General features: G+C 46.9%; 8 protein-coding genes across 22 annotated transcripts; 3 read left to right on the plus strand and 5 right to left on the minus strand.

The window, feature by feature from the left end:
• Positions 1-804: 804 nt before the first annotated feature.
• On the minus strand, positions 805-15095 carry Abcg4 (ATP binding cassette subfamily G member 4). Of its 2 annotated transcripts, none has more exons than XM_076843702.1 (15): positions 14866-15095; positions 13886-14143; positions 9064-9181; positions 8818-8950; positions 8634-8684; positions 8292-8437; positions 7076-7199; positions 6838-6952; positions 6476-6618; positions 5563-5661; positions 5178-5346; positions 4978-5078; positions 3035-3193; positions 2763-2881; positions 805-2546 (listed from the first exon to the last, which is right to left on the minus strand). In XM_076843702.1, the coding sequence occupies exons 2-15, from the start codon at positions 14121-14123 to the stop codon at positions 2321-2323; spliced, it is 1941 nt and encodes a 646-aa protein (XP_076699817.1). In that variant the 5' UTR covers positions 14124-14143; positions 14866-15095; the 3' UTR covers positions 805-2320. The 2 variants fall into 2 exon arrangements, with proteins under 2 accessions (XP_076699817.1, XP_076699816.1); XM_076843701.1 differs by lacking the exon at positions 14866-15095 and adding an exon at positions 14784-14855.
• Positions 15096-23019: 7924 nt separating this feature from the next.
• Hinfp (histone H4 transcription factor) lies at positions 23020-34006 on the minus strand. Of its 3 annotated transcripts, XM_076843703.1 has the most exons (10): positions 33957-34006; positions 28782-28972; positions 26466-26695; positions 26103-26214; positions 25813-25965; positions 25279-25356; positions 25072-25192; positions 24845-24983; positions 24627-24751; positions 23020-23988 (listed from the first exon to the last, which is right to left on the minus strand). In XM_076843703.1, the coding sequence occupies exons 2-10, from the start codon at positions 28960-28962 to the stop codon at positions 23571-23573; spliced, it is 1557 nt and encodes a 518-aa protein (XP_076699818.1). In that variant the 5' UTR covers positions 28963-28972; positions 33957-34006; the 3' UTR covers positions 23020-23570. The 3 variants fall into 3 exon arrangements, with proteins under 3 accessions (XP_076699818.1, XP_076699819.1, XP_076699820.1); XM_076843704.1 differs by lacking the exon at positions 25813-25965; XM_076843705.1 differs by lacking the exons at positions 25813-25965; positions 26103-26214; positions 26466-26695; positions 28782-28972; positions 33957-34006 and adding an exon at positions 25533-25640.
• Positions 34007-38242: 4236 nt separating this feature from the next.
• Positions 38243-52190, minus strand: C2cd2l (C2CD2 like). Of its 3 annotated transcripts, XM_076846283.1 has the most exons (16): positions 52078-52190; positions 46614-47637; positions 44612-44707; positions 44140-44259; positions 43870-43980; positions 43668-43784; positions 43468-43579; positions 43242-43350; positions 42529-42593; positions 42313-42440; positions 42042-42216; positions 41231-41332; positions 40958-41094; positions 40585-40870; positions 39735-39877; positions 39285-39373 (listed from the first exon to the last, which is right to left on the minus strand). In XM_076846283.1, exons 2-15 carry the CDS (start codon positions 46965-46967, stop codon positions 39783-39785), a joined length of 2007 nt encoding a protein of 668 aa, XP_076702398.1. In that variant the 5' UTR covers positions 46968-47637; positions 52078-52190; the 3' UTR covers positions 39285-39373; positions 39735-39782. The 3 variants fall into 3 exon arrangements, with proteins under 3 accessions (XP_076702396.1, XP_076702397.1, XP_076702398.1); XM_076846281.1 differs by lacking the exon at positions 39735-39877 and having other exon boundaries at positions 38243-39373; XM_076846282.1 differs by lacking the exon at positions 39735-39877 and having other exon boundaries at positions 38244-39373; positions 40958-41091.
• Positions 52191-52552: 362 nt separating this feature from the next.
• Positions 52553-57346, plus strand: Dpagt1 (dolichyl-phosphate N-acetylglucosaminephosphotransferase 1). Of its 3 annotated transcripts, XM_076846284.1 has the most exons (9): positions 52553-52920; positions 53267-53387; positions 53548-53761; positions 54017-54163; positions 55272-55356; positions 55808-55996; positions 56302-56389; positions 56556-56711; positions 56790-57346. In XM_076846284.1, exons 1-9 carry the CDS (start codon positions 52760-52762, stop codon positions 56853-56855), a joined length of 1227 nt encoding a protein of 408 aa, XP_076702399.1. In that variant the 5' UTR covers positions 52553-52759; the 3' UTR covers positions 56856-57346. The 3 variants fall into 3 exon arrangements, with proteins under 3 accessions (XP_076702399.1, XP_076702400.1, XP_076702401.1); XM_076846285.1 differs by lacking the exon at positions 56790-57346 and having other exon boundaries at positions 56302-56397; positions 56556-56643; XM_076846286.1 differs by lacking the exon at positions 56790-57346 and having other exon boundaries at positions 56302-56408; positions 56556-56640.
• Positions 57347-57592: 246 nt separating this feature from the next.
• Positions 57593-59505, plus strand: H2ax (H2A.X variant histone). Its single transcript, XM_076846288.1, has 2 exons — positions 57593-58993; positions 59180-59505. Exon 1 carries the CDS (start codon positions 58108-58110, stop codon positions 58537-58539), a length of 432 nt encoding a protein of 143 aa, XP_076702403.1. The 5' UTR covers positions 57593-58107; the 3' UTR covers positions 58540-58993; positions 59180-59505.
• Positions 59506-60347: 842 nt separating this feature from the next.
• Positions 60348-68461, minus strand: Hmbs (hydroxymethylbilane synthase). 3 transcript variants are annotated; one of them, XM_076846295.1, is made up of 14 exons: positions 68261-68461; positions 65606-65659; positions 65214-65286; positions 64803-64852; positions 64660-64715; positions 64235-64312; positions 63961-64038; positions 63793-63868; positions 62350-62463; positions 61640-61678; positions 61366-61416; positions 61057-61110; positions 60851-60937; positions 60348-60758 (listed from the first exon to the last, which is right to left on the minus strand). In XM_076846295.1, exons 1-14 carry the CDS (start codon positions 68309-68311, stop codon positions 60585-60587), a joined length of 1035 nt encoding a protein of 344 aa, XP_076702410.1. In that variant the 5' UTR covers positions 68312-68461; the 3' UTR covers positions 60348-60584. The 3 variants fall into 3 exon arrangements, with proteins under 3 accessions (XP_076702410.1, XP_076702408.1, XP_076702409.1); XM_076846293.1 differs by having other exon boundaries at positions 61297-61416; XM_076846294.1 differs by lacking the exon at positions 68261-68461 and adding an exon at positions 67613-68175 and having other exon boundaries at positions 61297-61416.
• A 2313-nt stretch (positions 68462-70774) lies between these two features.
• Vps11 (VPS11 core subunit of CORVET and HOPS complexes) lies at positions 70775-82604 on the minus strand. Of its 4 annotated transcripts, none has more exons than XM_076846290.1 (16): positions 82402-82604; positions 80664-80808; positions 80427-80562; positions 79730-79893; positions 78501-78748; positions 77591-77792; positions 76749-76900; positions 75695-75881; positions 74954-75100; positions 74651-74839; positions 74388-74549; positions 73693-73832; positions 73404-73606; positions 73104-73275; positions 71391-71613; positions 70775-71255 (listed from the first exon to the last, which is right to left on the minus strand). In XM_076846290.1, the coding sequence occupies exons 1-16, from the start codon at positions 82590-82592 to the stop codon at positions 71091-71093; spliced, it is 2826 nt and encodes a 941-aa protein (XP_076702405.1). In that variant the 5' UTR covers positions 82593-82604; the 3' UTR covers positions 70775-71090. The 4 variants fall into 4 exon arrangements, with proteins under 4 accessions (XP_076702405.1, XP_076702404.1, XP_076702407.1 ...); XM_076846289.1 differs by having other exon boundaries at positions 80427-80574; XM_076846291.1 differs by lacking the exon at positions 70775-71255 and having other exon boundaries at positions 71484-71613; positions 73109-73275; positions 80427-80574.
• Positions 82605-87910: 5306 nt separating this feature from the next.
• Hyou1 (hypoxia up-regulated 1) lies at positions 87911-100565 on the plus strand. 3 transcript variants are annotated; one of them, XM_076846299.1, is made up of 26 exons: positions 87911-87933; positions 88804-88901; positions 89093-89186; positions 89371-89449; positions 89574-89728; positions 89820-89896; positions 90218-90399; positions 90660-90775; positions 93132-93324; positions 93479-93613; positions 93727-93809; positions 93940-94072; positions 94267-94454; positions 94737-94875; positions 95496-95556; positions 95709-95788; positions 96194-96376; positions 96502-96674; positions 96786-96873; positions 96983-97105; positions 97466-97599; positions 97729-97813; positions 97971-98211; positions 98297-98347; positions 98888-98938; positions 99067-100565. In XM_076846299.1, the coding sequence occupies exons 2-26, from the start codon at positions 88811-88813 to the stop codon at positions 99123-99125; spliced, it is 2994 nt and encodes a 997-aa protein (XP_076702414.1). In that variant the 5' UTR covers positions 87911-87933; positions 88804-88810; the 3' UTR covers positions 99126-100565. The 3 variants fall into 3 exon arrangements, with proteins under 3 accessions (XP_076702414.1, XP_076702413.1, XP_076702411.1); XM_076846298.1 differs by having other exon boundaries at positions 87928-88013; XM_076846296.1 differs by lacking the exon at positions 87911-87933 and adding an exon at positions 87945-88068.
• The last annotated feature ends 4006 nt before the right edge of the window (positions 100566-104571 follow it).

The raw sequence follows: 104571 nt of genomic DNA on the forward strand, positions 1-104571 counted from the left end.
TCCTGGGGTGCCAGGAAGCTGGCAGGACTGGTGCCAGTGCCTTCCTTCAAACTCCAGGCTTCAGGCCAAGGAGAGCAGAGGGTGAGACAATGTGCTGCTTCTTGGGTTGTCCTGCCACTAGTACTCAAGGCCCTCTAAATCTTACCTACTCCAAACCTCTGGCCTGAAGTCCTGGTGGCAATGATTCAGCCTTGGGAAGGGTCACTGAGTAGGAAGAAAAGGAAAAGTTGAATTAAGCCCAGTGAGATCCCTGCCACTCCCATCCTAGGATGAGGTTACCCTCCTCCATGAGCACAGCTGGAACTCAGTGAGTCCCGAAGAGAGTCATGTATCACTAAGGCAAGAACAAGAACACATCCATGTAACAGATACAGGGTACCCACATGCAGCATGCGGATCCACCACGAACAAGGAGTTTGATCAATGCCAAGAGTGAGTCTGGAGTCAGAGGATCTGGTCTCTAGGCCTAGTTCCACCTCCACTACCTGAGAGCCCTTGGCAAGTTACTTAGCCCAAGCTTCAGTTCTCTCATCTGTCAATCCATGACAATGTGAGATTGTCATGAAGGATAGATAGGACTGGGTTGGCATGGGCCTCCCTTGAAATAAGGAACATGAAACATTGGTAAGATGGAAAGCATGATACAAATATTTCAAAAGATATTCATTTTCTGGCTTGACAATACAGGATCATCTCCTGCCACAGTCTCCCTAAACCTGCTGACATCTTACCAAGTGCTCTGAAGACCCTCTTACAGCCCATGTTACCGAGTGTCAAACCCACACACATTCACACACAGCATACTGTATAAATATAGGTTTTATTAATAATGGATGAAATCCCACAAATACAACTGGCATCTCTGTGTAATGAGAAGAATCTGTGGCAGGGCGAGGGAACATGGAGAGGTATGTATACAGGAATAAGGGGGAAAAGAAACCTGGGGGAAGGGGCAACCAGAAGTAGAAGGAGCCTAGACCCACCAGGAAAGCCAGACATGCTGTAGGTATGTCTGCCACCTTGGTGCCCAGGGCACAGTGTTATGATGCCTAGGGGCCACCTGCTGATAGGAAGGAGGTGGAGAGACATGGACAGAGTTGGAATGAGCAGCAAGTGGCCAGGAAAGGGGCAGGACAGTGGAATACCAGCCTGGAGTGCAAAAGGAGGGCCGTGGGATGGCGGTGGTCAAGCCAACTTATTCCCATGCTTGTGCTTATTGGGTCCTCAACTCCAGAAGGCTGCTGTTGTGTGCCACCCCTGGCTTGGAGGGAGAGAAGACTGGAGGGTAGACTCCTACCAATCCTGGAGAGGAGACACCCTGGGCAGAATCAGCCTTATCCTTCGAGTCTCCAAAGTGGGATCCCCAGAAAGGAGGCTGGCACTGCCTTCCCCACAGAACCCACCACCACCACGCCACCATCACTCTTCCTCTGAACCACAGGGGATGATGCATGTGTGGGGCTGAGATTGCCTGTTTTCGTGTATGTGCCTGTAACTCTGGAGAGGGGAGGGAGCATGTGGAACTGTGTGTGTCAGGAGCAGCAAGAAAGGAGGGTTGGGTCTTCGCCTGCTCACCCCCCAGAATAAAGTGCATTCTCCAGTTCCAGTGACAGGTGGGAAAGAAACACAGACGTTATTGCAAAGATGCCACCAGGCCCTGCCCCCCACCAAAGCTATAGGGAGGGGGATGAGATCTCCCATGACCTCTCCAATCTCCAGGATTAGGAGTGGTGACCCAGACAGAACGCCTAGCTTTTGTCATAGCAGATTGTCCACATAAGCCAGGGTCTGGGGGGGGGGGAGAGACTTCCAGAGTCCCTTTCTATTCCATCCCAATGTCCATAATGGGACTCCCAGGGGACCCGACCCCCAGGGCCTAGCCCTGGAACTCTAACCTTACAGCAGCCTGGTTTACAAACACTGGTGTGGTGAGGACCCCCACAGAGGGAGCCACTTTGGTCAGTTGTTAAGTGGAAGCCCCATAAAACCTGGGTCTCCAAGACAGACAACAGAAGAGAGTGCTGTGGGCAGAAAGGGGGGGCAGCCTCCCAGTCTTTGCATGCAGGTGTTGGTGAGAGTAGGGAGGAAGCTACAAACCGCATCAACTTGGGAAGACTCCTGGGTGTGGTGGGGTGGGATGGAGCCCCCACCCCCAGGGCCAAGGCTGGGAGCACAGTCCTCCAGCCAGCCTGTGGAACAGCTGAGGGAGGGGAGGTGGCTGCACCAGCAACGGGGTGCCCAAGTTCTACAAGGTTAAAACAGTCCCAAAGGGCTGGGTGCGCACTGCTGCGGGGGCTGGGCACAGGCCAGGTGCAAGACTCTATCTCTCAGACTTGACCCGGTAACGGAGCACAAGGTATGCCAGCAGTCGCAGGGCCAGGAAGAAGATGCCCAAGACCAGGAAGTCCATGTAAAGCTTGGCATCCTCCACATCCAGCGCTCGCAGGATACTCTGTGGTTCCCGGAATGGACAGCGCTCCTCTAAGCATGTCAGGTCTCCTCGCTCCATGCCATAGATGGTAAGAATCACACCCTCAAAGCCATACCTAGGCAGGCAGGGGCATCAGAGCAGTACACAGCACAGGAAACCTGCTCTCTCAACAAATCACCAAACCCCAAACCTCATCCCTGGGGGCCAACCAGAGTGCCCCTGCCCAAAGGGTGGTGGAGCAGGCACTAGACAGCACAGCATAGTAGGAGCTGGGCAGGCGCTCCTGCATAGAGGGGAGGGACGGGGAGGGCACAGGGAAAGAGGCACTGACCTGACATAGGAGAGGTAGGAGCTCCACTGCAGGTAAGTGGGGATGGTCTTGAAGCTGACGAAGAAGCCAGAGAACAAGAGGACAGGGATGGCAGTAACTGGGCCCACAAAGGTGGCTACCTGGAGGGGAGGCAAGGGAGCTAGGCCATCACAGGGGTGACCAGGACTAGGGTGGCCCAGTTGCCCAAGTGTCCATCCCACTCACGCCAGCCCTTGATTTCTCACTTGATACTCTATCCCCACTTGAGAATCCTCACATGACAACCTTCCCACCTGTAAGGAGTTGGAGGCAGCTCCAATCAATAGTCCCAAAGACTGGGCCACTAAGGCAGTGGCAGTGGCCAAGGCCGAGAAGAGCAAGAAGCGGCTGGTCTCAGCTGGCTGGCCTGTCATCCAGTACACAATGCTGCAGTACACCACTGGGCACACAACCTGGAGAATGGGCACAGAGCTGAGCAGGGAACTTGGAGCCATGGGCATGGTGGCCAAGAACCTCCATTCCACCTGGGAATGAGCCCCTAGAACACCTATTCCCCATGCCTATCCTGCCTCCATTCTTGTTCATGCTGTCCCCAGATGGACACATGTTCCCCTTCTCCCTGACCATGTGAACCTCACTCATCTTCCCAAACCATCTCTTCCATGAGGCCTCTCTAACTGGTTTGGGCACAGTGACTTCTCCTTCCTCTGAGTGCCTAAAGTCCTTCTTCTCTACACCAGTTCATTCCTCATATTTTTTTAAAAAATTTTCTTATGTTATTAATGAATTAATTTCTCCTTAGGAGAGTGTTTTGTTCCTCCTGAAGTCTATCAACTCTGTAGACACAAAGAAGCAGATTCAGGATCAACAAGTCCAGAGATATAATATACAACCTGGAGACTATTAATAAAATTATATTATTAAGTGGATACATTTTAGCTGATATGTTGATTTGCTTCATGTTGCTATTACATGTATCCCATAAAATCATGTTTTAGCTGGTTGCCATGGTGCACGCCTGGAATCCAAGCATCTAGGGTGGCTGAGGCAAGAGGATCACGAGTTCAAAGCCAGCCTCAGCAGCAGCGAGGCACTATGCAACTCAATGAGACCCTGTCTCTAAATAAAATACAAAATAGGGCTGGGGATGTGGCTCAGTGGTCCAGTGATCCTGAGTTCAATCCCAGGTACCCACCCCCCAAAATAATCATGTTGTAAACCTCAAAAAGGAAACAATTTTTTATCAGTTCTGGAGATGGAACCCAGGACCTCATGCATGCTAGGCAAGTGTTCTACCATTGAGCTACCCCAGTCCCCAAAAATAATTTTTTAAAAGAAAGACTGTGATTTGGAAATCCTGTAGAGTTTTGAATTATAAATTACAAATGTGAATTTCTTAGATGACTTAAAAAAAATTAGACTAGAAACTCCTAGAAGCAGGGACTGAGCCCACTATATCACTAGGTACAGTTGTGCAAGTTGTTCCTTGCATAAACGTGCCCAAGCAGAGGCCAAGATCCAGTTTGTATTCTTCTCCCTGAGCTCCGACACAGTGAAGTGTCCACTCTGAGGAAGGAGCACTTTTTTTTTTTAACGTGGTAGGAGCAAGGTGATAGTGGCAATAACAAAATTAGCTAACATTTCTTGAGCACTTAGTATATGCCAAGCACTATTCTAAGAACCTTGCATTCATCCAGTCATTTCATTCTCAAATAATCCAGAGGTAGTTAGGGTCGTCATTCCATTTTATAGATGGGGACATTGAAGCAAAGGTGACTTGCCCAGTGCCTTGCATCTTGCGAGTGGTAGTAAGGGTCCAGAGCCTATACTACTGCCTCTAGTAAGATCTGTTTTGTTTTGTTTCTTTTTTCAGTGCTTGGGATTGAACCCAGGCCTCATACATGCTAAGAAAGCGCTTACCACTGAGATAAACTTCCTACCCTTAAGAAGATTTAGAGTCATTTGCAGGATTACTATTATCATCATTTTCTGTTGGCTGCCAGTTGTTCCCACTAAAGTGTTACACAGAACAAAGTTTCTATCATCAGTCTAATCTGTTGCTGTATCCTTAGTGGCTGGGTAGAGCCTGGTGCATGAAGGTATGTACCATCTATTTGCTTAGTGAATAGAAGGAAGAGAAAGGGCGGAAGGCCAGAAGGTTAAGGGAGCTGGCAAGCAAGGAAAGAGGGGGCAAGAGAGCTGGTAGATGTGGGCAGGTAGGAAGTACAAGGCTCACCTGAAAGGGTACATCGGCCATGGTCTTGGCCAGGTAATACGCTTTGAGGCTGTACCAGTAGTTGAGGTGCTCCCTCATGAAGACCGCCATCTCTAAGGGGACTGAGAGCACAGGCAGATCAGGCACCATGGGCCAACCCCCTGGCCCCTCTGCCTTTTGCTCCAGCACCCACACTACACACCCTAGGCAACTTAGCTCACAGGTAAGCACGGTTGGCATGAGGGCAGCAAACATGAGGAACAGCATGGAGAAGAAGAGGCAGCCTGTGTTGTTGAAGACCTTGCTGGCATCGTCGCCAATGTGCAGGTAGAGGAGACCAATAAGCACGCCAATCACCACGTGAGACACAAACCGCAAGTGGGTCAGGACCTGTGGGAAGTACCATCACAGGACAGGGATGTGTCCCAGGCCAGGGATAGGCAGGCAACACTAGGGTAATAACTTGGGATTGTCCTGGGGGTTACATAGACCCAGAGGTGCATTGGAGGGTTACGGGGAGGGACCCCAATTCTCTTTCCACCTGCTGCTGTCATATAGCCCCAAAGGCTAGACCTGTGCTTCCTGTTCCCCAACTTGATGCCTCACCGTGTCCCTGAGGATGGACAAGAAGGTCCTCCTGAATAGGATGCAGAACTGAGTGAGAGTGCTGGTGGCAAAAGTGTGACTTTCAATGGGATCCACTTCCTGGGGAGAGGAAATGGGACCAGGTGAGGTTAACCCACCCACCTGCCACCCACCCAGCTCAGTGCGTGGGAAAACCCTAAGCGTTTCCCAAGGAGGGTCCCAGGCTGCAGAAGGAGAACCTCACCAGTGAAGCAGGCACCTGGAGGCGGGGCTCAGAGAAACTGTGAAAGGGAGGCGAGGAGGGGATAAAAGCTTGGAGGAGAGGAGATGGAAAGGTACTCAGGACACCTGTGATAGCTCACCAGGGCAGAACAGTCACTTCTCTAACCATTAATATTAACCCAAAAGGCTAAGTCCTTAAGGCCACCAGTTTCACAATGATATTTAATAATGATAAAAATGACAACCATAGCCAAGGGGTATCTCATCTAAGGAAGAGACCTGGCACTGGGCAAAAACCTGGGGTGTCCTAAGAGCTTTGTATGCTATCTGTGGGGTCCTCCCAGCCTCCTTGTGAGTTAAGTATCATCACCTCCAAGTTAGAGATGACAGAAAGCCACACTGGCCCATGAGGCCAGTGACTGTGTTGGTTTTGCCTACCAGAAGGGCCCGTACCAGCACTGAGGACAGCACCGACAAATGTTCAGAAAGAGTTTGCTGAATGAATAAGTGGAAGAAAAACCCGAAGCTCAATGAGGCCAAAGTGCCCAAGGTCACACAAGCCATAAAGAGTAGGTCCATTCCAACTCCGGGTTCCTCCTGGTACCCAGTGCCTCTGGGAGACAGCATCATGTGCCCGTCTGTGGCAGGGCATCACCCATGGTCCCATCTCCCCTCCCTGTTCTGCCCTCTTTGTCTTCTCCACCCTACTTACCGGAGGGCAAGTGGGGCAGGGGGCAGGGACCTCGTTCTTCTCAAGGCTGCTCTTCTTCTCAGCCATGGCACAAAGTCCATTCTGTACAGCCCTAAACAGCATGGGGTTCAGGTCTCCATACTCTCCAGAGGCCACCTCAATAACTGGGGACACAATGCAGAGGGCTCAGCTAAGATTTATCCTTGCTTCCCAAGGGCAAGTCAACCACTCTTGGGCAAAAACCTGGGGTGTCCTAAGAGCTTAGCCTGTGGCTAAGGCAGGTAACAGTGAGACCTCTGTCCCCAGGAGGCCTGAACCCATGACCCTCACCCCCAGGTTTGGCCTGGCACTGTATGCTAACCCCCGCCATTGTCCCCACTCACTGAAGTCAGCCGGGTTGTGGTAGGTGGGGCAATGCAAGCCAAGCCCCTTCAGATAGGGGATCAGGTTGGTGACCATGCCCTTGAAGATGCACTGACCCTGGCTCAGGATGTAGAGCTGAGGCAGAAAGAAGGATGAAGAAAACACAACCAGTGGACAGGCAGGGGCCCTGCCAGCACCTCCACTGAGCCCTCTCATCCCTCCTTCTCAGGCCAACTTTTGGGGCCCACGGACACTCACCTTGTCAAACATCTCAAAGAGCTTGGCACTGGGCTGGTGGATGGTGCAGATGATGGTACGTCCCCCATGGGCCAAGGACTTCATGAGGGACACCACTTGGAAACAAGAAGCACTGTCCAGACCACTGTCCAGAGAGAGGCCACCAGCGGGCCTGGTGAGGTGGGTGGGGCCAAGCAGAGGGAGTGTGCACGGTGGGGAAACTGCTGTGAAGGGCTAGAACTGGACACCCCCATATCCTATACGACCTACAGGTTCAGGCACTTGGAGGTACCCCCAGAAGCCCAGAGCACTGTAAAATGTAACAAGCCTATACTGAGCACCTGTTGTATGCACCTATTGTGTGATTAGGATGATGCAGAAATACCACATTGGTCTGGAGGGAGAGAAAGACAAGCTCATGGATGATGTTAGGGAATGTGGGAGGTGCTGGAGCAATTGGGGGGATGCAGGGGTAGGGGGGAGAGGTGGGCCGGGGAGAGGCAGCTGGGGGGGAGTTGGGGGGAAGTCAGAGAAAATCCCTGAGTGAGTCTGCAAGAAGTGAGAGCTGAGCTGGTGAGGAGGAAGGGAAGGAGCGGCAGTGAAGGGCATTCTAGGCAGAAGACACAGCATGGGCAAAGCTTAGAGGCATGAAGCACATGGTTTGACCAGGGAGTTACAAGCAACTCAGTGTTATTAGAGCATAAAATACAAGACAGGAGGCTGGCGAATTGGGTTCAGAGCAGGACTTTGTTCTGAGGGTAAATGAGACTCATTGCATATTTTGAAGGGGAGGGGAGGGGGTCAGGCCAGAGTTGTCTTTAGAAAGTCAACTCTGGCTGCAGGCTGGAGGAAGGATCGCTTGAGAGAGACTGGAGACGAGGAGATGAGCATCTGTCGATGATGTCCTGAACTCAAACATGGGCACTGGGGATGGGCAGAGCGAATTTGAGAGCTACCAAAAGTAGGTGTAACCAACAGGACTTGGTGACTAATGGCTGTGGGGGACAGGAGAGGGAGGCAACAATCAAAGGAAACATCCAGATCTCTGCCTGGGTGAAGATGGGGCTGCTTGTTACAACAGGATTGGTGAGGATGGAGATGAGGAGTCGGCCCTTATCTTGGCCTCAGGAGGCTGCAAACAGGGGCTCTAATCTCCAACCACATAGAAGATGCAGCCTTGGGTCCTGGCTTGGGCTGAGGGGTGGGGAAGTTGAGGTGAGAGGTGGGAAAGAACTACCTGGTGGGCTCATCAAAGAACATGACAGGCGGGTTGTTGACCAGCTCCAGGGCGATGGCCAGACGCTTCCTCTGCCCACCAGAGAGCAGGGCTGTCCTCGTGTGGGAGCAGGACATCAGGCCCAGTGCCGTCAGGATCTCTGTCACCTGGACCCACCCCCACCCAGCCCAGGTCAGCTTCAGAGTCTTAGTTTCCCCCAGGCACCACCCTGACTTCACAAAGAATCTCCCTTAAGCCCCTTGTCCCCACTTGTTTGCCACACTTCCACCCCTAACTCTGGGTCCTACAATTCATTAGCCCCACAGAGGGCAGCTGTCCCTAGGCCTTCCCTATCCCACTCACCAGTTCCTTCTTCACCTCTTGCTTCTCACTCAGCTTCAGGTTGGCTGAGACCTGGGGCCCAGAGGGCAGGAAAGAGATGCATGTGTGGGAGGTGGTACTGCCTTGACCCCTCAGCTGAGGAAGGGGATGCAGGCAGCAGATGGAAGGGGATGCTAGGAAGAGCGGGTGGCCATCCAGCCCTCACCATCATGGCTTCCAACACCGTGAGGTGTGGCAGCAGCATGTCATCCTGCATGATGTAGCAGGACATCTTGCGGAAGGTCCTCAGGTCCCGCGGCCTTCCATTGACCAGGATCTGCCCCTTCATTCCAGACTCTCTGCAGGGACATCCATTGAGGACAAGGGTCAAAGGCACTTCAAGACACCTGTGATCCCCAATGGACTCTTCTTTCTGAGTTCTGTCTCCATCCTTCCCCATCTTTGTCCTCACCTGTATCCTGCCAAGATGTTCATGAATGTGGACTTGCCAGCCCCTGAGGGGCCCATGATGCCAATCAGCTCCCGGCGGCAGAATTTACCAGATAGGCACTTGAGAAGAGTCTTATAACCTGCAGTGAGGAAGGGAGGAATTTTTGGTCAGGGCTGTAGTGAACAGAGGCACCCCTGTGGTGATCAGTGAAATGCGTAGTTCCTGCTCAGTGTGATTGGGTTAAGAGGCACCCCCCACCAGAGCCCCGAAAGTGACCCAAAGTCTCGCCTCATCCTGCCCTTTCAGAAATGGCACCCACTAATGTCAAAGTCCGAAGGCTGTGGGAATACCTGTGCATCTCACCGACAGCTGCAGAGGAGGAATCAAAGTCCAGAGAACCCTGCTCTTCTTCCCTGTCTCAGGGCCTCTGGAAGGTTTTCATACCAATCCGGTCTGAGCTGGCTGACTGTCTCTGGGTTCCCACAGCACTTCTGGTATGCCAGCATGTCTGTTAACTGATGTGCCCGTCACTTGCCCTCCTCCCCAACCTCTTAGTAAGCTCCTTAAGGGCAAGGCCTGTGTCTTATTCATCTTTGTAACCTTAACAGTCTGTCTGGCATGTAGTAGATCCTCAGTAAGTGTCCATTCTATAAGTATGTATTCTCAGAGCTTTTGCCTCAGTTTGGAAAAACTGCCTTCTTTGTGTTTTCCCTCTCTTCCAAGCTTGTCTCTCCAGCCCCTAACATGGCCCAACGAAATCCCACTTTTCATTTATTCAATGGGATATGTATAAAGAGCACCAGTATGGAGTTAGGCAGATCTAGGTTCAAATTCTGGCTCTAAACTTACCAGCTGTGTGAACTCAGGCAAGTTGCTTAACCTCTCTGAGCTCCAGGTCCCTCGTCTGTAAAATGAGGATGATAGTGCCCATCTCATAGGGTTGTTAGGAAAATTAAATGTAATAATTATGTAAAGCATATGACACAGTGCAACTTGGCACATAGTGTGATTTTTAAAAGCAACATTGTGCTGGGCATGGCAGTACATAATTGTAATCCCAGCAATTTGGGAGGCTCAGACAGGAGGATTGCAAATATGTGGCCTGCCTGGTCAACTCAGCAAGACCCTGGCTCAAAAAATAAAAATAAAAAGGCTGGGGGGAATGTAGAGTGTTTGTCTAGGATGCGTGAGGCCCTGGGGTCAATTCCTCCTATCACACACACACATACACAAAAGGTGACACTGTATCATTAATTTCACTTGACAAATGCTTATTGAGATCTACTATATACCAAACTCTCCACCCACCCCCAAAATAAGGAAGAACAGTGTTTGCACTCAAGAGCGTCACCATCTAGGTAAGACAGACAAGAAATCATGGATAATCTGAAGAAAAGTAAAGTAAGGTTTATAACAGAAGTACAAACAATGTGCCAGGAGATTATAGCAAATGGAATTGATAAGGGTAGAAAGGAAGGGGAAAAGCAGGAGGGGCTTCCTGGAAGAGGTGGCAGTTAAGTTAAAGATGAGCAAGATTTCAAAAGACAGAGGCTGTTCGGCTCTAGGAAAAAAAAAAACAATAACAACAAAAAACATGTATGTATACGTGTGTGTGTGTGTGTGTGTGTGTGTGTGTGTGTGTATAAATATATATGTGTGTATTCATTCCAGAGAATAGAGGGCAGAGACTGCATAGAGTTACCTGAAAGATGAAGCCAATATGGAGGGACTATCCTACTGTGCTTGAGACCTGCCTTGGTCAGGAGGAGACACCAAGCCCCTATCCTTCACCTAGCACCCTCCACAAACTCTGCAGAGCTCAGTCCCCTCTTCACTCTACCTCTATAACAGAGAGAGTGAATGGGTACCTTATTTAACCCACCATCCAGCTGTCCCTCTGGGCACATCTTGTTAGAAGGGGGATAACCTCCTGCCCACTGCGTGGGCCTGAACACACCAATCAGTTGGATGGTGCTCATTCCATCAGAGGCTCTTTTAACAACATGAATGAGGCAACTGGGACCAGGCACATAAGTGACTCACCCAAGGTCACACTGCAAATTCTCTGGGTAATTCTCTGGGTAAGAAAGTCATGGGTTTCAACCCTCTGCCTCAGTCATCCTCACATCAATCAGAAAGATGTTGGGTAAGCCAGGCACAGGGGTGTGTGCCTGTAATCCCAGCAACCCGGGAGGCTGAGGCAGGAGGAATACAAGTTTGAGACCAGCCTCAACAACTTAGTGAGGCTCTAAGCAGATTAGTGAGACCCTATTTCAAAATAAAAAATAAAAAGAGCAGTGGATGCAGCTCAGTAGCAAAGCATCCCTGGGTTAAATCCCCAATAACAAAAAAGGAAAAAAGAAACAAGAAAGATGTAGGGTGTGGGGGACCATCCTTGCACGTGACTGAGTCACACTCCCCGGCTGGGTGCTGAGGCGCTCAGTTGCAGAAATGTGGCAGAGCTTTCCCCACCCTTCTTGGGTCTGAGGATCAGTGTCTCGTGCATGGGTGTGTCTTGCTACAGCCCCATGGGTGAAGCTACGCTCACCTGTTCCTTTGTAATATAACCCCTTGCCCTGTTTAGGATAGAATCTTCCATGGAAGTGCCTTGGTGTGTCCCCTTCTCTTACTGTGCCCTTGGGTGTGGCCTACCCAGGTATCAGTCAACCTGCTGATAGTGGACATCATGAAGCTAGACTCAGCCCCCTGAAATCTGACCTCTTGCCTCATTTGAATGGCTTCTCCTCAATATAAGGGGTCAGCACGTGCTCTCGCTCTCTTTCTTTGGACCCTTAAGGTCAGAGGAGCCGTCACAGCGACCCCAAAGAAAAAGGTATTTGTGTCTCTTGTGTGGTTATTTCGTGTAGCCCAATTAGCCCAGTTTAACTGGAGTGACCCCTGAGCCTTTTAGTTGCGAGAACAGAAACCCAGCAGTAGGGCGGGTGGCATGCACTAGCCTAAGCTTTTCAGAGCCACTCACAGGAAGTGATTTCTTGTGAAAGGGAAGAAAATGGTGATGATGAACTTTCCCCTCATTCAGTCACAGCCAGGTGCTGGTCTAGCATAAATATCATCTTACATACATACTTGACTTTCACAGATATCAACTCAGCAGAGTTCTCCCAATAAGCCTGTGCAGTGGGTAGTATTATCATTCCTATCTACAGATGGGGAAAGTGAGGCCTAGGGAAGCTAAGCACCCTGCCCAAGGTCACACAGCTTCCAAGTGGCTAGGAATGCGGATGTCTGGACTCTGGCTGTGCCACAGCTGCTCAGCTTGCAAGGGGCCTGCCAGGCCTTCGGGCTGGAGAGACATCAAGTGTTCTAGTCCTGCCTCGGTCAATAACTCTGCAATTTTGTCAAGTCACTTAATCTCTAGGGCCTCCTGTTCCCATCTGTAAAAGAAGGATAGTAATATCTTCTCCCAAGGACTTAATAGGGTTATTATGAATATTAAGTGAATCATTAATAATAATGAATAGGAAAGTGTTTTGAAAAATAAGAAATGCCATATACACTTAGGGGAGAGCAGTGATAAGCCTTACTTGGGAGAGACAGAACTCTCCCCCCACCAAATCCCTTCCTTCTCCCCCCCCCCCCCCCCCCGCCACTTGCTTTCTGTCCTCTAGAGAAGGGAAGAAGGAATCCAGAGAAAAGAGAACTCAAGAGAGGAGGGCAGAGAGCAGAAAAGGGGGCAAAGGGAAGGGGTGGCAAAATGGCCAGTGAAGCGGAAATGAGGCTGGCAAGGTCAAAAGGAGAGAGAATCCCTGGTCAGAGATACCCACATGTGGCTGGTGAGCAGAAGCAGGCTGAGAGCAGGCCCATCAAGCCACATTTCTAAATTTCTCTTCATTTCTGCTTAAAGTTATGAAGAAATGAGAGGGTCAAGGAAATAACAAGTACCTCATCATTTTGCCCAGAGCTGATCTCAGGACACAAAGAGACTGCTCAGGGATCAGGCACTGGGCAGGGAGCCCAGATACCTCAGTTTCCATCGACTCACACCCTGTGGCCTTTTGGTCACCCATGGAAGCAAGGGTGGAGAGTGCAGAGACAGCTCAGGCTCTGAAGCACCCTAAACCTAGTTCTTAAGCCTCAGAGAACAATACCCCGGCTCCACCCCTGGCCCACACCCAGCTCTGGGAAACAAACCCAGCCTTTCCATTCCCAGCTCAGGATGTGCAGAGTAGGGATGCAAAAGATGGTCAGGGACTCAGGGATAGGGAAACTGGTGCTGAGGGGAAAGAGGTGGAACTCCTGTACTGGGCTTCTGGTTCAGCTCTGCCACTTACTAGCTGTGGAATCAATATTGTTTAAGTGACTCAATTTCCCTGGACCTCAGTTTCCTTATTGGTAACATGAGGATGACATCTATCCTGCCAAACCTCCACCCTTCTCTCTTGGGAGGACTGTGGCAAGAATGAAGTAAGATGACAAGAATGAGCACATCTTTCAAAATTGGTGCCAGGGGATAGTTAAAAATTGAGGACCCCTGCAGACACCCTTTACATACTATCCCTCACAGACAGGAATCCTCCAAAATAAACAAAGGAAAACTCATCAAGGACCCTTCAAGGATTAGAGGTCATAGGGTCTATTTAGAAGAGAAAGCTGGTTAATTGAACTTGGTGCCCACAAGTGTTCACAGATGTGGGAAGCAGGGATCCTGGTACCTCAACCGTGTGCATGCCGAGGGAGGGGCTGGGGTCCAGATTTTAGCGTTCCTACAGGGCCCAGCAGTACCCAACTTGAGAAACTTGCAAAGCAGGGGCTATCCAGGCCTCATTGCTCCTGAGAGGCACTTCCTCAAGAGCCCACAGTTCCCCACCAGGCTGCTCCCTACCCCTTTTTCGCCAGCAGGGCCCCTCCCGCACGGAATAAGACAGCTCCACGAACTCGATGTCCACCGCTGACCGCTTGGGTAGGTGGGAGAAGCGCTGGGCTTCTGTGATGTGGTTCTCCACCTTCTTCAGATGCGTGGTCAGCACAGGGGGCTCCGCCCCGTCCTCCAGTGCCACGGCCATGGCCACAGCCCCTGGCCCTAGTCCACAGCCCACGGCCTCCAACGCCTTCTCCGCCATCACTCCGCCCGCCGACTGGCCTGCAGAGAGAGGCCCTGCTCTGTTTAGGACAGATCCCCCAACCCCAGTTCAAAGCTCCCTGTTGTCTAATGCCGCCCAGCCCCCGCTTCCCCCGCCTGCTTCTCAGGACACATCCCCAACTGTTAGCACCCCTCTCTTCGTCGGGTCATCTGCCTCCCCCTCGCCCCACCCTCCCCACTCAGCGAGGCTCAGTCCCCACCTCTTCTTGGTCTGGGATAGCCCCAGCCTCCCTGGCCCCAGTCTGGCCCCAGTCAGGCCCTAGCTTGGCCCCTCCAAGCCCTGAGCTGCTCCTCCCCCCACCCCGCGCCTCTAATCTCCTTACCCCGCAGGCCAGCAAACCCCCGGGGACTGGATGTTGGAGGGGTGGAGGCGGGGAGGGCGCCGGCGGAGGCTGCCCACTAGGAGGTCAGGGTAGCAGGGAGAGCACTGCGTGGACCGGCAGAGGCGGAGAGGAGGCGGCTCTGCGCTCCCACTGCATCCCCCTCCCCAAGCCTGGCGATAAGCCTCCGCCGGCCCCTCCCGCCGGCGCCCCTGGCCCGGGGCGTCCCGGACTGTCCCCAAAGACAGGCGCACCCCACCGCTAAGTAAGCACCCCTGTGGTGGGCGAGCCCCCGCCCCATCTCCCGCACGCTCAGTCACCTTGACGCGCCCCAGGGCCGGGCCGGGCAGAGATGCTTAGCGCTGCCACCAGCCAGAGATGCAGACTCCGGGCTCTCCTTACCTGCCTCGGGCTGCGGCACCGGCGCCCCAGCTCCGGGTCCCGGTGGCCCGGGCCGGGGCGGGGCCGGGGCGGGACGAGCAGCAAGGGAGGGCCCGGCCCCGGGTCAGAGGAGATGACAAGGTTGTGGGGAGGGGCGGCTGGGGTCGCGCCCCTGCTTCGCTTGGCTGCGCACACTGGATCCCCGAGCCTGGTCTCCGGCGCTGGTGTCCTCCCGAACCCGCCAGGCGACTGCGTTCTCCTCCAAGCTACTGCTCGCCGGTCCCGCCGCTCTTAAAGGGCCCGTGCCTTTCCACAGCCCTCGGGGGGCGAGGATGGCGAAGGCGAGTGCAGTGCCCGCGGCGCGAGGGTCGGAGGAGGCGTTTGTGGACCCAGGACTGAGGGTTGGCGGGGAAGAATCGACTTGGGGGCGATAAGGAAGTTAGAGTGAAGGGGGACAGATCTCTGGAATATAGTCTAGGCAATGGTAGTGGAGGGGTGTGGGGCGCACATTCCGTCACTCTAAGGAATTGTGAAGCTGTCAGTCTTCGCATACAGAACCCATCCCCATCAATTTTCACCGGTTCTAGCTATTAAGCTAAAGCTCCTCCCATCCCCAAACCAAGCACAAAAGGTTTCAAAGAAGCGGGAGTCTTGGGACATTGGGATATCCTTCCTCCAACCCCATTCACACTTTCCCTCTCTAAGGAGGAGGACACTAGTTAAGATTGGACTTGGGGGAATTAATGTTGATTAAACTTGTATGAGACTTAAAAAAAAAAAAAGATTGGACTTGGGGAAGAGGTTGCAGGCAGCTCCAATATTAAACTGGTACCCATACTCAGCCTGCTCTGACTGTAGAAATCTTTATTCTGTCAGGCCAATCCAGGTCTCCAAAACAAGCACAAGGCTGATCCTGAAGGCATCTGTGTGTCAGGACATGCATAGGGCTCATGGACACTGCCTTGGACATCATGCACATGTGCATTCTCTCCCTCACCCTACAAACTTGCAGCCTTCTGTCCCCACAATGCTGTTGGAATTCCCTCTCCCTCAGTCCCACCTTTGCCCATTGCCCTCAGCCCCTGCCTGCCCCAGCCTCTGTGTCTTCAAGGGGTAAAGTAGGTTAGCCAGCCAAGACACGTGACCTGAGCTTTTAAGTTCCCACCTGTCACACAGCAGAGATGCATGGGAGAGAGGCTGCTGGCTTTGCTTCCACCACTGAGGTTTCTCCAGACTGCAGCAGCAGAGAGGTTACTAGCAGTCAAACTTCTCCTCCACTCCCCCCACAGCATCTTCTCCACAGCTTGATGGGCTAGCGGCCCCTACAGGGCATCTCCAGGCCCCACCCTGTAACTGTGAAGTTTATGTGGGTTTTGGACCTTTCTTTTCCTAACTACTCTCCACCCGCTGCCCACCACCATTCCTTAGAACTAACCTTCCCATTTTCTAGATAGGCCCTGCATTCTCCAAGTTAACTTTCAGTGCTCGACTATAGAAGCCCTGATCCCCCAACAATTGGATTTATTTAACAACTACTGCAGATGCACCAGGCATTTTCTCATTTAATCCTCATAATATCTCGAATGAGGTAGGTTTTTCAGCCCTTCTTTAGAGATAAATAAATTGAAACAATATGCTCAAGGGGAACATCTAGGCAAAAGCTGGGCTTGAATCCCAAAGCCCCTGCTAATTGGTCCTTTAAGAGCCTTATACCCAAATGGATGATCTCCGTTCATTTTCTAAACAGGCTTCTTATCTTCCCCACCTCTTCTTATCTTCCCCCCGCATTTGCAATGCGGAGAATCAAACCCAGTGCCTCACACATGCTAGGCAAGTGTTCCACTACTGAGCTGCAACCCCAGCCCATCCTTATCTTTTAATACCATTTCTCCCCATTCCCTATCAAATAACTTTCAATTCCCAGGAAAATTTCCTACCCTTTCTGAGGAATGTAGTCACCCATTCCCCATCTTCTGAGACCAACATTTCCATGTCTTCTATCAGTTTTCCACATTGTGGAATTTATACTCCATATCCTAGAACAGTGGTCCTCAGCCTTGACTGACAGTTGGCATCTCGTGGAAAATTTTCAAAAGTTGTCCAGATACCACTCCAGATGCAGTCATTCTGACTCCAAGGGTGGGATCCAGACATTAGTATTTTTAGAAGCTCCCTCCCGGTGATCCTGCTGAGCAGACAAAGCTGAGAGCCACTGACCTAGATGAACCTTCCATTCCTTGGGTTAGAACCCCTGAGCCCCTGAGGGCTTGGAATATAGCTCAGTTGGTAGAGTGCTTACCTTGCATGCACAAGGCCCTGGATTCAATCCCCAGAACCACAACAAAACAAAACAAAAAAACAAATAAACAAAAAACCTGCCATGTGCCTGTGCTCCACTAAAGAACCCTTTCTTCTCTGGAACAAATTTCCCCATTCTCTAGGATACCCTCTCCCCGTTTTGTGAACAGATCTTCCACATCCTGAACTTCAGTCAAAAGATATGCTTTGAGGGCTGGGGATGTGGCTCAAGTGGTAGCGCACTCGCCTGGCATGCGTGCGGCCCGGGTTCAATCCTTAGCACCACATACAAACAAAGATGTTGTGTCCACCGAAAACTAAAAAATAAACATTAAAAAAAATTTTAAAAAAAAGATATGCTTTGAGGGCTGGGTTTGTGGCTCAACGGTAGAGCACTCGCCTAGTACATGGCGAGGATCTGGGTTCGATCCTCAGCAACACATAAAAAAATAAATTAATAAAAAAGGTTAAAGAAAAAAAGAAGATATGCTTTGTAACCTTGGCAATATCTTTTACTAGTTCTGTATTCTTTTTTCCCATTTAAAAATAAATTTATTGGACACATAATACTTGTCATATTTATGGGGTAGACTGTGATATTTCAATACATGTATACAATGTGTAATTATCAGAGTAACTGACATACCCATTACCTCACAAATTTATCATATTTGTTTTGGAAACAATCAAAATCCTCTCCACTAGCTTTTTTTTTTTTTTTTTTTTGAGTGCTGAGGATTGAACTCAGGACCTTGTGCATGTAAGGCAAGCACTCTACTGACTGAGCTATATCCCCAGTCCTCTACTAGCTATTTTGAAATATACAATTAATTATTATCAACCATAGCTACCCTCTGTGTTATATAATGCCCAAATGGACCCCCCCCAATTTTCCTTCCATTCTCTGAGAGTGATCCTCCCTTTTCTCAAAGATGGTCACAACTCTTACACCAGAGCCCCACATCCTTCCTGGGCATGTTCTCTGAACCCACACAAACAAGGATTGATGATAATTGGCTTAAGAGAAGCAAGGCAGAAGAAAATTCTTGTCTTAGCTTAGGGCCATGAGCTAATCTAACAGACTCAGGCTGCTCTGGGCAGGGATTTGTGGGAGAAGCAGTTAGTAAGGAGATTTAAAGGCTTGTGGGTAAAAAGAGGGTGACAAGGTCCTATAGGATCTGGAAAGGACTTCCACTGGGGACTTGTCAACTAGCCCAGCTCTGCTTCCACCACTCCCAAGTTTTTTTATCCCTTGCCCCATTGTGAATTTCATTTGTAGACAGATTTTGAAGTATTTGTCAATGGGAGGGCCCTCTACTGGTCATTTTGGGATGTGCAACCCAGGTCTGCAAAGGAGGACTGGATAAAGGAGACTGACAGAGCCCTCTCCTTTTTCAGGCCCATCTTAGGGTAAGGCAGCAAAGTCTACTCTCTCTATTGGTTCCTAGAGGCAGACAGTGAATCAGAGGCGGTGGAGGAACAACTACTGATTGCCTTTCCTGATCTCTTGGGGACTAGGTGGGCTTTGCTGTTACCTTTTTTCAATCTTTATTAGCTAGGTGTAGTGATATGTACTATAGTCCTAGCTACTTGGAAGGCTGAGACAGGATGACACTTGAGCCCAGGAGTTCAAGGTCATCCTGGGCAACATAGTGAGATTCCTTCTCAAAACAAACAAACAAACAAAAAGAAAACTTAATTGCAGCTGGGCATGGTGACACCTGCCTGTAATCCCAGTAACTCCAGGGGCTGAGGCAGAAGGATTTGAGGCCAGCCTCAGCAACTTAACAAGACCCTGTCTCAAAGTAAAAAATAAAAAGGATTAGGGATGTGGTTCAATGGTAAAGTATGCCTGGGTCCAATCCCCAGTACCAAAAAATAAAAATAAAAATTTAAAACTTAAATAAAAGAACCTGAACTCCCTCCACACTCTTTGGCTTTTTTTTTTTTTTTTTTTTTGTGGAACCAGCCTTAAATCAGGCGTTTTCCCACCCAGCTTTGCTCTATGGCCTATTGCCCTTCCCCTAACACAGGGCTGATGAGACAGGGCACTGCTAGTAGGTGTTCAAAATGCCTTATTTCCCTTGGTCTCTTCTACTCCAGTGACCCCTGTCTTACTTAGCAGCTTACCTCCCTGTGGTCATCCTTTGGACCCTAAATAGTTCCATTTTAAAATGTCTGATTTCTAACCATGAACTTTCCTTTCTACCTGATAAGCTTTAGAAGCTTTTTGAAACCTCCCATGCTTTGGTTCTAACTACTACCTTTCAGTCTCCCAGACACTCCCTGTCCAGTTTGGACTTCATGATCCCTCTCCAGCTACTCTAATTGCCTAGCTCCTTGGCACCATGTAATAATCCATGCCCTGTCCACTGCTATAGATCTACCTTGTAGTGTATCTTCTATTTTGTTTCAAAGATGCTAGTACCTGCCGCCAAGAAGTCATATGGTTGTTTTGAGGTTCCCACTGCCTCATCTTGTTTTTCAGTCTTAGCTGGGTCTTTGGGTGGTCTTACTTCTATATCTTTCTTTCTCTCTCTCTCTCTCCTTTTTTTTTTTGGTACTGGGAATTGAACCCCAGGGCTTCATACATGCTAGGCAAGTGCTCTAGTACTGAGCTGCACCCCTTGCCCTTTCAAAATTTTTGAGATATGGTCTTGCTAAGTTGCCCAAGCTTACCTCAAAACTTGTGATCCTGCCTCATCTTCCTGAGTAGCTAGCTGGGATTAGAGGTGTGTGCTACTATGCCCTGCCTACTTCTATACTTTTTTGTTTCTTTGGTGCTAGTGAACCTAGGAGCATTCTACCACTGAAGTACAACCCTGGCCCTCTTTCTATTTTATATTTTGAGACAGAGTCTAAGTTGCCCACGCAGACCTCAATCTTGTGGTCCTGCTGCTCAGCCTCCCAAATTGCTGGTATTACAGATGTGCGCCACCATACCCAGCACTCATCTTTTAATAGCATTTCTGAAAGTTGACATTTCTTATAATCTTCTTAATCCAACACATTACCCTTTGATAACTTTAATTTATCAAGAGAGACCACCAAACTGACATTCCACTCATACCTCCTACAAACTAAATCTATGCCCACTTTCATTCTTCCCTTCTTCTTTCTCAAGGGAGAATCTTCAGTCCTTTCCAAGTATTATCTTTTTCCTCTCTGTTTCTTTCCCACTCAAAATCTAGCATCTTACTCTATCAAATATTCCTTCTCTTGTATTTTCTAAGTCTTGCTGGCCTTTTCTCCTCGACCCTCAAATATACTCCAGTCCCTTCCCCTTGGGAACTTAACCCTAAGCTCCACGGGGACAGAGATATTCCCATTCCTTTCCAAGTTTTATTTACTTACTTGCCCTCCATATTTTTTTCCTAACCAAGAAATCCAAACTATTTAGCATAATATGGAGTTTTCATAATCTCCCCTACCTTTCCATCTCAGCCTTAACTCCTTCTGCTACTGTACAGGGAATGGGTATGTTCCTCATTCACTTCCCAATCTTGAGCAAAATTCATTCATCCATTTAACATTCATTGAGTGTCCATATTCACTGTCATAATCTCACAGGTTTGGAATAACTTATTCCTTATTAACTATTCCTCTCTTCTCACCTTAAAGAATCACTTCTCTTTCATATGTACTTAGCACTTCAGTGCCCTTCTCTGATTGTGGACTTGCCCCAAGTAGGATAAGACAGGCACCAGCTTCAACTCCTAAGCTCCCTGCCTGACACCCTTTAAGAAAGACAGGGTATCTACTTAAATCTTCAGATATTATATAATTCATGGCTTAATGTTTTCTTTGAATTATACAGATGAAATGTGGGTCACCACAATCTTTTCAGAACTGTCTTTTAAAGTCTTAATTTGGTCTTGGTCAGGAGGAAATCTCTTTCTCTTTTTTTCCTGTTCCCTAATCTTTTGCCCAGGCAATACTGTCTATTCCAATGTTTGTGTGTGTGCACTTTTGTGTAGTGCTGGGGATCAAACCAGGGCCTCATGTACACTTTCTACCACTGAATTACATTCCCAACCTCTACTAATTTTGAGCCTTCTAAATGTCAGTTTCTATCACTCTGCTTACCTAGTGCTTCCTTGTCTCTGTACAGCAAGTCCCTTCAGGGTTGGGGTGGGAGGGTCCTGGGTTTTATTCATCTTTGTACCCTTGGACTGTAGTGGAAACTCAGCAAATGGATGACAGAATTAATATTCTTTTCTAATTATGGCTGTATCAGGCAGTTTTGTAGTGAGAATTAGATTAGATTCTTTGTTTATTTGGTACTGAGGATTGAACGCAGGGGCATTTCACGATTAGGCTACATCCCCAACCCTTTTTATATTTTGAGTCAAGATCTAAATTGCTTAGGGCCTAAGTTTCTGAGACTGGCCTTGAACTTGCAATCCTCCTGCCTTAGCTTCCTGAGTTGCTGGGATTACAGGCATGCACCAGAGCACCCAGCAGATTAGGTCCTTTAAAATAGAACCATAAGCCATGCAGTGGTGCACACCCACCTACCTACTCAAGAGGCTGAGGCAGGAGGACTGCAAGTTTGGGTCAGCCTAGGCAATTTAGTGAGACCCTGGCTCAATTAAAGAGGTGGAGACACAGCTCAGTAGTGGAGTATCTTGGAGCGGAGCTTAACCCCCTAGTTCCACATAAATAGAAAATAGGCTCAGAAATCTTTTTTCCTTAATTTTTTTGTAGTTATAGATGGATGAGTGCCTTTGTTTATTTTTATGTGGTGCTAAGGATCAAACCCAGTGCCTCACGAATGCTGGGCAAGCACTCTACCACTGAGCCACAGCCACAGCCCCCCAGAAATCTTTTTTGAGCGGCTTACTATTCATCCAAGACCTCTTGAGAGTATTTCCTTGACCTCTCCAGACAGTAAAGACCACAAAAATGGAACACTGCTGAGGAGTGACTGAACATGGATACGAAATCATTATTTTGTAAGGTTTCAACCTCTTCGAGAATCTAATGAAAAACATCTTTTCCCCAGGAAAATGTATCAAGGCATAACTGTCTTTTCTTATTTTAAGGTGTTTGGGATTGAACCCAAATACCTTAAAATAAGGTATTTGGGTTCACTTAACCACTGAGTCACATACCCAGCCCTTTTTTTTTGGGAGGAGGAAGAAGGTATTAGAGATTGAACTCAGGGGCACTCGACCACTGAGCCACATCTCCAGCCCTATTATGTCTCACTGAGTTGCTTAGCACCTTGATTTTGCTGAGGTTGGCTTTGAATTTGTGATTTTCCTGAGCTGCTGGGATTACAGGAATGTTCCACTGAGCCTGGCTCCCAGCCCTTTTTCTTTTTCTTTTTTTTTTTTTTGAGATGGGGGTCTCACTAAGTTGCTCAGGGCCTTGCTTAGCTGCTGAGGTTAGCCTCAAACTTGTGATCCTCCTGCCTCAGCCTCCGAGTTGCTGGGATTACAGATGTGTACCACCATGCCCAGCCAGATGCACAATTTTCTAATTTGGTTCCTGGACCTCTTGAGTACTTGGCATTCATTCCCTGGAAGGCATCCCAATCCCCCTCTTCCTAGCTACCTTAGCAGTCCCACAGGTGAAGAACCCTATCCAAGAGGAACAGGGGTTCCAATTAGGACTAAGAGTACAGCCCTGGTCAGTAGCTCTACCTTCCTGGGTGAGCCCCATTCTTACCCATTTGATAGATCTACATTCATGGTCAAGTGTCTGGGACCTCCATGGAGCTAACAGGTGCTCTAAAAAGAAATGGACAAATTCCACCAAAGGAGAACAACAGATGACTGTTAAACAAATCACGAGTCACTAAAAGGGGAAGCACAATTACTCAGCTCCTCTTTGGCAGCTTATCTCCTCATTACCTAATGAAGAAGAAATCAGTAACAGCCCAAGTGTTTCTTTTATTATCAAAAGCAAGTGTCACATACTCAGTGCCTCCAATCCTGTCCCTGAGGATAACCATGAATGTCCCTGGGGTGTAGGAGGAACTCTTTTAAGAGGAAAATGGCTGCCTGGATCTCAATGTCTTAGCTGATGGTGAGGAAAAGGTCTGTGTAGGACCACTCACTCACCATCCCTGGGCCTAAGGACTCCTAAATATGGGAATGGATGTGAGCTAAGGATTTTAATCAAGGTCCAGCATGTTGAGGGGCTCATGGTTATGCTCGATAACAGCTGCTGTAAAAACACACCCATCCAGGATCCCCTCAAAGAATCCAAACTCCTCAGGATGCCCTATAAAATTCAGTGTGGCAAAAAAAAATGAAGTCCTTAGTCTGCAAAATGATGCAAGTCTGGACCAGATGGGACCACAATGCTCTCAGCACCACTCCTAAAGGCATCCACTGGCAAGGGCTGCCCACTAGGGGCACTGCCATCTGTCTGGCTCAAACCCTAAGGCCCAGGGTAGGAATGGGTAGGCTCTGAAGCATTCAGACCATCTGGACCTCCGGCTCCTCAGCTATTCCTTGGAGCTTTTCCATGATGCCCACTGAGGATGGTTCAGGAGTTGGGGGGGGCTCTCCTGGGGCTTCTGACAGCACATAGTAGACAATCTCTCGCTGGCCCTGGGCATTGGTCTGATTCACCACGTGGATGACAGGGCTGGGGGTGTCCTGAGAGGCTGAGAGGGCTGTCCCCTCGCTGCCCCCACCCTGATCTTCCACTTCTTCCTTAAGTCCTGGCTCCCCCAGCACTGTTTCAAGAATGATGCCCTGCAGACTGCTCTCATTCAGTGATGCTCCCAGACCTGATCCCTCTTGGGGCTGCCTCAGTAGTTGCTGTGTCAGCTCTACACTTTCATAGCGAACCAGCTGCAGCCGCATGTAGCCATCTTCATGTTCCTTGTACCTGATGAAAGAGAAGCAGCAAAGATAGGCAAGATGCAAATGGCCTGGATATTGGCAAGTTAAGAGACAGACATGAGGGATGGAAGTCCTAGGATTCAAAGTGATAGGACAAAAGGTCAAAAATTGGACTATGTAAAAGTAAAAACAAAAAGGAAGAATTGTTACCCCAAATTAAAAATTTTATATAGAAACCCAATCTGAGAGACAGAGAGAGACACCTATGTGAAAGGGCAGGAGCATCAAAGGGTTTATGAGAAGACCATGAAGCTAAGGGTCAAGATCCTTAGGTTCTAACACTAGTTCTGGTCACAGGACTTTATGTAACATTTGCTGGGTTTGGCACTGTGCCTTAGATTAAAAAAAAAAAAAAAAAAATCAGAAAAACAATCTTTACTCCACCTCTATTCTCAGGATCTAGCCTAACATCTAGCCTAGATGGTACACATCAACAAACCAACAAATTCAAGGTTTTTAACTTGTTGGAAAATGTATGAAGAGCTGGGGATTCAGCTCAGTTGGCAGAGTGCTTGCCTTGCATGCACAAGGCCCTGGGTTCAATCCCCACCAAAATATAAATAAAATATAAAAAGAAAATATATGAAAAAAATGTGAATGTGGGGTGAGAGTTAAAAGACATACCGAAAACGGGGGTGTCCTGAGGGCCACTTGAACTGGTGCTTCTTGCGAAGGTGCACGGTGAGGTTGTTGCCACGAGTAAAGCATTTGTCACACACATGACATTTGTACCTTGGCTCTGAGTCTCCCTGACGGGGAGGGGAGGGAGAAATGAGGCTAGTTCTTCACCCCAGGTTCCCCCAAACTGCTCCTAACCCTTTCCCACCACCAGCCCCACTCACTTCATGCACTTTGCGGTAATGGGACTTGATAGAGCAGAGGGACCGGGCACTGAAGCTGCAGTTCTCAAAATCACACCTGTAGGCTGGCTCCTTGCTGTGGGTGTCCAGGTGCTTTCGCAGGTCAATCAGATTCTTGCAGCTGCCAGGAGAGGTCAGAAAGGGTTGAAGGGCGTGGGAGACCATGGAAAATGAGATCTTTTTTTTTTCTGGCCCCTAGTTCCTCTTACCTGTAGTCACAACAATCACATTTAAAAGGCCGGTCCTCACTGTGGCGAAAGCGCATGTGATTGCGGAGAGAGGAAGGCAGCGGGCAGGTCATGTCACACAGAGGGCACTTATAGTGATTCACTGAGAGAAACAGAGAGGAGGCTGAGATTTGAGAACTCTAGAAACTTGTAGAGCAGGCAGGGAGATTGGGGCAGCAGGCCACTCACCATGGTTGCGCATGTGGTCCCTCAATAGCCGCTCTGTGGCAAATCTCTTGGAACAGTGAGAACACTGGAAGCGCTGCTCTGGGTGGGGTGAGCAGAAGAGAGGGGGACTATGCAGAGCAGTGGAGAGGCATGGAGAGGTGAGGGGAACCATCCCAGCAGAAAGGAACCACCCAAGGAACAAAAGGGAGCTTAGGGAGCTATGGATGGGACTTGGAGTCGAGAACCTGAGTTGGAAGTCCGGTTTTACCACTTACTAGCTGTGTGATCTCAGGTAACTGATTTAACCTCTCTGAGCCTCAGTTTCCTCATCTGCAAAAAGGGGGATAAGAAGCCTACCTCATGGGGCTGTTGTGAGGACTCTTTAGATAACTGTATAACAATGTCTGATCATAGACTATGGGAAGTGCCTGAACCCAAAATAGGGAGGTAGCCAAGGTGCAGATCTCTTCAGTGGCCACCTCCCCTGGGAAAATGCCCTCAACCCCTTTCCAAGCAGAACAGCCTGCAACCACCCTCTTCTCTCTGGCTGCTTACGATCCAATGAGGTCTGGCGACGGATGTGATCTAAGAACTTGGTATTGTTGGCAAACATGCCCCCGCAGGTGGGGCAGGCCACCACCTTCTCCTGGGTGTGGCTACGGAGGTGTTCTCGGAGCTTACAGCGGTCCTTGAAGGTACAGGTACAGCCTAGGAAGGAAGGCCTAGTCAGGCTAGCCACCCCTCCCCTTGAGGCTTGTCTGCAGGACTGGTCCTACTCCTGGCTCCCCTAGTCCCTCAGCACCCCCAAGTTTCTGGCAGAGGCCAGAGCAAAGAGGTGGCCCTACCTTTCCAGCCACACAGCACCACGTGGTTGTCCTTGCCGACTGCTTGGTTTTCACAGCACAGGCTGTGTGCTTCCACATGCCGATAGAACCACTCGGGATTGTCGAAGGAGCTCTGTGCCAGGGCAACTTGGGGTGAGGACGGAGGGTGGGTGGAGGGACTCTTACCCCTATGTGTCCAAAGGGGGACTTCTCAGATCTCTCCCAAATTAACTTGGTAGGGATGGGAAACTGAGGAAAGGCACTACAGAGAATTAGAGAAATACTAGCAGAAATACAAAGCACCCTGGAAAGAGTCAAGGCAAGGTATCTTGAGTTAAGATCCCCAGCTTCCTCTCCCCCCTATTTCTGGTACTGCCAGCTGACCTCACAATGTTCCCATAGACAGAGGAAGTGGTCAGGGATGTCAGGAATGACGTTCCGGCTCTGGAAGTCCAGGATGCAGGGGCTGAGGTCAGCCTGGTTTTGCAAGGCCTGCAGCCCCCACTGTTTCAGCTTGGTGTGGTAGCAGTGGAAGTAGACATGGCGGATGAGGTCAGCAGAACTGTCCAGAGAGCAAAAGCCACATTCCTGCCACAGGCAGGAGAATTCTTCCTCTGCAGAAAGGGGTTTAGAAGGAAGAGTCTGATACTTTCCAAGGCTCAGCTTGTCTTCCACCTGAGGCATTTAGTAGTACTCTGATCAAGTTATCATGAGTTCATTCAACAAATATTGGTAATTAATGACCACCAGTTATGTTTCAGGCACTGGGAATATAATGAGTAAAAAAGTGCTAGTCCTGGGCTGGGGATGTGGCTCAAGCAGTAACGCGCTCGCCTGGCATGCGCAGGGTGCTGGGTTCCATTCTCAGCACCACATAAAAATAAAATAAAGATGTTGTGTCCACCAAAAACTGAAAAATAAATATTAAAAAATTCTCTCTCTTAAAAAAAAAAAAGAGTGCTAGTCCTTGCCCTCTCATAGCTTTCAGTCAGGGAATAAGAACACTGATCAAATAATCACAACTAAATATTAAACTGTGACTAGTGATAAGTGCTACGGGAGGGACAAGGTACTATAAAAGTATTAAACAGGAGTAATTTTGTGTATACAGAGGTGTCTTGGGAATTGTCCCTGTGCTGAGAACTAAAGGATGAATATTTATAAACAGGTGAAGAAAACATGTGATCTAGATAGAGGTAATGGTGTGTGTAAGACCTATGCCAGAAAATCGGAGACCACAAGTACAGATGGTATGCATGGCATTTGCTCAGTTTCTTCAGTTCCTGAGAAAGATGTGGCCTTTCAACCTTGAAAACCTTCAGTCCTCCTTTCTCTCCTGTTCTGCTGAAGATCTGCCTTGCCTAGGAAGGCCCCATCCCCAACTCTTCCAACCCACTTCCCATCTCTTTTGTATCTCTAAGCACCATTATTTTCAAAGCTTTTTAGGAATTTGCTTGTTTTGGAAAGTAGGTACTTCAGAAAATATAACCATCCCCTAATTTCTCTTTTTGTATAAATATTATCTGACTTTATTATAGCTCATAGTCTCCTGATGGAGAATAGATTTTGAGATGGGAAGACAGCATTTTCTGTTTTGGTACTGGGGATTGAACCCCGGGGGACTCAACCCCTGATTCACTTCCCCAGCACTATTTTATATTTTATTAAGAGATAGGGTCTTGCTAAGTTGCTTAGGTCCTTACTAGGTTGCTGAAGCTGGCTTTGAACTCGCAAGTCTCCTGCCTCAGTCTCTCAAGCCATTGGGATTACAGGCTTACAGGGCACTGAGAGACTATACCCAGGTGTTTCCACATTTTCTGTAGGAAAGTCTTTCAAACTGTGCTGTGACCCATTAGGGGGTGAAGTCAATAACATGGACTGCAGACCACATTTTTTTTTTTTAAATAAAAGAGAAACATTTCAGAGATCATTTAATAAGTATTTTGTTTCAAGAATTTCAAAATTTTTGTGTACAAGGTTGCCATATAAAATATAAACCTAACTGATGGTTGTAGTTTTCAAAAAGTGTGTATGTATTGCAAGGAGACCCTGCCACAGATTGCACAATGCAATCTTTTTAAAAAATATAAAAGCAGCCAGGTGCAGTGGCACACAACTATAACTCCAGTGACTCTAGAGGCTGAGGTAGGAAGATTGCAAGTTCAAGCCCAGCCTGGGCAACTTAATGAGACCCTGTCTCAAAAGAAAACATAAAAAAGGCTGGGGATATAGCCCAGTGGTAGAGAACCTATGGGTTCAATCCCTAGTACTACACAATCAATCAATATATAAAAGTGCATTTATCTGTATTTAATATACATATACACAGGCAGAAGGAGGTCAAAAAGAATGCTCAATAGAAGTACTGTCAGTAACTAACTGCCTCTTGGGGCTGAGATTGTGGCTCAGTGGTAGAGTATTTGCCTAGCATGCACGATACCCTGGGTTCAATACCCAGCAGAAACATGCACACATAAAAAAAGGTAATTTTCTCGTGATGGCAGGATGACAAGAGTTATTCCCTATATTTTCGTTGACTGTTTTTTTTTTTTTTAAATAAATGAGTTTACAATGCTTTTATAAACAAAAAAGTACAATAGGGAAATAAACCAGCATTTTCCCAGGCTGCCTCTCCTTCTAGGAAAAGCCAAGTCAGATTTTCCACCTGTCCTTAAGCTCCTTCCCCTTTATGTTCCTTACCAAGGGGGTCATCCTCTTCCTCCTCTCCCTCCTCCTCCCCAGGGCCATGCAGATGCTGCTGCAGGTGCTGGGTGACATGCTCACAGAACTCCTCCATGGCTGAGCACACAAAGGAGCAGGACCCCCACTCACACTGGAGCCCCAGGTTTTCTTTCCGGGGAACTTTCCCAGGAGGCGACATGACCTTCCCCCTACAGAACAGGAAGAAATCCATAGTTGCAAAGATTCCACCCAACAGGCTGCTGGGGACACACATCTGGGCAGGCAGCCTGCTGAGAATCAATGAGGGTTTTGCCAGTGACCTGTAGAAAACTGTGCTTTTTTCAATAAGGATGGAGTAGCAGTTTCCCCAACCCCAGGAAGCTGCCTGGTGTTCATGGGAAGGGAGAACAAAAACTAACACTGTTGAGCATGTGCCAGGTACTGAGCTAAACACTCTAGCAGACATTTGCTCATAAAGCTTCAGAGCAATCAGCCAAGAAACAATTATTCCAATGGGTGGAAGAACAATGCTTAGGTTCAAAGAGGTGACTTTGGAGAAGCACCAGAGTTCAAATCCAGACCCCACTGTATACTAACTACTAGCTATGTGACTTTGGCCAGAATGGGGATGACAGATCTTTTTGTCTGAATTTCTTATTTATTACATGTCAGGTACCATGTTAAACATTTTGTTTGCACTATGACATTTAATTGGCAACAGTACCCTGTGAGGTAAGCACTGTTTTTAACCTTATTTGTAGATAAGGACCTGAGAGCAGGAGAAGTTAACTGATTTGCCCAAGGCCACATAATACTGGTGTGTTAGGGTCAGGTCAGGGAGACTCCAAAGTTCATATTTTTTCTATTTAATATAGCTTTCAGATGAACCCAGAAGTACGCTATTTCTTATTGGATCATATTATAAGTCCCCCAACCAGTCTTTTAAAGTGTCATATAATCTGTCTTTGCCTAACCCAATGGTCGACTCCACCACTCTCTTTTTTTTTTTTTTTTTTTTTTTAATATTTATTTTTTAGTTCTCCGCGGACACAACATCTTTGTCTGTATGTGGTGCTGAGGATCGAACTCGGGCCGCACACATGCCAGGCGAGTGCGCTACTGCTTGAGCCACATCCCCAGTCCCTCCACCACTCTCTTAACACCCGCCATTTATACTGCATCCTTAGTGTCCAGTCCCCAGAGGACTGGAGGTGTGGCTTATTGATAGAGTGATTGCCTAGCATGTGTGAGGCCCTGGGATTGACTGGGTTTGATTCCAAGTACCAGGGGGGAAAAAAGAAAGAAAGAAAAAAAAAAGGAAACCAAAAATACAGTGCTGGGTGTGCTTAGACATATAATAAATATGTGTATCAGAAAAATAAAAACAAAATTGGTGCATGCCTATGATCCTAGCTACAAGAGAAGGCAGGAGGATCACAAGTTCAAGGCCAGCCTGGGCAATTTAGTGAGACTCTGTCTCAAAATGAAAATAAAAAGATGGGCACAATCAGGCTCAGTGGCGCATGCCACTGGTATGCCAGTTTTCCCAGTGGCTCAGGAGGCTGAGGCAGGAGGATCATAAGTTCAAAGCCAGCCTTGGCAAAATTCAGTGACATCCTAAGCAACTTAGCAAGACCCCTTTTTAAAGTAAAAAATAAAAACAGCGGGGGATCTGATTTAGTAGTTAAGGAGTCCTGGGTTCAATCCCTGGTACCAAAAATAATAATAATAATAAAAATAAATAAGTAAAAATTAAAAGGTCTGGGGTATAGTTCAGTGGTAGAGAGGATGCTAAAATGCCTTGATCTTGTAGCCTGAAGGTCACCTTCTTGTTGGAAACTTCTGATTTTTTTTTTTAAATACTTTTTTTAGTTGTAGATGGGCACAATATCTTTATTTTATTTATTTATTTTTATGTGGTGCTACAAATCAAAGTGCCTCATACCTGCTGGGCAAGTGCTCTAACACTGACCCACAACCCCAGCCCTCTCACTGATTCTTGTTGCTCTCAAGGATAGACCTGAAAGAGAACAGGACATTGCTTCCCGTGGCCTGTCTGAGACAGATGGAAACTCTGGACATACTTATTTTAGTCTTTTCTCATCCTCAGAGAAGAATCTGGTCACCCTTGACATGAGTGAACACAGCATTGCTGGGATGCTCAGAGACTAACAATGAAGCCCTATTAGGAGAAAATGTTGACTACTTTTATAATGTTGAGGTAAGAAAAGTAGGGAAAGCCTTCTGAAACCAGAAAATAAAATCCCTAACTTTCCAACTCTCCTACCACTCTACCCACACTGGCCTAACTACCTCAACAGCCCAGGAAAGGAACACATATTGAGGGCCTATGGTGTGTGAGCTCTGTGAACTCTCTCCACACTTCATTTGGTGTAGAAAAGCTTCAATTCCAATCCAAAGATCATGCTCTTTCCCATATACCATACTGCTTCGCTGGCTTCCTCACCCATCTATTCCTCCTCTCTTTCTCTCTGATTCAATCGTCCCTTAATGTATTACACTCTCCTAAAACTCTCTGCCTAAGCAACTTTTATTCAACCTTCAGAACCAAATGTCCCTTCCTTGGTGACCTCTTTCCCATTCCATCCATGTATATGCGAAACATTCCATTTCTTCTGCCCACAGTATTCTGTACACACTCTCATTGCAGCACTTGTTTCAAAGCAATGGAACATCTGCCTCCACTACAGTTAACAGTTGTTCAGGAAAGGGACTATCATTTATTCCCAGATAGGCACAGAGCTTTGCACACCCTAGATGCTCAATAAATACTGGGCTATGATCACATTTCAGGAAGCCTTCCTAAATAACCTCATCCTTCAGCAATTATTATTACCTCTTTGTTCTATGGCTGGAAGGGTTAACACCATGAAACTTCAACCCTATTTTTAGGCTGCGCATGGTCACTCATGGTCCTTTTAAGTATTCTATTTCTGCTTACCTAACTGGGCAATAAGCTGCTTCCAAGCAGCCTATATATGTACACTATGCTAAGCATAGTTCTGAGCACAAATATTCTAAACATCTACCTGGTTTACACTGGTGAAAAAGACCTAGGAGGCAGGCGAACAAGAGATCTAGAACAATCTGAAACTTAAGCCAAGCTCCTCAATTCCTTTCACTGTCCCCCTGCCTCTAATTTTTCTGTGTTTCTATTTCTACCCTAGGGAAATGTAGGACAGAAATCTGCAGGCAAGGATTTCAAATGAAACAACTAGTTACTAGTTGAGAGCACTGGACCAGCTGTCAGAAATGTATGTTCAAGCTTCCTGTCTCAATGAATTTGGTTCTGCCTATTAAATATCTACTATATGCCAAGCAGTCCTAGGTGTTTTATAAGCATAAAAACTCATTAAGCTGAGAGTGGTACACATCAGTAATCCCAGATACTAGAGAGACTGAGGCAGGAGGATCTTATGTTTGCCAGTCTAGACAACTTAGCAAGCTCTATCTTAAAGTAAAAAGGGCTGAGAATGTAGGTCAGGCCCTGGGTTCACTCTCTAGTACTACAAAAACAATGACAAACCCTCATTAATACAATCTTATTGAAGTAGGTACTATTATTACTGCACTATTTTTTTGTTATTGTCTTTTTTTTTTTTCTTTTGGTACTATGGATTGAAACCAGGGGCACTTAATCACTGAGCCACATCTCTAGCCCTTTTCTATTTTGGGATAGGGTCTCCCTAAGTTGCTTAGACTGGCTTTGAACTTGCAATTCTCTTGCCTGAGTCCCCCAAGTGGCTGGGATTACAAGTGTACACCACCACACCCGACCTATTACCCTATTTTATTTTACTACATTGGGGATCAAACCAAGGTCTCGTACATGGTAAGCAAATATTCTACCACTGAGACACATGTCCAGCTTCTTATTACCCCATTTTAAAGATAAGGAAATAGGCTCAGAAAGACTAAGTAATTACCCCAAGGTCACAAAACTAGGGCATGATGGTACAACTTAAAGCTAAGGGTTTGACTCCATGTTCCTCCTACATCTGCCTGTTTTAACCCTCCTATCCTATTCCCTCTCCACACAAACATACTTACATACACAATACCCAAAATATATTTAATTAAGTAGTTATTTTGTCAGTTTTCTCCAGTTAAGCTTAGGCTCCTAGAAAGCCAAGCCTGTGCCCTATTCAGTTCTACCCTTAGGGCATGCACATACCTACTAAAAGCTCTTGCAATGTTTTGCAGAACTGGGAACCAAACTCGTCCTTAAGCATGCTAGGCAACCACTTTACTACATCCCAAACTCTTTTGCCATGTTTAAGGAAGCTTATAAATTACTATTTTATTTTGAACAAATCACTTAGCTTTTCTGAACCTATTTCCTTAAATGTAAAACCGGATACTAATATTACAGCCATGGGTTTTGGATTCAACAGATCTGGTTATAAAGTTCATTTACTAACTACATGATCTTAGGCAAGTTACTTTAGCCTCAGTTTTCTGTAGAGCACGGGGCTAATTATACGCATCTCACTGAATTCCAAAACTAGACTATGGATCTTAAAACGTTTAGCCTAACACACCGCGATAACTTAATATGTGTTAGCAATTAGTATGTTCGTTTCTGAACGTGAGACGTTCTAAGCACAAATTATGATAAAAGGCCCCAAAGGATTCCTAACACTTCAGCAAATCTTTGAAGAGGACATATGTTGTATACCAAGACATTGAATGATATCAAGAAAAAGAGGGGCCCCGGTCGTAAACTCCTAAATGTTCACAATTTGGCTGAAGAGATCGAAGACAGCGACCAAAACAAAGCACCGAGGCGGGTGATCAAGACAGAAATCCCCGTAAGCAGACAAAACAGGAAAGGCTTGCCTAAGCGGTGAGGCCCGGGCCAAGCCTTGAAGGACGGGCAGAATTCGCAGAGATCTTTCCGGAGGGCAAAACATATCACCCACGGCCCTACGGGCTTCCGGGAATCCTTCCCCCTAAACGGTGGCGGTGACCGAGTCTTGGCGGCAGCAAAGCCCCCAGACTAGAAAGCAGGGAGGTTCGAGTGGGGGTGAGGGGTCCAGGTCAGAGCAGAACAGCGTGGCCAAGATGCAAGAGGAAGCCTCAGCTAGGAGGCTCAGGAAGAGCCTAGCCTTAAATTGCCCCAGTGGAGCGCACCGAGCCACCAACCCCGCGGAACACCGAGCCAAAACTTACCCAGCGTTGGCTCCCGAGCTCTCCAGTTCTCCACCTCACACCATCTACCGGGAGGGCTTTGAGCGACGGCCAGGGACAGCCAATCACCAATCTTGGACAGAATGGCAGCCAATGGTCGCTGCCTCTGACGGAACCCGTGCTCACCAAAACACGGAAGGGGCGGAAACGGTGGGTGGTGCTCGCCGGCGCGGCGGGAGTGAGGAGCAACCGGATGCGGGTAAGAATAGCATGGGTCGGAGCCCGGGCTCCAGGCGGTGAGCAAGCGGGGAGTCTAGGGGCCTGAATTTCCCCTATTGCGCATACTCGGCGCGCGGCACCAATGGGCATGCGCAGTGCTCGAGCTTGGTGCCCTGTCGGGTCTCGTTGCTCTTTGACTCCTTTCTTTAGTTAGCTGGCTGCGTGGGCAACTTCCCGGAGGTGTGGTAGTCTAGCTGCCCAGCGCTGCCACTCGCTCGGCGCAAACTCATGGCCCTGTCTCCATCCTTAGCTGTCTTAAATATTGTTATTTTTGTGCCCGTTTCTCTTACCCCCAAATCTCTGCTTCGCTTGTCTGCAGGTTCAGTGAACGACAATACCATCCATCCACTCGTTCAGGTCAGAAACCTTGCAGTCATCCGTATTTCCCCCTTACTTTTCACACCCAGTCTATTGCCAAGTTCTGCGGATTTTATCTTTTTAAACAAGGATCTCTTAAATACACCCCCGTTTATCTTTGCAGCCTCCGACCTAAATTCATAAACGACGTCCAGCCCAGATTTCTACGTCAATCTAGCTGGTCCCAACTGCATGCACTCTTGCTTCGCTACACAGCGTCCTCCACGGAGCACTCACTATGATCTTAAAAACAAAAACAAAAAACAAACGAACAAACAAAAAACCCAGATCTGATGAAGTCGCCACGCTGCTTTAAATAACTCAAAGGCTTTCTATTACCTGTAGGGCAAAGCCCCCAAACCAAACCAAGCCTTTCAAATCATATCCTCCTCCACCTCGTTTCTTACTCCTGAGCCCTACATTTTTTTTTTCAGTTTCTCCGCATCTAACCTATCACTTTTCATGCTTTGCACCTGTTCTTTTTGCTCACTGAAATAATCTTCCCCTTCTCCATCTCACACTTATTTGATTGATTACTACTCATTCTGGTCTCAGCGAAGATACTTCTTTTCCAACCCCGAAGTTTTCCTGGTCCTTTCCTGTATTTCCCAGTACAGCTCCATCACATTATGGATATTATTTTGTTTACCTGTTTATTTGACTGCATCCTACACTAGTCAGTGAGGGGGGACAGGGATTATGTCTCTTTCTTCACCTTTATAACCCAATCACTCAATCCAGTGGCTGAAATTTAGTAATTTACTCAGTTCAAGTTGTCAAATAAGGGCTGGGGGTTGTGGCTTATGGTAGAGTGCTTGACTTGCATGCGCTCGGGGTTTGGTCCTCAGCACCACATAAATAAATAAAATGAAGGTACCGCGTCCATTTATGACTGAATAATAAGAAAAAAAAATTTAAAAAGATGTCAAATAGGGCTGGGGTTATGGCTCAAGAGAGTGCTTGCCTAGCATGCTTGAGGCACTGAGTTCGATCCTCAGCACCACATAAATGTAAAATAAAGATGTTGTGTCCACTTAAAAACTAAAAAAATAAATATTTTTTAAAAAGATGTCAATAATGTACCTTACAAAAATTCAGTGGGATTGACATTTTATTGGCATAATTTTCTGTATCTTCTAACCTAAAAATAAGCCTAATTTATATAATCAGAAAACACATTAAATGTTTAATAAGTTTAGAGATGCATTAAAATAGATCATGATTGGGGGTATATCTCTGGGCACTCAGCACCACATAAACAAAATAAATAAAATAAAGGTACTATGTCCATCTATAACTAAATAATAAGAAAAGAATTTTAAAAGATGTCAAATAATGTACAAATCATATACCTTAGCATTCATTGGGATTGATATTTTATTCCCTTATAATTTTTTATCTTCTAACCTAGAAATAAACCTAATTTATATAATCAGAAAACACATTAAATGTTCAATATAAATAGGTTTAGAGATGCATTAAAATGGATCATGATCTGGGGTATAGCTCAGTGGTGGTACAATGTTTGCCTAGTATATGGGAGGTCCTGGATTTGTTCCCCAGGACTGCAAAAGAAAAAAGAAAATGTCCAGTTTGTGCATAAGTTTTGTTTTGAATAAAGGTATTCCATCTACAACTAAAAAAAAAAAATTAAAAATAACAAAATATATTTTTATCAACTTTATTCATTCAGAAGTACATTTATAATAGTGCTTCATGAAATGCCAATTTCATTTTAATTCCATTTTCAGTGATGAAAATGGCTATTAGCTTTATTTTAGCAATTTCATGAAGAAAAAGTTGTTACAGAGCTGTGTGAACTTCAACATAGGTTTCAGAGCAAACTTTCAGTATTGCTCTGGGACCAATCTCTGTTTCTGCAACTTAAAGCAGTGTCGTTGTCTAGCATAGTTTACTTCCACCTCAATCAGCTTCTGTTGAAAACAAGCCACAATTTTGGCTGGATAATCCAGACATATGCTGAGATATGTTTTTTTTTTTTTTTTTTAAATTTTTGTAGTTGTAGATGAACAGAATGCCTTTTTTTGTTTTGTTTTTTGTTTATTTTTATGTGGTACTGAGGATCAACCCCAGTGCCTCACACATGCCAGGCAAGTGCTCGGCCACCGAGCTACAGCCCCAGCCCCTGAGATTTGTTCCTTAAAAGCTGCTACAGGGCTGGGGATGTGGCTCAAGCGGTAGCGCGCTCGCCCGGCCATGCCTGGCATGCGTGTGGCCCGGGTTCGATCCTCAGCACCACATACAAAGATGTTGTGTCCGCCAAAAAAACTAAAAAGTAAATATTAAAAAAATTCTCTCTGTCTCTGACCTCTCTCTTTAAAAAAACAAAAGCTGCTACAAAAAAATTAAAGCATAATTCATTCTCATTAAAAAAGGTGGATCTCTTTTGAAAGTGTGAAATGGATAAAGTTGATGAAATTATATTTCATATTTCTTTTGCCTTTTTGTGGTGCTAGGCAAGTACTCCACCAAGCTACATCCCAGCCCTGCATTAATTTTTAAAATCCCTATATTTGAAATGAGATCAGGATTATCTTCACTATAACAATATGTGACTGCATTGATCTTTGGGTGCTCAGCACCACAAGCTGAGTGTAATTTCCAGTTACCATATATTCAATCCTAGGTCCAGTGGGAATCTGAGATCTGCCCTCCATCAACAAAAGTTTTCCATGATATTATAAGTTCATGGTGTTTGCCTGTCTATCATACTGGTAAACAAACTGCTCCTTGGTAACTACTATAAGTCACATTTATCAGGTTACAGGAAACAGCTTGAAAAATCTCTCTTGAGTTTTCAAGACCTAGATTTAAACATTTTACTATATAAAAATTAACCAAATACTAAATACCTGCACTTCTAAATATCCCATCTTCTGTGACTAAAATGGACAGGAGCATAGGGAATATTAACAATTTCATGCTCTCTACCCAAAGGCACATGGCTTGAACCCTCTGTGGTGCAAGCAAGTCATAGAATGTCAAGGCTAAAGGTAACCTGAATGATTATTCAGATCATCTTTACGTCAGAGATGAGGAAACTGAGATTCAGAAAGGACTAGTGTCCTGTTCAAGGTCACTCAGTGTGTTTGTGGCAGACTCAGTAACAGCTTACCTGGTTTAAGGTCTGTATAAGATCCAGGAATACAGGAACCAGGGACAGAATTTGCTGGTATTGCTAAAACTTGCCCACAATTAGGAATAAGACTTTTTATTATGATGAAACACTTGTAAGACTTCCCCCTCCTCGTTTCTTCTGAGGCAATAGTTGATACTTACTTAGCAATGATGATGTGTAGCAGACTTCTAAGCACTTTACTCATTTTCATCTCACCCACAACTGCTATTACCACAGTCCCCATTTTACAGATGAGAAAACTCAGATTTTATAACTTGCCCAAACTCACATGGGTAATTAGTGGAGCTGGGACTCAAATCCAGGTAGTCTCATTGTAGAGTCCATGCTCTGAACTCTACTATGTCCTGGAGGGAGCAGCCTGCTTGAGAAAAGGGGATGAAGATGCTGGACTAGCTAATAAGACATTTTTGCTGCAACTTCACCCTTCCAGGCCTCTTGCTTCTTCTATCCTCTCTACATGTACCTTTTTCCATGCAGGAACATTTGCCCCATCTCACTAATTGGATCCCTATCTCTCATCTTTCCATTCTTCAATCCAAAGTCTATTTCCTTTTCAAAGGATAAGCAATTGCCCAGATTATAAACTCCAATTTGACTTTAATTTAATAAATTAAATTCCAAGCCATCACACAGCAATGGACGTCATCATCCCCCAACATACAGAGGTGCAGCCGTGCTCTTGCTCCATTCACAGTCTTTAAAACCCCTCAAGCCATCTCTCTGGGGAAGGCTTCCCACCAGGCTCCTGGTTCCCTCCTTCAAACTGAGTCATTGCTCAGGGAGAAATCATCAAGTACAAAAATGGTAATAAAGGGGGAGGGAGGAATGAGGAGCAGGAGGGGAGGCAGGGAGGTAGGGAACCTGCCCCCCATCCCGGGCTCCCGGGCGCTGGCCTGGCTTCCTATGAGCCGCCAATGTCCTCAGAGGCAGACACTGGTGCTGGTCTGAGTAGGGACCTGAGGGAGGTATGGGAACCCTTCCTGGGAATTACCTACCCTCCTGGTACAGAAAAGAAGGGTCACCTAGGAGATGCCTTCTGTCATCTGTTTGCTGAGGGTCCTAGACCACGCATATAAATAGAAAAGAGAATAAATAAGGGAGGAAGGACCTGCTGAGGAACTGAGCACCCTGGAACTCCTCGTGGGGGCCAGTATCAGCAGGGGGCCAAGGCTTCTGAGGAATGTCCACACATGCCAGGACAGAGCCCATCTCTTACTCCCAGCCATGAATGTTCTTCTATGTCCACAGCAATGAATGCCCACTTCTTGAACACTTCCCACTGCAAGTACCCTTCCAACTGGCTCCAAAGCCCAGGCTGGACAGGGTTTCCTGGAACCCGAGGGCTCTCCTGGCCCTGGCACTGGGAATCCAGGAAGGGGTACAGAAGAGGATGTGGGGAATGGACTGAGAGAACTGTTGCCCTCTCCTAGCTCAGGAGGTAAGGAGGGCCCTCAGAGCTGGGGGCTGGGGTTGCCATTGGCCTTGGGTTTGGATTTGAAGGAAAAACGCTTGATAAGGCGGCGAGAAAAGCTGCCAGCCTTCTTTCGGACACTGGGTGTTGCTGTCGTGTTGGAGAGGTCGTCGTGTGATTGGCTCAGACCAGCTTCCTTCTGTCGAGGCCTCCGGCGGAAAATGAGCTTAGTGCCACTGCGCAGGAAACTCACTGTGGGGAAAGAGGGTGTAACTGAGGCAGAGAGAGTGGCATGGGGGGGTGAGGTGAGAGAGACAGAGAAAGGACCAAGGATGGAGGGTCAGAGAATGAGGAACAGAACCAGTGCCCTGGCAGACTTTCTTAGGAAGGTAGAAGCAAACATGTACTTTATCCATCTTGAGGAAGAAATGGTGAGTTCATAGCTATGGTTGCACTTGCCCCTCTGATTCTGGCCCAAAGAGGAATGTCACAGGTCAGCTGCTCTGAGAGGACAGCTTGGAATTGGGCTCTTTCTTATGGAGAGACAAAGGCCATGCAGAAGTGTTCCCCCAATGTCTATAAATCATGAAGAAAAAGGTAGGTTGACACTAACTTATTTACTGCATTCCAGGGTGTGCACAGGAAGTGGTGCATCAAAACTTCAGTGAGGTAAATTCAGGACCAAGAGGACGAAGAAGGTGCTTACACAGCAGGCTTTGGACTTAGGAATCTCATCATCCCAAGAAGTGATGTAGGCTTAAATCATAAACAGATTCATGGTTGATAGGCTCATTGGTCAACAGAGTAATATGTTTCAGGGTAAGCCTTTAAAGTTAGATCTACCAGCCGGGCATGGTGGTGCACGCCTATAATCACAGTGGCTCGGGAGGCTGAGGCAGGAGGATCACAAGTTCAAAGCCAGCCTCAGCAACTTAGCAAGGTGCTAAACAACTCGGTCTCTAAATAAAATATAAAAAAAGGCTGGGGATGTGGCTCAGTGGTTAAGTGCCCCTGAGTTCAATCCCCAGTACAAAAAAAAAAAAAAAAAAAAGATCTACCAGACCAGTCCATGGCCTGTGTTACTGTGAGAGGTATAATCCTTATATTGGCCAGTGTAGAATATCTTATACTCATGGGGTATGGGTAGGTTCAGCACAAAGGGGAAGAATTAAAAACAAACAAACAAACAAAGGCAGGCAGACAGGCCTTTAGACCCAGGAAGGGAAAAAAAAAAATGGAGGTAAAGGGAAATCATTTGGCATCCCTTCCTGTCACCCAAGCCTGTCAGATCCAGGCCAGGAACTGAAGCAACAAGTTCCCTTCTCTCCTCTGGCTTGCCTGCACCTTAGGGAAGGAAGGAGAAGTCAAGTCAGCTGAGCCCCTCATGTCGCTAACTGTTTAGTAGGACCCAGGTCACAATACTGGGTATAAAAGCAGGGGGCATCCTTCCAATATCTTCCCACCTTTGTGATCCTTGAGGCTGCGGGTCTCCAGGGCACCAGTAGACCCTGTTTCTGACTCCACATCATCCACCGATGGCCTCTCAGAAATATCTGAACGAGTTGTCTCATCTGCTTCCTGGACACTCGTGGGACTAGAGAGGGCATCTAGAGGTCCTGGGGATGTGGCTGGTGGGTCAGAAGGAGGTGAAGAGGGACCTCCACTGGTGCCCGCATCTTCCTGCATTGAGGCTTCCAGGGAGGCTGCATAGCCCAGGGATAGTGCCAACTCGTCCTGAGCAATGGGCACCTGGCAGAAGGGATGAGTTTTAATGTGCAGAAGTGACCCATTAGGGCTTTTTCCCTAGCCCAGCTCCTTTCTCTAGAGCCCTGTTACCTTGGAAACCCCAGAGATGATGAGAGTGCTGCGCTTGGTGGGTGTCTTCTTGGCTGCCCGCCCACTGGGCTCAGTCAGCTGGCGAATCGCTGTCTCTGCTACTGGGTCCAAGCCATTGGAAAGGTGACTCTCCCCTGCTGGGTGCCCAGAGAATAGATAATCTGACTTCTCCTGGCATCTTCTTGGACTCAAACTCCTCCTGCCCCACCCAAAGTGGTTTTTGACTATAGTGCATCAGTGCCCAGCAGTCACACATGCCCATTCCCCACTCACGGCTACTGCTGTGGGAGGCATTGTTGGGGCCGCTGCTCTCACTCAGCACAGTTGTCGTCTTCTCAGTCACCTCCACCTTGGACGGGGAGCGGGAAGGGGAGTCTGGTGGGTGGGGGAGGGTCAGTGAGCTGGGAGGTGCTTTAGAGTGGCCCCCCTACTATCTTTGTCAAGATGCAGACTTTGGTTGACTCAGAGGTAAGAATGATTAAGGGATGATTAATCACTAGGGTGATTAAGAAGATGCTAAGGGGACAATAAGATACCACAGGAACCAAAGGGAGTGAGGAAAGTGCCATAGGGCCCATTTAAGAGTTTGAGCAGATGTCATAAAAATATGGAGAGTGTACAGAGGAGGTACAGGGGCTCCTGGAGGTAGGGGAACTGCCATGGACTCCTAAAGATGAAAGAAGTATGATTGAGGGCCACTGAGGGAGGAATGCCACAGAGGCTACTAGGTGTGTTGGAGGGTCTCCAGGGTGTTAGAAAGTTCAAAGTGAAGGAAAGGACAATTAGTCAGTTGGGACTGGAGTCAGAGAAGGAAAGAGACCCATGAAAAGACAGAAGGGAATGTGGACAGGTAGAAGAGCAAGAGTCCTGTATGAGGGGTTGGTAGATACAGAAAGATCTGAGGGTGAGAGGAGTAGCTGGAGAAATGGAGGGATGTAAGGAAAAGTGTGAGAGAGATCATGAGGAAGAAGTGGCAGGATGAGAGCAGAATGCCAAGAAACATGGTTCTCTTTCCCTGTTCTGCCATGGGTTTACAGTATATAGCCCCTGGCTAGAGCTGGGCTTCTAAGCTCCTCCTCTTTACCTAATTTGCCCTCTACACGGGGCCGGGACTGGACAGTGGTAACAGTGGTGACAATGGTGCCATCAGGCATGATGGTCCGATCCAGCTCAATCTTCTTGGTAGGTGTGATGCTGGGGCGTGGAGTGGAGGGAGTAGGTGTGCCCAGGTTCCCAGGGGAGCCTTCCTCATACTGCAGCTGCCAAGGGGTGGGAGGGCAAGGTGTCAGGGCCTCAGAGTCCACCCAGGCCCTGTGACCACCCATTCCCCTCCCCCCAAGGGATCAGCTTCTCACCTCTGCTGCCATGGTGGCTGCTGGGCCCAGGGCTTTCCCTGGCCCTGGGGTGAGTGGGCACACCTGTCTTCGAGATAGTGGTCTGGAGGGGGGGCCCACAGACAGTGTGGCCTGGCCCAGGAGCTCAGCTGGGGACAGGGGTGGCACTGTGAGCTGGACCCATGACCAGGCCCTACTCAGTACCCACCCAGAGTGCCCCTTTTGCCCCACACTCACTGTCTCCACAGTTGCCACTCCTTAGCACTTTGAGGGTCAGCTCCCGGCTCTGGGGGCCTAGATCCCTATGGGCCAAGACATACCAGGGAGGGGGAAGATTAGTATACTGAACCCACTCTTGGATCCATCACAGGCCAGAGGCAGAAAGATAGATACATAAATTAGAGTACTGGAGCTCTGATCAGATTATCCTATTCTTCAATTCTTCCATCTTCCCAAGAGAATGGGGCAGAGCCTGAGCGTAGATAGCTCTCTTTAGGCAGGCATTCAAATGCTCCAGCCCTACTCTACCCTGACTAGCTGATCACTCAATCCCAAACCACCCTCTTCCATTTGCTCAAGCTGTTCCTTCTGCCAAGAATACTTTCACACTCTGTTACTCCATGCCACCTCCTCCATGAAGCCTACTCCGATCCTTATTCCACTATGAGAATTACCTCCCCACCCCATGAGGTGTGAATCTCATTGGCATGCTTGTACTATCTTTTCTATGTACATCTGTCACTGCCTCAAGCCTGTGATTAACCTAGGGGTTGGGGCTATATCTTGGTCATGTCTATATCCCCAGGACCTAGGTTAGGGCCTGGAATATGATAGAGGCTCACACCAAAGTCTACTGAATGCAGAACTGATTCATGCCAGAGCTATGCTAGAAGGGTTTCATCCTCAGTCTGCCCATGGGAGCAGGGGTTGGGGGTGGGGTCATTCCTTACAGAGCCAGGTCCTCTGTCCATTCCACCTCAGGACCAGCCCTCATAGGCTTGGTCCATTTCTGTTGCATGGGGTTGTCAAGCTCAGCTACACAGCACAGTTCCTCATTGCCTGTGAGTAACCAGAAGTTGGAAGATGCTCAGACCAAATATGGGAAGCTATGGCAGAATGACAGGGAGTACCTGTGACCATGGCCTTGGCAGTCCTCTAGCTGCTTCTACCTCTCACCTCTCAGTTCACTTCCTAGATGAAATGCTCGAAGCTGCCGTAGGAATAACCGGGTGGGTCTGATGATGGATGGCTGAGCCTGGGGCATCACGAGTGGCTTCTCACTGGGTACCTAAAAGGAGGTAAAAAGAGTAATAATCCTGATATAGTGCCCTGGGGATAGGGTGCATGCAAACCTTTTTCTTTGGGTTTCTACTCACCAGGCCTCCAGCAGCAGAGCAAGCCCTGAGGTTGACCATCATGGCTGGCTGTGTGCTGACTATGGCATCCTTGATCAGTTCCTCAATTGTTGAGAGCTCTAGTTGCTCCTCACCTCTCTGCAGAAAGGAGAATGAAGAGTTGGAGTTCCTGCTCTGCCTGCCTCGCTGTTCTGCCTATTCTCTTCCAGTCTTCTCTTCTTACCTCCCTGGCCTGCAGCTTGGGAAGCACCATCAGGCTGAGATCTGGGCGATCAGTGAAGGCCCAGGACACTAGCAGCCCCTCACCAGGGATTTCCTCCAGGTTGACTTCCAACTAGGAACAGGGACAAAGAGATTGGATTGACTTGCCCCACTCCCAATTCTCCAGGACCCTCCCTTGACAAATTCTACCCCAGAGAGGAACCAAACAGAAAATGCTGGGCCAATTGAACTGTTCCCCCGATCCAACTCAGTTGCCCATGTTTCTATCCACCTGTGTTGGTGGCAGTGTCAGAGTGACGTGGTAGGTCTCCATGGAAACGGCAGCTGGAGACTGCTGGGTCACAGAGACTGGGAACCGCACCTCCTCAGCAAAGAGCTGGCAGCGCAGCACCTGAGACAGGTGAGGCAGGGTCAGGCATGGAGGCAGGGCGCTCACCCTGCTGTGCCCTGCCCTGTGATGGTTCAGCAGACCCTTTCCATCTCCCTTGGGGCTTCACCTCTTTGGAGCCATAAGCACCTAAATGAATCAGACAAAAGCCAGACTCCTTTCCCCAGAAAAATACAGATATATACACACATACAACATTTTGCCCATAACTTTAATGGAATTCTCTGACCTCATGAAACCAATCCTTAGATTATTAAAGCATCCACAGATTCTCTAGGTTAAGAACCCTCAGACTAAAGGGAATCCTTGGGGTCAACCCTGCTTAGGCCCCAAAGAGGGGATTGCCATCCCTTACCATGGTACGCTCTGATTGGTCTACGCAGGTCACATGACTAATGCTGGTTCTGGGTGAGAGTTGGGGCACCTCCTCAAAGGCGATTTGGATGGAGCTCTGAGGAAGTAATGTGGGCACAGGATCAGTTCTCTGGAGCTACCCCCACATGGCTGGCCTGCTTAGTTGCTGGCTGGGTCCAGGCACTGCGGATGCCTCAGCTGCAGGCTGGCTTCTGGCCTCACCTTGGCTCAGAGTTTCAGGACAAGAGGTATTTCCCTCAAGACCCACCTCTCTAGGGGATTGCAACTGCTAGAGGCTGGTGAGAACTGCAAAGTTAGACTACTCCTGAGACTAGATAGCTTTAGACTGCAGATCCTGGATGCCTTCTGGAATACCAGGAGCCTCCCTTCTCTCCCTCATCATATATCCAAAAAGAGGTGTACATAGGAAAAAAATAAAGTATATTTTCAACAATATTATATAATAGCTGGGCAGAGAGAGACAGAACTGAGCTAAGGGTGAAAACAGTGGGGTCACTTATTGCAAGATAAGAGCTGGAGAAATGAGGCCAGGCCTTCAATAGGATGTGAAAGCTCAAGAGTATGACTCTATCTATATTCTTAGGAATGAAGAACTGCTCAGCATGGCCTTGGAAACTTCACCAGAGGTACTGGGAAAAGAAGCAAGTTCAGAGGGCTCAAATGTCCAGGGTCCTAGCTAATTCCTCAAGAGAGACAGCAGGATAGTATTAGAGCAGAAAGCTCCTTAGCTTAGGTCTTGAAAGAGCTCTTCCCTAATTCAACCACAGCTGTGAAGAGCAGGATGGGAAGAACTAAGAGGCACAGAATAGGCGCCAATTCTTTCTTGAGTCTTGAGGTGGAAGAAACAAATCTGCAGGGTTCACATGCCTGGCAAAACCAAGGGAAGCCAATTTCTCTGCTCTGATAGCTCTCATCTTCAAAGACCAGGCCAAGGCAGACAGGGAGATGGATGCTTGGAACCTCAATCTCCCCACCCCCTGCAAGGGAGGCCAATGTCCAGCTGAGTCAGCTGTCCTAGGGAGTTGATTCTGACCCAGGGACAAGGTGCATGAAGAGGGATGGGTTCAAGGTATAAACTGACAGATATCACTTGGCTTTCAGCTGGCCAGCTGGGAAAAGGAAACAGCGCAACTTGTGGCCACTTCTGTTTCTGGGCATTTGGGGAGCTAGTAGGGCAAAACCTCTAGACTTGAGTCTGGAAATGGAGACCCCTCTGAGCAAGACACCGATAGACTGTGAAGGCAAGGAGAGGTTGCTGGGCCAGGATGGGAGAGGGCCCAGAAGAGGGAGACCTCTGCCTTCCACCTAACCTTGGTCTCATGATCATGCTTCCTGCCCCACTTCCTGGGAGGCCAGATGCCCATGGTGCAATAGGAGGAAGTAGGCTGGGCTGGGTAGTGACTGACCCTCAAGAGGCAACTCCAAGTTCATTTATTGGAAAGGATGGATTTCCAATCTGCTCTTTCCTGGATATTTTCCCCCTCAACAAATACACTGCAGATCAGCATTGAGGAAAAGGATATGTTTGTGGCAGTGAAATTACTGATAAGCATGGGGGTAATTCATGTTCCTTGTGAATGTCCCTGGCCACATCAAGGATTTGGAGCATGAAATGTTAACTGGGTGTGGTGGCATGAGGACCAGGCAAATTCCTCCAGCAGGTGCACCTATCTCCCCTTGCCCAACCAGCACTCAGACTAGGCGGAAGTGCCCTCAGGCAGAGGGATTAGCGTTGCTATGAGAACGGTAACTTGTGCCTGTGTTTGGAGCCAGAGAGTACCTAGCCCACAAAAATAGATTTGGGACATAACTGGATTTTTACAACCCCCACCCATCCTCACCTGCACCATTTGAACTGGGAGGGAAAAGAAGTCATGGGGTTCCCCAGTTGATTCCCCGCCCCCATCTCTCCCTCCTAGTATGAGCAGTCCCTCTACTGGAAGGAAAAGCTAAAGGGACCTCAGGGGTTCCGTCCAACTCACCCCGTCCCTGCAGGCCTGCTCATTCAGCGCTCGCACCCAAGCCCGCTGCCAGTTCTCCCGGAAAGACTTGAAGGCAAAGAGCGACGCCAGGAGGCCCCGGACTCCTGGTTCCTCCGGGGCGCCGGCCCGAGTAGCCCGAAGCCGCAGCAGCGAGCGCCACACGCCCAGCTCACGCAAGGAACCCCCCGGCTCCGTGGCTAAGGCGGTTCCCGAGCCCCGGCCCCTCCGGGCCCGCGCCAGCCATAAACCCCGGGCATATTGCAGCAGCCAGCCAAACACCGTGAGCAGTGAGGCTGCGAAGAGGAAAAGCAGGGCCGCCCAGCCCACGTCCTGCTGCCCCCAGCCCAGAGCCATGCTCTGCGCCGGCTCGGGTCCCGGTCCCGGCGGGCTCAGCCGCTGCCCCGGGGGAGCATGGCCCGGGCGGGCCGCGGGGCGGGGGCGGGCTCCCCCGGGGCTGGGCGCGCGGGCTCGGGGGCTCTGTTGAGCAGAGTGCCAGGAGCTGGTGGGAGCCACAGATCGAGAAGAGGTCCTCAGGGGTCGCGACGCAGGGGTCCTCTCTGTTGCCCGGGTCCCTTGTCGCTAGGTCCTGCAGTCCAACCTGGACTAGTAGCGGGCCAGCGCCCGACTCCTCCCACCGCGCGGGCCCCGCCGGACCCGGGCGGGGACTGATCTGCGGAGACTACGGGGCTCGCGGACCGGCACCGGCTCCTGGAGGTCTGCGTGCGCAGAGCTGACACTGACAACACGGCCGGCGCCCCGCCCCCACCCGCCCTTAAAGGAGCCGCACCCCGCGCGGGGCGGGGCCGGCCAGCCTGGCGCTCAGAGCTGGAGTAGGGCGGGAGGATGAGCAGCGAGCAAAGCGGGTTCCTGGCTTGAAAAATAGGCAGGTTCTTTGACCGCCTCCACCCCATCTTGCGGTCGGGATGCACCCCTTCATCCCAGCTCAAGGCAAGAGTAACTTCACTTATCTGAGACGCCGCCTCCGTCTTCCCCTACTCATCTTAGATTTCTTCAAGTTAGGCGCCTGTGGGGTTAAGAAGGCGGTGACCCCTGTGGAAACCACTGCCCCCTTCTCCCAACACCCCCAGGCTCAGCAGCTTCTAGGTTCCCATTCCCTGACTGAAGCTAGGCCCAGGGTAGAGAGGCTTAGGGCATCCCTCTCAGAAAGAAGTGCCTGGCAGGGTTCCTGTTGATATGACAGAAACCGGAACCTGAACCTGGTAAAGGTTGAGAATAGAACATGGAGCCTTGAATTCCTTCCATCACCCACCAACCTCCTTTCCCTTGGAGCTAGGACCTAGGAAGATCACCAATTAAACCTCCTCATCCTCGTGTGGGTTTGTTCTGGAGATATTTCCTGAGCCCTAGGATGCATCTGTTTTTAAAAATAATATATTTCCATAGTAACAGCTCCTGCCTATGGAGCACATGTAGAGAGGGTGGTAATGAGAAGGGAGCTGGTAATGTAGCACTGGACTATCAATAGATTTGGCCAGAAGACTATACCATCCAAATATGTAGGTGATATCCCACAGATGCAGTAGTGCAGGCTTGTAGAGCTGGCTACTCAGGAGGCAGAGATGGGAGCAGCATTTCAACCCAGGAGTTGGGAAAAAAAAAGTAGGAGTTCAAGGACAACACAGTGGTGAGAGCTTCAAAGACAAATCCTCCCCCCCCCAAAAAAAAAAAAACCCAAAGCCCCAAATATGTGATATCCCAACAAGTTTCCCCCAAAATGGTGTTGTAGGTATATTGTTCAATCTCTGGTCTCAGAACCTACCCTTTTCCTAGTTTTAGAAAGTATTCCATCCCTATAGGTTTGGGGCTTATCTGCTTTCTGGGGAAAGAAAAACCTACAGAAGAATTCAAAGGCATTCCTATGCCCCAAGAGCCCCTTCTTACACATATGGGAAGGTCTCTGGCACATAGTGCCTTCCAGAGAGGTAGAAAGGAAGGTGTTAAATATCTTCCAAATCCATTTGGTTGTCTAAAGAATGAGTACAGGAGAATAACCAACACCTTCTAAACCATGGGTTTTAAGGCTAGGAAGGACCTGGCAGGTTGGCAGCAGGGTCATGTGAGGCAGAGAAGAGTCTGAGGTATCTTTAAATTCCAGGGTAAGGAGTAATGGGGAGAAGTGGGTGATGAGGTAATCTTGCTATGGCCCTGCTCACACAATATCACCAAACTCCAAAAACAATGGGGATTCCTAGAGTTTCCATTTCTAGTATCAGGGGAGCAGAAGATGTGAAATCAAGGGAGGAAAAGCTCAGATCCAGAACCCACGAGGGAGTGTTGAGTGGGCAGAGCAATCAGGATTAGAGGAGAAGACTTTGCAGGAAGTGTCCACATGCAAAAGACCCTCTTCTACCAAGAATCCTTCTTTAGGAAAATTTGGACCTCCCAAGGATCTCAGTTCTCTGAGTTCAGATTCATTTCCTCAACTCCTCCACTAGGTGCTTGGTCCTATGCTGCCAGATGTGCTTCCAAATTCAGTCTTACATGAATTAGTTAGACCTCAAGCAACCATTTCATTTTGCATTACAGTCTAGCTGGTTGTTTAAATGTTTGTTTTTTCTGTTCATCAGGAAATTGCTTAAGAGTGAGGACCATGTCTTACTCATCTCTCTTCCCTCATGTTCAATCAAGGTACTTGAAATATGCCAAAGTTCTCCTTGGGGGAAGCAATTGCATTTATATCACTTTGTGTTCCCTATTTTACTTAAAGAGTTTCCTATGTATATAAGTAAGGATTTTCAAATTGCTTGTAATTTTAAGAAATGTAGGGCTGGGGATGTGGCTCAATCGGTAGCGCGCTCGCCAGGCATGCGTGCGGCCTGGGTTCGATCCTCAGCACCACATACAAACAAAAATGTTGTGTCTGTCGAAAACTAAAAAAAAAAAAAAAAAAAAAAAAATACTAAAAAAATTCTCTCTCTTTAAAAAAAAAAAGAAATGTAACAGAAAATATTCCAATATATATGAAAACACTAAGAATTTCTGTATTTCCATCTTTGGAATGGAATGGGAGCTCCTAGGGCTTGCTTTCAACTAAGGACTTTTGCTAGCTGGACTGATAGGGGAGGGGTAAAAAGACACAGTGCCAGAGGCAGTGGCGCATGCCTGCAATCCCACTACTTGAGGCTAAGGTAGAAGGATCACAAATTCATGATAAGCCTAGGCAACTTAGTGAGACCCTGTCTCAAAATAAGAAAATAAGAAGGGCTGGGGATATAGGTCAGTGTTAGAGCAACTCTGCATTCAATTCCAGTATTGTGAAATGGCAGGGGGCAAGGAGCAACTCAGCTGCCTGGACAGAGGTACAATTAGGGTCCTATAACTGTCACAGTCCTGGACTATCAATAGCAGTCTCATGGTCTTTTTAAATACTGTGAAATATTTTCAGTAAAAGTTTATTCTGGAAATGAACTTAATAATGGATTGGAGTGGGCACAGTGGGGGAACATCTGTAATTCCAGTGACTTGGGAGGCTGAAGCAGGAGGATCACAAGTTCAAGGCTGGCCCCAGCAATTTAGCAGGACCCTGTCTCAGTAAATAAAAGGGGCTGAGTATGGTGGTGCATGTTTGTAATCCCATCAACTTTCGGGAGGCTGAGGCAGAAGGAGCGAAAGTTCAAAGCCATCCTCAGCAACTTAAGGAGGCCCTAAGCAACTAAGCAAGACACTTTTTCAAAACAAAATATAAAAAAGGGTTTGGGATGTGGCTGGGTAGTTGAGCCCTTGGTTCAATCCCCAGTAACAATAAAATAGAATAAAAAGGACTAGGGAGGTAGCTCAAGGGTAAAGAGCCTCTGAGTTCAATCTCTCATACCGGCCCCCCCACCAAAAAAAAAAAAAAAAGTGGATTGGTTTTACTTACTTGGAGCTCAGGGCTGCTCAGAAGAAAATGTACATTGTAGACATTGCCTGCTCAGCCCAAGACCAGTAACAACTCAGATGATTTATAAATCCTAATGACTGTTTTTCAGCATTCAGCTACTGCTTTGAACTTTTACTAGAAAAGGCCCAAATTTTCAAGTGAGTCATATGTTTGTTTCTCTCTCTGATTAGTCTGATAATCAATTGGGCATTTACCATTATGGGAACAAAATTATTCAAATTATATGACAAATATCTAGGTAACCATTTTCTGATGGTAACATATATATATGGATGATGAATCCTTGGTGTATTGTCCTCTTATTCAAGGGGATGGATGGGATGATGATTTTTGGAGAAGAGTAAAGAGATTTTAGGGCTTAAGCCAGGTGGGAAGGAAAATTTATGAGGATTGGCCTTCTAACAATATAATAATAAAATAGATACAGATTATATCTCAGACCTCCAGGGAGTCTCAGCCGGCTAGGCTTCTGATCAACAAGATAACTGAGTGGTGCCTTCTCTGGGGATCACTCAAGCTCCTCCTTTCCACCTGCTCCTAGCATCTCACTCTCACTCTCCCATGTGGAAGAAAGGATTTTCTACTCTTACCACTTACTGAAATCTTTTGAGAAAATTCTCTTCTTTAAGGCCCTCTCACTTTCTCTGGTCACAACCTGTTGCACCCTCCATGTGCACCAATTACTCTCTATTCATCTTCCAGATACAGATACATGTGATGATGCCTTGTACACACATATCCTTGTGTCCTTAGCCCCATGGGGACACCCTGTGGAAAGGAAAACACTTGCCTCCAGAGACTTTGCACGCACAAACACAGAAAAACAAAATCTGATGGAATATTATCCAGTAAATTAGTGGGAGTATATGTGTATGTATTTAATACATTTTGTTGTTGTTGTTGTTGTTAATTATAGCCACCTTCAAGTAGAAAGGGCAGTTTATACCTGATATGAGAGAAAGGAAAGATTGTCTTTGGCCTAAAAAGAGGCAGTCCTATCCTGACAACTAAAGTATGACATATTGGAAAGGATGGACAAAGTATGAGACTATTTGAGTCATCTCTTAATTCCAGGTTGTGATTTCCTGTCTGAAGAATGGAAGTAATTTGCTTGTGGGGTGTGTGTGTGTAAGAGAATGAAAGTGCAGGTGAACTGTTAATTGCAGGAGAAAAGTGTCAAACAAAAGTACAGCAATGTGGAGAAAGAAACCTGACTAGGAGGAAATGCGCAGGCTCACAAGAAGCCAGGTGGGATCTGGTTCTCCTGTCTCCTTAGTCCTTTCCGATGCCTAGGCCTCCATCTGCTTGTTCTGGGAACTTGGCACAATGCAGTGATCCAAGAGTCCCGAGTTAAATTCAAGACCTAAAGGCACTCCAGTTCCTTCAGTAGTGAGGTGCCACACGGGGTTGCCGGGCAACGAACTGTTACAGTGGGGGCCGGAGGTGGGTGGGATGTTGAGGGAAAAGTACAGAGTGGGAGGGGCTTTTCAAAAGTCTACGCTTTAGAATTTACATCATCCTTCTAAATTGCAGCTGCGCTTATGGAAACCGAGTTGTGTTTACCTTGACTTCGACTATGTTGACAACAGGTTATTTGACCAATAGGTGAGGTTCCACACCCTCGTTCCTCCCGCTCGTCCCCCGGCTTCCAGTAGCCATCTTCCTGGCTCCAAGGCATCCCGGATTAAGCGCCGGGTACTGGCCCTTTAAACGTGACCTGCGGGGGCGACCTAGCCAAAACTGACGTGGAGAGAGTGTGAGTAGTGTCGAACACGTGGTACAATGAAGGCGTTCATTTTGGAACCGGGCAGGGGGCATTTCCGCCCTGGGATGTACATCTTTAATATAGTATTAGGAGAGTATCCGCTCTTACTTGTCTTTCTTTAATCGTTTCTCCACTACTTTTGTCATGACTCTACTCTGGAACAAAAGTGTAGTTTAAATTAACACTTCTGTTCCCTCGCTAGTGCCCGTATTAAAAATGGCGTCGCTTCCTTCCGTGTTGATAGTTCTTTTGCAATCAAGATCCGGGCGGAAACTCTGGATGGGCAGGTGCAGCCGGGCAGAGCCGAGGTTGCTTTGTAAAGCTTTCTGGGGATCCCGAGGGCGGGTCAAATAAGAGTTGTTGGGTTTTGCTGCGGCTGACTCTGCTTGTGAGGAGCGGCCAATGCTGAGGCCTCAGGGCTACTGCCTAGCTTGCCAGTTAGCTGAGTAGGCAGCGGAGCGGTGCCCCTAGCGGGTTAACATGTGGGCCTTTCCGGACTTGCCTGTGCCGCTGCTGGTGAATTTGATCGGCTCGTTGTTGGGATTTGTGGCTACACTCACCCTCATCCCAGCCTTCCATGGCCACTTTATCGCCGCGCGCCTCTGTGGCCAAGACCTCAACAAAACCACTCGGCAGCAGATGTGAGCGGCGGCACACGGTGTCCCGGGCAGGGGATCGGGCGGGCGAGTAGGGGATCTGGTGGGTAGGCAGGGGCGAAGACTGAGGTGCTTGACTTTGCACGCGACCGAGAGCTAACCAAGGAACCCTGGAAAGAGGGAGGTGTTAGAAAGAACTGGTTAGCCTGGGGAAAGGATGGATGGGTGTGTCAGGAACTCCAGCAGCGGTGCCCTCCTCAGCCCCGCCCCGCCAAAGAACTGAGAAGAAGACCATTATGGGTTTCTGTAACATCTGCACTAGTAAGTGACCACGCCCCCTTTCTTCCCCCCCCCCCCCCCCCTTCACTGAACCCTTGCTGCTGGACCTCAGCCCAGAATCCCAGGGAGTGATCAGTGGTGCAGTTTTCCTTATCATCCTCTTCTGCTTCATCCCTTTTCCTTTCCTGAATTGCTTTGTGGAGGAGCAATGTAAGGCATTCCCCCATCATGAAGTAAGTGAGTTAATGGGAGTCACTGGCTGGAGCCTGGGAGGTGAAAGAGTTGGGGTTATTTGGACTGGGGTAAGGGGGCTGAGGAACGAATTGAAAAGACGGGACTTCTTGTTAGGAGGGCGGGTAGTGTTGCATTATAACATTTATGAGCCTCCCCCAGTTTGTGGCCCTGATAGGTGCCCTTCTTGCCATCTGCTGCATGATTTTCTTGGGCTTTGCTGATGATGTACTCAATCTGCGCTGGCGCCATAAGCTACTGCTGCCCACAGCTGCCTCACTACCTCTCCTCATGGTATATTTTACCAACTTTGGCAACACAACCATTGTGGTACCCAAGCCCTTCCGACCAATTCTTGGCCTGCATCTGGACTTAGGTGAGTAGCACTATCAATACTGCACCTGTGGCATCCTACTTCATACCCTTCATTGCTGTGAGATATCCAACACAGCACACTTCCTAGTTCTCCACATTCTCCTCTAAGTATTCCTGTTCTTCCCCTGTTTACTCAGATCCTTTTTGGTGACTCTTTATCCTATGATGTGTTTTCATTACTTTTCTCAAAAGAATATCCTTAAATCTTCCCTCCCTAGGTGGTATTAACTTCTTTTCATACTATGTCTCCCCCCAGGGATCCTTTACTATGTCTACATGGGGCTGCTGGCAGTGTTCTGTACCAATGCCATCAATATCCTAGCAGGGATTAATGGCCTAGAGGCTGGCCAGTCTCTAGTTATCTCTGCTTCCATCATTGTCTTCAACCTGGTGGAGCTGGAAGGTAGGTGGGATTGGGATAGGGAGAAAGAGAAGTCTGAGTATTAAGGAAGTTGTCTTATTTATGGCTTTAGGGAATTCAGGAGGAAAAAAGAAACAATATGTGAGTAATTATAAAAGATAATGGAGACTATTTACTTTGTAAATAACAATAGAGAGTTATCAAATTTGAGAAAGAAAAATAGCTCTGTCATTTATAGCTGGAGTGGCACAAATAGCAAGGCTGTATCTTCTATTGTACAGAAACAGTTTCACAGACCCCAGCATCAAAATCACTCTCTGACCATGATGGAACACAGCAAAAACCAGACTCTTCCCTCACAATCATTTCTGAGCACAGACAAACCATGAGATACCCACAAAAATGACCAAGAACCCCTCTTAGCATGAGAGATCCTGGCTTCTTTCCAGTAACAATGGTTCCTCCTGCTTTTTAGGTTTAAAAAATATATATCTATATATATATATATAAAATATGATATATATAATTATATATACTAATTATATATTAAGATGCTTAATCATAGAATTAGCACAATTCTTATTTCCTTCTACCTCCCCCAGAATTATCTAAAATGAATCCTATAAAAAGCCTCTCCTAATACCCCACCAGAATGAAATTCTATGTTTCCCTATGGTGTGTAGTCTCTATAATCACCCTTTTTATGTTAGTAAACCCAATTTTGACTATCAATGTGTTTCTGGTAGTCTTTGACAGATGGATATCAACAAGTACTTATTAATGTTAAATACTTTTAAAACATGTTATTTAAATCTTGAAACCATTCTGTAACAGGTGTTATCATTTGTCCTATCTTACAGATGAGGAAAGTCACTTATGTGACATGGAAGATCACATAGCTAGGAAGTAAAGCTGGTGTTCAAATTGAAGTCAGAATGACTAAACCAAATTTAAGACATTAACCAGTTTTTGATTGCTTCCATAAAATGGTAGAACACTTGAAATTGCCTGGTGACCTAAAAGGGGGTAATAGGTTCTTAAAAGTGACTTGGGTGAGCTGGATGATATAGCTGGGAATACAAACAAAAATAGGATGAGAGCACACAGAAAAGTATGGGTATTCACTTTTCCTTTTTCCTTGCTTCCAAAGGTGATTATCGAGATGATCATGTATTTTCCCTCTACTTCATGATACCCTTTTTTTTCACCACCTTGGGATTATTCTATCATAACTGGTAAGTAGCCTGGTGGATAAGGAAGACAACTATCTGAACACCTGGCAAAGATAGTCCTGATAACAACCTAGCTCTTAATGGAGAGGCTAAATCTATGCATACCTTCATTGACTGTTTTCTGGGTCTTCAGATAGTAGCATTCTGTCACTTTTCCCCGTGTTGCTTAAAAAGCTGTGGCTTTGGCACATGCCAGTCAAGTACTCTACCACTGAGCTACACAGCCTGATAGTATTCTGAAATTATTCTCTGCTGAGTATAAGTTGGGGATGTATGCTATGGAGCCCCCAGGAATAGATGAATTCAGGGCCTTGGGTCTTGTAGAGTGGCTGTGACAACTATAGCCTCCTCTCAAAACTAGGGTCAGGGTGAGCTCACTGCTGAGAGTGTGTGATGTGGGAGAGAGTATTGGTAATGTCTCTTGCCACTGGTTCAGATGTTCTTTCCTACACAGGTATCCATCACGAGTATTTGTGGGAGATACCTTCTGCTACTTTGCTGGCATGACCTTTGCCGTGGTGGGCATCTTGGGACACTTCAGCAAGACCATGCTACTCTTCTTCATGCCACAGGTGTTCAACTTCCTCTATTCACTGCCTCAGCTCCTGCATATCATCCCCTGCCCTCGTCACCGTATACCCAGGTAGCCACTTTGGGGCATCATAGCTTTTCACTTGGGATATCTAAAGCCAGCCTATATATTTGCTTTGTAGGCTCCAAGGAAGAGCTAACTCTTCCCTTGTAGGTAGCCATTTATAATTTACAAAGCATATTTACTTGCATCATTTCATTTAAAGTTCATTGCAGTTCTGATCATACAGCAGAGCCAGAAATAGATCTCAAGTTGTTTGATTCCACATTCAGTGCTTTTCCTAGTAATTAACTACAGGGAGGAGAGAGGTCTTTGACTAGAGGGCCGATCACATGAATCTGTCTTCCCCCCTGCAGACTCAATACCAAAACAGGCAAACTGGAGATGAGCTATTCCAAGTTCAAGACCAAGAGACTTTCTTTCTTGGGCACCTTTATTTTAAAGGTAACAAGGTAACAAGGAGGTAAGGCCCCAGGCCACCATTCTGAACTCAGGAAATGGGGATCCTAGGTCTACATCAGATCCAAGGGGAGGCTGGTAGTATTAAGTAGATCCCCATTCCTGAAACGTAGGTATTAGCTGAACTTCTCTTCACCTCTGGTCCCTCCAGGTAGCAGAAAGCCTCAGGCTAGTCACAGTGCGCCAGAGTGAGAATGAGGATGGTGCCTTTACTGAGTGTAACAACATGACTCTCATCAACTTGCTACTTAAAATCTTTGGGCCCATACATGAGAGAAACCTCACATTGCTCCTGCTACTGCTGCAGGTGAGATTGAGGGTGGAGTTTATACCTCTTTGTCTCCTGTTCTCCGTGGTTCTTATTCTAGTCCATTTCTCCTTGCAGATCCTGGGCAGTGCTATCACTTTCTCCATTCGATACCAGCTTGTCCGACTCTTCTATGATGTTTGAGTTCCCTGAAGATTGCCCTTTACTATGGCACGGTCTCCAGGGTCCTAACCTGGGTCAATCTTGTGTCCAAGACTGCCTCCAGGCCCAGGCCTCTCCCACTGTTCACTATACTCCAGATTTTGTTGTTGCGTTTTCCTTCACCAGTTATTATCGACTTTCTGGGCCTTTCTAGCCTTCCAATGATATTAATTGGACTTTGGTTATGGTTTTCTTCATCTTGCCACTTTCCCTTTCCATCTGATCTTTGAGCCTCCTAAGGTGGGATGCAGCAACTATAATGCAGATACTTATAGTTTAACATTCAGAGTCCTGACTCAAGGAATATGCTGGGCTTCCAGATAGAATACCAGTCGGTCTCCAATTCCCTAGCTGACTATTTTGGCTGCTGAGGAAGGGCCACTACACAGACATTGATACTTTAAATTAAGTGTTCTGATTAGTAAGGTGGGGGCAGATGCTCTCACTGGTGACAATAAAGAGTTGATTTTTTTTCTTGTTGTTCCTTGTAGGTATATTTCCTCTATGAGCAGACTAGGAGAGATTGGGAGAGTTTGGAGGTACCTCTTCCAAGAGAATGCCTATCTCTGACACTTTCTAGCAAGCAGTAAACAGAACTGAGCCCAAACAGAACATGTTGAATAAATATTGAAACACACTTAAGGTGAGATGGAGGTTTTGTGTTCTGGCATAGGATGGAACTTTCAAGAGGCCTTCTTTCTTTCTTTTTTACATTCCCTTTGCCAGATAAGAGGAGGGAGTGAGGAGTGAACAGACCTGGAAGGGAGGCAGAGATAGTTGTAGAGTTGACTCCTTTCCTTTAAAAATCATAGGCCAGCACGGATTTCCCAGGGGCTATCCAGCACGGATTCAGGTGCTACTCTTTTTAGCTTCCGGTTTTGGTCTCTGGCTATAGGGTTTAAATCTCCCGCGCTTTACATGGATTGGCCACAGCCGGAGGTGGTAGGCCGGCTGTGTGCTATCGCTCTTCCTCGTCTTTTTCCCCGGGCAAAAGGTTTTCAAATTCGACCAATCGCCGGGCGCGCTTTCCCAGCTGAGGCACGTCACGGAAGGGTTAATCGCAACCAACCGGAGGCACGTATTGGAGAAAAGAACCAATCGGAAGGGCGCGGGGGTGTGCCCTAGGGGCTTATAAGGGCGGCCCTGCGGCGCGCGCGGCAGCAGTTGGACTGCGGCGGGCGGCAGTTGAGAGGTCTTCCGAGACGCTGTTCTTCACTGTTCTACCTCGCGCATTATGTCCGGCCGCGGCAAGACTGGCGGCAAGGCCCGCGCTAAGGCCAAGTCGCGCTCTTCGCGCGCGGGTCTCCAGTTCCCTGTGGGCCGAGTACATCGGCTGCTGAGGAAGGGCCATTACGCCGAGCGAGTGGGCGCCGGCGCGCCGGTTTACCTGGCGGCGGTGCTCGAGTACCTCACCGCTGAGATTCTCGAGCTGGCGGGCAACGCGGCCCGCGACAACAAGAAGACGCGTATCATCCCCCGCCACCTGCAGCTGGCCATCCGCAACGACGAGGAGCTCAACAAGCTTCTGGGCGGCGTGACGATCGCTCAAGGGGGCGTTCTGCCCAACATCCAGGCCGTGCTGCTGCCCAAGAAGACCAGCGCCACCGTGGGGCCGAAGGCGCCGGCGGGCGGCAAGAAAGCCACCCAGGCCTCTCAGGAGTACTGAGGGGTGCCCGCGCTGCGGCCGGCTGCCCAGCCCTCCCTATGCTATCACAAAGGCCCTTTTAAGGGCCACCACCGCCCTCACGGAAAGAGCTGAGCCACGTTGGGCCGCTAGGCGTGCGAACCGCGGCGCCCGGCCCCCTCCCCTAGCATCCCCGCCGCCTCCCACCCTCCCCTCCCCCGCGCCCGCACGGCCTGCCGCAGCGCTAGAGGGCCTCGGTCCTTGTCCTGGCTACCGGAAGGAGGGGCGGGCTGGCGTCCTTCTCGGGCTTGTTCGGGGCCCCTGGGCTGGGGGCGCAGCACCTGCCCTCCTTGGTGCGGGTGACTCAGCCACCCCCCCATCCTCAGAATGGCTGGTGGGCTGCGGTAAGGCCACAGCACCTTCTGGAAGACTTGCTTTCCGCGTTGACGTAGGGCAGAGGTGGGCAGCCAAGGCCAAGAAGCCGGCAGCCCTCAAGGTGAGTTCCTCAGTTGCTGCAGCTTGGATGTATCATTTCTTCAGCGTGGTGCTTAGCTCTTGCCAAGACTTTCAGACGTTGACTGTTGATTTCCAGGCTTTGAGAGAAATCGATCACTTGTTTTGGTTTGGTGCCCCTTTTATGCCAAGTCCCAGGATTTTCAGTCATCTCCGTCTTCATTCATAGGCCTACGTGGTGTGGCCAGGACAAATCTTTCCTCCTGAGATGACTCCTAGGAAGAAGTTTGCTCCAGTTTGGACATAGAGCTGGTTGTGTGGATAGCAAAAGAGTTGTTTGTGCTGAAAGAGACTGAAAACTGGGCCTGTCGGGCTTATCAACCCCATTTCCCTTCCAGCCACTAAACTCTGCAATCCAAGCACCTAGATACCAGCACATGTCAGTTAATCTGTGGACTGAGCCTCTCTTGGCTTCTGAACTGGAATTTTGCAGCTAACCCATCCACGACTAGAACCTTAAGTATTGGGGAGTTTCAGATGGTCTAATTTTGTTTATTAAAGGATTCTTTTTTTAAAAAAATGAAGTGTCTGTTTTCATTTTACAAGAGTTGTAGGGTTAATAACATGTATGCTTCCTTTCCTAAAGTAGTGGGGTGGAAGAGACTAATGTTAAATATGCTGTACTGTTAACTGGAAAAGGGACAAACTAGGATTTGGGGTTTTTTTTGGCAGTGCCAGAGGCCTCTGTGCTGTGCAAGTGCTCTACCATTGAACTACACTCTAGATTCTAAGCCACAGTTTAAAGCAATTCTCTTGCTTTTTTGGTTCTCCCTGTGAGACAATGGACTTGTTTGAAATTACTGTCAAGGTATAAACATTGAAGAGCTGGGAGCCTTGCCATAATTAATTCCAGCAGTGCCAGCAGCTCCAGAGGCTGAGACTGTGGAGGATCCCAAGTTCAAAGCTAGCCTCAGCAAAAGGAAGGTACTAAGCAACTCAGTGAGACCCGGTCTTAATAAAATTAAAATAGGGTTGGGGATGTAGCTCAACCCATCCCCCACAAAAAAAAATGTTCCAGGAGAACATTGAGCAAAGGTCTTAGACTCAAGTAAGGTTTAAGAGTTTTGCCAGGCATGGTGACTAATGCCCATAATCCCAACAACTGGGGGGGGGGGGGGGGGGCTGACACAGGAGGATCACAAGTTTGAGACCATCCTCAGCAATTTAATTTAGCAAGGCACTAAGTTTAGTGAGACCCTGTCTCAAAAAGGGCTAGGGATGTAGCTCAGTGGTAAAGTGCCTCTGGGTTCCATTCCTAGTTAAAAAAAAAGGGGGGGGGGTTGGTGGTGGAGGGGCTTTATCTCTTTTCCCCAGCCCCACCAAAACAACCATTTTTCAGAGCTGGTTTATTAGTAGAGTTGGTTACATTCAAAGACTGGCTTGGATGTCTAAAAAGAGATGATGCCCCACTTAACAGAGGGCAAGGCAGTCATCAATGCCCCAAGGTGAGGCAAGTCCTTGGAAGTCTCAGACCCTGCAGTTCAGTCTGGGGTAATCACTCCCCATTGATCACAGGGGTCCTGATCATAGGCACTGGAAAGTGGCAATTCAAGCACTTGAACCCCACAGGCCATTTAGTGGACATCATTAAGCTGCCTTGCAACATCCAGGATGTTCTTGGCTCCTTTGTTCAGCAACAAGCTGGCCAGGCTGATGCCCAAGTTCTCAGCAGCCAGCTGGGCTCCTCTTGGAATGTTCCGGGCAGTGATGCCTACCAGTTGTGGATCATCCTCTGGGCCATCGTCATACTGGATGAAGGAAGGAGGTGAGATTTGGTGAGAATGACAAGATTACATGCACTATTATTTATTACTCCCTCCTCACCCTCCATCCTTGGTACCTGGGTGGGGACATGGATGGTAGCCTGCATTGTCTCTTGCATGCTATCTGAGCCATCTAGACTCCAGACTCCTCCAGTCAAGTAAAGCTGGGAAAGAAAATGGTTGCTTCAGCATATTCTGAGAGGGGACTGCTTAGAAACCTACGATGCATAGGGAGAAATGCCGTAGTCCTTCCCTGTCTTCCCACCCATTTTCCCCTACTTACTTGCCCATCTTTTATCACTGTATGCACTGCTACTGGCACACTGCAGCCTCCTTCCTGCAATGAAAAGTTCCTATGCTTTGACCACAGCCCTCAGAGATATAGAGGACATAACTGAAAAGGCTGCTGGGCCAAGACCTGCATCCTCCACATTCACAACATTCAACAAAAATGAGTGATCACTACATACACAGCACATCCTGGCTGCCCACCCCCCTCCTCCAGAGCAAGCACAGGTCCTACCAAGTGCCTCAGAAAAGCCCTTTCAGCGATGCAGCGAAGCAGAGTCTCAGGATCATGTAATACACCCACTAGGTCCAAGATGTCCTGGTCCTTGGCTCGGACTTCCACAGCCAGGGCCCCCTGATGAAAACACATCAAGCTTGATCTTCTCTCAACTAATGCAGCTAAGGATGGGAACCACCCTTCTGTCTGTTCCCCAGGGTCTTTGGGGCCAGTAGCATCCCAAGGCCCCCTCCCTGCGAATTTTATTTTGAGGAATGCAGATACTGTAGGTTGTGAGACCAGATTCCTTGTTGAGAACAAAGGGAAGGGAGCAAATTAACAAGTGGCTTCTCAAGCTTACCTGGCCTACAGCATACATGCATTCCTCTGGATGTAGGATCTGTGGAAGTAGAACAGGTAGAAGGGTGGGGAGAGGTCAGGGGTGCCCAAAAGCATCCAGCAATGAGATGTACTTCGATTAACATCTAGAAACCCTGAGGAGGTACAAGCAGGAGTCTGGCCTTTGTTTTCCAATCTCCCAATCCTGGGAATCTATTTGCAGCATTAGAGGTCAGGTGGGGCTGAGGCTGTAGCTCAGTGGCAGAGCACTCACCTAGCATTTATGAGGCACTGGGTTCAATCCTTAGCACCATATAAAATGAAACAAATAAAGGCATACTGCCCATCTACAGTGACAAAGAAAAAAAAAAAAAAAAGGGAGGAGGAGGTGGTACAGCCAGGCATGGCAGTGCAGTACACACCTGTAATCCCAGCTGCCCAGGAGGCTGAGACAGGAGGAGTGCAAGGTCAAGGCCAGCCTCAGCAACTTAGTGAGGCCCTAAGAAACTCAGTGAGATCCGGTCTCAAAATAAATAAATAGGTAAATAAATAAATATAAATAAACAAACAAATAAACAGGGCCGAGAAGAGAATGTAGCTCAGTTGTAAAGTGCCCTGGGTTAAATCTCTAATACAAAAAAAAAAAAAAAAAAGAAGGAAGAGGAGGAGGAGATGGTACAGGAAGGAAGGAGAAACAGATGAACTCGGGGAGGAGAAATTGGAAGCCCCTACCTGGCCCACCCGGTTCTGCCAGCCCATGCGCTGCAGGCCAGCCACAGCCAGGATGATGGCACTGAATTCATGCTGCTCATCCAGCTTCCGAAGCCGGGTGTTGAGGTTTCCCCGCTGCGGAGAGACGCTAAGGACTAACAGAAGCCACATGCTATTTGGAGTTTCTTTTCTTCTCCATCTACCCATCTTTTAGCTCTCAGGCTTCATGACAACAGCCACCATTTACAACACCGTGCTGTTCTAAAGTGTTTTCCCATATCAGCTCATTTCATTTTCATGACAGCCCTGTGCAGTAGATATGCAGTACTATACAGATGAGGACAATGATACAGAAAGGTTAAATAACTTGCCCAAGTTTACAAGACTCCAGAGAAACCTTCCATGATCCCTAAGTCTCTGTTTAGATGTTCCAGCTAGATGCTTCCAGAAAATCCCCATTTTTACCCATTAAGCACTTAGCATATACCATTTTTAAAATTAGTTTTATAAAACTATATATTCACCAGGCATGATGGTGCACACCTGTAATCCCAACAAATTGGAAGGCTGAGAGAAGAGGATTCCAAGATTGAGGACAGTCTTAGTGACTTAGTGAGACCATGTCTCAAAAAATAAAAAGAGCTGAGAATGTTGGATACAGTCACGCACTCCTGTAATCCCAGAGGCTGGGGAGGCTGAGGCAGCAGGATCTCAAATTCAAAGCTGGCCTCAGTAAAAGCGAGTTGCTAAGCAACTCAGTGAGATCCTGTCTCTAAGTAAAATACAAAATAAGGCTGGGGATGTGGCTCAATGCTTGAGTGTCCCTGAGTTCAATCCCTGGTACCCTCCCCAAAAAAGGCTCGGGATGTTGCTCAGTGGTTAAGTATTTAAGTACCCCTGGTTTCAATCTCTAATACAAAACAAACAAACAAACAAACAAAACCCACTGCATAGTAAAAAAAAAAAATCAAAATAATATAGTAGCATATATAAAGTAAAAATGGAAGCACCTCTATGCTGGGAGCCATCAGCCAAGTAGGTATGACAATTTCCTTGCCAGCGTACTCCCATGCTGTCTAGTGGAAGGACTCCTGAAGCGCACCACACCTCTATGCCCCCAGAAACAATCACTATTCACTATCACTTTGTATCATCAATGCCTATCTATAGACCTAACTAAAATGTAAACTTTTCATTCTACATAAGTAAGGACAAAGTTTATATCACTCATCATTATCCCCAATGTGAGGCATCTACGTTGGGCTAAGAAAACATTAAAGGATTGCAGATGGATGGATGGATACATGGAAGGATGGGTGAATGGGTGGATGGAAAGACAGCCTGCTGCCCCTATGGGCCACCTGCACCAGAAGCCCCTTCCACTCTCAGGACTTCCAGGGTCATCTACGTCTTGTCTTCTTCCTCAAGTATCAAGAATCTTGACCCCCTCCTTCTAAAGGATACAATACTCTTGAACTCCAGATGTGGAAACTTTCTCTGCAGCTGAGCTGCTCTCCGCAGGGAGCTGGTCCCCACAGTGCTGCTCAGAAAGAGGATTTAAAATTTAACACTAGGCAGCCACTGTTCCTTTCCTGCTCCTCCCACCAGGATGACCATCCAGGCCCCACTCACCTCTTTTCTGGCAAGGTTTCTAGGGTCTTCCCAACAAATTTTGGGTGAAAGACAACAGCATCACAGGGGTTTTCCCGCCTGGAAGAGGAAGGAAGTTCATGGAATGAAGGAGAAATTTCAATTTGAGTCATTTCCATTCTCTCAGTAGCTAACTGACTGGCATATTCTAAGTTTTCTGCCACACTCAAAGCAGAGAACCAAGTCCCAGAGGGAAAAGCAACGTCTCCTGTGAGGTCTACCCCCTGCTCAGGCCCCTTGCTTCTAGGACTCTTACTTGCAGATGGCTCCAATGGTGAAGGCAGGAGGCAGCACGGTGGGCAGGTCCTTCAGGGAGTGAACGACCAGGTCAACTCTAGAGAGATTGGAGGCAGGGAGAGGGGAAGGGGCTGAAGCAGTTGGCTCCTGCCTCAGCTTCAGTAGTGGAGCCAAGGGTAGTCTAGGAAGCAGGCCTTCCCCAGCCTTGGGACCTTTGATATGCTCTCCTCCCCACTTACCTTCTACCCCATTTTCCCAATCACTCTTACATTCCAACCAGCCAGATGGCTCCAAACCAGGTCACTCTCCTTTTCAGAAGCCCGAACCCCACATATGAGTCCCCTATTTTATCTGGTCTACACTAGCAGCTTTACTGATCACTGGATCTGTAGCATACAGGGATCCCAGCAAGAGATTGTGCCATGCTCTCCTGTCTCCACTTACTCATTCTTCTCCAGGGCATACTCTAGCTCCTTGGTAAACAGGCTCTTCTCTCCAATCTGCCAGGCAAGAGAGAGCCTCAGAGTGAATCTTTTAGGGCAAGGAAGAATGAAGGGGTATAAGGAATGAAGGGAAGTTGTTGTTACCTTAGAGAGTGCAGTATCAAGAATCTTGTCCCCTGTGGTGGACATAGCAACTGAGAAGAAAATCAACCAATCACGTCATTAATCAGCATTTACTGAGTCCCTACTCTGCCCAGTACTGTACTAAAATTCCTAGTGGAACAGAGCCACATAAGCTCCTTCCCCACCATCTAACAGGAAGACAGACCCACTTGCAAAAAAATCCAAGGCAGAAGATATTAAATGCCAAATTAACCCAGACAGTCAGAGCTAGAGATGTTCAGAGGAGAGCCAGCCCTCCAACTGGGAGAAGCCAAGAGGGGTTCTTGGAGACAGGGGCCAGTCTTTGGCAATAAGCAAAGCCAGGAACCCTGTGCTTTCCCCTCCACTAATACTGGCTTCCCATTAACTTCCATACATCTCCAGGAAACTTACTGATTTCAAATTGCAGGCCAGGGTATAAGGCTTTCAGCATTGCCACCACACTGTCTGTCTGTATGCGAGCCAGCTGAGGACAGAGATTTGTATTAGTCCTGCCCTTCCCTGGCCACTGCTCCAAGCTCAGATCCTCATAAGGTCAGGGAGATCCTAAAGGGAATGGAATTCTCACCTGGGAAAGAGAAGAGCCTGGCCTGGGAGTCCTCTGCACCCTAGTTCAGGATGTAATTTTCTACAGAAATCAATCTGCCATTCCCCACAGGATTTAACCCCCAGCCACCTCATTTCCTCTATGCTGGGAGCTGACCCTCTGGGCCCCCTCAATTTGTCATCCTGTGAGCACCAGAATTTTTTCTGACAAACCTCCTCCACCCAATGTCCACACTTACCTGGCTCTTACGGGTACCCACTCGAATTACTTTCATCTTTGAGCCGTTTTCTTCCTGTTGAAAAAAAAAAAAAATCTCTGGGTTACAGTCCCCTCTGATCCTTGTGTTCCTTGTCCAAGAACCAGACTCACTAACTCAGAAGAAAGAAACCTCAGTCTCTGGCCTGTGTGTGGCTAGCTGAGCCTCAGAGTGGAGAAATACTTCAAAACTAGTCCCTTGACCTTCCTCAGTACCTTCTTCCCTCTTCAGGATCCAGAGGGAAGCAATGGTAGGATCTGCTACTACTGTTGTGGCAGTAACCAGGACACTGAGACGCAAAGCCCACCCTGGCCAAGTCAATTCTCAGTGGGAGTGCTGTACACAAACATGTGGGTAAAGAGATAAGGCCCATCAGCCTGGCCAAAGGGAGGGTGGAGCCTACAGTTGGCTGGGCAGGGCAGCTGGAGTCACACATCACTGGAGTACAGGTTTACGATCCAGCACAGTGCAGGCACTCCAGAAAGCTTTAGTGCCACCAGATGCTGAGAACTACCTGGAAGCTGCCACACTAAGGGTCCCTTAATCTGGTTGGAATGCACCTACTGGACTTGGGTCAAATGATCTAATGTACAGCCTCTTGTTGGGTAACACTGCACCACCCCACCAGGGCTTGTTTGTTCATCTATGAAATGATGATGTAACATCTGCCTCAATATCTATAAGACTATGAGGCTGAACTGCCTAACATTCATTCATCAAGAGTGCTCCCTCTGGTCTCATCAAGTAAATGTTGGGGTGTCAGATCTCAAGCCAAAAACTCAATGGGAGGCTGGGTATGGTGGTGCATGCCTGTTAGCAGCTCAGGAGGCTGAGGCAGGAGGATCACGAGTTCAAAGCCAGCCTCAGCAAACGTGAGGCACTAAGCAACTCAGTAAGACCCTGTCTCTAAATAAATAAAATACAAAATAGGGCTGGGGATGTGGCTCAGTGGTCAAGAGCCCCTGAATTCAATCCCTGGCATATCCCTGCCCCCCCCCCCAAAAAAAAAAACCCTCAATGGGACACACTTCTTCCTGTCAGGCACCTTGGATGAAGGTATTCAGTGCCAAGCAGGTAAAATTGGATTCTTTAGTGTGAGTCAGAGGTTCTATTTCTTTCTACATCAAACAGGAGCCACTGTAGAAACATCAACTTCCCCTGTTCTAGGATCTTCATCCTGTGAAGTTCTTTTGCAGTCAGACATCTGATGCCTTTATTGTTGGAGGAGGTAAGAGCTTGGTGTTCTTGGACTCAAGTCTATTCCACTATGATCACTCCTTCAATAAATCATCTCTGTAAGGCCCCTTGCAAATTTGGCTGGGCTTGAAACAGGACTCTAAAATTCTACCATAGGAAGCCCAGAAAAAGGAATCTAAGGTCCCAGCTGTAAAATTCAAGCAATCCCTCAAGTTACTGAATCTGCAAAACATATTCAAGTCAAATTGTTCCATTAAAAAATACATATTTGCATCTGGGCACACTGGAGTATGTCTGTCATCCCAGACTCAGGAGGCTGAGGCAGGAGCATTGTAAGTTTGAGGCCAGCCTCAGCACCTTAGTAAGACCCTCAGCAACTTAGCGATACCCTATCTTAAAACAAATAATAAAAAAGAACTGGGGATCTTGCTTAGCGGTGAAGAACCCCTGAGTTCAATCTCCAGTACCAAACCACACCAAGCAGGTTTCAGTGATTCCCACTGATAGTCCCAACACTTGGGAGGCAAAGTGGGAGGATTGCTGGAGGTGAGAAGTTTGAGACCAGCATGATGAACAGCTAGCTCTACTGCTTTTGCATATTGTTGCCCTCACAACAATTCTACTAGGTAGACAGGGCAGGCAATTGTTGAAGGATGTTACAAAAGCAAAGGCTGGCACTGAGACGTGAAATGATTCGCTTAGGATAACACAGCTAATAATGGAAAGATCAACTTTTTCCTTCTAGCTCAGTGTTCTGGCATGTCTGCACTAGCAAAGAAACCCATTGCTCACCCGCAGGCTGGAAAGAAGGAGATAAGCAGCCGCCCCTTCTGTCTTATCTTAGGCATGCAGTAGCCTCCATGGCTCTGTAGTCTGCCTGTGCACCAGCGCATGGTTCGGCAGTCAAGCTAAGAATGGGAAGATCCAGGTCGGAAAGACAAATCCCCAGTCTCATGAGGCTGGGTGACTGCTATAAAGCAGAAAGGGACAAGGCTCTACTTCCAAGGCATTTGTACGCAGTTCGGAGAATTGGGAAAGTGCTCTCCTTTGAATCAGAAGCGAATGTTTTCCAAGGTGGCCCCACTGGCCTGTATCTTATGAAAGAACGCTGCTTATGTAGGTGAACTTCTCCCGTGCTAGTTTACTAACCCTAGAGCCAAATATACAAGGCCTAGACGGAAGGAGCACGGATAAGTCCTCAAGGATGAAGGTTCCAAGGCTGGCAGTACTTCCACACCTAACCCCTCCCCCACTCCTCACTGATTTTCCCTTTTCTTCCAAAAGCTAACCTAGCTACTGGCCCTTTAAAAAACCATAGAGGAAAAAGATGACGGAAAGCCATTCCAACCAATAGACAAAGGAGGATGGCAACCTCGGGCCAATCGTTGCATGGCTCTCCCGGAAGCCTCAAGTCTTGCCGGTCACCCGCTCAGGACTCACCGCCGTTGCAGCCGCGTTACCCGCGTTACCCGCGTTACCGTTGCCAGACATGACTCCGCTCAGGAAGTTGGGCGGGTGGTGCCCCTAAAGTGCCCTGAGGTCCGTGGAGGCCGGGATCTCGAGCTGGCGGGAACTGGGGACACGTGGGCCTGAGCTAGTCCCACCGTCTGACTACGGGACTGCTGAAGGTTCAGCGTCACGTCCGGCGCCTTCCCTCGAAGGGGAGGTACCTTCCTCTGGAGGGGAATTAGAATGATTACAACAGAGCCGCCTTCGCCGCCACTGTTCTGCGGGCTCGCCCGGAGCGTGAGTTCCCTTTCGCCCCGGGGGCTTTCCATTTTGAGAACCAGGCTTGCCACGTTTTTCTGAATCAAGAATATTGATGGTCACAGGCTAAGAGAGGCTTCCCAGTTTTACCTATAAACTGCCTTTCGCCCCCGTAAGGATAGCCAATTAAACAGGAGTTAACCATGCCCAGGAGGAAAGGGAGGATCTGTTAACCCTAAAATGTCCAGTATGACTAAATACCGGGTACTTAAGCAAGTTTCTGTGCCCACTGGGCTGCATTTATCATAGACCGATAAAAGGGCTGTTCCCAAAGGCTTCTCATTCAGAATTTATAGTTTCCTCTCCCCAGCAGTGGCACAAGCAATTCGTACAGTTTAGGTGATACTTCCTTTCCTCTGGTTAAACTTAGCTTTGCTACAACCCTGAAGTAGTCATCATTTCTGTTCTTTAAAATCAGCAAACAGGTTGAGAGAGATTAAAGGTCATGCCTAAAGACCTAATTACGACAGGGGAGTGTCAACACCACATTAGTAATGTTGGTGGGAGGGGCTGGGGTTGTGGCTCAGTGGCAGAGTGCTGGCCTAGCACGTGAGGCCCTCTGCACCACTTATAAATAAATAAAATAAAGATACTGTGTCCAACTACAACTAAAAAATAAACATTTGAAAGACTGCAAGATAATACAAAACCAGATGTTATTAAAAAAAAAAAAGTAATGTTGGTGGGAAAAGGGCTTACTAGAAAAAAATGCTTTTCCCACTAACACTACTAATAGATTAAGCACCCATGTACAAACCACCTGACAGCTATTTGCTCTTTAGGTCAAAAAGCTGTTCAAGGTAATGTACAGATGAAGAAACTGAGATTCTGAAAGTAGTCCCAGCTATTCCAGAGGCTGACAGGAGGATTACTTGAACCTGGGAGTTTGAAACCAGCTTGGGCAACATAGTAGGACCCCATCTCAAAAAAGTAAATACATAAAATTTTAAAGAGTTGCTCTAAGTCAAACAACACAGCTAGGATTCAGTCTCAGCTCAACTGATCCAAAAATCTATCACTGTGGCCACAAGTACTGCCTCTTTTAAAGACTACCTAAATCACAGTGTTACTAAATCACAGTGCCATGTTACTAGATCTTCAATTAAACACCCCACAGGAACAATTGTCTGACAGGAAGTGTACCCCAAATTATAAACGAATACCCACTGACATAAACTTCAGCTGACCACTTCAAAAAGGGAAAATGTTTCAATAGGGTTAAATTCCTGGTACCATTAAAAAAAGAAGGCTATTTATCATCTAGCCAGTTTATCATCTAGTATCAGTATAGCAAAACACCAGCCTACATATAATGAAGGCAGGCTGGACTCAAGGCTCCCTCTGAATCTGCTTCCTGCTTGAGTATTTTTCCCAAATATGAGCTAAGAAGACCAGCAAGACTAAAGATCAAGCTGTTTGGGCTAGCACACCTGTAACCCCAGCAACTTGGGAGGCTGAGGCAGAAGAATCACAAGTCCAAGGCCAGCCTCAGCAACTTAGCTAGGCCCTAAGCAACTTAGACCCTGTCTCACATTTTAAAAATGGGCTGAAGAGGGTCTGGGGTTGTGGCTCAGCGGTAGAGCACATGTCTAATGCGTGTGAGGCACTGAATTCGATCCTCAGCACCACATATGAATAAATAAGAAATAAAGGTATTGGGTCCACCTACAACTAAAAAAAAATTTTTTTTAAATGGGCTGAGGATGTGGCTCAGTGGTTGAGTGCCCTTGGCTTCAATCCCCAATACCCCACCCCCACCCCCCCAAAAAGAGCTCTTTTGGGTGCCTTAGTTGAAACTTGGTCATTTTTTTAGGCCTTTTTTTCCTTTTGGTACTAGATGTAGTTCAGGGGCAAAATGCCCCTGAACTACATCTCCAGCCCTTTGTATTTTGAGACAGGTTCTGGATAAGTTGCTTAGGACCTTGAACTTGCAATCCTGCCCCAACCTCTTGAGTTCCTGGGATTTTTTTTATGCCTCCCTGCCAGCACATTATTGCCTTTTGAAGAGCTTCTACAGTAAGTTGAACTGTGCTCAATGCCCCAGGCCCCATTGACTGCTGAGATAAGGGTGAATCAACATAATCTCCAAGTCTGTAGGAAAGGAACTGGACTCCAAAACAGAGGAAAGTACGTAATACACAGTTAAAAATCCAGAAAGTTCCCCCCCAAAAAGATGTTTCAACTCTCAAAAATCATTATATTCTTTTATTTATAGACTCAGAGCAGGGACCCAAGCACAGCTTGGTGCTCTTGAACAGAGAATAAAGCAGCTATTGTCCATACTCAGAGGTTGCTGAGGTGCCCTCCCCCATTAGTCTGGATTAATCTATTCTGCTAGTCAACAGGAAGGACAGCAGGCTGGCAAAAGGGGCATGAAAAGAAAAGTCCCCTCAGATCATGAGGGCAATGGCATCAAATCAGAGTGGAGCCGTGGGCACTTCTGCCTCCCTTCTGTGCAACCATGGCCCATATCCACCATGCCACAGGCTTTCCCAAGAGCTACTTAAGTTCCCCTCTTGGAGTGCATCAGCAGATCCCGCTGCAGCCCCGCTTCCAGGCTGGGGGTCAGTCTGGCTGTGGGAGGGTCAGTCAGCAGAGTCAATTTATTGAAAACGCCTCGGCCAAAGTAGTCAGCAATCACAGAGAAGCTGTCGTTGGAGCACTTGAGCTATAGGGAAAGAGAAGTAAGAATCAGAACTAAAGTGCTTGTTTCCTGAAGAGAAAAACAAAAATGAGCCCTCCAGGACTCTGGGGGGTCTGTGCTGGTGGAAGTTCCCTGTCCAACATGGCCACTCATCCGCACCTGGTGCTGGAACTGATCGTGGAGATCCCGTTTCTGTTCCTGGGCGCGGATCATATCCATGACTTTCCGGTTTTCAGGGAGGCAGGTGGGGCAGTCAGCATCACTTTCAGAGTAACTCTCAAAGCAGTGCTGATGGAAGGAATGGCCACACAGGAAGTGGACTGAGGGCAACTCCAAGGCACTGTTACAGATGCTACACTTGGTCTTCTGGAAAATCTTTGGACTATGGGCAAGGGATAACAGAAATGAGTGGCAAAGAATGAGGACAGGACCAAGCACCCCTCTGAGAGAGCAGGCAACTGGAATGGATCAGTAAAGTTCCCCATGAAGGACTAAAAGCCCTGCTTGCTCTTCTTATCACTTCTTATCACTTAATGAGTGGCAAAGAATGAGGACAGGACCAAGCACCCCTCTGAGAGAGCAGGCAACTGGAATGGATCAGTAAAGTTCCCCATGAAGGACTAAAAGCCCTGCTTGCTCTTCTTATCACTTAAAGGGAGTCAAATGAGGACAACTATCCTGGACTTGGAGGCTTAGCAAGTGCTAGTAACCCAGAGGGATAGTTTTACCGCTTTGAGTTTTCACTACTACTAAATTCCCTTTTAGGTAAACACTCAGATGTGACCGTTTCAATAAGGCCTTTCTGGCCTACCTAATCTAAAATTGTGATTTACCTACCTTTGCAAAACTAACTATGTTTGATAAAAAGCTGTAGTGGGGCTGGAGATGTAGCTCAGTGGTAGAGCTAGCATGCACAAGGTCCTGGGTTCTATCCCCAGTGCTCAAATAATAAATAAATAAATACCTTAAAATATACACTCCTGTTCCTTGCTCTTGTTAACTTTCTCTTAGAATTTACCACAATCCAACACACTATAATAGGTTGCCTATTAAGATGCTTACTGTTTGTCTCTTCCTCTATGATGTAAGCTCTGTAAAGGCAGGCCTTCTTGTCTATGTGGCCCATAACAGGGGCTCAATAAGTATTTGTGGTATGAAGAAACTTGTGAAAAATATTTTACATTGTTAAAGGCAGAGAAGACTTGGGAATAATGCTTACCACGAGTAATTCTAAATTACCTACTTTCTGCATTCCACCGCCCCCACACACACACTGAGGATTGAACCCAGAGGTGCATAACCACTGAGCCACATCCCTCCCCAGCCCTTTTTTATGTTTTATTTAGAAGAGGGTCTTGCTGAGTTGCTTAGGGCCTTGCTAAGTTGTCGAGACTGGTTTTGAACTCATGATCCTCCTGCCTCAGCCTCCCCAGCTGCTGGGATTACAGGCATGTGCTACCATGTCCGGCACTTTCTGCATTTTCTAAAGTCAAGACTTTTACTGCAGAATGGCTTCCAACCACAAATGTGTTTAGAGAAGGTAAATCAGGCATAAACAGAAAGAAAAATAACTGCCTCAATTTAATATTAACTCCAAAGGCCAATAAATAATGATTTAAACAATAAACCATTCTTTGGAATTCCTCCATTAAAATAGATTTTCAAGGGGATGTGGTGTAGCTTAATGGTAGATACAGCATATGCCTGGAATGTACAAGACCCTGGGTTTTATCCCCAGCACTGCACCAAAAAAAAAAAAAGGATGAAAACACTCCATACAATTCTTTGTTTGGAAAAAGTACATAACACCCTGTGAGGTCAAGGTTATCAGTTATCCCCTATACCCCGCTCCATGTATCCAGCTGCTGGTACCTTGCCTTGAGCTCCTGGATCTCCTGGCGGATGCGGGTGGTCTCCTCTCTGTATCGCCGTACCCGCAGCTCATCCTGTGCAATCTGCTGGCTCTGTTTCTGCAGTTTTTGGACCAAGTAGTCTCTGATGACGGATAGGGTGGCTGTAGAATTGTGAGCCAGAGTCTGCACCACTGAGATTGGGGTCCAAGAGGAAACAAGACAATGAACCAACAAGTCCCCTCTGGATAGAGCGGAAGGACTCATGCTACAGGGCCCCTGTCAGCTGCCTGTTGCCCACCCATCCTGTCTTCCCAAGTACCTAGAAGAGGTGGCATGAGGTTCTTGCTCTCAATATGCTTGAGCACAGCTGCCACATACTCCTTGCAGTCCTCTTCCTTGCGGGCAAAGTAGCTGAGGGCCTGTTCCCACAATGAGGGGTCCTGCTCCCCATGGCGCTCACATACCGCGATCACCTGCCGGTACTGTTCATGCTGCATGTGGTAGTGCATAATTTGCTGGAACCTAGGGTAGGGACAAGGGCACATCTCACTGACTGTCCCTGGAAAATTACCTGGATTTTCCTTTCCCTGGGAGTCTCCAAATCTTACAGTTTCCCTTGTTCATAGAGGTAAAGGACTCCATCCTGGAAGTCATGCATCTGGCACAGGACCAGCGCCTTGTCAAAGACATCACAGAAGCGGCCACTTTTCAGCAGGGAAATGGCCTCTGCATGAAGCTTCTCTTTGATCTAGGGAAGAAGGAGGATAGGGCTGCTGGACATGAAGGGAAAATCAAAAAGTCTTTTGAGATAGGCCAGTAGACTATCTTCTTCCCTCAGTACAATTTCCTCTTCACCAAAAACCATTTAGCCCTAGGGCCAGGTATAATGGCATAAGGAAAGCAGCAAAAGGCAGCCACAAGGATGGAAGAATAGAGATAGCAAGAACTATCTTGGGCATGGTGTCACACACCTGTAATCCCAACAACTTGGGAGGCTGAGGCAAGAGGACCACAAATTCAAAGCCAGCCTTAGCAACTTAGCAAGGCCCTAAGCAATTTAATGAGACCCTGTCTCAAAATAAAAAATTAAAAAGGGTTGGTGATGTGGCTCGGTGGTTAAGCACCCCTGGGTTCAATCCCCAGTACCAAAAAAAAAAAAACCAACTATCTTTGTTTTTGTTTTTCAGTGCTGGGGAACCCAGGGCCTCATACATACTAGGCAAATGCTCTACCACTGAGCTATACCCGCCAGCCCAAGAACCGTCTTCTCTCTAACACCTTTGCATTTGTAGCCAAGCCTCACCTGTGGATCCTTTTCATGGGCCCAGTTTTGCAGCCGTAGCTCAAGGAGGGTATCATAGATTCCCTGGGGTGAGTCTGGCTGTACTTCACTCATGTGCTCTAGAAAGGCTTTCAGCTCTCTTGGGTTGTTTGCAAAGATGGGGATGAACTCCTCAGAGTTGGCCTAGCATAGAGGGAGAGAGGGGAGTGAGTAAGTGGTCTTGGTACCCAGGAGGCCCCTAAGGTAATACCTGCTACCAAAATTTGTACTCCTTGAGGCTTTACCCTGCATCCTGGAGCATCCCTGTCTCCTCGGCCTTCTGGGCTTGGTCGATAGTCAGTACAAAGTCCCTTTAGCAAATGGGTTGTCTGCTCTGGTATGTGATGCATGAGGATTTTGCCATAGCGTTTCATGTTGCTCTCTGCCTGCTCAAAAGGCAGCTTGCCGATATAGCGAAGGGCTTCCTGATAATTCTGTGAAGATAACAGCAGACTAGTGCCCACTCCTGCCTCACCCAGCAGGTTCACCATTCCAGAATGTCCTCAAAAAAAGAACAGGGCTCTGCCTGAATCAAGAGCCTCACCCACCTTAATGTCCTCTAGCTGGATCTTCAAGTACCACTCATGATGTGCATGGTTCTCAGCCAGATAGAGGGCATGGGAGTAGTAGCCAGCCTGCCGGAGAACCTTGATGGCTGTCTCCACATCAAAGTGGACTTCACTCTCGCTCTTTGTCTGCCAGGAAGACAGTAGGCAAAATAATTTGCACAAAGGTGGCTAGGGAAGGGAGAGGAAATAGGCATCTTATGATAAGACACATTCCTCAAGTAATGAAGTCCATGCTTTGAAAACATGCTGGCCAGCCTCTCAGAATTTAATGAATGGCCAGAGGCCTTCCTTTGTCCCTACCATTAGAGGGATATCTCTGGGGACACAGGGCTTCCCTAATGCCATTGGGCTTAGATACTAAGGAAATTTCTTGCATTATAAAATAAGAAGGGATGGACTGGGGTTGTGGCTCAGTGGGAGAGTGCTTGCCTCACAAGTGTGAGGCACTGGGTTTGATTCTCAGCACCACATAAAAATAAATGAATAAAATAAAGGTCCATCAACACCTAAAAAATTATTTAAAAAAAAATAAGAGGGGAGAAGAACAAGAACTAGCTGTGAATAACTCCTCCTCTTCCCCATTTATAGAATAGAGGGTGCTGGTTCCCAGATAAGAGCAGCCCTTACCCTGTGTGCTGTTGAAAAAGAGCAAGCCCTGGTAGAGGCACTTCATGCTCAGTGGGGCCCTCTAGGAATCATCCCCCCAACATCACCCGGGACCTTGATGAACTCCTCCAACTTTGAGCTGTCCTTAAGCTTGGTATAGCAGTTCAGAAGCAGGGTGGTATGGTCAGCATTGGCCAGAGATTGTCGGTGCAGGGTCTGCAGATAGGCAGTCAGGTTGTGGATGCGCTGAGCATCCAGAAACTTGCGGATCACATATGATGGCTCCAACTTTCCAATGGTTCTAGAGAGATGTGCATTGTCATCATCTGCATCAGTATACTTCTCAAAGTAATATGCATAGCAGTCACTTGCAAATCTTCTTAAAATGCAAATTGTTTTAGTATGTCTTGGGTGGGTCCTAGGATTTTGCATTCCTGACAGAGTCCTAGGTATTTGAGTACTACTAGTCAGCCGACCACATTAAGTAGCAAGAGGCTCCAGGGTACTGGTACTTAAATTTGGTTGACAACAGGGATTCAAGAGTGTGTGGGAATGAGGCTAGATAGTTTTTCAAAACTTTTTTTTTTTTTTTTTTTTTTAAGAGGGGTTACCAGGGATTGAACTCAGCAGCATTCAACCACTGAGCCATATCCCCAGCCCTATTTTGTATTTTACTTAAAGACAGGGTCTCACTCAGTTGCTTACTGCCTTGCTTCTGCTGAAGCTGGCTTTGAACCTGTGATCCTCCTGCCTCAGCCTCCCAAGCTGCTGGGATTACAGGTGTACACCACCACACCTGGCTCCAAAACTTCTTATCAAGGCAAAAATTCCAAGAATTATTACCATGGGAAGAAGTATGGAAGCAAGAGATGAATACCTTTTTTCTTTAAAGAATCAGGTCAAAATGAATGTTATTGACAAAGGTTAACCTAAAGTTTAAAATGATAGGTAATCATCAGCTTAGCTACATGTTGGTCATATTATATTTGACCTTAAACATTCCATTTCCAATAAGATCTCTTATTCTTTCGTTTGAGGCATCAGTTTCTATAGAAAAAAACAAATAGTTCCTGGTTGAGTTCAAGCTTCTCCCCTGAGCACAGGTTTCAGCTCTCTGGCTGCCTGAATCTGCATTTAGAGCTATTTGCCATATCACCACCATACTGACCGGATATATTGCTGCACAGCCCCATCATGGTTGCCCTTGCTATAGAGATGGTCTCCATACTGCATGAAGATCTGGGCCAGCCCATCACTGTCCAGATGTTGGCTCTTGGCCAGGTTAATAGCCATCTCAAATAAATTCTTCTTAAACAGCATCTAGAAGGGGAGAGAAATTATAAAATTGGTAGAAGCAGTCCTGAGAAGACACCTCAAAATGTGCCCGCAACATATAGCCAGATAGTCCTGGAGTCCTAATCTGACTAGATCCTAGATGGAGCAAGACTTTCCAGATTCTCTCAAGACCAACATCACCTCAACTGATAAGGACCTCTGCAAACAAAATGAACCTTGAGAGTAGGCTTAGGATCCCAAACATCACTTCCTTCCAAAGCCTCATCCCAGGCCATCTACCTTTGTTTTTTCATTTGTTTGTTTTGGTACTAAGGATGGAAACTGGGTGCTCTACCACTAAGCTACATTCCCAGCACTACTTTTAAATTTTGAGACAGGGTTTCACAAAGTTTCTTAGGGTCTTATTAAGTTGTTGAGGCTGGCCTCAAACTTGCAATCCTCCTTCCTCAGACTCCTAAGATATTGCAATTAAAGGCATGTGCCACCACATCTAGCAGGCCATCCACCTTATCATAATACCCTAAGGACACCAAGCACATTTGGGACCCAAAGCAAAGAATTTTTGCTATGTAGCAGCAAAAATACATTTTTCAGTAAAAATGTAATAATCTAGGTGGAAGTGCAATCTACACCTGGGTCCAGGTGACTTAGGAAACCTGTCCTTGCAGCTGCTTCTAAGTGCCTGTATCAACTTTGGGAACCTGGTGGCCTTGCCTCCAGTTTGGTCTGTGTGTCCTTCTCCTGCAGTGCGTGGACCCGCCCATCCCGCGTCAGCACGTACAGGGATCCCCACTCAGCAAGCACATCCACTATATCCTCAAAGACAGCGCTATAGGCTATGAATTTGTTGCACAGGTCATAGATGTTGAGAATTTGCTTGTCGGAGCTCTGAGAGTCCCTGCTGGTAAACTCTGACCTGCATAGGAAAGAAAAAGAACCAAGTATTTGGATTACCTCTGTCTCAGCTCTCCTTTGTTTTCCTTTCCCACAACAGCTTTGGTGCTGCCCATTCTACCCAAAATAAATCACCTTTGGCTCTTCTAGCAGTTCATCCTATAATATGCAGCACTGTGCTGGTAGCTGCAGAAAGAGAACATACAATCCTGTTCTCACCCTGTAGATCTTATAATTAATTCAGCCATCAGAGTAGAAAATTAAGGACATTTAGACACCTACCCATTTAAAAAATAATCACCCAGTGCATGATATATGTGAAACACTGCTTGGTTCTAAATGAAGACAAACCATCTAACAGAGTGTACTCACATCATGCAGAAGACCCCACCTCCCCCTTTTGGTAGCTCTGGAAAACAACAACAAAAACGGTGTCCTGTACTTCACAACAATTTCAATTCCTCCCTATCCAATCCCTTATATTGACTAAAAGATAAAAAAAAAAAAAACAATACCAACTCAAATTCTGAAGCATTCTAGTATACCAGGGCTATATAGCAACAAAAATGCATTTTTCAGTAAAAATGTGTAATAATCTAGGTGGAAGTGCAATCTACATAAAACCAAAGTAGGAAGATTGGCAGGATCCTGGCATTAGGATTTTAAAATCAGACTAATTCTGGGGAAGAAGTCCAGTCCTCTCCTTTTCCCATCTCCCTGGCATCCTTACTTGGGAGAAACCTTCCGGTCACGAGAGACAATGACAAGGTAGCCTCTAAACCAATGGGCAATGAGCTTATGGCCCTCAAAGGCAAAGCAGGGCCCACGTTCATCAGGCTGATAAAGGTAGACACATTCATCACCAGCCACAATGAATTGCAGATCCTGAGAAGGGTCACTTAGTGCTGAGCAGCGCAGACCACAACCATGGGTGTCCAACTCCACACGAGGGTAGTCCTTTCCAGAAACTATATAGGACTGTCAGAAGAAAGGAAGGGTTAACAATCTCCCTTTAAAGGGGTAGCAACAAAGCCTTCACAAAAGTATTCCTATCTCTAGACTGACTCTCACTTCTTTTCAGCTCAGCTGAAGACTTTGCCTACCTTCTGCTTTAACTATCACCAATTTATGATTATTGATTTTTTTTCTGGTACTGAGGATCAAACCCAAAGGCTCTCCGCCACTGAACTATATCCCCAGCCTTTTTTTTCCCCCCTTCTGTACTGGGAATTAAACCCAGGGGCACTTTACCACTGAGCTACTTTTTACTTTTTATATTTTTTTAGTTGTTAATGGACCTTTATTTTTATTTATTTATTTACATGCAGTACTGAGAACTGAACCCAGTTCCTCATGCCTATGCTAGGCAACTGCTTTACCACTGAGCCACAACCCCAGCCTGTTTTTTTTTTTTTTTTTTTGAGCCAGGGTCTCATTAAATTTTCAAGGCTGGCCTTGAACTTGTGAGTCTCTTGTCTCAGTCTCCTAAATGGCTGGGATTATTGGTGCTCACCTGTGGATACACATGCCTATCTATTAGCCATCTATTAAATACATAAGCAGAGATCATATTTTTTTCCTCTACATATATTATCACTACATAACCCAGGAATTATGCAAGTAAAGAGATATATAATTATCTTTTACTGTTTTATCAATAATATTTCTGGGAGAGTAGACCATTAAAATTAGGAGCACCAGGAACCAGAGAGGTAAGCTGCTTATCACATGTCACTTAACAAATTAGGAGGGAAAAATCATGTCTTTTCACTATAAACCCAGGGTTCTTTTTCTAAGTCTAGCTCTTCTCAGTCTCCCAAGTGAAGAAATGAAATATTAAGCTGGGCAAATGATTCAAGAATATGTATTGAAAACGAACTTACTCAGTCCTTGCCCTAGCTTCTGAGCAATGGAGAAACCCTTGTTGCCTGCCCCTGATAACAGTGGCTTTGGTCATACCTGGACATTCTCTGTTGTTACGACAAACAAGTGAGTGGTCTTTCCTGCTTGGCGAAAGGCCAGTCCAGTAACAGGATAGTTGCCTTTGTGCAAAATCTGAGTCTTGCTATGTCGGTCCCGAGTGATGTCACCTTTGTTCAATGTAACACTGCCATCTGTGAATCCTGTAGGAGAGCAGGAAACAGCACTTCAGTGAGGCTGAAAAGATCAGGGAAAATGATCTTTTGAGGCACTTATTAGAAACAAACTTTCTCATACCCAACTTGCCTAATGGTTAACCTGAATGTTGGTACTCACTGACTCATTTTCTCTTTTTGGGGGTACCAGGGATTGAACTCAGGGGCACTTGACCACTGAGCCACATCCCTAGCCCTATTTTATATTTTGTTAGAGACAAGGTCTCACTGAGTTGCTTAGTGCCTTGCCAAATTGCTGAGGCTGGCTTTGAACTCGCAATCCTCCTGCCTCTACCTCCCAAACCACTGGGATTACAAGTGCGCCACCACACCTGGCCTCACTGACTCATTTTCAAAGAAAAAAATTAAACCGCTTCCCATTCCAAATCTCAATATCTCAAAGGCCTCAGTTTGGTATGAAATAATCCCATTTAAACAATAAATATCATCATTGTGGAAACAACTCTGAAGAAAATCTATAAAGAATCTGAAAGTGTTAGCTTTGCTTTCTTTCTGCTTACCGATGGCCATAAAGTTGAGATTTTCATGGACAGTCAAACAGGACACAACAGTTGGCTCTGTTCCTGGGATTGCAGGGAAGATTCGGGTGCATAGTGGATTGCCACCATCTCTCTTCTCCAAGTTCCAGATCTTTACCTGTGGACAGACCTTAGAAGTATGAATGCTAGTCTCCCTCCAGCAAAACAAACAAACAAACAAAAATTCCTGGATCTTCTTGTTCCCATTCTGAGACTCACCAGGGGGTTGATTCCCTCTTCATCCTCACCAACAGATGCTAGAATATTGTGCTGCTTCAATTGGTACAGGTGTGTTACCCGTAGTTTATAGGCCTGGAAACCTGTAAGCTGTAGGGAACGTGGCAAGAACCATATTTGGCCTTCCATATGTGCAGGGTAGTCAAGGAGCCGCCTTTCCAAGGAAAGATACAGTGGTCCCCCCTTGTCTAGTTTTGCATTAGTTACTGTGGTGCAATGAGAAATTAAGTATTTTGAGAAATCACATTCATACAACTTTTCTTACAATATATTGTTATGTTTTATTAGTTGTGGTTACTAATCTCTCTTTTTTTTTGGGGGGTGGTACTGGGGATTGAACTCAGGGGCCCTCAACCACTGAGCCACATCCCCAGCCCTATTTTGTATTTTATTTAGAGACAGGGTCTAAGTTGCTTTGCACCTCACCGAAACTGAGGCTGGCTTTGAACTTATGATCCTCCTGACTCAGCCTCCTGAGCCACGGGGATTATAGGCATGAGCCACAATGCCTGGCATGGTTGCTAATCTCTTACTGTGCCCAATTTACAAATTAAACTTCATCATAGGCATGTATGCACGGAAATTCCCCCAATTTTGCATTTACAATGGCGTTGAATGTGATATACAGTCAGAAGAAATTTTACTTAGAATTTTTTTTTTTTTAACCAAGGATTAAACCCAGGGGTGCTTCACTACTAAGCCACAACCCCAACCCTGTTTATTTTTGAGACAGGGTCTTGCTAAATTGCTGAGGCTGCCTTTGAATTAGCCATCCTCCTGCCTCAGCCTCCCAAGCTATTGGGTTAGAGGCATGTGCCATTAGGCCCAACTGTACTTAGAATTTTAATCTTTTCCTGGACTAATGATATCAATATGATACTGTTAGTCACAGGATCACAGGGATGAACTGATATGTACTATGTGGATGAACTATAATAATCTGTGGCTTAGGTGTGTTAAACATATTTTCTACTTAAAATACTATTAACTGAAGGAGAACCCCATCATAAGTTGAGGAACATCTGGATAGGAAAAAACATAGTACCTATGGGGTTTGGCACTATTCAGAGCTTCGGGCATCCACTAGAGGTCTACTGTACTTATTTTTAGATGGGAACCCACACAACAACTAACATGAACATACATCTTCAAAATTTTCAAATGTTTTCCCACTTGTCACTTAAAGAGCAAAAAGCAAGAAACTCTGGTCTCATTTACTGCTTCCTCCACAATATTAGTCAGGGAAGATGACATCTTACATTTTCATCTTTTTAAAAAATTTTTGTTTTTAGTTGTAGACAGACACAATACCTTTACTTTATTTATTTTTATGTGGTGCCAGATATCGAACCCAGTGCCTCACGCACGCTAGGCAAGCGCTCCACCACTGAGCCACAACCCCGGCCTACATTTTCATCTCTGAAAGGCAACTTGCATCCATTTTGAGGGACTGATTTTAAAATAACCTTGCCAAATTGGCATTCACACCCCTTTACAGATCAGGAAATTGAAGCCCAGAGAGGTTAAATAAATGACTTGCCCATTACTGCTCGATTGAAAAGTTAGAAAATGGACTTCCTTCCTTCTTCCCTCAGACCACAGAAGAGGTCTGGGCAGCCATCTAATGGGAAGTGGAACCAAACACGAACCACTCTGACAGATTCTATCCCAGCTGGATCTCTTCGGGGATCCGGGAAGGGAAGAGAGCTCGAGAGGAAGGATATCTCCAAAGACCAAGCTCCCTCTGCCTGAGTCGCAGACAGTGATTCCAGGGGGGAGGCAAAGGAACTTGGAAACAGTAGATCCAGAGGCAGGCGCGGTTCCGGGAGCGGCCCCATCATTGCCCAGCGGCTCCTTCACCAGTTCCTTGTCGAAAAAAACGAAGCGCCGCCACTGCAGGTAAGCCGCCATCTTGGCCGAGAGACCCCGCCTCCAGAAACTATGTCATGTGACCGGTACCAGCTGGTCATGTGACCCGAGGCTTCCGGCAGCTTCAGCTCGTCGGAGTCTGCAGGACAGCCTCCGGCTGCTGACAGAGTGGGCGGGCCGCTTGCTGCGCAGGTTGCGAGTTTGCCAGATTTTATGGCTGCGCTAGTTGAAAATTTTAAGAGCTGAACCCTTCACATTATTTATTTATTGGTTGATGGATGGATGGATGCTGGGGAATCAATGCAATGCAGAGGCGCTTAACCGCTGAGCCACACCCCAGCCTTTTTTGGGGGGGGGAGTCGGGCGGGGACAGGATCTCGCTAAGTTGTGGAGGGTTTCCATACATTGGGCCAGCCTTAAATTGGCGATCCTCCTGCCTCAGCCTCTCCAGTGGCAGGGATTACAGGCGTGCGCCAACGCTCCGGCCCTTTCACTTTTTTTGAGCATCAGTTTCCTGCTCCACAAAATGCTCCTACGCTCAGGAATTAAAAAAAAAAAAAAAAAAAAAAAAAAATGTCATGCCTAAGTGAATTATGCTTTTGACTTCACAGGGTTATTTTAGGGTACAAAGAAGCAACGTGTGGGAAACCAGTTTTTCAGCTGTAAGAAATAGAAATTTGTATCGGCCACCAAACACACATTGCAAATCATAGTCAGTATCTTCGTTTTGTGTACCCCTGTCAGAGCATGTGGCACCTAATGGACTCTCAAAACATGTTTCTTTCTTTCTTTTTTTTTTTTTTTCCTTTTATTTTTGTGGCACTCAGGATTGAACCCAGGGCCTCATTGCCTATTAGGCAAGCACTCTACCACTGAACTACATCCTTGGTCCTTTGAATTTGAGACAGTGTCCCACTAAATTTTCCAGACTGACCTTGAACTTGCAATCCCCCTGCCTCAGCTTTCTGGGTAGCTGAGGTTACAAACCTATGCCATTGCACTTGGCTCAAAACATGTTTTTGTTTTGTATTGTTTCTGGTACTGGGAATTGAACACCGGGGCTCTTACCACTGAAGTACATCCCCAGTGTTTCATATTTATTTGTTTTAATTTTAAGATAGGGTCTCCCTAAATTGCTGAGCTGGCCTCAAACTTGTGATCCTCTTGCATTAGCCTCCTGAGCAGCTGAGATTACAGGTGTGTACCACCACAACAGTTTATTTTTTCTTCTTTACACAACAATCCCCAATGCAAGCTGGGGAATGTTCCCAATTCTGTGTCTCTCATCTGTCCCTGTGTCCTATTCAAATTCATATTACCTCCAGGCACAATGGTGCAGAAAAAATTTTTTCATAACACCAAGATTAAATACGAATTATTTATTCTAGTGTCATTGAGGACACATGCTACCACCCACTGAATTACTGAATTCTCACAGAAGCTTGCCTAATGCTTTCTTTGAAATGCTACCTTCCCGATCACTATAACTTAGTTTTGCCTGTTTTTAAACTTTATGTAAGTAAAATTATACAGTATGTATCCTTTGGCTCCTTTGACTCCATTTTGTTTGAATTCATTTAAGTTGTGTTATGTAATGGTTTTATTCTCACTACTGTGTAAAATTCCCATGTGTGACTCTAACAATTATTGATGGGCATTTGGGTAGTTTTCAATTGTTATGAATAAAGCTGTTACTAACAGTCTGTTTGTAAATGTATGTATAGTATGCATTTTTAGATAAAAACTTAGATTTGTTGGATAACAACTATTTTTGTTTGTTTAAATTCTCCTGACCCACTGGGCATAGTGGCACATGCTTGTAATCCCAGCCTCTCAGGAGGCTGAGGCAAGAGGATTGCAAGTTTGAGGCTAGCCTCAGCAATTTAGGGAGACCCTATCAAAAAATAAAAAGGACTGGGATATAGCTCAGTGGTGGAGTGCGCCAGGGGCAATTCACAGTACCACAAAAAAAAAATTAGTAAATTGATAAAAATAAATTCTTGTAATCCATGATGTTCTCTACCTGATCATCATTGCCCTCAGCTCATGATGTAATTTGTATGGTTTATAACATATACATATGCCTTTGCTGATGTGTTCATTTTACTTTTCTGTCAGTGTCCTGCAAGACAGCAACTTTTTCTTGGGTTTCTACAATGTTATGTAAAGATATAGCTCTCAAATACTATTAACAAGTTATTCTGGTCAAGGAGTTATCCGGGTACAGAGGCACACACCTGTAATCCCAGCAACTGGGGAGGTGGAGGCAGGAGGATCATGAGTTCAAAAGCCAGCCTCATCAACTTAGCAAGGCCCTAAGCAACTCAGCAAGATCCTGTCTCTAAATAAAATATATATATTTAAAAAGAAGGGGCTGGGGATGTGGCTCAAGCAGTAGCGAGCTCGCCTGGCATGCGTGTGGCCCGGGTTCGATCCTCAGCACCACATAGAAACAAGGATGTTGTGTCCGCAGAAAACTAAAAAATAAATATAAAAAAAATTCTCTCTCTCTCTCTTAAAAAAAAATTTTTTTAAAAAAGAAAAAAGAAAAGGCTAGGCATGTGGCTCAGTGGTTAAGCACCCCCAGGGTCAATCCCCAGTACCAAAATAAAACAATAAAATTAAGTGAGTTCACCTGCCAAGGTCAATCTAAATCAGTTTTACATAAAGAATTTCCCATTGTTCCACAACTTATTCTTGTGAAATTCTATCCTTTCTGGTTAGAGAACAAAACAGGTGACTCCCCAGAGCACTTGCACCTGCTACACCTCCCAGGGGGACAGAGTACCCAAGCTGAGAATTGTAACTGTAGCCAGACTGCTCCCATCAAGTGTATTCTGGGGGTGGGAACTCTTCAAGGAACAGGGAAGACTGAGTCTACCAATGTGCAATCATCCAATAGGTTTTTAGTAAGTGCAATAATCTATGAACATATTTGTTCATAGCAGATTTTCCTGGCAGATTGTGACTTCTCTGAGAACAAGGACAAGCTTGTGCCCATCTATATACACCTTGAACAGTGATTGAATGACAGAGGCCCAATAAATGTTAAAATGCATGCTCTCTGTTTGAAATGAAATGAATGGAAAGAATATACCAGATATTTGGCCAAAAGTAGAGTTAATTTTACTTTTTTATGTGGTGCTGAGGATCGAACCCAGCACCCCAAGCATGCCAGGAGATCGCGCTACAGCTTGAGCCACATCCCCAGCCCCAAGTTAATTATTTAACAGAAAAACAACTTTTTTTGTAGTTGTAGATGGCAGGACGCCTTTGTTTTAGGAGTTTATTTTTATGTGGTGTTGAGGATTGAACCCAGTGCCTTGCAAATGCTAGGCAAGTACTCTGCGCACTGAGCTATAGCCCCAGCCCAAAAAGTAGTTATTTATTGAGAAACAATCTTTCTCTATGGAATTGAATGACAACTTATATGTCCATCATTATAAACAAACCCCATGCTATGGAATGTTCCACAGCAAAAACAATGAGAGTGAACCACACACTGACGTGGAAGTCACTCCATGACGTTATTAGTTTAAAAAATTTTTCAAACAATAATTGTATAATGTTTTAATCTTTTCTGATGCTAAGGACCAAACCCTAGGCCTGTGCATGTGCTAGGTTAGCTCTTTGCCACTTACTTACATCCCCAACCTCAAATTCAGAGGAAAAGGCCTAGAAGATTCCTTACCACAGTATTAATGGCAGTTACCTCCAAAGGACAGAGTAGGAGATTGTGGTTGGTGTCAAGTGTTATTCCAAGATAACACTTCTGTGTAGTTTATGTAATTAAATTGTGCCAAGAGTTTAAGCAAACTTCTCTTTATTTCAATTTCTCTACTACCTTACCACTGAACTATCTTAAAAGGAGCACAACAGGGCTGGGGATGTGGCTCAAGTGGTAGCGCGCTGGCCTGGCATGCGTGCGGCCCGGGTTCGATCCTCAGCACCACATACAAACAAAGATGTTGTGTCCGCTGATAACTAAAAAATAAATATTTAAAAAAAAAAATTCTCTCTCTCTCTCTCTCCCCCCCTCTCTCACTCTCTCTTTAAAAAAAAAAAAAAAAAAAAAAAAGGAGCACAACAGACCTCTTGTGGTACTGTCAGTATGTTTCCTTTTCTAAGTATAGACATATGATCACTCTTTTCCCTCCTAAGCATCATTAAAAAGGAAGAGAAAGGAATAGATGGATTCCTTAAACAAACTCAGGCTTGACAAGGTCCTGGTAGTGACAGCCCGGCCTTTCAAGAGAGAATTCTGGGGCTGGGGATGTGGCTCAGTGGTAGAGCTCTTCCCTTGGATGTGTGAGGTACTGGGTTCAATTCTCAGCACCACATACAAATAAAGGTCTATCAACAACTAAAAAATATATTAAGAGAGAGAGAGAGAGACACTTCTGTAAAGTGAGGCCAGGCATCAACTGAAGGGGAGAAGCAAAGGCAGTTGATTTCCATCCACATTTAAGAGAAATTCTCTCTCCAAGAACTGAGCATTTCCACTGGGCTAAAGCAGCAAGAGAAGGCAGTGAGAAGTGCCAAACAGTAGAGGAGAGTGATTGTTTTAATTCTATGATAAGAAGTTAAAGACAAAGGGAAGCGTACAGGATTTAATGGAAAAGAAATACACAGAAGGTAGTGCACGTATGCTTAACTAATTATAGCCTTGGATAAAAGTGTCTTTTGTGTGTAGCGCTTTACAGTTTGAAATATCCATTCTCATACAAATGGAGCTCAAAGTCCAGGCCAACCTCTGCCACTAATACACTGCTTATCTCCGATCCATCAGTGAACATCCTTTTTTGTGGCTTAAGTTTCCTCAGTGAAGCAGAGGAGGATTGGGATGACTAATCCTGAAGCCCAGCCATTCTCTGATGTTTAGCCAAAGCCTAGGGCAGTTCAGAAGCTACCAACTCACAAGCTAGCGCCTCTTCCGCGTGGCTGCGGAGAGGAGGCCAGGCATTCCCACTGCTAGGTCGGGATTCCCCAGTTGACCAGAAAAATAGGTCCGACTGTCTCCAGAACTGTGCGCCCATTCTCTACAGGTTCAGGTCACTTGAGAGTCTTCGCAGTGATGCATCTAGTTCCAAGGCCTGGAAAAGTCCCGCGGGCGCCCCGGCGTCGGTGTTGGGGAGGCGGGAGCGAAACGCGCCGGCCCGTGACGTGGTCCAATCCGTGGCCGACGCCGGCAGTTTCGTCCAGACGGGTGGACTGGCCTCTCCGCCGCCTCCGGGACAGTGCGGGAGACGGAGACGGGGGCGGGTCCAGGACGTGGCCCAATGAAGGCTCGCGCCGGGGCGGCGGAGGCGGGGCCTGAAGGCGGCAGAGCCAATTAGCGCGCGCCGCGTCCGGGGCCGGCTGGTGCGCGAGACGCCGCGGAGAGGTTGGTGGCTAATGTAACAGTTTGCAAACCGAGGGGAGTTGTGAAGGGCGCGGGCTGGGGGCGCGCAGCCGGCCGCGTGGGTACGTCCGCGCTGCGTTTGTCCCAGAGTCGGGGCCATTGGAGCGGAGGCCAGAGGTAGCTGGAGTGGGGATGGAGAGGGTGCCCGGCCACCGCTCTTAGGGGACACAGCGTGTGCTGCCTCCGGGGGCGGGTCGGTAGCGGGAGTGAGGGCCGCAGGGAAGCCGGTGCGTTGGGCCCAGCAGTTCGGGCCCTGGGTCGCCCCCACGCGCTAAGGGTGGGCCGGGATGCGTTTCCGGGAGTAAGAGCGGCCGTCTTCGTCAGGTGAGACTTAGGTGTTAACACCGGGTACTCGATATCCACCGACTAGTAACCTTACCTCTCCCGGCACATCGTCTCTCTGGGCGGCGGGGCAGGGGGTGGGACAACCCGCAAAGATGCCGAGCAGGAGACAGGCCGTTCTATCTTAACCACCCCCAACGTCATCACCTCTCAGTTCCTGTCCTGGCCCAGCCTAGCTTTCCCAGCCACCTAGAAGCTCCAGGTGTGAGGAGATAGTTGAGCCCCGGCCCCACCCCGGGATCCTGACAGCTTGCATGGCACTGTGGTGCGCCAGTTACTGGTAGTGCAGTGGACCTAAGGCCCTTGTCTCCTTCCTCTTGACCTATTACCTTCTCTGTTTAGAGATGTGGCGGAGCCAAAATTGATGCTCTTTGGGCTTTTCAGTGGACACTCTGAGATGATTAGAACAGTTGGAACCCATCAAGAGGGAAGGACTGTAGACTGCTCTGTTCTGGGATGTCAGTTCTGCTCATGGCATTCAGTTTCAAGTGTTTTTTTCTCCTCCTCCAGGGGCATAATGGCAGCCACAGTCAGAAGGCAGAGGCCAAGGAAGCTAGCCTGTTGGGTCTTGATGGCTGTCCTGTTGGCAGATCTATTGGCGCTGAGTGGTATGTACACTGCAGAGGGATCAACAGAAGAAATGATTGGTGCAAGGGTCAGAAGATTTTACAGCTACTGGACCCAGACTTTTTTCTTTTTTTTTTTTTTTCTATCTTTCTCCATGGAACATGGAATGCTTTAGAGGGCCCAAAGGAAGGTGGGAGTAATGGGGCTAATTGACAAACTGTTTTCCCATCAGACACTCTGGCAGTGATGTCTGTGGACTTGGGCAGCGAATCCATGAAGGTGGCCATTGTCAAACCTGGAGTGCCCATGGAGATTGTCTTGAACAAGTGAGGATAGCCCCACTGTCAAGGGTGGGCAATGGAAAATTCTGGGCTCCAAGTGGGTGTGTGTTCCTCATAGTGCTCACAGCAGACTTTAGTGTCTTGAATTAATGAATGAGTGTGGAGTAGTGAGACTCCTGGGGTTCCTACCCTGCATCAGGTACCTGGGCCTGATGTCTCTTTTCCTCAGGGAATCTCGGAGGAAAACCCCAGTAACCGTGACCCTAAAAGAAAATGAAAGATTCTTTGGAGACACTGCAGCAGGCATGGTGAGTCAGCAGCCCCCTTCAAAGAGTGGTGGATTCAGTTGTTCCTTTATTGATCTCTGTGATGTAAGGCAACCAATCTTGACCTGAGCACCTAACACTCTGCTTCTTCTTTACCTCCTTTCAGGCCATCAAGAACCCAAAGGCTACGTTACGTTATTTCCAGCACCTTCTAGGGAAACAGGCAGATAACCCCCATGTGGCCCTGTATCGGGCCCGTTTTCCAGAGCATGAGCTAAGCTTTGACCCACAGAGGCAGACTGTGTACTTCCAGATCAGCCCGTGAGTGTTCTATTGCAAAAAGCGGGCAGAGCAGCCTGACTGGGGTCCTTATTTGACTCTCCTTGCCTCTAACTACCCCTCCTTCTCTCAGGCAGCTTCAGTTCTCACCTGAGGAGGTTCTAGGCATGATTCTCAATTACTCCCGGTCCCTGGCTGAAGATTTCGCAGGTGAGTATCAAGGTGGAGACAGTGGGAGCCAGGCTCCCTGGGATCTAAAACCTTGATTCTCAAATGGGGCCATTTTTGCCTTCCAGGGTACATCAGGCAGTGTCTGAATATTTGGTTGTCAAAATATTTGGTTGTCACATATTTGGTTGTCAAAACTAGGGATATAGTACAGTGTCCTCTAGTGGGTAGAAGCCAGTGATACTGTTATACATCCTGCAATGCACAGGATAGCCCCCAACTTCAGAGAATTATCTGGTCCAAAATGTCACGCTTTATCTAAGGTATGGAGCAGGTGGGACTCTGTTCTGTTGTCCTCTGTAGAGCAGCCCATCAAGGATGCTGTCATCACCGTGCCAGCCTTCTTCAACCAGGCTGAGCGTAGAGCTGTGCTGCAAGCTGCCCGAATGGCTGGCCTTAAAGTACTGCAGCTCATCAATGACAACACTGCCACTGCCCTCAGCTACGGTGTCTTCCGTCGGAAGGATATCAATGCCACTGCACAGGTGAGCCAGAGAGGCCTCTTGACCAGACATGCAAGATAGCTGAGTCTGAGGATGCAAGTCATTTGGCCCATTTTGCATCTTGTTTGCATGGTTGGCCCATACAGCAGCCTCCTCTCAGCCCTCATTGAAACTATTCAGGTTTTGTTTTTGTTTTTGTTTTTTTTGAGAGTTGGGCAGCTTCTTGGATGCAGGCAGATAGGTAGGCATGCCACCTGATATTTGATAAAGTTCTTATGACAGTTACCTTGATGTCTTCATAGAATATCATGTTCTATGACATGGGGTCAGGCAGCACCGTGTGTACCATCGTGACCTACCAGACTGTGAAGACCAAGGAAGCTGGGATGCAACCACAGCTACAGATCAGGGGCGTGGGGTAAGCTGGAGCTGAGAAAAGTTAAGACCCTCAGGTCAGGAATCCTCTCCTGGATAAAGCATCAGTCTTGGTGGGGTGAGCCCTCCCAAAAAGTAAGGGGGACAATTTGGGGAATACTGAAAGGCAGGGAGGTTCCTGGACTTAAAATCCATGAGACTTCAGGCCATATGCAGAGTGTCAAATTCAGTCTTTTTTTTTTTTTTAAGCTCCTTTATTTTATGGTAAAAATGTCTACTTTACTTCATTTGTCAACTGTGGTTGTTTTTCTTTTCTTTGTCTTTTTTTTTTTTCTTTTTTCCTTTTTTTTTTTTTTTCTTTTTTTTTGGTATAATGGATTGAACCCAGGGGCACTTAGCCTCTGAGCTACATCCCCAGCTCTTTATTTTGAGACAGTTTCTCTAAGTTACTGGGAATGGATTTGAACTTGGGATCCTTCTCCTGCCTCAGCCTCTGTTTCATGGAATATGCAGCACCCACCTCATTGTGTTTCTTTGTTTTTCTTTAACATGGACACAGTACCTTTATTTCATTCATTCATTTATTTATTTAGATGTAGTGCTGAGGATTGAACCCAGTGCCTCACATGTTTAAGACAAGCGCTCTACCACTGAGGTTCAACCCCAGCCTCATTGTGTTTCTTTTTTTTTTTTTTTTTTTTTTTAAGAGAGAGGGAGAGAGAGAGAGAGAGAGAGAGAGAATTTCAATATTTTATTTTTTAGTTATCGGCGGACACAACATCTTTGTTTAGTATGTGGTGCTGAGGATCAAACCCGGGCCGCACGCATGCCAGGCGAGCGCGCTACCGCTTGAGCCACATCCCCAGCCCTCATTGTGTTTCTTGAACCCATCTTTTTCTGTAACTCTTCACCACTACTACCCCAGAACAAGCTACTGTGACTTCTTACCTGCAGAATTTAAAAAAGAAAGGGAAAAAAAAAGATTGCCCTGGCTGGGTACTTATAACGTTAGCAACTCAGGAGGCTAAGGCAGGAGGATCTCAAGTTCAAGTATATCCTAGACAACTTAGTGAGACCCTGTCTCAAAATTTAAAGAAGTAGGGTGATGTATGTGGTATAGCTTAGTGGTAGAGGGCCCCTACCAGTGCCAAAAAAAAAAAAAAAAAAAAATCTCCTGGCTTCTAGTGACATCCTTTTTTAGTTCTTTTTTTTTTTTTTTTTTTTTTTCCAATATTTACTTTTTAGGTATAGTTGGATATAATGCCTTAATTTTGTTTGTTTATTTTTATGTGGTGCTGAGGATTAAACCCAGAGCCTCACACTTGCTAGGTGAGCGCTCTGCCACTGAACTACAACCTCAGCTCCCCAGTTAGTTCTCTATATTGCAAGCTAGCAGGTGGTTCTTTAAAACTAAGATCTATCTGGGTGCAGTGGTACACACCTATAGTCCCACTAGCTTGGGAGTCTGAGGCAGGAGGATCACAAGTTTAAAGTCAGCCTTAGCAATGTAGCTAGACTCTAAGCAACTTAGCAAGACCCTGTCTCAAAACATAAAGGGTGGAGATGTGGCTCATAGTTAAGTACCCCCTGGGTTCAATACCCAGAACCAAAAAAAAAAATTTTTCAGATTAATGGGCTGGAAAGGTACCTCAGTGGTAGAGTATTTGCCTAGCATGCTTGAGGCCCTGAGCTTGATCCCCAGCAGTGCTAAAACAAAAAACTGATTTGATTTTAACCCATTTCTTTAAAAATTCCCTTGTGCCTGTATCACCTGCCTCCCTCAAGTAGCCAAACCCTCTTACTCGTTGATGCTTGGCATACTTACCCTCTTTGGAATTTGCCACATTCTTCCTTCTTTATACTATTGTTTAGGCTGTTCGTTCTGTGTAGAGTGTTCTTTCCTTTCTTCCCATAGTTAAATCCAGCTCATCCTTAGGTTTCAATTCAAGCATCAGTTCTTCAAGACAGCTTGACATCCTTGAATAGCACAGATCTCCTCTCACACATTCTATAAGCTTCATTTTCTTTTCCTTTATAACACATGAATGATTACGATTTCACTTTAGCAGGGTCATTCAGCTATTAGATTAGAAACTTCTTGACAGCAAAGACCATGTTTATCCCCAAGTTCCTCCCTTCACATTTGTATTTCCAGAAACAAGTACATAGTTAATACTCAGTGAATGGTGTTGAATGAGTGGGTGGATGAGCTGCCACTGTAAGGTGTCAAGTGTGCTGTGAAAAGTTGAGGATAGAAGATATGTCCATACTTGGAGAACTGGGGTGAATAGGGTCCCTGAAACAACGACAGGGTACCACCTGGGGATGAGATTCAGGCTCCTGAGCCAATGAAGAGACATTGTATTCCTCACATCTTCTCTGCTCCCTTTCCTTAATAGGTTTGACCGTACCCTGGGGGGCCTGGAAATGGAGCTTCGGTTACGTGAGCACCTGGCTGGGCTCTTTAATGAACAGCGCAAGGGCCAGAGAGCCAAGGATGTGCGGGAGAACCCACGTGCCATGGCCAAGTTGCTGCGGGAGGCAAATCGACTCAAAACTGTCCTGAGTGCCAACGCTGACCACATGGCCCAGGTGCCCACTTGGAGCTGCTTGAGGACAAATTTGCCCCACCCAAAGAATGGAGGGCCCTGCCATTCTCCCAAATTTCTAGTCTTGTGGATTTACCCTGCCCACCCAGAGAGCAGGATCTAGTCAAGAACCCTCTGATACCCTTCATCTCCCCTAGATCGAGGGCCTGATGGACGATGTGGACTTCAAGGCAAAAGTGACCCGAGCGGAATTTGAGGAGCTGTGTGCAGACTTGTTTGAACGGGTGCCTGGGCCTGTCCAGCAGGCCCTACAGAGTGCTGAAATGAGCTTGGTGAGGGTGTAACGGGAAGCAGGGAGGACAGGTGGATTTCAAGGGGAAGGGTCAGTGTTGGAGAAGAGCATTAACTGCTTACAGTCACACTTCCTTTTCTTTCCCTACTGCAGGATGAAATTGAACAGGTGATCCTGGTGGGTGGGGCCACTCGGGTCCCCAAGGTTCAGGAGGTGCTGCTGAAGGCTGTTGGCAAGTGAGTGTGTGGAGGGGCATGGGGCCTACTTCTGCCCAGGGCATTGCTGCAGGGCTGGGCAGCTGGAGGGCTGAGGGAGGGGAAATCCTGGCTCCTGGGTGGATGGCACTGAAGTCTGGGACTCTCATAGGGAGGAGCTAGGCAAGAACATCAACGCAGATGAAGCAGCTGCCATGGGGGCTGTGTACCAGGCAGCTGCACTGAGCAAAGCCTTCAAGGTGAAGCCATTTGTTGTCCGCGATGCAGTGGTCTACCCCATCCTGGTGAGTGAACTTCTCTCTGATCAGAAGATGAGTTCCCTTTGCCTCTCCAAGTGTGATCTCACTTGCCCACACTAACCTGTCCCATTGTTTTTCTGCTGAGAGACCCTCTCCATCCCAACCTCAAGAGAGACCTGCCATCCCTGCCCCACAACCTGCTCTAGTTTTCCAGTGTGCCTTCTCTGCCTGCTGTGTAGGTAGAGTTCACAAGGGAGGTTGAGGATGAGCCCGGCATTCGAAGCCTAAAGCACAATAAGCGTGTGCTCTTCTCTCGCATGGGGCCCTACCCTCAACGCAAAGTCATCACCTTTAACCGCTACAGCCATGATTTCAACTTTCACATCAACTACGGTGACCTGGGCTTCCTGGGGCCTGAGGATCTTCGGTGAGGGGCGGTGGAGCAGGATGGGAGTTCCAGGGAAGGGTGGTATGGCTGTCAGATGACCTAAGGATTTGGGGGAGGAAGATGTGGGGCCTGCAGGGCTGAAGTGGGAAGCAGGTAGTTGGGTTAGAGTGAGGTTGTAAGCAGCCTCTCCTAGGAGTGCTTCCATCCTCTGAGTACTTCCTAGGGTAGTGCCCCTGACCTCTGGGGCCCTAAGGCTATATAACCTGGTATTGGATGTGGGATGGGTGGGTTTCCTCAAACTCTTTTTTCCCTCTCAACCAGGGTATTTGGCTCCCATAATCTGACCACAGTGAAGCTAAAAGGTGTGGGTGAGAGCTTCAAAAAGTATCCCGACTACGAGTCCAAGGGCATCAAGGCACACTTCAACCTGGATGAGAGTGGTGTGCTCAGTCTAGATAGGGTGAGAGCAAAAGGAGACCTGTGTGCAGGGCAGGGACCTGGCTTTGCCAGCCTTTGCGAGAGTGGGTTCCATAGGAAAAGGGTTTTAGATTCAGATCAATCTTGGTTGTAGGCAACAGCCAACCTCTTCAGGGTTAGCAAACTTCTGAGGCCCTCTAGTGGGGCCCTTTGCATGGCCTATACATGCTATAGACTTTGTAACTTGCTTAGAAGGAACTATAGAATGGGTAAGAGCCTTTTTTTTTTTTTTTTTGGTGATAGTGGGGATCCATGCACATGCTGAGTAAGGGCTCTGCTGCTGAGCTACACCCCTGGTCTGAGAAACCTATTTTTGAAGAATAGTTCTGGGCCTGATATCTTCTAGCACATAACTTTGGGAAATGATGACCCATGGAGACATGAAAGGCTTTGAGGGGAAAAGAGAAGCTACGATCCTGTCCTTGGGCTCATAATCAAAGGGGTTAGGGTAACCACCCAGGAGTCCTTAGAAAAGGTAGGTGAGGGACTAGGCCAGCACAGCTGCCAGGCCCAAAGCATGCATAAGCAGGCATTCACCATGGTAGGGTGTTTGTGAAGAAATATGGGTTGGTATTTGTGTTTATATTGAACCTTTGTCTTTAGGTGGAATCTGTATTTGAGACCCTGGTGGAGGACAGCCCAGAGGAGGAATCTACTCTTACCAGTAAGGATGAGTATGTGCATATGTGTGTGTGAGCATGCACAAATGGAAATGTACTCATGTGTAGCTTGGGAGGTGGGCAGGGCATTGTCCTTAGATCAGGGTCAAGTCACCGTGTGGTTCCCTTTTGATCTTTTGGGCTTCCTTTCCCCTAGAACTTGGAAACACCATTTCCAGCCTGTTTGGAGGTAGTACCACACCAGACACCAAAGAAAATGGGACTGATGCTGTCCAGGTAAGCTCAGGATGGAGCCTGGAGAGCAGTGTGGAGGCAGGTAGCAGCAGCAGAGGCAGGGAGTCAGGTGGACATCCCAGCTGCCAGGGATGCAGAGGACCTCATCTTCCCCCTTAGCTTGTGCCAGGTTTAGCATTTCCTCTTATTCTTTTGTACTGGGAGCCATTCTGTGTACCAGAACCAAAGCTCATTTCTCTCATGCCCAGATGCTCTCCCTTTGCTAGCTAGACTGCTACAGACCAAAAAGTCCCGACTCTGTCCCTGTGGTTGTCGTCTGTCTACCCCCAAGCTGTGTCCTCAGTGGTGATCCCTTTTAGAGCAGAGGAGCTGGTGTGACTGAGGCCAGGCCTGGCCCACAAGCTCTTCTAGTGATTGTAATATGAGGTGCCTGTCATTGTTTCCCAGGAGGAAGAGGAGAGCCCTGCTGAGGGGACCAAGGATGAGCCTGGGGAGCAGGCGGAGTTCAAGGAGGAAGCTGAGGCCCCAGTGGAGGATACTTCTCAGACTCCACCCCTTGAACCTAAAGAGGACACTCCTGAGGGAGAAAAGCCTCCTGAAAAAGAAAGTGGGGACAAGTCTGAGGCCCAGGTGAGCTATAGGTCGGGGAAGGCCAGTGGACGTAGGGGCAAAGGGAGTGGATGGATGCCTCTTTATTACTTACCTGGTGGAGAAGGCAGAGGCCTTTTCTGATGTCCCCAACTCTTGCCATCCAGAAATCCAGTGAGAAGGGGGAGGCAGAACCTGAGGGTGGCCTTCCAGCCCCTGAAGAGGAGAAGAAGCAAAAGCCTGCCCGGAAGCAGAGGATGGTAGAGGAGATTGGGGTGGAGCTGGTAGTTTTGGACCTGCCTGACTTGCCTGAGGATGAGCTGGCTCGTTCAGTGCAGAAGTAAGTAAAGACTGTACGCATGTGTGAGGTAGGCACAATGTGGAATGGTGTACTGGGAGGAGTCCGAGTTCTAACCTACCTCTCCCACATCCCTGCTCCTTTGTTCCACAGACTTGAGGACTTGACCTTCCGAGACCTAGAGAAGCAGGAACGGGAGAAAGCAGCCAACAGCTTGGAAGCTTTCATCTTTGAGACCCAGGTTGGCAGGCTGGAGCAGCATCCTCTTCCCCCTGGCACTTGGATTGAAGGAACCGGCTCTGAGCCTTGCCCTTGACTCACTGCATGCATGCATTTGTGTCCTTTGCTAGGACAAGCTGTACCAGCCTGAGTACCAGGAAGTGTCCACTGAGGAACAGCGTGAGGAGATCTCTGGGAAACTCAGTGCTGCATCTACCTGGCTGGAGGATGAGGGCTTTGGGGCCACCACTGTGGTGAGGGGCCTCCCATGAAGTGGTGGGCAGGATGAAAGCTCTCAACTTCCTCTCCCAAGGTCAGAGAGTGAGAAAAGCTAGGGTGCAAGCCATAAGCAAGGAATTAGGCTGAGCACAGTGGTGTACACCTGAAGTCCCAGCTACTTGGGAGACTGAGGCCAGAGGATCGTTTGAGCCCAGGAGTTTGGGTCCAGCTTGGGCAAATAGAGCTAGACTCAAAATAAGAGGAGCTCAGTGATAGTGTGCCAGCCCCACATTCATGAGTCCTTGGGTTCAGTCCCCAGCGCCAAATAAAACAAGGACTCAGGGCTGACTTTAGGACTCTCCTGTCATCCCCTCTGCCCACCTCATGTACCTCAGATGTTGAAGGAGAAGCTGGCCGAACTGAGGAAGTTGTGCCAAGGGCTATTTTTCCGAGTGGAAGAACGCAAGAAGTGGCCTGAACGGCTCTCTGCCCTCGACAATCTCCTCAACCATTCTAGCATGTTTCTCAAGTGAGTGGCCTGGTGCCCTTTCTCCACTGTTTATTCCTGCCAAAGCCATAGTTTATTCCCACCTGTTTCATTTTCCCCATGCACAAACCCCTCTGCCCCAGGGCTGATTTTTCTCTTCTCTGGTTCCAGGGGCGCCCGGCTTATCCCAGAAATGGACCAGATCTTTACTGAGGTGGAGATGACAACTTTAGAAAAAGTCATCAATGAGACCTGGGTAATCACTGGGTGAATACATAACTGGTGTCCACAGGCCGAGTGACTTTCAGTCTGAGGGAAGAGCTTGAGGCTGGGCGGGACTTTGATTTCATCTGGGACAGAGACACCTGCTCTCCCCCTGTCTGGCTCTGAGCCTATTCTGGCCTTACCCACAGGCCTGGAAAAATGCAACTATGGCTGAGCAAGCCAAGCTTCCTGCCACAGAGAAGCCTGTGTTGCTCTCAAAAGACATCGAGTCCAAGATGATGGCCTTGGACCGCGAGGTGCAATATCTGCTCAATAAGGCCAAGTTTGCCAAGCCCCGACCCCGGCCCAGAGACAAGAATGGCAACCGAACAGAGCCTCCCCTCAATGCCAGTGCCAGTGACCAGGGGGAGAAGGTCACCCCACCAGCAGGTAAGGACAGGGTACCTGGCTCCAGGTTCTGTTGGGCAGGGAAAAGTCCTCCTTTCCCTTCATCTTACTCCTGCTTTCCCTCCAGGCCACACTGAGGATGCAAAGCCCATTTCAGAACCTGAGAAAGTAGAGACTCGTGAGTTGGGAAAACCATGGTTGGGAATGGGAATGTTGCATTAGCCTAAGAGTAGACAAAATGGAAAGCACAGCCTGTTTCTGGATAGCCCATGAACTATAGATGGCCTTTACTCTTTTGAAGTTTTTTTGTTTTTTTAAACTATTATAGCTTTATAGTTATACATAGTAGTTGGGTTCATCCCAACAAACTCAATACTTGAGGTATTCGTTTTAAAAAAAAAAACATAGAGACCAAATGTGACCCACACACACTAAAATATTTACTGCCTTTTTTTTTTTTTTTTAACTTGGGCTTGAACCCATGGACCCTTAACCACTGAGCCACATCCCCAGCCCTTTTTATATTTTTTTTAGAGGCAGGGTCTTGCGAAATTGCTGAAGCTGGCTTTGAACTTGGGATCTTCCTGCCTCAGCCTCCCAATCCACTGGGATTACAGGCATACACTGCCGCACCTCGCCTAAAAATTCTAACCTCTCCTTAGCTTCTGTCTCCCCCCTCCTTTCCTTCTAAAACTAATCCATTCCTTCCAAAATGCAGGATCTGAACCAAAAGACACGGAGCCTCTGGAGTTGGGAGGTCCTGGAGTAGGTAAGGGTGGAACCTGGGGTATGCTGGGTAGTCTGGTGGGCTTGGAGGGAAAACATCTGCAAAGAATTGGGGCTCACTTACCTCTCTTCACCTTCCATGCTTTCCTTGCTCTCCCCAACTGCCAACAGACTCTGAACAGGAGCAGCCAGCAAGACAGAAGAGGCCTTTGAAGAATGATGAGCTATAACCCCCACTTTCAGTCTCCCCACTCCACTCCAGCCCCTTCTCCTACCACTTCTATTTATTATACATCTGGGTGGGGGGAGGGGCTGGTCCTGCCCTCAGAGGCTCAAATTCCTTCTCTCTCACCTGGGAGGGAGTGTGGAGAAGGGGCAGGATGGGCCACTCATCAGTTCCTTCTGGGGTAGCTCTGTGGTTAAAACCTGAACTTATTCTGATCCCCTCCCTACCCCCAGTTTCCTACCCATTTGGCCCTGCATTTGGGAAAAATCACTATTATGTCTTAATTATTTGCCTGTGGGTAGGTGAGAGAACAGTCAGAAGTGGTTTATGGAGATATGGGTAGTGGGAAGGATGTCCTGGGACACTGGAGAGCATCTTCTCTGGGCATCCTTCCTTCTTCCTTTTACCATGAAAATCAATGTCCCATTTGGGCCAGTGTCTACAGAGCCTTGGTCACCAGGTTTGGTTTCCAAGTGCCTATCTATGTTCTTCTTCCAAGGTCTTCTCTTTCCATAACCCCTCCCCCCAGTTCCCATCTGGCTCCTTTTTTCATTCTTTTTCTTGGCTTCATGGTACAAGTTGGGTGGTTCCCTGCCCCTTGCCCAAAGCCTTCCATCTAAACTGGCTGGAGCAAATCTCAAGTATTACCACCAGCGTGTCTGGCCTCTTGTGGCCAGAGTTTGCAGGGAGCAGGTAAGGGAATCGGCTGCTCTCCAGGGAATGAGATGTATGAAAGTGCTGAAGCCCTCACTTGTGGGCTGTTGGGCCCAGGAAGGCCATGTAGAGTAGCTGGCATGGATACAAACATCCTACAGACACTCAAAATCCTTATCTTCCCAATAGCCTGGTACCCCAGGTTCTTAGGACTACCTGCCCCATCTCTCCTGCTGTTCTGCCTCTTCTAGACAGAGCCTTCCCGCTACCCCTGCCCCTCTGGGCTGACCAAAATGTGCTTTCTACTGTGAGCCCCTATCCCAAGACCCTGGGGGATGGAGAGACCATGGTGTGAATGTAAAAATGCCACCTCAGTCTTTGAGGAGGGCTTTGTGGGTAAAGGAAGATCAGGACTGGCCTGCCTTGTGCATGTTGCTCTGCTCGGATGGGGGTCCTTTCCCCACTATGCTGAGGCCTAGGGAGCCTGTCCTCCAGTATTCTGTCTGTAGCAGGAGCTAGGGCTGCCACCCCAGTTCCAGGACAAGGGCAAACCTGGTTGTGTCAGTTATTTTGTCTCTCGTTTTATTTTTCCTCTCCTCCTTTTTTTTTTTTTTTTTTTTTTGCCACATTGGCAGAGAGGGGCCTAAGGGTCTCATCCCCACCCCCATCTTCTGTATGTTTGAGTTATTTCATTAGCAGTTGAGGCTGGTTGGACAGGTTTGAATCAAATCGTACTTTGCTCCATTGTTAATTGAGAAACTGTTTCAATAAAATATTCTTTTCTACAGTTTTTGTGCTTTGCTTTTTTTAAATGTTTATTTCCTGAACATAAATAATTGCATGTTTAGTATAGAAAACTGAGAATATAGAAGTTTGTGTAATAAAATTACCTTTAGTACTACCACCAAAGATTAACACTTTAAATTTAACTGAAATTTAACTACTGTATGTAGTTTTTCTTTTTTTGGAAACAAAATTTGGCTTTTACCATAACATTCTTTAGATCCCTGTTTCATCCATTTTTTATGTAACTTATTTTCTTGTTATTTATGGTAGGGTCTTACTGTGTTGCCCATGTTGGCCCTAAACTGTGCACAAGTGAGCCTCCTGCCTCAACCTCCCAAGTAGCTGGGACTATAGGCATACACGATTGTGTCTGCCCTGTGACATCCATTTTGGAGGTAGCAACCCCCTTTTTTGCCGGGGAGGGACCAGGGATTGAACTCAGGGGCATTCAACCTCTGAGCACATCCCCAGCACTATCTTTTTGTATTTTATTTAGAGACAGGGTTTCACTGATTTGCTTAGTGCCTCTCTTGCTGATGCTGGCTTTGAACTCACCATCCTCCTGCCTCAGCCTCCCAAGCACTGGGATTACAGGTGAGTGCCACTGCCCAGCTGGTAGCAACCCTATTTTACAAAAACAATAATCTGCAGTTCATAGAGGATCAGTTATTGGTTTAAGGAATCTGTTAAGGGCTTCAGTGAGGATTTTAAATTCTGACCCATAAGCCCTTGTTCTTTTTACTATGCCACAAGAATGTGTTGATTAGGTTTATCATAGCACAGCCGATTTGGTTGTTCATTAGTTGAGATAGTTGTAATTTACCAAAGGAAGATGCTTATTGTTTTTCATCATTTATATGTATAAGCAGTTGAATTATTATAATATGGTACCAGGGATTTAACCCAGAGGTGCTTAACCACTTAGCCACATCCCCACCCCTTTTTATATTTTATGTGGAGACAGGGTCTCAGTTGCTTAGGGTCTTGCTAAGATGCTGAGGCTAGCTTTGAAATCATGATCCTCCTGCCTCAGCCTCCCAAGCTGCTGGGATTGCACGTGTGTGCCACCAAACCCAGCTAAATTATTTTTTTCTCTGAAGGTTGAGGAGTTTCAGTTTTGAACCTGGAAGTCATGTCATGTATATATACATGACATATGTCATGTATATATATAATATTTTTATATTTAGAACAGTTTTAGATACAGCATAATTGAGCATGAAGTACAAAGAAATATGTCCTGCCCCCACATACTTGGCCTCCCCCCTCAACCAAGTGCTGCATTAGCTCCAACATGAACCTACACTTTTTGTTACTCTGTATGATACTGTAACAGTGAGGAATATCATTTTATATTTGTCATATAGTATGTCCACCATGAAGACTAAATGCTAATGTAAATTGCCAACTAGGCAGTAATGATTGCCAGGTAGGTTCATTGACTAACAAATGTACTAACTGGTGTGGAATGTTCCCGGGGGCAGGTTGTGCATGGAAAGCTGGTGAGATTGTAGAGATATTAAAGTCCTTGCGTACTGGTGGAGGAAATGTAAAATGGACAAACACTGTGGAAAAGTGTTTTGTTCCTCAAAAAGTTACAGAATTATGGGACCCTGGAATTCCACTTCAGATATATACCCCCAAAAAACTGAAAACAGGACTCACCAGAGATCCTTGTATGCAAATATTGGTAGCAGCATTATTCACAATAGTCAAAAGGTAAACCCTAGTGTCCATGAATATTTAACAAACAAAATGTAGTATATGCACACAATATTTAGCCATAAAAGGAACAAAATTATTATACATGATACAACATGGATGAGCCTTGAAAACATTATACTAAATGACAGAAGCCAAGCACAGAAGGTCACATACTGATCATATTATTCTATTTATACAAAATGTCTAGAAAATGGGGCTGGGGATGTGGCTCAAGCGGTAGCGTGCTCGCCTGGCATGCGTGCGGCCCGGGTTCGATCCTCAGCACCACATACAAACAAAGATGTTGTGTCTGCCGAAAACTGAAAAATAAATATTAAAATTCTCTCTCAAAAAAAAAAAGTCTAGAATAGGCAAATCCATAGATATGGAAAGTATATTAGTGATTGTCAAGAGCTAGGAGAAGGAGAGTATAGAGAGTACTAAGTTTCTTTTCTAGTTATGAAAATGTTCACTAATTAGTGATGATGACCGTACAGCCTTATGAACATACTAAAAACCACTTAATTACACACTTGAAAATGGTCAAATAGCAAGGATGGTGGAATGTGTTGGACATCATTATCCAAAGTACATGTATGAAGACACGAATTGGTGTCAACATACTTTATATATGACCAGAGATATGAAAAACTGTGCTGTAATAAGAATTGTGTAATAAGAATTGTAATGCATTCCGCTGTCACTTATCTTTTTAAAACAATTAAAATGTTCAAATATAAGGTACTTGAATCATATCTGATTTTTATGCTCTCTTTAGTTGTACTATAAATGGAGAAACTAATAAATGCAATTTTGCAGGGCAGAGTAGAGATTCCCCCCACCATACACACACACCTTTTTTTTTTTTCTTGGTCAGTATTTTCAGAATATCTTTTTAAATTCTTCCGTCTGCAATTTAAAAAATTTTTTTAGTTGTAGATGGACACAATACTTTTATTTTATTTGTTTATTTTTATGTGTTGCCAGGGATCAAACCCAGTGCCTCACCCATGCTAGGCAAGCACTCTGCCACTGAGCTACAGGACCCCCAGCCCCTCAGAGTCTACTATTAATACACTATATTACAGGGTTTTCTTTTCTTTTTTTTTTTTTTAAAGAGAGAGAGAGAATTTTTAATATTTATTTTTTAGTTTTCGGCGGACACAACATCTTTGTTTGTGGTGCTGAGGATCGAACCTGGGCCACAAGCATGCCAGGCGAGCACGCTACAGCTTAAGCCACATCCCCAGCCCTCGCTTTCTTTTCCAGTACTGGGATTGAATCTAGGGTGGTACTCTACCATTGACCTACATCCTAGCTTTTTTTTTTGGAGACAGGATCTAAGTTTCCCACACTGGGCCTCAACTTGCTGTCCGCCTCAACCTCTCAAATCACTGGGATTACAGTCACTGGGCTCCTATTTTCTATTTCGCTAACTTCTGCTCTTATCTTTGATTGAATCTTTCTTTAGATTTATCATGTTTTTAAAAAATTCTCAAGTTGGACACTTATCTAATTAATTTTTAGACATTTTTCTAATGTAAATATGTAAACCTGTAATTTTCCCTCCAAGTATCCTGTGACTACAGCGCACCGTTCTTAACACACTACTCATGATTTCTTCTTTGATCCATACATTATTTCATGGTATGATTGTACTGTATTTCTTTTGAACAGATAATGCATTCTAAATTTGAAAGATACGGGTTCGGGTTGTGACTCAGTGGTAGAATGCTTGCCTAGAACAGGTGAGGCCCAGGGTTCAATCCTCAGCACCACATAAAAACAAACAACAACAAACAAATAAAATGAAGGTTAAATTCTTTAAAAAAAATTTGAAAGATACTTATTAAGGATGTGCAGGGAAAAATCTCTTTCCTACATTCTTTCTCTTATCTCCCAGCTACCCAATTCCAATATGTGCATTATAGGAAACAGAAAAACACAAGCAAAGAACAAAGTCATCAGTCACAAGCAGCTTAGTTGGGTGTGTCCCTCCAGGTCCTGTATGTACATGCACAACATCTCATTTTGAGTGGTTGAGATCAGAGTGTGTATTGTGCCTTTCTACACATCATGAATATTCACCAATTCAAAATCCCAAAGCTACATGAGTATTTTTTTAATATTTATTTTTAGTTGTAGTTGGACAAAATACCTTTATTTTATTTGTTTTTTATGTGGTGCTGAGGATCGAACCTAGGGCCTTGCACATGCCAGGTGAGCACTTTACCACTGAGCCACAACACCAGCCCTACATGAGTATTTTTAATATACAAGAATACACTACACCAGGGCTGATTCAC

Source organism: Callospermophilus lateralis, chromosome 2 (genome assembly GCF_048772815.1).
Source record: "Callospermophilus lateralis isolate mCalLat2 chromosome 2, mCalLat2.hap1, whole genome shotgun sequence".
NCBI classification, from domain to species: domain Eukaryota; kingdom Metazoa; phylum Chordata; class Mammalia; order Rodentia; family Sciuridae; genus Callospermophilus; species Callospermophilus lateralis.

What these genes read in the sequence shown, in the direction of transcription:
- Abcg4 (XM_076843702.1), bottom strand. Translation starts at nt 14,123, where the DNA reads ATGGCGGAGAAGGCGTTGGAGGCCGTGGGCTGTGGACTAGGGCCAGGG. An exon ending in GCCCTGCTGGCGAAAAAGGG is followed by an intron (nt 9,182 to 13,885) that starts GTAGGGAGCAGC and finishes TCCTCACTGCAG; the next exon opens with GTTATAAGACTCTTCTCAAG. An exon ending in TGGCCGATGTACCCTTTCAG is followed by an intron (nt 3,194 to 4,977) that starts GTGAGCCTTGTA and finishes CCCATTCTCCAG; the next exon opens with GTTGTGTGCCCAGTGGTGTA.
- Hinfp (XM_076843703.1), bottom strand. Translation starts at nt 28,962, where the DNA reads ATGTCGCCTCCTGGGAAAGTTCCCCGGAAAGAAAACCTGGGGCTCCAG. An exon ending in ATTACCGCAAAGTGCATGAA is followed by an intron (nt 24,752 to 24,844) that starts GTGAGTGGGGCT and finishes CCTCCCCGTCAG; the next exon opens with GGAGACTCAGAGCCAAGGTA. An exon ending in TCAGGACACCCCCGTTTTCG is followed by an intron (nt 23,989 to 24,626) that starts GTATGTCTTTTA and finishes CTCTTTCATCAG; the next exon opens with GTACAAGGAACATGAAGATG.
- C2cd2l (XM_076846281.1), bottom strand. Translation starts at nt 46,967, where the DNA reads ATGGCTCTGGGCTGGGGGCAGCAGGACGTGGGCTGGGCGGCCCTGCTT. An exon ending in CCAAGCTGCAGGCCAGGGAG is followed by an intron (nt 43,785 to 43,869) that starts GTAAGAAGAGAA and finishes TCCTTTCTGCAG; the next exon opens with AGAGGTGAGGAGCAACTAGA. An exon ending in TCTAGGAAGTGAACTGAGAG is followed by an intron (nt 43,351 to 43,467) that starts GTGAGAGGTAGA and finishes GGTTACTCACAG; the next exon opens with GCAATGAGGAACTGTGCTGT.
- Dpagt1 (XM_076846284.1), top strand. Translation starts at nt 52,760, where the DNA reads ATGTGGGCCTTTCCGGACTTGCCTGTGCCGCTGCTGGTGAATTTGATC. An exon ending in AAAACCACTCGGCAGCAGAT is followed by an intron (nt 52,921 to 53,266) that starts GTGAGCGGCGGC and finishes GCTGGACCTCAG; the next exon opens with CCCAGAATCCCAGGGAGTGA. An exon ending in CCTCGTCACCGTATACCCAG is followed by an intron (nt 55,997 to 56,301) that starts GTAGCCACTTTG and finishes TCCCCCCTGCAG; the next exon opens with ACTCAATACCAAAACAGGCA.
- H2ax (XM_076846288.1), top strand. Translation starts at nt 58,108, where the DNA reads ATGTCCGGCCGCGGCAAGACTGGCGGCAAGGCCCGCGCTAAGGCCAAG.
- Hmbs (XM_076846293.1), bottom strand. Translation starts at nt 68,311, where the DNA reads ATGTCTGGCAACGGTAACGCGGGTAACGCGGGTAACGCGGCTGCAACG. An exon ending in ATCTGGAGTTCAAGAGTATT is followed by an intron (nt 62,464 to 63,792) that starts GTATCCTTTAGA and finishes GTCTCTCCGCAG; the next exon opens with CGGGGAAACCTCAACACCCG. An exon ending in GCATGTATGCTGTAGGCCAG is followed by an intron (nt 61,417 to 61,639) that starts GTAAGCTTGAGA and finishes TGTTTTCATCAG; the next exon opens with GGGGCCCTGGCTGTGGAAGT.
- Vps11 (XM_076846289.1), bottom strand. Translation starts at nt 82,592, where the DNA reads ATGGCGGCTTACCTGCAGTGGCGGCGCTTCGTTTTTTTCGACAAGGAA. An exon ending in AAGAGGGAATCAACCCCCTG is followed by an intron (nt 80,575 to 80,663) that starts GTGAGTCTCAGA and finishes CATACTTCTAAG; the next exon opens with GTCTGTCCACAGGTAAAGAT. An exon ending in CCTCATGCCACCTCTTCTAG is followed by an intron (nt 73,276 to 73,403) that starts GTACTTGGGAAG and finishes CCCCAATCTCAG; the next exon opens with TGGTGCAGACTCTGGCTCAC.
- Hyou1 (XM_076846299.1), top strand. Translation starts at nt 88,811, where the DNA reads ATGGCAGCCACAGTCAGAAGGCAGAGGCCAAGGAAGCTAGCCTGTTGG. An exon ending in ACGCTGACCACATGGCCCAG is followed by an intron (nt 93,325 to 93,478) that starts GTGCCCACTTGG and finishes CATCTCCCCTAG; the next exon opens with ATCGAGGGCCTGATGGACGA. An exon ending in CTGGGGCCTGAGGATCTTCG is followed by an intron (nt 94,455 to 94,736) that starts GTGAGGGGCGGT and finishes CCTCTCAACCAG; the next exon opens with GGTATTTGGCTCCCATAATC.